At 25.8% G+C, this 116,485-nt stretch overlaps 5 protein-coding genes across 5 annotated transcripts; 1 reads left to right on the forward strand and 4 right to left on the reverse strand.

Moving 5' to 3' along the window:
• Positions 1 to 11,994: 11,994 nt before the first annotated feature.
• LOC145836593 (uncharacterized) lies at positions 11,995 to 13,678 on the reverse strand. Its single transcript, XM_082944385.1, has 4 exons — positions 13,671 to 13,678; positions 13,255 to 13,429; positions 12,677 to 12,897; positions 11,995 to 12,499 (listed from the first exon to the last, which is right to left on the reverse strand). Exons 1-4 carry the CDS (start codon positions 13,676 to 13,678, stop codon positions 11,995 to 11,997), a joined length of 909 nt encoding a protein of 302 aa, XP_082800511.1.
• A 14,909-nt stretch (positions 13,679 to 28,587) lies between these two features.
• On the forward strand, positions 28,588 to 48,539 carry LOC145835721 (protein FRA10AC1-like). The gene is made up of 9 exons (XM_082943425.1): positions 28,588 to 28,658; positions 34,419 to 34,528; positions 35,610 to 35,733; positions 37,037 to 37,113; positions 39,015 to 39,207; positions 39,686 to 39,858; positions 46,899 to 47,023; positions 47,475 to 47,568; positions 48,196 to 48,539. Exons 1-9 carry the CDS (start codon positions 28,623 to 28,625, stop codon positions 48,236 to 48,238), a joined length of 975 nt encoding a protein of 324 aa, XP_082799551.1. The 5' UTR covers positions 28,588 to 28,622; the 3' UTR covers positions 48,239 to 48,539.
• Positions 48,540 to 66,820: 18,281 nt separating this feature from the next.
• Positions 66,821 to 73,112, reverse strand: LOC145835633 (uncharacterized). The gene is made up of 8 exons (XM_082943308.1): positions 73,018 to 73,112; positions 71,475 to 71,636; positions 70,410 to 70,545; positions 69,942 to 70,205; positions 68,429 to 68,631; positions 68,274 to 68,363; positions 67,386 to 67,446; positions 66,821 to 66,949 (listed from the first exon to the last, which is right to left on the reverse strand). Exons 1-7 carry the CDS (start codon positions 73,074 to 73,076, stop codon positions 67,395 to 67,397), a joined length of 966 nt encoding a protein of 321 aa, XP_082799434.1. The 5' UTR covers positions 73,077 to 73,112; the 3' UTR covers positions 66,821 to 66,949; positions 67,386 to 67,394.
• Positions 73,113 to 84,000: 10,888 nt separating this feature from the next.
• On the reverse strand, positions 84,001 to 89,357 carry LOC145836594 (apelin receptor-like). Its single transcript, XM_082944386.1, has 2 exons — positions 88,475 to 89,357; positions 84,001 to 84,104 (listed from the first exon to the last, which is right to left on the reverse strand). Exons 1-2 carry the CDS (start codon positions 89,355 to 89,357, stop codon positions 84,001 to 84,003), a joined length of 987 nt encoding a protein of 328 aa, XP_082800512.1.
• Positions 89,358 to 104,893: 15,536 nt separating this feature from the next.
• On the reverse strand, positions 104,894 to 106,270 carry LOC145836595 (poly [ADP-ribose] polymerase 1-like). Its single transcript, XM_082944387.1, has 2 exons — positions 106,222 to 106,270; positions 104,894 to 105,846 (listed from the first exon to the last, which is right to left on the reverse strand). Exons 1-2 carry the CDS (start codon positions 106,268 to 106,270, stop codon positions 104,894 to 104,896), a joined length of 1,002 nt encoding a protein of 333 aa, XP_082800513.1.
• Positions 106,271 to 116,485: the final 10,215 nt, after the last annotated feature.

The raw sequence follows: 116,485 nt of genomic DNA on the forward strand, positions 1-116,485 counted from the left end.
ATATCTTAAAACTAAATTGTATCATTTTAACTAATATTCATTACTTTTAAAAATACTTAGAAACTACTTATGCTTATAGACTTGCATGATCAAAAAATTTATAGTTTATTTTATTTTTTTATATATTAGCTAATGATTTATTTTAGTCCCAAGAATTTTGAAAAAATGTTCTTGATACTCCATATGATTATTTTAATGTATGCTGTTAATCGTAGATGTTTTAATATATAGTTAGTTGAGTACTTAGATAGACTTTATTGTCAGCTTTTACTTTTAATTTTTAGTTTAACATTTCTCAGCAGACAATATACAGTTTAAACTAAATATAACTTCAAAGTTAATGGTACTATAAAGAAGGTAACTTAAATACTTATTTTTGATTTTTTTTTCACACTTGTACAGTTGTATAAATATATTCTTTAGACTTTTATCTGAACAACTCAGAAACTACTATAAAAACTGTTATAAACTACTATGTCTTGTTTTAAACTTCTTTTTGGTGTTTTCAGTGTATAAAAAACATAAATTTAAATGTTTAACAGACTAATTAAAAATAAAAATTCACCTTTTGTATAACAAACAAAACTATAATTTTAATGACCAAGCGAATCCCATTTGATATGGCTCTTTTGTCATAAAAAATTTAGGAATTAAATTCAACATTACTTCTATGCGATGCGTCGATCATTCTCCACAGGTCCAACGAAACTTGGTTGTTGGCCACTTTTCCCTTGATACTTTCCTCCTGACACCAGACGAACGAAACAGTTGTGACGTCACACGAGCGCCCGTCTGCCCGATCATCCTCGTTCACACCCCTCACCGGCGGCTGGTTCGATCCGTAACAAGCTCCCCTGCCTCCCCCTACATCGCTGGCAGCATCGTTCATGTACCTGGTCGTCACGTAGATCACCGCGTTGCTCATGAACCCCTGCGTCAGCCCGTCGTGACCGAACATCCGAACTCTGAGCGGTTTGGGTGCGAACCTGAGAACCTGGTCTCTTATTCGCCACCCGATTCCATAACCCCGCTTTTCAAAATTTCTCATTGCACGTTTATTGAGGCTTGTTCCTGTCAGTGAGTCTGGTGCTGTTGATCCATGACACTCGGAAAGCCTGTGGTCTTCCGTGTACTTTGTGAATACTTTTTTGAAGTTGTCAGCTCTTATAGGTCCAAAATTTACAAAATTGCTACCACCACAATTTTTATACATTAGTGCGTATATGTTAAGGAACCTGTCAAGGTCTTCTGCAGTAGCTACCATCCCTTCAGAAGGGTATTTCCATGCAAAGTCATTTCTGAAACAATTGAAAACTTCATACTGAAAGTTTTGACTGCTCATTAAACCACGTGAATGACCATAAGTTTTGTTCAAATCTCTACCTGGGTCTAGTTTTATTTGGTAAAATTCTCTTAAACTTTTCTCAATTATTCCAAAATTTTCACTTTTTAGTTTCGTATACAACTCAGAGAATTTGGAATGCGTTGCAGATTTGTGAAAATTAAACGGAACTTCAAAGTGATTTTTGTCGTACGTTGTATTATAAAGACCTAATCTGATCAACTCTTTTTGACTAAAGTTAACAAAACTTTCTTTTTGAATGTCTTCTAGAATTAAGCTTGCGAGATTAAATCCAGTATTTGAGTAAAAATAGTTTCCAGGGGTAACTTTTAGTTGCCTATAAACAAGCATTCTCATTAGTTTTTCCCTCGTAGTAAGCTTGTACAAGTAATTAAGCATAATGTTGTTTTCTGTTTCATAATATGCCCCGTTACATGTATAATGATCCCAACCGGACTTGTTTGTTAAAAGCCAAATAAACGGCCAGTATTTACCATCAGTCCATTTATTCACACGGATATCGTCGTCTTTCAGATTTTCAATATTGTAAAAAGCTGGTCCTTCCATTTTCAGTGCTTTTCTATACTTTTTAATATACTCCCAGATATCTACCTTCCAAACATCTTTATTTAACGGTCGGTCGGACTCTTCAACCTTGCAAGCCATATGACTGGTAAACGGCTTGCTTATGCTTGCTATGTTTCCTTTTAAGTTTTTCGTGGCTGAAATCGGATTTTCAAAGTCGAGCACTCCAAACCCTTCGTTGATGACTACATCGCCTTCGTGTGAAATGCACAAAGAAAGTCCCGGAACTCCGTATTTGCAACGAAGTTGCTGTGCGTACAGTTTACACGACTCCACCGCGTTTCTTTGTTCATAATCTGTTATGTTTACTTCTTCATTTCCCATTATCTTTTTGCGTTTTTATTTGTTTTTTTCTGTTTGCATTGTCAGTGAATTATTTTCTATTATTATTTATAGATTTTTTTGTGATTTTAAACCTTAAAAGCTGTTTTATAGTAATCATAGAAAAGTCAAGCATTGCAAAGAATTTGGTTCCTGTATAGAATAAGAATTAAGTTTTTGTGAAAAAATGAAGTAAGCTCTAAAATAATAAATATGGAAAGTTATTTGTTTAAATATTAAAAAAAAGGTAACTAAGGCTGAAACATATCGTTACTGTAGAAAACTAATTCAAAATATTTTAAATATATAGGTACGTCATACAAAAATTCTATTCAAACTTGTCCGTTAAAAGTTTGCTTACTTGAACTATTTGCTAAGTTATTTAGTATTCAGATTTTGTAAATTTTAAAAATCTTTGAAGGTTTATTTATAGCTAAAAAGTTCAATGATAGAAAATTTAAAAAAAAGTTGACGGTAATGTTATGTTTAAATGCTTTTTTTTTACAATACGACAAATATTTGTTAATTTTTTTTACCCTTCTAAATATTACCAAAACTATGCTTAAAAAAGTATAAATTTTAAAATATTTCGCCCTGCAAAAGACTTGGTTTTCTAAGTTTTAGTTGTTGAATCCTGGTTTTAGCTATACCTATGTAAGTTATATCTAAAAAACATTTTATAACCCTAATTGTTATTTTCGAAAGAGATATATTTAAGTTAGCAGTTTTGCTTTTCCATAATTGAAACGCAGCATTTTTTTAAACCTATGCTATAAAATATATAAGTTTTGGTTGTTTGGAAAAAGGTGCTTATAGAAAAAAATATCGCTTACCATACGCTTCTGCTTGACAGGGGTAGTTTTTCGTCCCAATCTTTAGAAATTACAAAATAAAAAATAGTAATATTTTTTTATTCTAAAGTTATATTCATGATATTTTAAAACTACAGCACATTGCTTTTCAATAATATATCGTTTTAAGTAACACTCTATAGATGAAAGAAAATATTATTATTTTGTATAACAAAAGAGAAATAAAGCCTAGAAGTTTTAGTTAGAGAATTATTCGAAAAAAACAAGTATTACAAACGGAAACAAAAAGCATTACTTCTCATGTATAAGACTTTATTGTAAGTTTTCATAACACTTTTATAAAAATGATATGAACTAGAAAGAAACGGAGACAGGTCAGTTTTGCACGAGAGTGAAAATAATAAAACAAAAAATAAATAAGAAGTTTCAACCCGTGCAAAAGTGTCCCCTCGTGCACTTTTGACACCTACCTAAAAAAATATAAACGGATTTTTCTATCTAGAAGTGTAAGAGCTTAATGTTTGTAATCTATCATTAGAAAATTAATAGTTCTAGTGTTTAAGTATTCACTACTAAATACAAATTTTTAACAGTACTTGAACTATTTGTTAACAACGCTGGATAGTGTTTTTTTATTTTTCTCTCATTAATCACTAACTGACTTTTCAGAGTTTAGATTTTTTGGCTGTCTTGTAGAAATTTTCTTTGTACTTTTTGCTTTGTTCTAATGTACGACTTTGACAAAAGATACATACACCTAGTAAATAATTTTTATAAGAAAAAGTTATGAATTGCTTTGCTTTTTTTTTCAGAGAGTACAGCATATACTATTTTCTACTTCTTTTATAAATTTACTTTAAAAAATCGTGTGTGTACGAAGCGTATCTAATAGCTCGATAGTATATGACCTTTTTTCTTTGAAATTATAAAAAATGATTAAGAAGAAATAGTAACGTTTATTTCACACTCGTAGTACTTTTTTTAACAACTTAAGCGTTTTCAAACACCATTTATATATTTTTTATATGGAAAATCATCAAATTTCAAAACTAAACCCGAATTTGGCTTTAAATTATAGGAAAAAGTTTTTTTGTAACTTTCAAAAATTTCCTAACTGTTATTTTAAACAATTTTTGGAAATATACACAATTTCAAATTATCTATTTTTGAACTGGTTAAATTAAAGATGTAAAGTTGCTTAAAAGTTTTAGCTTAATTTATGAAAGTTTTGACTTATGCTTTATGTTATTAATTATTTGATAAACTGACTGATATTTACTACATTAGCAAACAATTGTATCAAAAAACCTTGATCTTCTATTAATAATAAATACGCGTTACTTGTATAAGTTTTAAACTATTTTGTTGCTGGCAGTTTCTCGCCGCTTTTCGCAGCATTATCAGAAAAAATAAAATATAGTAGAGTAGGAATTTCACAAATAAGCAGAATACAACTATAACGTAAACAAAAAAAAAAAGTTAATTAAGCCAGCAGTTACAAAGCTAATCGAAATCTGTGCACCCCAAATCGCAAGATAAAAATTTATGTGCACTTCAATATGTTCTTCATCACGAATGTCTAGTGTAAGTTTCAAAATTATCCTTTAAAACTTTTAAGACCTTTTCTTTGCTCTTCATCAAGAACTCCAGAATATCTAGTGTAAGTCTTAAAATTTAGAAAAAAATTCACGAACCCAAAAATGTATTTTGTGCACAATTTGGTAATGATTGGTCTAAGCTAGTTTTTTTCGAAGCTGAAATGTACAAGTGTTTTATTTTAATCTAATTTTTTTTTTCTGAAATAAATATTTTGGTTGTGGAGACAAGCTTCTTTTCCTCCAATTATTTAGAATTACTTTTCAATTTATTTTTTCTATTTATTCTATTTTTTGTTTCTCAAATTTTTATAAACTGCATAGTTTAGGAGCTTTTTTTTGTCTAGATGGCAAAGTTTTTCTCGTTTGAAGTCGTAGTTTTCTTCATATCTTGTTGATTTAAATTTTAAATATGGTTTTTATGTGCACTTTTTTTTTAACTTGTTTTATGGTTCGGTATCTTTTTTCAAAAGTTGCGCTGGTCGAGCCTACGTAAACTTTTGCTGTGTTGTCTGTTTTTATTGTGGCTTCGTAAATGAGGTAACATTTTAGGTTGTAAATAGTTGATTGTTATGACTTATACAACCATATTTTATTTCTTAACGTTATAAAATCTATCAAAGGCTAAGACATGAAATTAAACGTCGAGTAAAAAATGTTATTACTATAAATAAGATTTTACAAAAAGTTTTAATTCTAAAATGTTACCATAAATTTACCAACTTTTCTAACTCTGATTAGTTTCTGTCACTATAACATGATTACTTAAATAGAAGCTATTACAGTTTTAAAAGCTTAAAATATATTTTGTTTAAATATTCAAACAAAAATCATATATTAAGTTGTTTTTCAATTAATCACGGAAGGTTGGAACGAGAGTATAAAACATTTAGAAAATAAAAACTAATAAAACAGCACAAAAATTATTTTAAAACTGTGTTGAACAAAATAAGATCTGTAAATTATGACATTACATTAAATAATCAGAGAGACGTATTTTATTAACTTAAAAAATAATATTTATACTAGTAAATTAAACATTATTCTTTCTTTATTACATTTACACATGTTTCTATGTGTTAACGGGTTAACACATTTCAACGGAGCTATTATAATCAAGAAACTTTCATAGCATCAGTTGAAGTGTGTTAAGCTGTTAACACACAGAAACATGTGTTGATGTAATAAAAAAGAATACTGTTTAATTTTTTACCATTATATATTCCAGTGAACTTTTTTCGTTCGGATCTTTGTTATAAAACGCTTAATTTTTTTTTTGAATAGTTATTCGACTAGTATTAATTTTGTTGTTAAAGTTATCTAAATGTGAACTTTTAATTTTATAATTTAGGCATTTTCACCTTGGAACAACTTTAACTAGAAATATTTAATAAAATTTAAAAAAATGAACAAAATAGTTTAAACTGAATATTTAAAAGACAATGGGCATTGCACAATTATAATTTATATTTTCTAAATCTCGTACAGACTTTCTTCTATTACAATAGTCTTCAACCTTTTTGAAAGCTTTGCGCAGTAAATGTTTTAAAAATAAATTTTGTGCATACTAGACAGTAAAAATCAGCAATTGTTATTGAAAACTCTACTATCTATATTTTGAGTGTCTTGATATAAATATAAGGCGTTAAAAACTGCTAATTTTTGTTATAAACAGATAATTCTAATCGAAATATACAAAACAAACATCCTTTATTGATTTTTACCTTACTAAATTTTATTTGAATAGCAAAATATACTTTAAGCTTATACTGTGAACAGATGCACAAGGTGAAGACTGCTGTTTTAAAAATATTACATAAATCAATTCAACTTTTTTATAATGTTTTGCTGTTAATTTTTTTGATTACCCTCAGAATTAAAAAGATTTTTAACGTTAAATAGAAATAATTATATTGAGTTGTAACAGTTTTATTTTGATTTTACAATTTCATTTTAATATTACAACTTTTAATTTTATGATGAAACTTACAACAAAAAAATCTTATACGTTAAAAATAAAAAGTTTAAAACGGAAAAAAATATAATTTTTCATTTGTTTTATTTTTTTTTTCAAAATTTATTACAAAAGGAGGTAAAATTATTTAAAAATATAAACCATTCAAAATTCAATAAACGAAAATACAAAGAAAGAAGCTATGTATGATAATACATAAATCAAACATATACAAAATAATGATTAGTATTTAAGTATATATTGATAAATAACTTAATTATATAAAGTATCAACTACCAAAAACATATTTACAATAAAAAAAAAGGTATTAATAGTAATATGAAGACGACAGTTAGTTATTAAAATTATTTGTCTTGAAAGCTAAGCTTCTTTGAATTAAGCTAAAAAAGCAAGATTTAATGTTACTTTTGTTCATTATAATAGCGTATTTCTTGTTAGGAAGAAAACAAGTAAGCTATGTAAGTAAACTTGAAACTTTGTTTTACAAAATAACTTTTAAGTTTTCTTTAAGTTACTAAAATAAACAACTCCATTTTCAAGTATTATAATGAAAAAATATTTCACAAACTCCATTTATTTTTTGTAGCTAAAATTCTTTGTTTATTTAAATCTCAGTAAATGTAATCATTATGATGGTCAATTTCATTTAAATTTAATAGTTTTCCGATATTTTCATCAATTAAAGGGTCAATTTTCATAAAAATTGTTGTTTGCGGGCAATACATTTTATCAAAAACTCTAGCCGCGTGCAGTAGTTGTTTTAAAATTCCATTTATCAACAAAAAAATATTTTTTTAACTTGAAAAAAAGGAGTTTCTGTCTACTAAATTAAGATTCTTATTGTAAGTTTTTAGTAAAGTTTTTATTTTCTGAAAAAGTATATTATTAGCAAAAAAGTACAACAAAGGCCGTATTTGGCTTTTAGCTGCAGTTTGCCGACCGTTGGGTTTGAATATATGTAAAAATTGAAAGGTTCTAAAGATATTTTAATTGTAATTTAGTTTTCATAAATTTTTAAGTCTCAAACTTTGTATGATAAATGCTATAACAACAATAGCAAGTATAATAAACAAAAAATATTCAAATATAAAAGTCATAAAAAACGTATTATGGTTTACTATTGAAATCAATTATCTCAAATGTAATTTCTTAAAATAAAACTTTAGTTTTAATTGACATAACATAAAAGTAGTTAACTTTTATAACGTTAGATTAGGGGCTTTAAAAAATTTTGAATCTAACATTTTAGCCTTTAGTTTGTCACTTTATTCAAAAATACGTAAATTCGTAACGTTGTCTTACTAAACTTTCTAAATAAAATTCTCAAGTATCGAAAAAATAAACTACACTAGAAATAATCAACCAATAAACAGCCGTCAAATAAAAAAAAATTACATCTGACAGCTTGAAATCGCTGAATAATAGCAAATTTCTACAACCTTAGCAACGACGGCACTGCATCATGGTAACTAGGTTTGTGAAAATGTTGATTGTCGCGTAACCATGACGACTATCTTCTTTTAGTCCGAGCTAAAATGGGAAAGTTTTTAATTTTGTAATGATCGATTCGATATAGCTTGAGTTGTAATTTCACGCCTCCATTAATAAAGCAATCGAAACTATTTTCACATGCCGTCAATGCAACTTTGTCTTTGCCGTAATTTTTGCAGTTGATTATTGTCACATCAACGTGTTTTGTTTTAATTAAAAATAATTTTAATCTTAGAAATTTCAAAAAATAAGATCGTCTGCATAAAACTTAAACAGTTGATGGTAGGTTATATTTTAACTGAAGTATTTAGCCGGTCTAAAGGTTAAGAAGGTACATAGTTTAAACAAAGCTTGAATTTAGAATAGTAATACTGCACTTCTAAAAAACGATCAAGTTCAGTAATTTTTAGTCATTGTGTGTTGTGTGTATTGCTAAGTTGTATAAAACTTATTTTCTTTAATTTTAAAAGTTAAAAGCTTATAAAAACTAAACAAAGTAAAAAAAAAAGTTGATAAAAATATAGTTTATTATTTTTATACCGTCACGAGCAATATGAAATTCTAAGAAAAGTTATACTGGTTAAAGGTATTTAGTTTTTACTGTATGAAATCCAAGAACTAAGTTTTTGAACAAAGTGTTCTTCGAAAAGTATATGTTCATAGAAACCATACTTTCAAAAATAAAAGTTTTTGTCTTTTTCTTAGAAAAACTAATAACTTTAAATTAAGTTTCGTTCTGGTTAAACACATGTCGAGTTATAAATTACATAGTTATATAACTCTTAAACCTCGGCTAAGATAGAGTAATTTTTTTATTGAATATAAACGGTTACGTGACCATTCTAATTCAGACAATTTAAATTCCGACACCTCAAACTCTTTAATAAAGTGTAAAAGTCAAATCTCTAAAACTAATATATGTTTGAAAAGAAAAAAAAGTATGTCGACAGTAAAAAAATATAAATATTTGAAATTTTTTTTTTTCAACTACTAAAAATTACTATATTTCAAAACTTTCTTTAGCCATATGTCAAAAAAATAGTTTAAACTTTTATAGAAAAAAATGTGCATGTAGTTCTAATTAATAAGATTGTGTTAGTAAAACATTTTTGTTCTTAAATTTTTTTAAAAGAGATATGAACAACAACACAAAACTATTAAAACTTGAATAGTCGGATTTTGAATTGTCTGAGTTTTAGTTTTCGTGCACAAAATTTTAGTATTTAAAATTTTTTAAGTAAATTTGAATTTTAAAAAGATAAACCTGTGCATACTAATACTAGTAGTTTCAATCAAGATTTTTGACTTTTTTTTAGAATCTATATAAAAAACTTTTTTATATCTGAATCATCAGGTTGCTTGCTATCTACGTATTAAAGTTTCAAAGAAAACTTTATTTAGATTTAATAAAATAACTTTATTAAACAACAGAGTTTGGAATTCAAAACATAGAATTGATGATAACCGAAATGTTTATTCGAACACTTGGTCCTTCGACCATTTTTTTTCCTTTGAACACTTTATTTTTTGTCGTCCAATAAACTATAATGTACTGCCTTATAGTATAAAGTTTTATAACTTTTACCATTTTATTTACATATAGTTTGAAAGTAATTTAAGTTACTTCGTTTTATATAAACGAAAATATTTTCTAATACTACTAAACTAAGTATTGTACCATAAAAAGTTTGACGAAGCTTGAAGAAAGTTACTATTTAAAAAATATATTTGTCTGTGTGATAAACATGATCAATGTTTAAATTTTTCAAAAAAAAAATGAAAAGCTTTCTTTCTAACTGAGTTTAATTGTTAAAAAATCAAAAGCTATTTTAAGTATATTTTCAATGCCTTTTTAACTAAAGAGTTCTGCTTTTTAAAACAGTTGTAAAACTAAATTACTTGTTCATTTATGTTAAAATTTAAATTTGTTAAACACTTCTATATTTTCTAAATATATTTGAAGCTTAATTAGGTTAATAAGTGCATCTAAATTAAGCAAAATTTAAACACCTTTTCACTATTTAGACAACTATGAAGTTAAAATAGTTAAGTACAAAGTATCTTTTGAAAATATTTCATTTATCGTTTTTTATTAATTAGATCTACATGGTGAAAAAGCTTTAAAGTTATTATTTCTAAACAAAATTCGTTCACTATAAAAACGATCTTTTAGTTTTTAATAAAATTTACTAAAATAGAGTAATAAAACTAAATAAGCAGCTGACAAAATAAAGTTAATAATTTTTAATAAATGTAAGCTGTTTATACTTCTATTGATCTTAAAAACACAATTCTATGATTCTTATAAATACTTACGCAAAATGTTTTTATGTATTATATGTTAGTATTTCTAAACTTTATCGAGAATTGAAATTTTTATTGATATATTTTGTTAGTTGTATAAAGTTTATATCTGAACACAGTTAAGCTATACAAAGGCTAAATTTATAAACTATTTTAAGATACGTGTGTCCTAAAAACTATCATACATTTATTGCTGAGCAGAAAACTTTCTAAATAACAATACAAACTAGTAATAAAAAAATGATAACCATCTTTTATGAGGATTCAACGAGTTAATAGATACTTGTTATATGTTGTTTTTAAAGCATAAAGTGCTTGTATAAATTTTTTATACTTATATGTAGTTTTAGGCCTAATTAAACTGTGCTTTAGCAGTTTTAAAGTCATGATTTTTTCTTAAAATGCAATATTGATTGAAAAAATTACAAAGAACTTATGTAAAAACAATTAACATTTTAATAAATGTATTTATATTTGTAAAGTAATAATTTATTCTTAATAAAAATGTGACGTAAAAAAATTATAACCAAATATATAAAACATTTTAATTAGTATTGTTTATTGAACCAAAAAGAAAAAGCGCTCAAATATTTGGTCCAAGGACCTGTTGTACGAAAAAACCTTTCGCTTATCGAGTCATACACTAGGATACAGTTTAAAGTCATGTCCAGGACAGTATAAATAATAACTATTCGTAATATTCTTTAAATTTTTTTTAATAACTTTATAAAACGTTAAAAAAACTACAAAAGTTTAACATAAAACAAAGTAACTTTTGTATTTATTTTTTAAATTTAAAAAACGTATAAAATTTACAGTCACTTATTTAGAAGGCAAAGTAAAAAATACCATATCTGGATATAATACAAAACTTAAATAGTTTTTTTTTTAATCAATAAAAATCTAGAATACTAAAAAAATGTTTTTACTAAAGATAGATTTAAATTGCTTTTTATAATCAGCTAATTAAAAAAATAGTAGCTTAATTTCATAGTTTTTTTTTTAAAACAAACTTAAGCAAAAGACTATCTAAAAAAGTAATTTAAATAGCTTTTTAAAAATAATGACTTGCAGGTTTAAAAAAAATATTTTTTTTATATAGTATTCATATAACAGTATTCATATAGTTAAAAGAATAAGATATGTTATTTGCTAACGTTGATAGTCACAAACTCTTTTTTTTTTTAAACTGTAGAGCATGTTAGTCCTTTTTTTTAAATTAAGTTTAAGTTTTAGAAAAAAACTAATCTTAGTTTATAAAGAATACTAATTATGATTATACTCGATGGCAGGTCAGGATTACAATTTCTATGTACAAAATTTAGAGAAAATTAAAATTAAGTTTACATTGAAACTTCAACAAAAAATTCTAAGTAATTGTTTAAGTACAATGTTGAATTGCTACTTTAGGCATTTTATAGTAAAATTGAAAAATTTATTAAATTAGTAAATCTTTATACGATTTTTTAAAACCAAAATATATAAGCTTGGTTTAAAGGCTTTTAATATATATTAAAAAAAACTTCAATCAATTAATAAAAGCATAAGTTTAAAAGCTTCTTGAATCACTTAAAACTCGACATCAATAACTTCGTTTTTTGAGTTGTTCGAAGTCACATAAGAGTCAAACGAAGCCGCAAAAACCTTTGATTTTCCGCAATTAAAAGGATCGTGCGCTAGTATGTGCACATTAAATTGCACTTGACCATTAATTTCGTAAGGAATTGCCTCCATTGGACAAAACCCATTTTTTGAGTGAAAACGAGACGACCTGACGCTATGGCTAACAGCGACAACCAAAGGAACTATTTCCGACGATTTTTCACACTTTTCAAGACTCATTTTCCTGAACTTAAGCCTCAACAGGTTACCATAATCGACATGACAGCTGCGACGTCTGCTACCAGATTTGTTGTAATGTGATGTGATTATCTGTAAAGCGCGCTTGTACAGAGAAGTACAGATTCCCCTATTTGTGTATTTCAAAGAAACCCCGCAAAATATTGCGTTCCACATCGGCAGCTTGCAAGTTTGGATGCAGTTTTCTAACAAACTGTTTTCCCAATACTCGTACCTGTTTTTTAAATCGACGATCATTTTTGATAATTTTCATAATGTTAATATATATATATACATATATATGTAGTTTTTACAAACATTAAAACTAAGTTAAAGAGCTGAAAGTATGTCAAGATACACAGTAAATTTAATGAAAAGCTAAACTTAAAACTTAAATATTTTTTAAAATTACTTTTTTAGTCTTTCTAGTCCTTGCTTGGAAATTTCTTTAAGCCCATGTTTACGATACGCGCAATCAAACAAACTTTGGTCTCTTCCTTGCCACCCCTCTTCGTCTGGTAGAAGAAATATAACTCCTCCAATCACAATTAACTTTTTATTCTTCTCATTGTCATTACCAAGTGGTGAAGACTTAATTTTAAGCATCACCGCTTTACCTAGTCCAACAGTCACCTGTTTGTTTGAAAAGATTCTTATAACTATTGCTTATTAACAGTTTTTAACAGGTTATCTAAAGTTGAAATTTCAAGCTTTTAATCAGTTTAAAACAACCTTATAGTTTGAGTGATTTTTGTTTTTGAGTATAGTTAAATTTGATTTCTTTTAAGAATAAACGATTGAAAAAAAACCTATCCTTGAGCTTTATTAATTCTAAAAAATTAAATTTTCAGTATTTTTCGTAGAAATTTCATTTTCTTTGAAAAAATATACTGTTACAAAAAGTAGAAAACCAAATTTAAATTGGTACTTACACATATAAAAATATTTTAAATCTAATAGCTTCATTTATAATCACAGAAATATGCTAACTTCATAGTTAGCTTGAAAATACTTTTCTAGGAAAATTTTCCGACGTTGATCATCAGAAACCATGTACCTGTAGAGCGGGTAGTTCATAAAAGACTGAACAAAACATTCACGAATTTTTAACCAATCACAATCATCTGTTGCTAGCTCAACTACATGACGAGGAAACTTCTCACTGCTAAGTTAAAGGTTTTAGTTACAAAAATAATAATAATAGTTAATATGAAAATAAATTTAGTAACTTAAATTTTTCAATCGATAAAATAAATTATTACTTTATGTATAAAGATATCGTCATTAGATTAATGCAGGCATGCGTAAATTAATTAATAAAACGGTATTTTTTTATTTGTATACAAAACATTTTTATTTATTTATTGAAATCTGATAAACTTTTTAAAAACTTTGTTTTTATTAACCTACTCATTCTGAAATTAAATAACAAAGATCTATTATTTGAAATTAGTTTAATTTTAGTTTGAAAAGCTTTAAATATGCTCTACAACTACGCTCTCTCTTTTTTTATTTCTATTTAAGTTGTCTCTCAATTTATGTTTAACTAGACAAAAAAAGTTTTGCGTGTGAAAATTTTATGGATTGTTTACATTGGATTTCAGACAGACTCAATAGAATCCTTTCAAAATTTTGTAAGGTCATCTATTTATCTATTTTTATTTATACATCAATTTACTTTCAAAGGTTTTATCTTAAAGCTTTTTGTTCTTTTTTTGTTCAAAGTAGTTTTTTTGATTACATAACTTCTTTTTGGCTGATATCTTCTTTAAAAAAATTTATAGCTTTTTTAGACCTAGATAACTATTAGATTATTGAGATACATTTTTTACTAGATTTAAACAATCAAGTTTTACAAAAAAGTATAGAACTTTCAAAAATTTCCTTAAAAAAATTAAGTTTATAATAAACAAAATAAAAGCTAAACTGCCACCATTTTTATCCTAAATATAATATTCAACGTAATTATATGGCAATATAATTTTTCCCGCAAGTAGCTCTAGCCTGCCAGCCCCTGGACTAAGTCTTTAAGAACTACGCTACAACACTAAACAAGAAAAGCAAAATACAAAATATGTGCATTCATTACCAAAACTACCTTTTTTCAAAATTAAACCTACTAAATTTTCATCAAAGTAAAATTATGCCGCGCACACGAGCAGTTTAAAATATTTTTATAATACAACCTTTCGTTTCCATACTTGAAAATATTTTTAATATCAATTACTAAAATTTTTACATAATGCATAAGTTCTTAAACCTATAACAAAACTAAAATCAGCGTATTTTTCAAACTTATCTTACTGCACAAAAACCTTCAGAATTCTACGTCATGATATTTATAAAATTTCAAAATTCTTAATTTCTGCAAAGCGTGTTTAATAAACTAAAACTTTACTGAAGAATATACGAGATAGAAAGATCTCATATACGAAACAGCTGTATAAAACTGTTTTTATCATATAATTAAATAAATATATATATATACAATTATACTTATTAACTACAAAATATTATAATATATAAAACATTAAAGTGCTTATTTACTATTTATCTACTTAAATTTTTATAATCTTATCTTATATATCAATTTCATTTTTTCTAAGTTACAAAATTTGCAGCCAAATTTAGCATTAAATTTTTATTTTGTCCTGTTTAGTATTTCTAATTTAGTTTTATAGTCTGTGTTGTTATCTTTTAAATTCCATATATAGTTTGCCAGTTACAAGACATGCAACAGAACTGGCAAACTATATTGTTAAATTTTTTTTTAAATAAACAAACAATACTAACACTTTAAAGTTTGTTAAATTAAGTACTTTCACAAAGAACATTGAAAGAAATCTTTTAAAAGCTTTTCGTTATTTCTATATCTATACATAACTATATTTAGTTAATAAATTTACTGCAAATCAGTAATGTTTTACGATAATAATATGTGGAAAAAAACCAACTCCAATGACAACTTCGATGTACCTATGGGATCATTTCACGGCGCCGAAATATGTGACCTTGTAGGTTTATACCTATTACACCATTTGTCTACGATTATAAACATTGAGTCAATTGGACTCTACAGAGATGATGGACTTGCCGTTATCAATCAAACAAATAAGAGTAATATTTGCAAAATAAAAAACAAAATTACAAAAAAACTAGCAGACATAGGATTCGACATTACAATTAGCGCAGGTGAAACCTCCACCAACTTCTTAGACATACATTTAAACCTCCTAACTGATGATTATTGCCCATATGTAAAGCCAAACGCAAAGACCATCTATATTGACAAAGATTCTAACCATCCTAGAACAATTAAGAAAAATATCCCAAAAATGATCGAAAATAGAATTTCAAAACTAACAAAAAGCAAAGAATCATTTGATAACGCGAAACAAATCTACCAAAACGCTTTAAGCAAAAGCAACTTCCATCATAAGCTCGAATATAATCCAACAATTAATAACAACAAAGCAAAAAACAGAAAAAGAAAATGTATATTTCACAACCCACCTTTCTGTGAATCAGTGAAAACCAAATTCGGAAACCTTTTTTTAAAACTGCTTGACAAGCACTTCCCACAATCAACAGAATTACACAAAATCTTCAATAGAAGTTCCACCAAGATATCATATTGTTGTTCCCCAAACATTAAAGCACTAATAAGTGGACATAATAAGAAACTGCTAGAAAAACCACAAATAGAACCGAAGCTATGCAACTGCAGAAACAGAGAGCAATGTCCAGTAATGAATAAATGTAAATTAGAAAATGTAATATACGAAGCAATCGTCTCATCTGAGAAAAATAAGAGAATGTCATATATTGGATCCACCCGAAGAGCATTCAAAAATAGATTGTACGAACATAGAGTATCATTTCCAAAACCCAACGAGAAGAAGCCCGCCAACTGTACACAACTCGCCAACTACATGTGGAAATTATATGAAAAAGGCGAGAAACCCACTATTGAATGGAAAATTCTCCGACAGACAAATAGTAGATTTAAACCAAACTTCATGTGCTCGATATGTAACCTTGAAAGACTGTTTATAGCAAATGCTAACCAGAGAAAAATCCTTAATAAAAGAAATGAACTAGTCACGCAATGCCCTCATTACCCTAAGGAATACTTTTAGTTTATTTTTTATCGCATTAACTTAGTTTATTTAGTTTATTTCATTCTATTTAATTATATTGTTACATTGTATTTATGTTTGTATTGTGTAAAGATTTTGTTTTAAAGTTACAACATTCCCGTAAAAAGACCATTTCTGTTTTCTAAAAATCCCCTACAAATCTTAGTATTTACATTTTTTCAAAATCCTAATATATTAAATGCTTAGTAAATAAATTTTCAAAATATATAAAATCTATAGTTATTAAATTATTTAAACTTAACTTACCTATATTTCATTTTAATTTAACTTAACTTTTGTAAACTACATACTATTTAAAACTCATATTTCAAATGTAAATATTATTTTCATTTATGTGTGTATTTTTATTTTCCAATTCATCGCCCTGTATACTTTTGTTTTCAGCTTTTTTTAGCGTCTGATGAACTGCTCTGCAGGGAAACGGCGTAACGCAATAAAAGTTTAACAATAAGTTTATATAATAAATTTACTACCTTAATAACCCCATTTAGTTAATATTTAAAAATTTCATCAAAAGTTTTATATTTATTAAAGCTCCTTTTAACTTTCATTTTGGTTTTTGAACAGTTTATAGGCTAAAAAATATTGAAACACTAAGTTTAATGGTAAAAGTGGAGTTTTTTTTGAGAAAAACAGTTTTTTTATTATAAAAGCTTTATAAAAGTTTAAAGTGTTTTTCTCATTGTAAACTGTATAAAACTTTTTATTATAATACTTTTACAAACAAAAATATCAATCTAAAGTTGAAATTTAAAGAAATTTTTACATTGGTAGCTTGTTTTAGCTTGTAGTAATTATATATTATTAATTGTTTAGTTTTAGTCATTTTACAAGAAAAAAGAAAACAACTAGCGAAAAAAAAAACTTTTTTACCTGCTAAAATTTGTATACCATCTAATAAAAGCGAAACTTTTTTTACCTGACGATATCGAGTTTTATTTTCTAATTTGTATCTCTAAGAAAAGTTTTATTATATATATATATATGTTTATGACTAAAAATAAAAACTTTTGATTTCGTAGTGCTAATCTTTAATAAATTTAGAAAATAAATATTGCAAAATGTTGATAATTGGAAACAATATATAATTTTAATTTATTTCACACAACAGATTGTTACACTTTATGAGTTTAGCTAAGGAAATGGTATAAGGACTTTTATAAGTCGTGAGTTAATTTTTATAGAAAATTGCTGTTTTAAACTAAATTTGTGGTAAAAAAACAACTTTGAATGAGCATAAGTAAAGTTTAGTTATTAAATAAAGAGCCTAGTTAAAAGTTTTTATCATAAAATTTGCAAAAAAATAGTAAATTTTTAGCTTAAAAGTACTTCGCAGGCTAAACATTTTTAATTTGAGGGTCGCCTTTGGTCCACTGACCGCCATTAGCCGACCTCAGATTTAGCATTCTAATTGGTACAGTTCTTATGATATTTTTAGTCAATAAATATAACCAAACACAGCATTTAAAGCTTAAATCTGCGGCCCAAGAGGCACTTTTCAGCTAAAAACTTACTTTTATAAACAAAAATAATAAAATTTTTGCGGTAAAAACATGCTCTTAATTTTATAACCACTTTTAACTTGTTCTCTATAGTTGCAAAGTTTATCCAACTTTTGGTTTGTATTAGTAATTTTCTATTTACAATTTTTTTATAAAAACTGCGGCCCGCTAGTAGCTTTTTGTAGAAAAATTTGCCGCAATCTATAAAACGCTATCAAAAATATAACTCAAAAAAGTTAAATTAAGTAAGTAGTCTGCTTTCTGCAGTTTGATGATAGAAAACTTTTTCTATACATAAAGTTATTTTATCATTTTTTAGGGTGGCGACTTTTTTATTGTGTTCAGTAAACTATGATAAAATACAAGAATAAATGAATCGTAAAAAACTAAGTTCTAATATAAACATTGTTAAAATTTAAAAAGAGGACACACTATAGAACTAGTAATTAATCTTTAAAAACATTTTTCTAGACTAAAATACACTAAAACATTGCTGTTAAAAATTGTTAAAATATAGTATTTCTTTAATATTTTCCATGTTACTTCTTAACAGTTATGATCCATTCAGTAATTTTATACAAAATTGATTAAGTTTTGACTTAAACAGTTTTTAGATATAAAGAAGTTTAGACTTGTCATAAAAATATATTTTAAAGTCAGATTTTATAAAAGTATTGCTTTTAAAACTGTTTTTTGCTATAAAATACTAATATAATTAGCAAGTTTTAAAACTTAATTAACCAACAAAAAAAAAATAATGATCTAATTCATCTATAAATAAATAACAATTTACACAATTTTCTATAATCTAAAGGTTTGATTACTTATTTCACAACTTATGTACAACGAGTATCATAAATAAAACTTTTAATTTAATTCTTATAAAAACAAATCTTTGACTACAGTTATCTAAACTTAGCGTTAAAAAATTTCAATGAAACAAATTATTTATACTTAATTAATGACAACTTCTACTTAAAAACTTTAAATTAAGTTATTGTTTAAATAAATCTTTACTATTTTATTAAATTGCGGTTGAAAACTAACTAGTTTTAAATAACTCTTCTAAAACGTCTTTAAAAAATACCAGACAACAACTAACGGTTATAGCAATCAAATACAGTTGTAGTAGTTTATAACTTAATTACAATTTGTGATCACAGTCCAAAAGTAGGTACTTGACTTGAAGAGCGTACTTAATAAGTAATGGTCTCAACTTGCGTATATTTACCCTTGTCACTTTTTCTCCAATAATTACTAACGTTTACAACTGAACAAAAATCTTTTAAAACAAAGAAAAAGACCCTCTCCATAAATATTCCTTTTATTGAAGCTAATATAAGTGTCAATTGACTGCATTGTTTATTTAAGTTAGAATTATATACAGTTTTTTATTTCGGAGTCTTTTTCACACGAGCAGTCGTTTTCGCACGGCGTCAATTTTCACGTGTTCATACTTAATCTAACCCTGACTCTAACTGTGAATTTAGCCATTTATATCAACTTGACTCTAAATCTAACCATAACCCTTAACCTAAATTTAACTATAACTCTAGCCTTTACCCTCAACCTAACCTAGTGCAAAAGTGACGCTTGTACAAAAAGAACCCGTTTCCAAAAAAAGACTTGTCATCAAAAATATAAATCATCATCAAAAAAATAATGTATTTAAACGATAAGCTACTATAATAGCCATGTAACATGTTGTCAAGAATATTTGTCTCTAGAAGTAAATATGAGTTGCATTTTTTTGTTTCGATTTTGCTAAAGGTTAATACGTTTAAGTTAATGTTTTCATTATGTAAATCTTATTTGCTTCCAATGTTAATTTATTGAATATTTGAAAAATACTGTTTTTGTTTGTACTTTTGTACACTTTGCTAATTCATTTGAAAACTTGAATTTTTGATCTAAGTAATGTGTATAAGTGAAAAATTAGTTTTAATGCTAAATTTAATTTTATTTGTTTAAAACTACTAATTTTGAAGCGTCTTTGAAGTTAATTTTAGTTTGACAGTCAAAACTTAAAACTTACAAAAGTTCAAACTTTTAATTTCAACATTTGGAAAATAAAATTACCTAAAATGAAACTTGGAGTATAATGTATATAGTATTTTAATAAACTGTTAAGTTTTAATTTACTATTAAGCTAGTACACCAAAATCAAATAAATATCATCATGTTCCTTGAGTTTAACTAAAATTAGAGCACAAAGAAAAAAAAAATGTTATCAAACTACACACCACTCGTTTAACTATTTTGAAAAATAAAAAGTAGTGGTTTTTTATAACTTAAAAATCTTTTTTTTATGATTTTATTGTAGGGCATATCATTATGATCTTAATATTATTGTATATTTAGATTTATAAACAGAATACATCAGGGATACAGAATACAAAAATTTTAGAATCCTGGAAAAACCTTGAACTTGACAATTTATGCTAAAAAAACTGGAAAAACCTGGAATTTGAGAAATTTTGAAAAAACCTAGAATTTTGAACAAAAATCACTAAAAAACCTCGAAAAATCTGAAATTTTAAGCAAATTTTACATTTTAAGATCTAAAATTTCAATTTGAGACAAAAAATATATCGTAAAGATATAAAATTTTTGTCATCATCAACATTTTTTTATTGAGAACACATTTAAAGAAGCTTTAAGATATTTTTTCAATATTTTTATACTATTTAACACAATTTTTTACATTAAACTTAACTTTTTACTATAAATAGACCCTAAAACACATAATTTAAAAAACCTGGAGGAAATTTTGAAAACCTGGAGAAAATTGCCAAAAGCATTTGGCAACCCTGATTTTTTTTTTGCTGCTTATCTTTTTTCAACCTTCTTATAAACTCATGCTGACTAGGCTGTGTTTTTGTTCCAAAGAATGGCAACCCTGAATTTACCATCAATTCAGTTTTTACCTTTTTTTTTAATGAGTATTGTAACAGGGTTCCCACTTCCCCATAAATCCCTATAAATTTGCAATATTCTGAAAAATCCCTATATACCCTAGAAAAAAGGTGTCTTATAAAATATGTTAAAATCCCTAGAAATTACTTTTTTTTTTGCTTGGTGATTGAAATTTGAAAGCCAAAACAGCAACACCACGTGTTGAACACTTAAAATGACCTAATTGTTTTTTAAGATCAAAATCTTTGCAATGTCAGTACAAAACTGACTATATGGCACCACCCAGTGGATATTTCTTTTACAATTTATCAATTCAAATACAATTTATCTAAAGTTTGCTTATATAACTAAAACTAGTTCCTATTAGAAGGCGTAAACTTAAAACTATATCCTCCTTCATTTTTTAAGCAATTTTCTTCAAATTTTCACTGAAAGTCTTAATTAATTTAAAAAAGATTAAATATAAAATTTTTTTATTGAAAAAAAAGTTTATAAAAAAAATCACCTTTTTTTTTATCTAAAATTATAATTTTTTAATGTTTTTAAAATTTTATATATTTTTTAAAAAATCAAGGAGGAAATTTTTAGTGATTTTTAAAATTTTTGAGAAAATTGACTTCAAAAGTTTCCAGTCTAAAAATTTGTATTTGAAACTTTGTATAAAAGTTACAATATCTCAAAAGTTAAACTTTTTTTCTTTAATTCTATAAAAACTGACTTGTAGTTTGCATTTTAAGCTTTCATATAAACCCAATTTGATTTTTAATGAAAAAAAGTTGAACCCTCCTATGTCATAAAAGTAGCTTTACAGTGTCTTTTCAATGTTGTTATACTACTTAGCACAGTTTTCAACCTTAAACTTAGCTTAAAACTAAAACTAGAACCAAAAATGTGTACTTATAAAAACCTGGAAAATATTCAGAAAACCTGGAAGAAGTTTTTCAAAAAAAATTTGGCAACCCTGACCACAGGCAAAAGTTTTTTTAAAGGATTTGAAAAAAAAACCTCAAGATGACTCAGGGCAGTTTAATGTCATTCTTGGCAGTTTTTTGACTCAAAGAGTGGCATCCCTGATGGGTACAAAAAGTTGATATTCAAAAGTTGTTTTTAAAACTCAGCTTAAAATCATAAAATTAGGCTTATTAACACTTTAGAACTGTAAAAAATATCAAAAAATTAAAACTTTTATTTTTTTTCAAACTATATTTTTATAAACTGAACTATAGTTCAAATACATACTTCTTGCACAGTAAAAAATTTAAAAAAAACACTAAAACATTTAAACTGAACAGTATATTAGTTTTTAAATAGAAAAAAATATTGGCTATATCACCACTAACTTTATGTTAATCAGTTGTTTTAATTGACTGTTTTAATACTATACAGTGTTTGTACTTGTAAGTCTAAGTCAGGCTAAATTTTTTTTTTTTAAATTGTCAATATTTCATTTTTTGTCAGTTTGAATGCTTGAAAACTAAGATTTCTTTTAGTAGATAATTAAATTGTTGTTTTCTTTCTAAATAATAGTTTGACTTTTGAAGACAAGTTGTCAACATTTATCAATGCAAATTTTCCAAATTTCTGGATCTAACAAAGAAATTTGAAAATAGTTTTGATTTATTTTGAGTAGATTATTTAAATGTAATATTACTTCTAAATAAATGTTTAACTTTTATAAGCAAAATATCATTATTTGTCAGTACAAGTGCTTGAAAATTTTAGAATTATATTAAAAAACACTGAATAATTTTAATTTTGTCTTGAGATAATCAAATTCAATTAATAAAGATTTAAAGAATTGAAAATATGTTTCAAATTATTGTTATTTAATACAGTTTTTTAAGAGCTATCAGAAATTTTTAACCACTTTACAAAATTTAAATTAACTTTTATGCTATAAGTTATACATACTTCTAAGTAATATTAAAGTAATAGAGACTAATTGTAACTTGGGATCTCATGAATCTCATTGATTAAATAAGTAGAACACTTTTTATATAAAAGTTCTTGAATTGATAAATTTAGAGATATAAGCAATTAAGGGCATGGGGTAGAACACTTTCTTTTCCAATTTTGATATTATTTTATATAGTTTTTACCAAGCTACAAGATGCTTTTTAAAGATTATGAAAATTAAAAATTATTTTTGAGATATAGCTGGTCAAAGTCAGAGGCAGCAATAGGATACTAAAGGGAGGAGCAAACTAAAACATCAAATAACTAGAAATCACTAAAAATCTATCTTCTCCTACGTTTTTTAAGATAACTACCTCAAAATACAGGAATTGTTTCTTGATTTATTTAGAAAAATTCTGTCGGAAAGAGTTTAAAAAAAAATAAAATTTAATATAAAAAATAAACAAAAAAACAGTTTCTTTTATGTTTTTTTGTTATAGAATTTTTATTCTCGAATTTTTAATATTTTTGTTATAACACAGTTTTCTAATTATTGCAAGGAACATTTCCTGAAAATTTGAGGTAGTTATCTCAAAAAATTTAGGAGAAGATAGATTTTATAGTGATTTCTAGTCATTTGCTGTTTTTGTTTGAGCCTCCCATAAGGATCCTATTGCTGCCTCCGACTTAGACCAGCTATATCTCAAAAATTATATTGAACTTTTACAATCTGTAAAAAGCATCTTGTAGCTTTGTAAAAACTATATAAAATAAGATCAAACTTCAAAAAAGTGTTTTACCTCCCTATGCTCTTAATGTTGGTGATTCAATATGTTTTTTAAAGAAGTTGCAGACCAAAAAAGCAAACAATAAACTACTTCTCATTAACTTTTTTTTAACAAATCTTCTTTAAATTTTTACAATCTATTACTAGGATTTAAATATCTTCAATGTAGGATTTTTTTAAATAAAAAAAAATTAAATCACTTTTTTTTGTTTATAACTTTAGTATTCAAGTATTTAAAAAAATTTAATATTAAGAATTTAGAAAATTGTTTAAAAAATATTTCGAAAAGTTTGTGATTTATTGTGTTTAAAAAGATGAAGCAAAGATTTTTTTTCAATTTTTGAATTCCCAAAAAAGGTAAATAACAGAGTAACAGTTTTTAAGTTTGCAATACACATTGTTAACATAATTTTTTTATAAAAATGTCTATACCTAAGTAGTTTAATGAAATTTAATTTCTATGAAAACTGACTTATAATTTTTGGTTAATACTTTAGTATAAAACCAATTTTTAATACTAAAAATGCACTTAAAAGACTCTCTATATGACCTTACCCCTCAAGCAGAAGTTTTGATCAGCTTTTGGTTAAAAACCGTTTCTTTTCAATAACTTTTCAAACTTCAGATATTTTAGGATACGTAACTCAGGTTTTCTTTAAAGAGTGAAAATTAGTTAGTTGGTGTATAACCACTATAAATTAGTTGTTTTTTGTATAAGACTTTTTATTGTCAGTGTTGTTACAAGGTTTGAATTTAAAAAACATTAATGTACTTATGCTTATTCTTCAAATTACATTTTAATATTTTTTAGCTGAATGAGTTTAATTGTAAACAATTAATTAAAAACAAAAGTATAATTAAAAGCTTTCATAACAATTCAACAAAATGTTTTAGTATTTTTATAACAACTAACAGGGCTTTTAATTATTTTTATGTAAAAAAACTATCAAAGTTTTTTTTAGCTTGTTTAGTTATCAAAGTTTATGACAATTTACAGTGAAAAGTCAATTAATCACATAGCATTCCGTGTGAGATATGATCAAATTCATCCTGAAATTCCAGAGTTTTATCATTCTTCTTATAGTGTTTATCAATCATCAAGCAGCAAATGGCCATTACCAGCTGAGTTATACTTAGTGTTCTCTGAAGAACATAATTCTATACAGTTCTACTACAGTCAAATTCTTAAATGCAATGATGAAAGTGTCTACATTGTTGCTCATAAATCTGGATGCTTGAATGATTACAAAAAAAAGTTTACTTTTAACACTTTTCTTTACTGTCATGAAGCTAACAGTTTTTTATATTCAACACTTTCTGCTATTCACCAAGTTGTAAACGAACCATTTATAAAGTTGACAGATAAGCTTTTCACTTTTGAGCCAAATTTTGTGATGCAAAACAAAGTTTCATTAAGAAGGACATGTAAAAAGCCAGTTTTTGTGCTAACAGGTCAGCATTCAGCAGTAGATTTATTGCTACAAGCAATGATACCAGTCTCCAATTTAGTATTTTCTCACCATTTTGAGTACGGTACATATTGTACACCATTTGGCTATCCTAATAAGTATGCAATAGAGATGGCTAAAAGTTATTTAAGACTCATAAAAAAGTATATTTCTTGTTCATCATTAAGTCAAAAACAATCAAAAAGGATTAAGTTTAATTTTGCTTTAAATAATGTTTATAGTAATGAGCAACTAGATGAAATTAATTCAGATGTTTATTCTATTTTTGAATTAAGTGTGCTTTTAAAAATGATCACCTTTAGTTATACTGACAACAATTTACCTATTAAAAGCAATAAACAAATCCAGGAAATGCAACTATATCTTGATGCACTCCAAAGCACAGAAATTGCCCATGCTTATTATCAACGTGATACACAAAAAATTGACGCTCAGTTAGCAAAATTAAAACACCCTTTAAAGTACATGGATAAAAATAGTGTACTTTATTATCAAATAGAAACTTGTATTAAAAACACTAGCAAGATATTAGATTTAGTAGATGTTTTCCAGTACGACAATTCAGAAGAGTACATTAAGGAAGTAGCTGCTAACAAGCACTTATTGTGGCATGGAACAATTGTACAGAATGTGTACAGTATTCTTAAAAATGGGTTTGATATAAGTAGAGCTAATAAAGGTTTATATGGAAAAGGTATATACTTTGCTGATGCTGTAGGGAAGTCTCAAATGTATTGCAAAAAAATAAGAGACATTAATTACAGATTTAAAGGACTTGTGTTGCTTTTATGTGAAGTCAAACTTGGAAAAATAGGTTTTCCAAATGCTGATGAGATAGAAACATTAAAAAGTCAAAATGCTAATGAGATAGAAACACTAAAAAGTCAATATGATAGTTTTGTCATAAAAGGTAGACTAAGACCAAAAGATGAAGCTTTTTTTAGAGATAATTTTGCTGCAAAGTTTTACAGTCAATCTCTAAGTATGAACACTGACTGTAAACCATCATATGGAGAGTTTGTTGTTTTTGATACAAAACGAATCAAAATTAGATACATAGTTCATTGTGAATTTAAGACTAAAAATTTGAAAAAGTTATCTAATCTCAGCTAATAAATCTATAGTTTTTCTATGTGAGCAACAAGAATTATGCCCCCTAGTTTAGAAACTGATGACATAGAGCTTTTTTTTTTGTGTTTGATATTTAGGTTTCGATACAACTGTATTCCTTTATATACTACTTATTTTTTGTGATCTAATAAAAACACTAAGCTAGTGATTGAACTTTTCAATTTTTTTATAATGGTGTCAAATTACTTTTACATTCTTGTATAAAACTTGTATAAAAATTTTGTTGAAATCATGGTTGTTTGTAATACTTTTTTTCAATTAGTAATCATTAATTAAAAAAGGTGCATTTATTATTTAGTACAAGTTATAGCAAGTAATTAAAGTTGATATTATTAATTGTACTAAACTATCAAAATAGTGTTGTAACAAGAAGTATAAAACTTCTAACAAGTTTTATTCTTTTGTTTTTTTACTTATTTTCTTACAATTTTAGAACAATTTATTGCTTTGTTAGTACATGCAGTACAGTGTCAAAAAAACTCATAGTTTTTAAACTACTTGGTCTTTATGCAAATAAACAGTATTCAGTTGTTCTGCTTTTTTTAGAATACAATTTTTGATAATTTTACAAATTAAAATTGGATAAAAAACTATTGAAAAAACTGACTCGATTTTTAAAACAAAAACACTCAGCAAACAAACAAAAGATCTCTTGCTAAGTATTTTGTTTAAAGAATTGAGACAAATTTTTCAATGTTTTTTAACTAATTTTTATCATACAAATAAAGATATTTTTTCAGAAAAAAAAAATCTTCTTCAATGTTATTATGTATTAATTACATTAAAACTAATCACAAAATTAATATATTAGCTTAAATTTTCAATCATTTTACGATTTTATATTAACATTACATATATACAGGGTTGCCACTTTACCTGGAAAAACCTGGAATTTGATAATTTAGGCAAAAAAGACCTGGAATTTGAGAAAATTTGATAAAAACCTGGAATTTGAACAAAAAACCTGGAATTTTAACAATTTTCACATGTTAAGTAGTAAAATTTTGATTTGACTCAAAAAATTTGTCATATGAAAAAAAAAATTTCAATCATCAAAAAATTTTTTTCACAAAAAACATATTTGAAGTAGCTTTACAGTATCTTTTTAATGTTTTCATACAATTTAACACAGTTTCTTACCTTAAACTTAACTTTTAACTAAAAATAGACCTAAAAATGTGTACTTTTAAAAACCTGGAAGAAATTTGGAAAACCTGGAAAAAAAATTGAAAAAACGAGTGGCAACCCTGTATATAGTGCAATATAAGAAGTTGATAAGAACATAAATGAAAAATTAACTGAGACTATATATTTATTTTCTTCATTTTGATAATAACATTTTAATGTTGAACATAATGAAAATATAAAATTACCCAAAAATGTCTAGTATGTTATTTTATAGCAAATAAGATAATTTTTAAAACTTAAAACACCTTTGAGACTTCTACTTGAAAATTTTATTTTAGCAAAAACTAGTTTAAGTAAATTACTGATAGTACGTTTAAAAAAGTCATTAAATATGTTCTGGTCTTGTTTATGGACTACCAGTATAAATACCAGTTTTATATGACTATTGCGAAATAAAACAGCATAGTACAAGGATACTTGTCTCATACATTTATCTCCTTAGGTTTATATTAAACAACTTTAAATATTTAATTTAAAAACAAAAGTATGAAGTTATTAATGAGTTTTCAACTAAACTTTGTATGACATATTTTTTGAAAAAAAAAGTTCTATTTAATATTTAGTACAAATTTTTTAAGTTAACTGTTGTAACCTTATTACATTTGTTTATCATTCGAAAAAAATATCATTTTCCTTTTTTCTAGTACATTTTTTGATAAAATGAAAAAAAAATACTTTTTTTCTTGATTTAATCTACAGTTTTTAATTAATTCATTATTAATTAAAAGAAAATTTTTAACCTTATGAATATCATGAAGATAAGTCGCTAGTTTTGATTTTTTATTTATTTATGGTTTACCTGTTTTTTTTATAACATTTTAATTCCATGTACTTATGTAACAGCTATCTCCACATAGTGTATGCTGCATTCGAGTAAAGCTTTAAAATAAACTTAAGCTTTAAAGAAGTAAAAAGTTATAAGTTTTAATTTTAAGATACTTTTTGTTGCACATTAATCAGAAAATATTTTAAGTTTCTTTAAAAGAATATCTGTATTCAGAATAATCATTTTTGTGCAGTATACACAAGTTATTTCTTATTGCAGCTTCTTGAGCTTGTTGAGATAGATTACAAATACAAAAAATACATACAAAATAGTATTAAAATTTCATATAGTTTTTTAACTAGTTTAGACAGCTTTACAATTTCGTCTAAAATTTTGTATTTAAGATTTTAAAGTACAAATAAATTATAACAAATTAATAGGGTAGTTTGTTCCAACTTATTTTTTTCATAAAAATTCTTCTCAAACAAGTCTGTTATTTAAGATTTAAAACATATAAACTATATCATAGTGAATTATAAGGAAATGTCTGAGAAAAACATTGGATTAAAACTAGATGTTGTAAGTTTCTTAAACATTACACATATTATACATTTTTTAGTTTTGTTAAACGCTATGCAGATACACACTTTTTTTTTTTTTTGTTATTTGCAACTTTCAATTCTAAAATAAAATTCTATTTTGAAATGTCTCTGTTTTAATAACAATTGTAGTTTAAAGTTTAATTTTCTAAACCAGATATGATTAGCATGAAAACTTTTAAGTTTTGATCATATATTAATTTACTGTGCTTTTTAGTATATATTATCCTTACAGTTTGAACACGATATCTTTAATGAAATCATAAATTTTTACTAGTTAAATAAGTCCTACTTTATTTAAGTAGGTGTTATAATTGTTTAATACAGACATGTATTTAGTTACTAAAATTAAACTATTTTTTCCACAAAAAATATCTTATCTAGTTTTTATGTTATCTAAAACTGCAATATTTAAGTTGCAGTTTTGATTAAAGATATATTTGAATTTATTATTCAACTAAAGATATATTCAATAAATAAATATATCTTTCTTTGTTGAGTTTATTTACAAACTAATTAAAAGAATGATAAAATCTGTACAAGAAAACATAATGAAAGCTAGGTAAATACTTATACATCTCCCCCCAGATTTTATCACCAAGGAGATGAAACGACACGTCTAGCTAACAAAACAAATTATTTACAAAATTGCAAACTTAAATACCGTTTTCTGTGCTAACATCAACGAAACAACACTCAAAACGAACGTAAATCACTAAAATGTTACAATAAACATAGTTACAATTTGTACAAAAACATTAATTTTAACAACAGTTTAAACAGGTTTGTATGTACCGCTTTCGGCATCATAAATCTTTCTCCGGGTTCTTACACGACCGGAACGACGCAGTTCATTTTCTGGAAATACTCCATCGTCATTAAAATTTCTTTCAAATACCCTAGATTTATCATTAGGGTCCAAACGAGACAATACACCATTTTTCTGATTTGTAGAGGATTGGCTTTCATCAGTGCAATTTGAGTCCTCAGGTGAAAGGAAGGTAGCTGGTTTCGCTTTGCAAATTTTGTCAAAGTTATCTCCAGCTTTGAAACGTATTCCTTTATGGGAGCGCACACAATCAAAACTTTCCTTGGAATCTTTTCTCTCATAGTTGCCAGAAAAAACCAACTTCTGCGTTGGTATGTTTGCTTTTCTAAGATAAGGGATACTATTTTGAGATTTGCAAACAGGAGGATTAAATTTTCTTAAAAACTTTCGATTTCGTACAGTTAAGCGACCTGATCCATCAATCTTGACAACATACTGATGATAGTCTTTTAGTTCTACTATTACACCACTTTTCCCCCACTTGTTAGGGAAGTTACCTGCTTGATTCTGTATCATGACATGATCACCGCAATTCAATGGTGGCAACAATCTTGTGTGCTCACTTAAATTCTCGAGAGACTTAACATAACGAGACCTAAGAGCTTCTTCCTTTTTACTCCATGCGTTACGCCAAATGATTAAGATCTGCGGGTTATTGTAAGCCATAATACTCTTCCTGAGGTAAGGCAAGGAGTCCTTTGAATTTCTTCCAAGAAGGATCTGTGCAGGTGATAGTTTGCATCCTGGATCTGCGTAAGTAAAGCTTGTACCATTTTGTCATTATTTAGTTCACCATTTGAACCAACATTCTCCATTAACAATCGCTTAGAAGCCTTTACTGCTAATTCCGCCCTACCGTTTGACACTGGATGATATGCAGATGACATACGATGGTGTATACCCCATCGTTTCAGAAAATCTTTGGTAACTTTTGCAGAAAACTCTGGACCTCCATCAGAAGATATTTCAACTGGAACACCAAAAGTCACAAAAATACGACGCAAAGCTTTACACAGCCCTTTTGAACCAGAATCATTTGTACCCAATTTGATTCTTTGTTGTTCTGTCCATCCTGAAAGTCTGTCGGCAGCTACAAAATAATACCAACCTTTGAACTGAAAATAATCACAAACAATTGACTCAAAAGGAACCTTTGGAATCAATGGTTCAATTGGAGGTAGGCGAGGATTGCTTGGTGCAATTAAGTTGCAACTATTGCAATTTTCCCGACAGCCTTGAATGTCATTTGTTATTCCCGGCCAATAAACAATCGATTTTGCTCGCTCGTTCATTGCAGTGACTCCTTGATGAGCAGAATGCAACACTCTTAAAACCTATTTTCTTAATGATGGAGGAATAACAATTCTATACACATCATCCTTAAGTATACTGCTAGGTGATAGAAACTTATTATGATCAAGTTCTCGTTTACGATCACCACACATAATGACCCCATCCATCATAAACAAAGAATAGCGAACTATCCAAAACTCATGCAATTCTAATGGTAGGTGGTCTTTGGTCTCTGGAAAACCAGCTTGAACATAATGAATAAGCTTCATCATTTGTTTATCTTTTAAAGTTTCTTCTTTAACTCGGTCAAAAGTCACAGCTTGAAAATTGTCACCTACTTGATTACTTGCAATGATACACTCACTGTCTGGCAAACGTATTCCAGCTAAAATTTCAGAAGCACTTATCTCAACTTCATCTTTTGTTTTATGTACGGTAACCTCTGGATGACGTGACATTGCATCTGGAGCAAGGTGTAGTTTACCAGGTTTATGTAGAATCTTGAATCGCCATAAAAGACTTCTCTGCTTTAACCGGAAAAGGCGGGGGTTTGCAATTTCATCAAGTGTTCTGTCTCCAAATAATTTAACCAGTGGTTTGTGATCAGTCAGAACCAACAAATTATCACATCCTTGTGTGAAATACCGTGATTGCTCAAGTGCCCATACAATTGCAAGGCTTTCTCCCTCTACCGCAGCATAACGTGATTCAGAAGGTCTAAGAAAGCGAGAGCCTGCTAAAACAATACGCCATCCGGTTTGACAACATCCTGGCACAGCAGACTTACAAGAGCAATGTTTCTGCGACAAAAAGTAACCAATACCAGTTGTAGACCAGTCTGGCTGTATACAAGTGGGCTTTCCCAAATCAAAAATTTGTATTCCCTTTGTTATGGCTGCAACTATAGCTTCTCTGGATTTGTAGAATGTATCATCTAGCTCATCATTCCAGTAAAATTTAGTTTTTGGACTTAATAATGGCTTAAACACAATCATCAAAGAAGTCAATTGGTTGTAGTGTGAAACTTGGTGCACTAAACCAAACCATGATCGCACATCTGTTATTGACTTTGGTATAGGAAAATCTCTAATAGCATTTATGAACTTTTCTTGTGGCTTAATTTCAGATTTCGTAATAGTAAAGCCAGCAAAGTCTATTTCTTTTTGTGCAAATTGAAACTTTTCAGGATTGAGTACAACTCCATTTTTTCCCATTAAATCTAAATAGTCAATCATACGCCACCAATGATCAGCCAACTTCTCATCCCATAAAACAGTGTCATCAACGCATTTTGTCTTTCTAGGTACATCTATTATGATTTCATCATACCTGCGCGTATATGCATCTCCACTTGCCAAATAACCTTGTGGTGCTACTTTGTAGTAGTACCTCCCCCATGGAGTGAGAAATGTTGTGAGATGATGATCTTCTGGACGAAGTGGTACTGAATGAAACCCATTCCATGCATCGGTCACACTTTTCCAGGTGTTTGCAGGAATTTCACATACTTGAACGAATGGAGGCTTTACATGATGTGTTTCTCGTACACAATACTTATTTAAAGGTGAAAGGTCAACAACTCTTCTACAGCTACCATCAGCTTTAGCAACCACAACCATACGGTGTACCCAAGTAGACGGAACACCAACTGGAGTCTTACCAAGCACACCTAATCGAGTATCCCTATCCAAAGTTTCTTTTACTTCATTTTCCCAATGTTTTGGAATTGGGGAAGCAGTTGATATTGCTTTTGGAATGGCATCTGGGTCAATATGAATTTTCAAAGGTGGACCTGTCATTTCTGGAAGCAATTGGTGAGTACATTTATTAAATGTAGATGATGCGTACCTATCTAAAAGCCATTCTCTCATCTTTTGATTGTTTGCAGGAATGCAAGCAAATGGCAACTCCTTTGGCCTATCAGGGGGAGGAGTTCTAGGTATACAATCACAAGTTTGCAGTTCTTCATGGACAGTGCAGGATTCAATGGTCGCACCAATACGAGGAAAATCATGATTTATTATGCCAAGTGTTATGCAGGCATTTCTTGAAAGGAAAAACCTGTCAGTACATGGGCTTATATATACCATTTCTTTTGCAACATGAACTTTACCTTGTACATCTTTAGCCATTAATTCCATAAATATAGCACCAGTTATTTTGATCTGTTCTCTGTTGGCCGCTAACATTTTCCTTTTAACTGGTATAAGACTTGACTTCTTAAAACCATGTTTGAGGTAACTATTAAGGTCCCATAAGCATGACTGAGCACCCGTATCTGTAACGACATTAATTTTGCAATAATTTTGTCTAGGGCATTTTATATTCATCTGAGTGTATGCTTGTTCATCAATAGAAGCTTTTAAATGAATTGTTGGATGTTTCAGTGACACTGATGCTTTCCATCCATTCAGACAATCAAAGACGTAATGATCAAGTTTTACTACACTATCATTAACATCAACTGACTGATCAAAATTTTGTGTATATGATCCACCAACTAGAAGTGCATTCGTCTCATCTGCACAATTGTTGTCACCATGATAAACTTTTTTCCTGGATTTAATCCAGCATTGCTTACATGTAGAACACTCAATATACTTGTTATTTTTCCTGCTCCAAATAAATTTTGTAGATGTTTTACTACATATATTACAAGTTATTTTACCACTTGGTCGTTTTGTAATTTTCCTAAAGGATTTGTACGAGGAAACTGAGGCAGTAACAGCAGGTTGTGTCATTGCATCACGTGCCATCTCTTTTGCTTCAATAAAACCAATTGTCTCATTGACATCTTTCTCGTCTAAACTACCCCATCCTAACACCTCTTTGCGTATATCCTCATCAGCTAAACCGGTTACCATGACATCTTTAAGGATAATGTCTGTGAAATCTATCATTTGGTTACAGCCATCCTTTGGGCATTTACATGAGTACGAGCATGTACTAGCTTTTCCCTTTAAACGGGCAGCAAATGATCTTGTGTTTTCAGTCAAATCCTGTCTTGTACTAAGAAAGTCTGATCGTCGTACAACAACTGAAACAGGAATAACTGCAAGCTGCTTGATCATCCTTAAAAGCTCTTGCTCACTTAAATTTACTACATCATTATGTCCCTTCAAAATAGCATCGCCTAGATCTTCCTCACAGCACTGGTACAGTTGACGATGCTTTTCTACTTCTGTCATTTCCATACTATCTTTAAAAATAGTCCACTTTTGCAAAAATATGTTCCAACCCTCTTCATTGCAGTCTCTCCCTATTCGAGGACGGTCCATTTTTGGAGGCTTTGGTTTTGAAGAATTTGCATTTATGTGAACGTTGTTGTGAATGATAAGTAAAGAAGCAGCTACAGAAGCATCAACGTCTGGTGTTTCATATGTGCAACACTCAAGAGGGCATTTAATCACAGGCATTGTAGATTCAATTAAAGAAAGATTTTATCATAAATAAATATATCTTTCTTTGTTGAGTTTATTTACAAACTAATTAAAAGAATGATAAAATCTGTACAAGAAAACATAATGAAAGCTAGGTAAATACTTATACAGTATGTAGTATAATTTTGAATGCTATATAACTAAACAAGTGTTTATACTTAACAAAAATATGATATAGGATTATGGCTCTGAATTTTCTGGTTTTACAAGTGATTTTGACGCAGAAGAAGAGAAGAAATTTCAAAATAATTTAAATGATGAAGCAGAACTTAGAAAAAAACCTTACTAGTAAGTTTTTATTTTCACTGCTACAAAACAAAGTGTCTTAAAATAATTTGAAATTTTTTATCTTTTTTTCTTGAAAGTAGCTAATTGGTATTTTCAACCTTATAAATCTATTTATATTTTTGAAGACAAAATGTTCTAAAACTATAAGCATATCATAGTTTTTCTTTTGTCTTGCTTATGTTATTGAAATTTTACATTTAGCAATTTATTTCGTCTATAAATAAGTTTCTAAAAATTAAAAATTAACAATTATACTTTTTAACATTTATTAATAACTCAAGGTTTAAAACTAAGTTAATTTTTCTTATTAGCTTTAAAGTACAAGAATAAAGAAAATTTTAATTCAATAATTTTTGTGTTAGAGAGTTTTTAATTAGTTTTTTAGTTTAATGAACTTATCGAGTTAGTTAAAAGAATAATGTTGTGTCGCTACTATTTTTTTATTACCATGTAGTTATTACTAAAATAACAGTACTAAATACAATGGTATGAGTAATAAAAAAACATATATTCTAAAGTTTATGTTTTTAATAATTTATGTCAGATCTTAAAATAAGGTTTTTAATTTAAAAAGATTGATCAAGACGTTAGTTTCATTTTTGTTTTGTTTTAGTATTATAAAAAAATCAAGATTGAAAATTATCAACGTTAGAAGAACTTTGATGATATATTTTATTTTTGCAATAAGTTATATGTTACAAACGTGTTGTAATAAATCCACTTATAAAAGATCGTAAGTGTTCTAAATTCTTTCAAATTTTTTTTTTAATTTATTGATAACTATAATTAAGTTAGCAAGCTATACAAATATATAAAACTATTTTTACGCAACAACCAATATTATTTGTACTTTTCTCGGCAATAAAGCTAGTTAATTTTCAATTAACTACCAAAAAAAGTTTACTATACTAAATAAAAAGCAATTAGTTTCGATTTTAATACTATTCAGCTTCTCAAAGAACGCTAATTACCTGGGTATTTAAAGGTGTAAAATTATCTTCGTTAAAAAGCGATTGAAACTTGAATAAACATTATATACCCGTACACTAGCAATGTGTTTAAATTAAAAGCTAAAAAACAGCCCCGGACTTTTAAACCGCCAAAAGGAAACGGGTCAGATGGGAAGAAAGAGGTTGGCTGCAGATGTTTGCGATGCCGAAGAAGGAAAAAGAATGAGATATCATCAAATACTAACATTAGACGCAGTTTGTTAACTTTATTTTAGAAAGTTATAACGTTGATTGGTTTTTTGCAAATATATTATTTATTTTAAATTTTGATTAGAAGCATTTAGCTTTTTAACAAACAGGGTTTTTAATTGAATTCATTACTTGAAGTTACCTATGATGTTTTGTAAAAGTATACTTTAATCTTGTTTTATTCAACAATGTATTTATAATTAACAATTTCATCATGCAGACTGAAACAGCTTTAATGATAAGAATGCAAACTTTGTATGAAAGAAATGTTTTTAACAGCTTCAAATTAAAACAAAAATATATCTATAAAGTAATAAAAGTAATTTAACTAATTCTTAATGATTGAAATTTATATTTTCAACATAACATATACATTAAATTTTAACTTTATATACTAGATAAAATTATTAAAAAAAACTAATCATTTATAAATTTTTCATTGTAAAATTTTGTAACTTTAAGATGTTTTATCTGATAATGATAAAACTAACAACTCCTTTTTTAATGACTCGGAATTTTAAAGACTAATAAAGTAATAACCTCCCTCGCTTGGTTTGTTTCATTTAAAGTTTTTCAATACATCCGACTCTATAGTTGGCTAATAAGTCGCAATTTTTGACTAGAATAGTTTAAAATACAACAATTTTCTTAGTCATCATTCAACTTTCGATTTTTAAAAAGTATATTTTTATTTGAAAACATGATTGTTTTTTATAAATATGAATTTAAACACTTTTCAAAACTATCTCTTGGTTTATAACTTATATTTAGAATAACAATATTTTTTTAAGATTTGAATTTAAATAATTAGTGGCTAATCAAATGATAGTTAAACTTTCGTTATAGTTCAATTAATTCGAAAATAAGTATTGAAATTTATTTACTATCTGTAATTTATTTTAATTTGATTTAATTAATAACAAGCTATTAAGTTCATGCGTTTTTTTATTTATTTATTTTATGAGATATCTAATAGTTCTGTTCGAGAATATAATATTATTTGTTATTATGATTCATATATATTTTACAAATATTTTTTCAGATAGTAATAAAAAACAAACTTCAATAAAAACTGAAACAGACTATGACAATACTTAATTGATGATAATTTGAGCTTATAATATTTTTTTTTGACTTTGATTTAACTAATAGTTGAGTTCGAAGTTCATAATTTTAAGTGCATAGACAGATTATAGCTATAAGTTTTCAAGTATATACCTGTTAAACTAAATTAGGTGTGTAATTAGTTATATAAAAGTTTTATAGTTTGATAGCCGAAACTTTCTATAATATTTATCTATGTTTTTAGTACAACCGCCATAAGAAGTTTGTCAATGATTATTTAGAACTTTATAGTGGAAATATCAAGGACTTCAAAAGAGACAAGTAATTTTTTTCTACCATACTTATTTAAAAACTTTAAATAAAAGAACATTAATATAAAAATGTGATATATATGTTTAAACGTTTTCGTAGTATTATTCTATGTATATAAGATAATATTTTTAAATTTATAAAATGTATTTTCTTTTTTCAACTGAAATATGTTTATTTTGTATCAAGCGAGTTAAGACGTTTTCAAGGGAATTATGCAGATTCAAAAGGAAGTATCACTTGGATCTGCATAACTCCGGTAAATTGTTTTAACTCGCTTGACACAATAAACATATGTCAAATCAATGAAGAAAAAGTACTGTTAAAATTTGTTTTTATTGGATATTCCAGCGAAATTGCTTTGCTAGGAGTTTTATTAACAAATGATTAGCTCGGAATTTTAAATATTTAAACTGTATTTCCTTGACTTTATGTTAGGTAAATTAGTATTTTACTTAAAGTTTTTTTAGGTAACATAAAATTTGTTAAAATATTCTTGTTTTTCAACTTGAAGGTTAGAAACAAACTTGTTAAAGTCAGTTTAGTTATTTTTCTTTACTGTTCTAAAAGTATAAAGCACTACCTAATGAAAAAAATATATTCTTTTAAAAAGTTATGATGAGCTTTTATGAGTATCAATTTAAAAATATAGTTAAATCGAAGAAAAATATTTCATATAAAAATATTTTTATTTAAACATTTGACTTTTTTTATAGATAACTTATTGTTCTTACCATAACTTAATATGTTTTGATTTTAAAATTAAGTCAGCATGTTTGTTTTTTGACTGGTAACAGCCTTCATTAGATTTAAGTAAGTTTATGTTTTCAAAATAAACCTTGAAAACTGTTTTTATTAACAAAATTAAAAAAAAAAGTATATTCGTACAGGTTTACTATCATTTCTAACCCGCGTTCATTTCTATCCCGATCACTTCTAACCCTACCATTTCTAAACCGATTATATTTAACACGATCCTTCTAACACGATCATCACTAACCTGATCACTTCTAACCCCATTATTTCTAACCCGATAAGTTCTAACTCGATCATTTATAACCCGTTCAGTTAAAAGTTGTTTTTTTTAGATTTATTTTAATCAGTGTTTATTTTGAAATCAAACTAATGTTAACAAAATTGTTCTTATACTAAAATAAAGTTTACTTTATTAACAAAAACTTAGTGTTTATATAGCTTTAATTAAAATTAATTTTTAATTACTATTTAATTTTAAGTTACTACTACAATTTCAAATTGTTCTTTTATTTTGAATTGTTTCTTCATATCAACCTGCTTAGGTCGAATTTTTTTTCTGATTAAATAAAATTTAGTAGATTGTTTTATTTTTTCTTTATTTCTGCTCAGTTAAATTCCAAAAGTAAGCTGCTTTAATTACATTTAAGTTATATATTCTTGTTATTTAGGTAGCTAGAATATTATTTTAACACGAGTGAATTGAAAAAATTAAATTGTTACAAACTTAATATTCAGATACAAAGATTTTCATATTACAGTCTATAAGCTTTGTTGCAAGTCTAGCGCAAGCGTTGTATAGTTGTTGACTAGTCTATTACCTTTTTGTAGTCTGTAAGTTTCCACTTTAAGCTTTGATTAACAAACAAATTGTTCTACAACTTGCAAAGACATGTTTAGATAATGAAATTAAAACAAACATTAAACTATTTAGAACACTGTTGTTTTATTTGGTGGATAAATATTATTTTCATATATAACCGCTTAAAAAGGTTTGTTTATTAATGTAACAATTCCGAGGTTTATCAAATCTCGTCTAGTTAATCTTCTTAAAAACTTTCGCTTAAGTTTATGTAATGTTCAAAGTATTTTAATAACGACTTTATTACATAATGTTTATAATAATTTATAATGTTTATTTTAAATTTGTATTTTACCAGATCAAAAGACAGATCTGATTTGACAGTGGTATATGAAAATCACAAGTTTTTGTGGGATAATGAAGAAGATGTTACTTGGGAGCAGAAAGTTGCGAAGAAGTATTGGGACAAGTTGTACAAGGAATACACAATTTGCGATCTGTCGTTGTACAAAGATAATAAGGTTGGATTCCGATGGCGGACTGAGAAAGAAGTGAGAAATTTTGTTAGCTTACCAGTTATACCTAGAGAAAAAATTATCACTTGTAGTTGCGACTTGAGCAACCTGTAGCAACTTGAGTTTAAAAGATATTTTGATTGCAAATTATAATTCTATTTAGGTATATCTTATCAACAGTTTCACTTTTATTAGTTGTATTGTAATACTTTCATTTTTCTATAAAAACACAAAATTCTGTCAAAATTAAATTATGTAAAGTAAATTTGAATTGAACAAAAGTATTTTTAGTTAGTTACATCTAGATCATTTGCTGGTTTTATTTCTAACTCATACCGTCTAGTATTTTAAATTTAAAAGTATTTGCATTATATTGATGGTAAATGTTAACAACAAAAAGTCTACTTACTTGTATTTAGATTTATTGAAATTTTTTTTTAACTTATTTTGTTTGCCAGTAAAGGTTGACAATAAAAGTTATTTTATATCCGATAATGCAATTCCATCTTTCCAGGTAGTCAGCGGAAAAGGTCAGTTTAGTTGCAGCAACAAACGCTGTTGTGAGGAGGAAGGACTGAGAAGTTGGGAGGTTAATTTCTCGTATGTGGAGGCAGGCGAGAGGAAACAGGCACTTGTCAAGTCGAGGTTGTGCGCTGATTGCTCTTACATGCTGAACTACCACCACAAGTTTGTTGAAATTCATAGTCAGGTTTAATTTTTGTTGGCTTTAAAAAAGTTCAGTTATACAGAAAGTTATTACAACTACGGTCCTGTATCAAATATATTTGTTGTTCGTAAAATAGCCTAGTTGTTTATACTAACTGTTTCTTATCATAGATACATGTTGTACTCAATTTTCTTGCATATTCTTTTAATTTTATTGTCTAATGTAACAGATTCTGTATAGCGATTATTTTTTGTGGACAAAGAAGCTTCGTAAGTCAAAACACTAGTGTACTGTAAACATTTGTTTAATTTTTTTGATCGCCTTTGCGTTAAAATTAAATGTTTTATATAGTTCATCAAGTTTTATGATATAATGTATTATTAAGCTAAACATGATATTATTAAATTTCTATTTAGAATACACATTACTGTTTACAACTTTTAAAAACTTATTTTAACTGTGATTTTAAAAAATAATTGTCTGTTACATAAATATTTTGTAAACATGTTATAATTAAAATTTCTTAAGTAGGCTTTAAATATAAATTTCTATGTATTAATAACTTGATGTATATATATATATATATAAATTGTTGTTTTCGTTAATTTTAGTTGTTTAATTAGTTAGAAGGTAGATCGATTTTTGTACTGAATATTTGTAATGTGCAATATTACGTCATACTGTTTTTTGTTTTTTTGCATAACTTTTGTATCTTTGTTTAGTACAGTGCTTTGTATTTTGAATTTAACTGGCTGATGATCAAAGCTTTATGAAAAATTAAAGCTTTGTGAAACATATGTTCCAGAATTTTTAAAATCGCCATTTGAATAAATTATTTAAAAGCCCTTCAAGTGGGCTCAGTTGAAAGTGTTTACGTTTAAACATTAACCTTATTTTATATATATATATATATATATAAAATGTAGTATATATTTGTATATATATGTATATATTTGTATAATTTTATTGCTGTACTTACAAGTTTGCTTTTCATTGAATAAAACTTGGCTGAGGACGCGTATTAAACGCAGAAACAGCTGTACCAAGCAAAAGTTTATTTTGTGTATGTTATTTCTATATATGTATATATATATATATATATATATATATATATATAATTTATTGGAATGACGATTTTAAAAATACTGGAACATATGTTTCATAAAGGCAAAAAAGATTGTCTATAATCTTCAGCCAGTTCAAATTTTAAATAAAAAGCACTTTGGTAAACAAAGATGCAAAAGTTTACAAAAAAAACAAAAACAATATGACGTAAGAATTGAATATTGTACATTACAAATATTCAGTACAAAAATCGATCTACCATCTAACTAATCAAACAACTAAAATTAACGAAAACAACAGTTAATTGACTATTAAATGCTTCAAAATTTGTTGTATTTTAAGAGAAGCTTTTTCATATGTCGACAAGACGATATAAATTCGCTCCTCTTATTTAAACAACCTTCCTTTTTTAACGCATACATAACGGCTTTTGATTAAATATACATAAAAGTACACAAATAAAAGTACATACAAATATATATATATTTATTATTATGTACTTTTATATTTTTTGTAGTAATTATACAGTTAACTCTCTTGAATCTACGCACTCATTTGGTTACGCACGTTTGGAAATCTGACAATCTTGTGCTATTCTTTTTATTTACATGCTTAAAAGTATACTTATTCCCGGTGTACCTATCTTTAAAGTGACCTCCTGTCGAATCAATATACACTTTATCCTTATTATTATCATTAACATTATTATTACTTTTGTAATTATCTTCACTAAACTTACATTTAACACGCACCTTATACACAACATTTTTAATTAAGCAGTTACCATGTAACATACAGTTTATTTTATTCGAATTACGACAGTTACAATTTTTACTTTCATTGTTTTTGAATTTAAAACCACATTTAATTACTTTATTGTTAAGTATTACTGATATTGATATTTTTCTGGTTACTACAGTTTTTTTTTTTTTTTTTTATTGTTATTATTATCATTATTAATATTACTATTATTGCTACTATTATTGGTTATGTCGTTGTTATTAATACTATTATGATTATTATTATTAATATGGTTACTACTATTACCCTTATTACCACTATTAATATTTTTATTATTATCATTATTATTATTGTTATTATTATTATTATTATTAGAACATGAATCATAACGTACAACTGTATTTATATTTTTAGTTAGGTTTTTACTGATACTTCTAGTTATAGGTCTATTATAATTTTTTTATTAAGTAGATTAATGTTATCATTATTGTTTCTATTAACCTTGTTATTTTTACAGTTGTTATCCTTTCTGTCTAAACTAATATTAATTACGTGTGTATTATCTGAGTAGTTGCTATTATCTTTAATAGTGTTATGTTTATTTTTGTTTTAATTAATTTGTGCTGTCAACCAGTGGCGTAGCGTGGTATTTTGGTCAGGGGTGCGCAATTTTTTTTTCAAAAAATCCCCTAAATTAATACTTTTGGGCCGCAAATTTTTCGGGGTCATTTTTCTCATAAATTTAAAAAATTACTAAAAATCTATCTTCTACTTCATTTTTCAAGCAATCTTTTTCAAATTTTATAAAATGTTCCTTACATTACAAGAAAAATACGTTACTTATGAATTTAGATAATTGAAATAAATAAAAATTTTATAAAAAAATTTAAGAAAAAAGTCTTTTTTTTTCAAAATAAAAATTTTACTACATATTTTTAAATTTACAAGTAATGTATTTTTGTTACCGTATATAGATTTAACTGTTAAAGATTGAAGAAGATTGCTTGAAAAATGTAGGAGGAGATAGATTTTAAACAAACTAGCTTTTTTTCGCTGTTTTAGTTTTCCCTTCCTATAGGTAACCTATTATGCGGCCCGACTTTGACTGGTCATATCTCAAAAAATAATTCGAATTTTATAAAACAATAAAAAGCAACTTACAGCTTAAAAAGAATTTTTTAAATAAGATCAACTTCTAAAAAACGTGGCTTACCCCCCCCCCCCCCCTATGGACTTAAACTACAAATTAATAGTCAACTAAGTATAACAATTAATACCTCAAAACATTTTTCTCTGTGCAATTTCTAAATAATGTTCAATATATATTTTATATCAACAAAAAAGAATTGTAATAAACTCAAAATAACTCATACTTTTAGTTTGTTGCAGCTTTTAATATACTATCTTTATCTTTTATATAAAAATGTTAAATCTTGAGTTTTAAAGTTTTAATTTTTTTATTTTTTTGTAGAATAAATCTAAAGAGCTAGTTTTTTTTTAACTTCTACATTTTTACCAAATTACAATATAAAACTGTAAAAATAAATCTTAACAAATGAATAAAATCTGAAATACAAACAAAATTAAAAATAAAAACTTCATACCACTTGAACTGCAGTCTTGATTAATAGCAATATCTGGTGTTGGTCTGCTATTTTTCAATTCAAGCTTTTGAACTTCAAATAATTTTCCTATCTAACATATTTTTAGACTCGCAACAATCCATACAATATTACTTTGCATATTTTTTAAAATAATAATCTAAAAATTAATGAAAACAAATGTTTACTTATTTTTAGTATTATAAAACATGTTTTACAAAAAAAAAAACTATGAAGATATCAGGATTGCCTTGCCACTTTTTGAGTCAAAATAACTGTCCTGAGTTAGTTTAAAAATGTCATGTGTCATCATAAGCATTTTAAATTATTTTAGAGAATTGTTTTATTGTTTTTTAACTAATAGAAACTAGGCTTTATAAAAAAGCTTTTAAAACCACTAAATCTACCCTGAGTAAAAAAATAACAATTCTATCCTTAGTCAGCCTGAGCTTAAAAATACTTAAAACATTCTGAGTTATCCTGATTTTTACTGAGTCATACTAAAGTTTTCCAAAACTTCATAAAATCCTGAGTTATCCTGAGTGTGTGGAAATATTTTACTAAATGTTTCTGATATAAAACAAAATGTTTAGATATAAATTTTTTAAGGTCAACTTTTTCAATGCTTTTAAAAATTCACAAGAAATATAACTTTTCACTTATCTTAAAATCAGTTTTTCTAAGATCTTTAGGGAATAGCATTTTTTAAATACTACAAGCAGTTGGTAAAAAGTATTTTTTTTTTAATACAATTTAAAATTTGATTTAAAACTAAATAAATTTAAATTTAATTAACCAATTATGTCTTTTAGACTATAAATTGATTGTAAAAATTCTGTTTTACAAGTTGCTATAAATTTATTTATGATGTCACTAAAGAAATTATAAAATAACTTGCTACAAAAATTGATTATTTTTTAAACTTTATGGCTGATAGAAGAACAAAGTTTGATTTGTTTGTTATCTTAATAAAAAAAGAAACTACTTCTAAAAAAAATTTTAAGTTTAGATAATTTAAACAATACTTTTTGTAAAGCGAGATTAAAACTGTAATCACAGTAGGAACTGTTTGTTTATTATTTATTTTAATTTATTTTTTTCAGCTTTTTGTTATTTTTTTTTTAATTATGTTGTTTATATCTTTTATTCTTATTGTCAATTTATTTTCATTTTATTAGTAGTTGTTTATTGCTATTTTTACAACAACTTGTTTATTCTTGAATCATTATCACTATAAAACAGGTTTAGCTTTATGGTTTGTTAACAAAATGTTAGCATTTGTCCTTTTAAAAAAATCTGTCATAAGGTTATACTACTGCGGTGCACTAACTAGTTGCGTACTGTATGAGTCTAAATTTTATGAAGTTAATGAAGTTATAAAACTTTTCCTTATGGAGTTTTTCATCAACATTGGTGCGCATTTGCAATTACGCACCGAATCAGTATACTGGGTAATTTCCCTAACTTGTGACTAATTGGTATTAGAAATTTCGTTTTACTTTTCGAATACTAGAAAAACATAGTTGAAAAAATGCAAATTAAGCAGAAAAAAAAAACAATAAAGGATATAGATATTGCATTTTTTTTACTTCTATTTTTGTTTTTTGGGTGGCACGCATGCGCCAGCGTCCCTCCCCACCCTACGCCCCTGCTGTCAACTCATTATATTTGGATAAAACAAAATTATTATGTGATTGTGTCATTGACTTTACATTATTCATACAACTATAAAAAACTTTTAAAGTTTTTCTAAAAAATATTTTACGGTAACAATGGTTATTTTGGAAATGTTTATCTACTAATTTTAAAAATTCTTTAACCAAGTTTACGTTAATACTAGAACAGTATAGCGGGTTATACCACAACACACGGCTATTACGAGACTTATTACATTTTTGCGTTTTAATATAATTTTCACTAGCGATACTGTTATTATTAATATCATTATTATAGTTAGTGTTATTGTTATTATTAATACTACAATTATTGTTATTAATGTTATTGATACTATTAAAATTATTTACAATATTGTTAATGTTATAGTCATTATTACTGTTACTTTTAAAACTATTATTATTATCGTTATTATAATAATAATTATTATTACTATTAATGATGCTGTTATTACTTTTATTATTGTCATTACTATGTTTATTATCGTTATTACAGTTAAAAATATCATTATTATTGTTATTATTAGTATTATTGTTTGTTTATATTATGGTTTGTTGTTTTGTTGTGTATTTTAGTTTACTTTACTTATTTTAGACTTAATAGTCACAAATATGTTATAGTTTTATAACAGTCGGATTTAATATTAAGTATTTTACCTATTATTAACTATTATCTGTAGAAAATATTTTATTTTAATAAAAACATATATACAACTACTTTATTCTATGCTTCTATTCTTCCATTACAGTAATTATTTTTTACAGAACCCAGTTGAAGTGTGTTGATTCGTTAACACACAGAAACATATGTTGGTACAATAAAGGAAGATTACTGTACAATTTATTTATATTCCAGTGAAGTTACTTCACTATGATCTTTTGTTAGCATTAAACCTATATTTTTGAACAGTTATATATTAAGTTAACAATGTAATTAATTTATTATATATAATTTTAAATGGTAAATCCCCTCTAAACTTATTTTGACTTTGTAAAATTATGTTCCTTGATGGTTAAAAAAACATTTAGTTTATTTAACAGGGTATTGAACTCTATGACTTCACTCTTTGTATTTTAAATGTCATAGCCCGCTTTATACCTTTAAATTAAACTAGGTGCAATGTTCAATTTCTCAAAAACTTTATGGCATTTTTTTTTTCAACTCAATAAACTTCATAATTTTAGCTAATTTGTACTTTGCCCACCTAAGATTAAACTTGTCTTGTATGGTGTTAGACAAGTTTAATCCTTTGGAAAGGAACAAAGTAGAAAAAATACTTCGTATACCCATAAAAAAAATTGTTAAAAACTTTTTGAATGTATGTACAACTTAATTGAAAACTATTATTGTAAACAAAAAAGTAGGAAAGTTCCAAACTGCATTTAATCAAATGCATTTTAAGAAAACAAACAATATAGTACGTATATTTGCTCCTTCTGGTTTAGTTATGTTCTCTCGTTTAGTCACGCACTTTTGCAGTGGAAACAATGTGTGTAGATTCGCGAGAGGTGACTGTACTTAATTTTTCTTTAGGTAAAATTGTCAAATAAGTCAAAATCGTTTTAGTTATAGTAAATTAAATGATCTGATATAATTATATTTTTGATAGCTTATGAGTTTACAAATAAAGTATAATATTTTTCTTTTTCTGTTAGCTCAACTAAAAACAACTCTGTTTCTCTTTTTAAGGTATAGAAAATTGATATTTATTTATGAAGTTAGTAACGGTTTTTTACTCATACAAGTTTTAGATACTTAAAGAAATAAGAGAATTAAATATTTAAATAATATGAATTAGCCCTTCATGCTCAAGGCTGTCAAAGTGTTTTTCTGTTCGTAACATTTAACAAAACTGTAAAATGCATTTAAATCTTTTCAAAATAACTTATATATTGTTTCGTATATAAGCATTGAAAACGTGATTTATAATTAAAATTAAAATAAATTATCTTTTATCATTTGTTTTTTTATTCCATTAGAAAAAAAGATGTAACGGGAAAAACGGTCGGAGAAAAGTCTAAAAAGTCTCACAAACATAAAAAGCATAAAGATAAAAAAGATAAAAAGAGTAAAAAGTCAAAAAAACACAACAAAAAACGGAAAGGTTTTTTAATAATAAATAAATAGTTTGTGAAAATTTTTATAAAGTAATAATTAAAAAATAGTTATGTTTTTGTTCGCAATTACCCTATTTCTTGTGTGTTTTAGTTTTGAAATCATCTGTTTTTACTTATAACTTTCGAAAAAACTTTATACAAAATATTCATTGTTGTGACACTAAGTTTTGTTATGATTTATACTTTTGTTTAAATATTTAGTATCATTTTGTCTGATGTAGAACAATTTAAAAGTTGTCAAGTTTTTTTTTTAAGAGTAATTTTTAAAGATTTTTTTTTAATTTTGAAAATTTACTGGTAAAGTATTCTTATAAATAGTATTTTTGTCAACTATTTTGGCATTATATAGTTTTGTTTGATTACTAATTACTAGTTTTGATTTAAAGCTCGAACTTTTATATGTTGTAGATTTATAAAAATTTTAACAAACTTGAATAGAAAAAGAAACAACGACATCAGCTCAATCAGAATCAGATGCGGAAGATGACCATATTTGGAAAAAGCCTTTACCAGTTGAAACTGACAAAACAAGGTATGCTCTTAACTGGATGTTATAAATTTTTGGTAAACTGTATTTGCAAATATAAAATAAACGTTAAATAAGTTTAAATTGTCGAAAAGAAAAGTTACATGCGATTGCACTTTTGAACTTCAATGTGTATATTTAGTTTTATATATTAATTCTTAAAAATGAATACTTTATATTTTTTAAAACTTACTGGTCATATATTAAACTTATTAGGCTATCCTAAGCACTAATAAAAATTATTTTATTTATTTTTAGAAATAAATTAACAAAATTTTGTTGGATTCGAAATTTGTTATTGTACTGTTTTGACTACCAGGACCTCTCAATAGAATAATGTTTTTCTTAATATAGAAAAGTAACAGTTATGATAATTCTAATCTTTTTAGTTGCTTAAATCTGTTCTATTATTTTGTTTCAAAACACCAAAATTGTTTTATAATATTGACTAAAAACTTGAAAGCAAACCAGAACATTGTTTCAGAAGAACAAAAAAAATGTTAAAATAAAAAGAAGATTTATTTTTATGTTTTTGTTTGCAAGTGCTTTCGTTTTGTTCCCTGACAAACAAGTTTAATTTTATGACTACAAAATTTTATGAAAAAGTTTTAATATAAAATTCCAAATCCGCAGGGAAGACGAGTTCGATGCTTATTTTTCTGGAATGTTTATGTGATGTCATAATGAAGTATGGATTTTGAATTCGCTGAAGAAATGCTATTGTATAAGAATTAAAGTTATAAAATTTTCAATAAAAATATCTGTTGATGAATAAATGTTGTCTAGATACTATGCAAATTGTTATCAAATATAATTTTTCTAATGGTTACACTTGTTGAAAAATAATTCAAATATAGTGAATGGAATTAAGACGTAAATTTTAATTTTATTAAATAAGTTATTTATGTTTTTCAGATAAAACTACTTCAATAGTTTATATTGTTACTAAATTATATAAAAATAGTATTTTTATAACAAACCACAAATTAATGTATTTGTTTCTTACAAAGTAACAAGATTTTTATTTCCTTAACTAGTTAGTGTTTTTAAATAGTAAGTTTGATTAAAATAAAAATTTTACTTTGAACATTTTCCTATCTAGTATATTATTTACGCAAAGATTTAGAAAAACACAGGATTTGCGAAACTGACCATTTTTATTAAAAAAAATTTTTTTGTTATAAAATGTTAGCAAAAATTCTAGAGTCTTTTTAAGTGTTGTAAAATTGATTTGATTAAAGCATGTTTATCTATAACATTTTAATTAAATCTTAGACTTCCAAAGTAAATCATGTTTTTTAAGAATTATACAAAAGCTGCAAAAACTTTTTTTTTGATGATTACTTTTCCATGTGTCAAAAGTAAATTTGAATAATAAGTTTTATAAACAAACTAAGCTGTTGTTTTCTACTTTAATGTTTCTTAAGCCCTGCAACTCTAAGATTTTTAACTAATAATTTTCAAATTAAAATCAAAATAAACAAAACTTCAAAACTTTTATGAACTAAATGAACTAGTTTACCTTGTAGAGTTGAAAATGTTGCTTACTCTCCAAATATTATGCTTTTCTGACTCGTTTATAATTTTAGTTTTTTGTTTTATACTTTAATAATCTCATAACTAAGTGTTAGTTTTAGGTATGCAAATACAAAAAGTTAAAAAGAAGTTATAGCATTAAATAAGAAAATATTTTTAATACTTATAAACACGACTGCAACTTTGAAAATATCATAAAAGTAGTATTATAAACTAGCTGTTTATACAATTTATGTTTTATAGTTTTATCAGAAATACTTATTGAAAGTTACTCGAAGTTACTGAAAAAAATTAAACAGATAGTTAAGCATTTATTTGAAAAAATCAAAATATAAGCATATTGTCTTTTGTTACTATTAAAAGATCGTTGAAGTTATGTAATTTGTTGTCTTTATTTGCACTTATAACATTTTTTCAGCAGCATGTACAGAGTATATTTTTTCATACCTATATTACTGTGGAAAAATATTGATAATTTCTCCTTGAAAATAAAATATTAAAAGTAACATTTCAATGTTTCTAAGCATGCAAATTTACTCACAGTCAATAAAACGTGATTATATTCTAAAGGCATTCTTTAGCATATATACTTTTTATGTTTGAAGTAAAACAAATTGTTACTAAAATTATTTCCTAATACAAAAAATTACCAAATACATTATCCTGGACAAGACGTTAAAAGGTATACGTGGTGTGCGACTCGATAACCGAAAGGTTTTTTCTTTCACCCAGTCCAAGGACCAAATATTTTTTGTCGTTCCATAAACTGTATACTTAAAATGTTAATTAAAAACTATTTTTTTGTTTGAATTGAAATTTTAGTGTCTGAAATTATTTTTATAAACAAAACTGTTTCTAGAACTAGCATTTTACTCACTAAAGTACTTTTAAATCTATTGTAACAGTGATTATCATTAAATTTTAGTTTATAGCCTTTTTTAATGGCGTCTTTAAGCTTAAGTTAAAAACACACACTGCAAAAGTTTTTAGAACGAATCAAATAAATTATTTAGCCGATCATATGGTTTAAAACTTAGAATATAACTTTGAGGCGTATTGTTTTTAAACCTTCATAAAATATGTTTTTTTTTAAGTATACACAATACTCTATGCTAAAATAGTTTATGCAGCAATTCAAAAGTTTTATTTTTAAATTAAAGTTAGTTGGATTATTCTTTTTTTTTCAAAAAAAAAATTACCTCTCATTTTTATATTTGTCTTTAAAACATTTTTAATTACACTTAAAAATAAGTTTTCATGTTTTAAACAGCCTATAATGAGATTCTCTAAATATATCGATTTTTTCAGTATAAAGGTTAAGAATTAAAAAAACAATTATTTTACAAATTGGCAAAGTTGAAGATTATTTGCTAATTGATTTATTAAAAACTCTTTTTTTTGATTGAAATAGTTCAAAATATAATTTTTGTCTGACATTAATTTAACCTTTAAGTATATGAACAATTTTAGTAGTTTGATTGCTACTAAAAGATTGCCCAAGATTTAGAAGCTTGTAGTAAAGGCACTGCATTTAACTCTGAGTCTTGCTAAAGAACAAACTCTGTAGAGACAGTATTTTTTAAATTTAAAACACATCACTGTGTATTAGTTTTAATCTTAATGGATTTTAATGTTAATATTTTTTTATTAGTTTAATATCTTCTAGTATTTAAATTTACTTATTAGAATTACAGAAGAATTATTTTAAAGTTTAAAAAAAATACACTATTGTCTAAAATCCCGGCACCATATAACTTTTAAATACTAGCTATTTATCAAAAATATTTTATTAGAAACAGAAAAATAATAATGTAGAATTTGTGTCAAAAGTAATTTTTCAAATGTTACAGAAATGACTATTAAAGTCAAGCTGAAGACAGTTATAAAAAATTATTGAGAACATTAGCCAAAAACGTAGTCTTTATATACGATAGAAAATTGACGAGAAAAAACAAGTTTACTTTGTGCTTATAGTATTAAAAAAGTTAAATTTTATACAAAGTACCAGAAACAAATTTTTGAATTTTAACGCAAATAAATTAATTGCTTGTCTAATAAACGTGACACTAATAGCAAAATATTAGCTCAACAAAATCTACATCTAACCCATTTTAAAACCTACTATTGTTTTCATGAAAAAAGTAATATTTTACAAACGACCAAAGGTTATTAAGTTTTATTTTTGAGTTGCAGGAAAGTATAACTTTTTACAAGCAAAACAAAAAAAAAACAAGTTGAAAATTTTTGAAAATAACATAACTTGCTATAAACTTGTTTCCCCACTATCAATGATAACATTGAAATTAGAGATAAACTTTAAACGGTAAATACTTATTTCAAACCCTTTAAATTTAGTAATTTGATTAACGGAAGCGTTTAACAAGATTCTTATGTGGCTTCCAAATAAGCTTAACAGCTGGGAGTTATTACACTTTAGACTTCGATTACACGTGTGTTGTAAATTTGAAAGGTGATAAAAATAAAATTACACAAGAATTTTGGAGCAACTAAAGAGGGTGTTATCTTTAACAAAATCTATAAGGTTAGCTAGGTTAGCTGTTTAACTTGTATAGTTTTCAAACAATCATTATGTTAAGTTTAACTTGCAGCTGTATGAAATAAAAAGTAAACTTCCGAAATTGCAAGAACGGAGTTTTTTACTATCAATTATGTAAACTTGCATTATTAAGTTTGTTTACCTGTATGAGTGGAAGAAAAATAAATATTAGAAAGGGATAAGATAGTAGTAGTAATAGAAGTTTAATGAACAAAAAAACCGAAAAGGTGCTCAAAAAACGTTTTGGTCCAAAAACCTATATGTTATCAGTTTTCGAGGGCACACCCAACTTAGATCAAAGTACATCTATGTATATCTGGTAAGCAAAATGTAATGCTTAAGATTTCTTGTTTGAAACAGGCATAGCTACATAACTAAACAGATTTTACATGTGCAACTAAATCGTTTAATGGCAATATTCCGATTATGATTTTAAACTGAGTTTGAAAAACGTAAATACCCTAGCTTTTACACAGAAGTTTATGCAAATTAAACTCTTCTCTTAGTTTATCACCTTCATTTTTTTTTATATTCGCTCTGAAAACGATTTGATGCATTTAATTAAATTTTTGATGAACTTTGATTCACGGCCAATGATTTTCGGTTGATAGAAATATAATTGCCATCTGTCTGATATTTGTTATTCTAATGGATCGGGTTAAGCTTCTTTTGGAAAATATTAATCTGTCTTCTGTTCGATAGCTGAATTATTGCCTCAGTTATTGCAGGGGTGATGAATGGTTGATTTTTCTGTAAAGAAATTGCTCTCAAAATAGTATCAAATTTATTCCCTGCTTTTTTAGGTAGCTCGTTTATCTTTGAGTGATGGTTGGTGAAAACTATTTTGAGGGGACGCCATAATTGCTTTCCGTGCTACTTGTGTCTGCAGTTTTCTTTGAAACTACTTCTGTGACAGGTTCGGTAGTCTCAACAGGAGCCAGTTTTAAAGTAGTTTTGTGGCAATCTTCATTCTTAATTAATCCCTCGGTCCGAGTCCGAGATTGTCTGATAGTTAATACCTTTTTTATAGTCATAAACAGTTTAAGAATTGGTACATTTTTCAACATTCTTTTGAGACATTTTATTTACAAACTTAAATAAAATATAAACTAACAAATATCTACATGCTTTATTTTATACTTTATTTACAGAATTAATAAAGTTTTCTTACAAACAATTGTTTTAGAAGGCTTTTTGCAGTTTACGACTTCTAGTTGTGCTGTAAGAAAAGGTTGCTCATAAAATTTTTGTTGACACAGGATGTAGAGCGCGGCGAGATAAAAAGTCACAATGTTGAACATAAAAATGAAAGGTTAAAGTATAAAGTTGATCCCACCGGATGCGTAGGCCTACTCGACAGAGGTCAGTGTTCAATAAACTTGGATAGGAAATTGTTGCTGGAGATTCAGCTAAATTAAAGCCCTGTATGTGTTTGCTTATTCGTCGGAGTACAATACCCAAATTGACTCGACTGGTACGTTAATGCTGGATATTTAGCTTTGTAGAATGGCGGCGAGTGCTCAAATTCTTAGAGCTAAAGCGTGCCGCTTTCAGATGTTGCTGAGGTAAATGACCTAATTCATGTTGTGTTTGACCGCTTTGTAGTTGCTCTCGCGTGATTATTGTCTAGTCGATCGCTTTTTAAGTCCATATTTGGTGATTTTAATGCATTTAATTTACTTTTGAGATAATGCTTTTGGGCTAATGAAGCTTATAAGTTTCGTTCTTTCATCGAAGTTTACTTCATTTTAATATTCAAAGACAACTATTTTAGTTCAATCGAGAAGTCAGAAACACAACTTAGAATAACTTATTGTCTTTTTGTTTTTGAATATCTAGTTTTTAGTTATTATTAGATAAAATATACCTTATCCGATAAATAATCCGATGCAACATATTTTTTTCTATATTTATAACAGTCGGATTACATAATATATATTTCATATGATTTTAACTAAAAACGAGGTTTTCAAAATAAAAAGAAAATAAGTTATTCTAAGTTTAATAAAGAAAAGTACTGTGCAAAATGTTTTTAACATGTTTTTATTTGTTAATTTAAAATTGTTAAAGCTTGAAAAAAAATCTTTTATTTTTTGGATAATTGGACACTGCAAAAATAGTAAAATTTTCTATAAAAGTCCTTCATAGATTCTATTTTTGAAACAAAAAGAGTAAATCAAATTAGAGATTAGATTACTTAATAAATAAATTTTTGAACCAGAAACTGTACAACACATACGTAAAAAGATTTGCTTATGCTCTGTCAATAATTTTTAATGATAATAATGTATAATTTCTAAAATGTAAACTTAGACAAGAAATAAAACAAGGATGTTGGTAGTTTAGTACTTTTCAAATAGCTGTAACTAATAACTTTTCTTATAATTGATTGTAATATTAAAACATCTTCAAAGTACTTAAAACATATTTAAAAAGAGAAACCCTACACTAGCCTGCCTAAGATTTTGATTCAAAATAAAAGTTACAACTATATGATGCAAACAAAAAGCCTCAATGAGTTTGAATTGGCTTTAGTCTTTTTTTAAATCCAAAAAAGTTTTAATACCTACGGCGCAGTTATTTCTAAACTACTGTTAAAAAACTTTTAGTAGAGCTTTAAACCATACCTTACATTTTGAGATAAGGCACAAGGTCTTACCTAATTAAATAAAAATGGTTGCAGAGTCTTATTTTACTTGCAAGGACTGCATCGTTACAAATCAAATAACAAAAAAACTATGAGCTAAAAGGGGGGTAAACAACAATCCTTGGAAATTTGAAACTATTAAACTTACTTGTAAAGAAGTGACACTTCATTTAAAAAAATCTAGGAACAATCTAAAAAATAACAAGGTTTTATTATAACTTAGATAAGCTACTAGAACATCACAAGTCATTGATGAAAGGTAACAAAGACAAAGGAATAGATGTAGACAAAACTATGCCTTTTTTGCCGAAAGTTACTTAAAAGAGAATGAAATAAGGATTATAGAACATTTTTTATCTTAAGTACGTATAAAATACACCGTCTTAGACAAGCCAACATCACTTAATTGAAAAACGCAAGCTAATGGTAGGCATGGAATTCCAAATTGCTGATCAGCTATGGCAAGTCTAAAAATCATTTGCAAAACATTTACAGCTATAATTTTGTGTCAGAAAGTTTTGAATCTTCGTAAAACATGAAACTGTTTGAGCAACAGTTTTGAAACTACAACCTTCAATACAGATCACATTACAGGTGGCTGTGTAACATTTTAAAAGTGTCTTGGTAAGCTTACTTTTAGGCTAAGTTGTATATGTAAGCATCATGGAATAGAGCTGCTACTAGATTAAGTTTTATGTTTTCTAGCAATAAAAAGTTTTGGGTTAGAGTCTTTTAAAGGTACGGATTGAAATCATGCATAAGTTTTTTTTTTTTTACAGTTTAGTCGTTACTTCTGAAATTCGTCAAAATATCGGCATTTAAAATAATTATCTATTATGTGTGATGATTTTAAAAAGCTTTTCTTTAACTTATTAAATTTCTGACAATATTATATTTGTTATCAAATAAATACTAAACTTTAAAAATGATTGCCTGAAAGCTGTAGAATCTTAACTTTTAATTTCTGCTTTTTTAGTTTACTTCATTCATAAAAAACCTATTGAACTTTGATAATTCATTTAAAAAAAAAAGCTAATTTAAAAAATATATTAAAAGCAACTTAATGGTTAGAAAAATAAAACAATATTTTTAACATTTTTGTCTTATTAAAATTACCGATAGAGTAAAAACTTTAATCTCATTAGCTCAAAATTGTTGACAGCTAAAAGTTTTTTTTTATGCAGTTTTTCTATAAGGTTTGCCACACTAAAAACTTTTACAAAGCTCTAATGTCGGGCACCGAATGCACCTTACGGTGCATTATGCAAAGAAATTTTTTTTTAAATACAAAAGTATTCTTAGACATATAAAATGCAAGTCTTGTTAACTTTTATAGCTTCTAACTAGTTTTAGTTTTTCATGCAGCTATTAATACAATTAAGCCTTGATTTTGAAAAAGATTTTTTTTTATTAACTAAAATGTTTTGATCAAATAGGCTACTATTCATTAAACTTTTACTAGCAATTTACACAAAGCTCAAGATGATAAAGTAAAAACTACTACTTTATTTTTAGGTCATTCAGAGCAGAATTGCAAATATATGCTTTTACACTTTATGTTTACACAAGATTACGAAAAAGTTATTTATGATATTTAAGTAGAACTAGCCGCAAAGCTGAAAGTTAATCTTTCTATTTAAAGACAACTCTGCATGTAAATAGTAGAACAAAATTCAAATGAGAACATTAAAATGTATGAAACTAAATTAGATCAAACACATAAAAAATAGAACTAAAACTAGCTCAAGTAGTTTGAAAAAGTCCTTAAACTAGCCTGAGTACCTTAAAAACATATTTCTTTTATGAGGGATTTCATGTTCAAATATTGATAATTTTGGTAAAACGTACATGGTTCATGTCTTACATAAGAACAGTTTAGATAAGAAAAAAAAAGCGTTAACCATTTGAAAGAGTCATAATTAAGTGTATTAGAATAAGTTTAATTTTTTTTTATTGCTACAGTGACCGTTAAAAATTGAAGGTTTTTGAAATTTACAATCGGGACTATTTGTATATATTATTAGAATATTAGAAGTTTGAAAAAAAAATAAGAACCCTTGAGAACACAGCAAACTAAGAATATCAAAAAAAAAATTATATTTTGGATAAAACATCCGTTAGAGTAAAAATTCAAAAAAAAAACATTTTTTTCTAAGGGGCCCCACTCCAAAACTCAAACCCTATTCCAATGGATTTTTTTTTAATTAAAGGCAAAGAAGCGTTCTCAAGAATTAAAAAAATAATCTTAGTTAGATTTAAAAATAAGGAAAATAATTGGATCTAAAGTTTGGACATTTTTAAAAAATTGCAAAAAATGCTAATCGAGCTAAGTTAACGCTCGTAGTTTTTTTTGTGTTGCAAGTAGAAATTTGAACTATTAAATAGGTTTATAAGAATGGTTGAAGGAAAGACCTTATAAACTTTTATAAAAAATTGTGTAAAGCAGGTGTTTAAATAAAACATTTAGCTTAACCAGATAATAACCACCTATTTTTTTATTAAAAAACTATTGTTGTAATGACACCAATATATAATATATTATTTGTATAAACAGGGACATAAAAAAATGCTTTAACTGCTATAAAGTATCTGGAAGTTTTTATTTAGTTTATTCATAAAATAGACTAAAAGTTTGCTCAGTGTTTAGTTTTACAACAAACTTTCATTGATGTCAAAATGTTTTTTTTTTTTTTATACATGTTATATACTATAAGATGTAACATTAAAAGGCGTTAAATCTTAGAGATCCTATGCACCACAGATATTTTTGTGTTAAAACTTTATTCCGACTAATGGCGTTTCACTGCTCTCAAATAAATTTAAGAACAGATCTACGGAGTCTCAAAAATTCTTAGAGCTTTTTTGAGACTCCGTAGATCAGATCTTAAATTCATTTGAGAGCAGTGAAACGCCGTTAGTTGGAATAAAGTTAAAACACAAAAACATCTGTGGTATTATATACTATAGTTTATTGAACAAAAAAAACTCTCAAAATATTTGGTCCTAGGACCTGTTGCACGAAGAACCTTATCGAGTCGCACACAACGGATACCTTTTGATGTCTTGTCCAGGACAGGCATACTTAAATAAATGAGTTTTTTTTTTGATGTGTGGTCTGCAGGTTAACGTTTTTTTATCAAACAGCAATTAAAAAGTAACTTTAGTTTTCAGCTTGGATAGATGATAACATTTTGTATAGTTTTTAATAGAATGTATTTTTTCTAAATTTTATCATGTAAACAAAGTTTCGCTCAATGATCTCATCAGTACTTAAACTAAAGTCTGGAAAGATATGTTTAAAAGTCATGGAAACGATTGGTATGTAAACTAAAATAAAAATAAGTTTGGAAGTAATTTTTTTAAAGATTTTTTTTGATTCACTTTTTGAAGTTGAGATCTCTGTTAATCATTTTTTTAAACATCAAAAGATATAAGAAAAATATTTTTCAATTATAAAAGCCTGCTGTAATGACTTGCAAAAATTCATATAATATTCTTACAAAAATTAATTTATTGTAACTATGTATATTTGTAAGTCTGTTTGTTACGTCAGGTTAAAAGTAAGTTTAAAAAGTTATTTTTCATAACATGTAAAAACTCAAAAGTTGCTTGTATTTTTATACTTGTATAACCTTGCAGTCATTGAAATGAAAACTATGTTTTCAAGACATAATTCTATGATTTTTCGGGTGAAATTCTAAATTGCACTGATGAGACACTAATAACTTCCAGAGTTTGTAATAGAGGTAGCAAAAAGATCAATGTTCCTTTAAGTTAAGATAAACCGAAACGTAAAAAGATAGTTTTGAGGTTTACTAGATGTCGGATACTTGGCTGTGCTGAGGAAGAAGATCTGTTGGATGAGTTTGAAAGACGGTGAGAAGAAAGTATCTACTACGTCAAGTATTAAAACAAACACAGTCAAAGAAAACGTCGAAGAAAGCATAAATGAAGCTCCTAATGAAATTAGATCATCTAATGAAGAAAATTTGGATACTATAGTTGATGCTTCTAATCCGTGGTCTAAAGTACAATAAGGAAAAATAAAAAGACTGAGCATAAAAAAGATGACTTATGAAAAAAAAAAAAATTTTTGAAAGAAAGAAAAATTAAGAAGTTTTGTCCAAATCCTTATTTGTAGTCGGTTAAAAACCTTCTTCTTTGAAGAAACCCAAGAAATGTTTAAAAATTACAAGGCTAGTTTTAAAAGGTTAAGAAGCGACAGACGATCAAAACAAAATCAGACAAGTATATGCATTTAAAATAAAATTTTGTCAAAGCCACTATTTGTAGTCGGTCAAAAAACTTATTCGAGGAGTCCAAAAAATAGTTTTAGAGATTACCGTGCATAAAAATATGGGTTGAAAAGATATAAGAGCAAAAAAAGTGTAATAAATTACAGATAAAAAAAAATAAGAAAAAAAAAGTTAGAAAACGGTTATGAAAGTAAATCATAAAAAGTATCATGTTAGTTTACACAAATGCTTTTTTATTCCAAATTTATAAGCACTTTTTTTTAACATTAAATACTTTATTACACATAAAAACTTTTAAATATAAACTTCAAAAAAGACTTTTTTATTCTAACCAGGGTTTGTATAAATATCATACTATGAAATATATCAGTACTAAATTACGTTAAATTACTTTTTATTTTTTTTGTAAATAGATATTTAAAAACGAAATAACTAACTTTACACTTTTTGGTATCTAAAATTTTTTGTTATTTTAAAATACAGTTTGTGTATACGACTTAAAACTTAAAATACTTAACACCGATCTGTTTTTAAAAAAAATAACCTTATTTTAACCTTATTTATAAAATAACAGCTTGTATTTTATCTTACCATAGTTAAGTTGCACTAACTTTTTTTTAATAAATGGATTTAATTTAGTACAGTAACTTTGTATACTTTTATCCAAATATACTACCTGTTTTTGCTTTCTTATTGCTTTTTGTTCTAATATTTTTTTCCAAAGCTTTTGGTTGATTATTACCATTTTACAACTTTATAATCATTTTAAATTTTATTTGGTGCAATCATAATAAAAAACTGTTAAAGTTTATAACATTTTTAGATAACCTGTTTCTGTGCTGTAAGTATATGCACTGGACGTATATCATTTTTTTAGTTGTTAAAAAATTTCTTGCTGGTAAACAAACAAAACATTTTTCGTAAATTTTGGTAATAAGTTTAGATGATACTCTTGTGAATAAAATTCTTTTTAGGTACTTTAATCTTAAATGTCATTTATAACTAATACACTTGCTATTTTATTTATTCTTCGTTTTAAAACTATGAACTCAAATAATCTAAAAACTATTACTTTTATATAAATTTAAATTTTTTTAAACTATTTTTTTATAAGTTTATTATTAAGTAATTAATAAGTTTTAAACATTATGTTTCTGTTACTTTGGTTTTGACATTAAGATTTTTCAATGGTAGCTATTTACAATATTTATATTCTTAAACAGTTTTGTTTTTAAATTGTGAATTTATAAAATACTTAATAAAAACAAATTATACAGTAATCTTCCTTTATTGTACCAACATATGTTTCTGTGTATTAACGAATCAACACACTTCAACTGGGTTGTTAATGGGAAAGATAGCAGTTATTCGTTAACACACAGAAACATATGTTGGTAGAATAAAGACAGATTACCGTATAATTTGTTTTTATTTATATTACAGTTAAGTTACTTCACTAGGATCTTTTGTTAGCAAACAATTAAACCTATATTTTGAACAGTTAAAATACTTAATATTAATTTTATAAACAATAGAAACTATGTTTCAAAAAATTGAAGCCAATTTTTATTATTACTTTTTGATATTTTTTTAATGTTTTTTATAAAACTATATTTGGGTGACAAAAAGTAATCATTAGCTGCAACTTTTTTTATGGAAATCTTCATAGCTAACTTTTAGCTACGTCGGATGTACCTTTAGTAAAGTTAAACAGCTTGCTATTTTGTGCCTTTTATATTATAATCAGAAAGCAACATGTGTTTAACTTTTCAACTGTCTGCTCGTTGGTCTTTCTGCTGAAGCTGGTATAAAATTGAGGCTCTTAAAGTACTCAAACCAGTTGACTAAAGTGCATCAATAAATACATTGAAAATTAGATTAATATAATATCCTACACTTAAACAAACTTCTATTTGTATGTTAACATATATATTATAATCAGAAAACAACATGTGTTTAACTTTCAACTGCCTGCTGGTTGGTCTCTCTGCTGAAGCTGGTATAAAATTGAGGCTTTTAAAGTACTCAAACCAGTTGACTAAAGTGCATCAATAAATACATTGAAAATTAGATTATTATAATATCCTACACTTACACAAACTTCTATTTGTATGTATACAGTTTTTACTATTTTTCTTTTTAGATTTATTGAGCTAAACTTTTATCATGATTAATAGCTTAATAAAGTTAAAAATATACGATCCTTACTTCTATTTTGCGTAAAAAAATGTAACTTAAGTTTATTAAAAGTCAATGTCTTTCAAATAATGCATTGTTATTTGATTTTAAAATCTTCATATAATTATTTTTTATGAAGAAGCTTGTAACTGACTCAAGAAACGTCAAAATGACTGCACAAAATGAAATCATTGTTTGTGTTTTATTTGTTCTTTAAATAACAAAGTCATAACTTATTTGGTCTTGAAAAAATTGTTAAGCCTAATGTAGTGGTGCATCATTTTGTTTGAAAATAAATGTTCTATAACTTTGTCAGAAAATTGAACGAAATATGAGATTACTTAACTGTAAAATTGTACAGACCTAATTACAGTTACGATCCAGAAGTAAAAACTAAAAAAGTAGGTATTTTAACGATGCTGAAAAGTAAAATCCTTTTGAAAGAACACACAAAAAAAAAATTCTAACTAATATAAGCCAGGTAAAATTTGTTATTGTAATTAGGAAATAAAATCAGAAATCCTTACATGTAATTGGCCTAAATCTAGTTTTTCTGATGTTTCAAAACAATTGTTTTATTGGCACAAACGAGGGTTTTGAATTATTTAAAAATAACCGACGTGTAAAACAAAATCAAATAAGCAAAATTTAAAATAAATTGAGATCTGATGGTCCGATTGATATGATCAAAACTTTAAGTAAACTTAAAACTGTCTCACAGCACATGAAAGTCAGGGCTTATAGACGATTTTTTTTTCCTTTAATCGTAACACAATCGAGCGTATCAGTTTTCTTGCCAAGTGGAAAATGTATTTAATGTTACACGGAAGTTAAAAGAGGCTGACGTCACTGTTCATACCAGCAAGTTGTACCTAACGGTAAAACATCATTAACTAATTTTAAAAATAGATGACTGAATATTTTTTGGTTGCAGTCGACTGATTAGCTTTAAGAAAAAAATTTAGGTCTCAGTTTACTGAGTGTCTATGGTCTGATGATCTAGATGGTAATCAAATGTGTTGACCTTAGCTGATATAACAGAACATAAAAGTCCTGGCTTTAACTCTAATTCAACTTCAACGCTTTCTTTAATTCTGTGTGAATTCTAAGAACTAAACTTTTTTTTTCATGGAACAAAATTTTTTTTTAATTAAATTGTTTTTTTATAAATTAACTCACAAATCATTTTACTTTTGATAATTGATACAAATTTAAATGTTGTGCAACATGCTCCTTGTGAACTTACTTCGTTTCAAACAACTTTTATTGGTATTTTTTAAAATTTGTACAAAGACATTTGATAAAGATAATTTTCATTAATAAGTTAATGTTTAATTTTTCTACTTAACAATACAACCAAGTTAAAAATGTTTCGAGCGGACCCTGAATGATTTATTTATTCTGTAAATACAATAACATTTTAAAGTATAAAAAATAGTAATGTGTAAAACTTACAATTTTTCTTTTTTTTTTACAATCAAATTTCAATATCAAAAATTAGATAAAAACATTGTATTTTTGTTATTTGGCCAACTATGTTATACCATTCGCGAATTCAAACTTCAATTTTTTCTAAAAACTTTTAGACAAGTACTAAGAAAGCAAAAGTAACTTTTCTAGTCGGCGGGGTCAATTTATTTACAAGAAAAAGTTTTTCTCCAACGGGACTTATTAAAATCTTTCTTTCTTGGTCACATGATTTATAAAAAAGCACAAATATTTTTTTTTAAACTAAAAAGCAAAACTGTAGTATAGTTTACATTTAACAAACACTACTGTGTACTAAAAAAAAATTCATTTGTGCTCACAATTCTCGAAACTATAATTTCAAAACTTTCTTTTTGTTATAAAAACGTAATTTATATGTTTTGCTAAAAAATTTATAAGCTAAAAAATACATCGCTAGATAAAACTTCTTATTCACTATTAATTCACATTTTTAATTTTTTTTGATATTTGATTCCTACTATTGCAACTTTTAGTATAACTAAGCATTTTTTTGACAAAAAGAAATTCTCTTTTTTCTATATATCGATTCTGTATGAAGCGTATTGGAAAAATTTATTTATATATTTTTCAGAGGTGATTAAAAAAAATTTAGAGCCAATTTATAAATATTAAGTACAATTGTTGTACCAGAAAGTTTACTACTATATAAAAGAAAGTAAAATCAAACTATTTATTAAGTTTTGAAATAAATTTTCTAGGAAAAGAGCTAACTTTTTCAAAAAAATTTTAATTGAGTTATAAAAAATATAGAATAAAGTGATGTAGAATACAATTTTTTACTTGTGCATTATAGAATGCAATTGGCAATTAAAGTTAATTTATTTTTGTTATTGTTTCACACATATCAAAGTGATTATTAAAAAATGGGTAGTATGTTTTAAGAGGGAACGGGTCAAATATGGACGAAGAGACACTTTTGCCCGAAAGGTCACTTTTGCACGGATATTCATTTTTAAACAAGAGTAATATAAAATAAAAGGAAAAAATATTTAATGTAAGAAAAAGATGAATTAATAAAATACTAAATAGAAGAAAATAAGTTTTTGACCGAGGGTAAGGGGCAGTGATAGTAATAATAAAAAAGTCAAAGATATTAAAAATCATTAATCAAAAAAAACAGAAAAAAGTTTTTTTTTTTTTAACGAAGAAAAAAAAATTACCGAGCGAGGGTAAGGGGTAACAGTGATAGTAAAAATAAAACAAAAAATAAAATATAAATTACAAAAAAAAAATTAATCAAATAAAGTTTTAACCCGTGCAAAAGTGTCTTTTCGCAAAAGTGGTTTATTTTTTTGATAAATTTTCAATATGTTTGGGTAAAGTGGGATAGGGATAAGGGTATAAGTATAAAAAATATTTAAGCTGCAAATCAGACTGACCTAAAAGTATACTATCTTTATCAAACTTATTTTAAGGTTAAAGCCTAAAAAATACTTTTGCTAACAAACCTGCAAAAATTGAAATTAAATTTACTTAAAACATTATTTTTTATCTATTTACTGTTTGTTATGTTTATACAATATTTAAAATTTAAAAAGTAACATTTTAAATTCTAATTAAGTACAATAACCTAGACTTAAGGCCTTGGGGGGGTCCGACATTTTTTTACAAAAATTAACTTTGGCTTTTAAATGAAGGCTTTAAATACAAACATGATTGCCACAGATCAAGCTGAGAAAAATTTCCTGACTTTTCCTGATTTTTTACTAAAATTTTCCTGACTTTTCTAAATCAAACTCATAATTTAAACTTATTCTAAAATAGATAATCTAACACTTGAAACTATATAAAGCTTTCAACCTAATTTTAATACAGGTTAAAACAACAGTTTTTTTTTTGCTGAATTCAATCATCAAATTTCCATTAAATCACTTGAACCATCTGTGTATGATTGATGTATTAGCAATAAACAGCTCTATCAGCAAAATACTTGTATTATTACCTTGTAAACACAGCTTGTGTGAAAAAAGACACAATTTTTTAGCATTACCTAGCATAAACGTATCTAAATAAACGAAACGACATATAAGGAACTTTTACAATTCAAACCTTAAATTAATAACGAACTATACACATAAGTTTGTAACATAAAATACTAAACTAACTGCTTAATTATAAAGAACTCAATTATTTACTTAAACAAAAAACACTTTGATTCTAAAATTATGCTAGATAAATTTTTGTGTATATATCACAGTTTCACTATGGAAGTGTCCTTGCTACAGATCATCAATACTAAAAAGCTTACAAAATATGCTTGTTCAAGTAGGGTACTTGTTCAATATGTTAATAGAAAAATTGTGCAGTTTATAACGATATTTTATTAATTTATACCAGATGAAGGCATTGGAAATTAAATAATTTTGTAAATTTCTAGGAAAATTTTGGATTTTTTTTCTAACTTTAAAGGATTTTTAATTAATTTTTACCATTTGAAGGCTTTGGAAAACAAGGAATTTTTTAAATTTAAACTGACAAAATCTGACTTTTTTTTAAATTTTATCAAATTTCCTGACCTTTCCTGACATTTTTTCAAAACCCCCCATTTTTTCCTGACTTTTCCTGACTTTTGTCATTTTTTTATTTTTCCTGACTTCCTGACTTTTCCTGAACATGTGGCAACTCTAACAAACTACAAGCCTGATTTTATAGCATTCAAAAATATCATTTATCTTTTGAGATATTTTATTTTTTGTAAAAAGTTTCTGATACATACGTACGGACAGCAAATTTTTCGGGGTCAATTTTCTCAGATACTTAAAAATTCACTAAAAATCTATCTCCTCCTTCATTTTTTAAGCAATCTTCTTCAAATTTTCAGGAAAAGTTCCTCATATTAAAAGGAAACAACGTTACTGTAGAATTTTAATAATGTAAAAAATTAAAAATTTTATCACAAAAATTAAAAGAAAAATTAAATTAAAAAAAATAATATTTTTACAAAAAAAAATTTTAATTCCAAAGTAATGTTTTTTGTTATTGTATAAAGATTAGACTGTGAAAGTTTAAAGAATATTGCTTGAAAAATGTAAGAGGAGATAGATTTTAAATAAAATAGTCTTTTTTCGTTTTTTTAGTTTTCCCTTTCCATAGGGAACTTATTTTGCGGCCCGACTTTGACTAGTTATATCTCAAAAAATAATTTGAATTTTTTAAAACGATAAAAAGCATCTTCAAGCTTAGAAAAAACTCTTTAAAATAAGATCAACTTGTAAAAAATTATGTTTTGTTTTTAATATTCTTTAATAAATTAACTAAATGGGTTAGTGAATTTGTTTATTTAAACTCAATTTTATTGAGATATAGCCCATTTTTCTGTTTTGCCTTTAATATTAGGGTCAACTTGCTTATTCAAAGAAAATCAAAAAAGATATTTTTGTTAAACATTTAAAAAAAATTGCTTATTTAAAACTTTTTTAATGTTGCAAGAACTAAGAAACATTTATACTCTTTTGTGGTTTTCTTGGTTCTTGTAACATATTAAAAAAAAGATTAAAATAAGCTTTTTTTAATTTATAGCAAAAATATATTTATTAGTGAGTGAATTTAGATTTTCCCGATAATTTTTTTTTCACTAACTATTAAGACCCTAATATTAAAGATAAAACTAAAAAAATCATAAATGGCCTATATCTCAATAGATACTAAATTTATATAAAAAACAAATTCACTCACCAATGAAGGTAGTTAACTAAAAAAATTTTTTAAATAGTTAAAAAATATATGTATTTTTTGAGATATGTTGCGAGAACTAAAAAAGCCAAACTGTCCCATTTTTTCTATGATATCTAGCACCGACCCAATAAACCCAAACTAAAAAAAAATCATAACTCATTTTATCTGAATCATTTAGCTAAAAAATTACGTAAAAAAAATCTTAAGAACAAAGAACAAAGGAATTGTTGTGTTAAAAAAATTTTTAGTCAAGAAAAAAAAGACTCAAATTTTCCCTTATTTTAGAATGATTATTTTTTAAATACAATTTCTCATAAAATTTATGTTTAAACTCAACTAGAGTTATCGAAAAGTAGAATTATTTCTTAAAAGATTGTCTTAAATGACTGTTTAAAATAAGTAATTTTTAAAAACTTATCTTAAAAGTATTTAAGAACTTAAACGGTTGTTTTTGATAAACTTGTAGGTATTTATTATAACTTATTTATTTGAATCAATTACAGAGTTTCCATTTGACTACTTTAACTATTTCAACAAATAGATAATACAATTATACAAAACACTTTTATTGTGAATTAAAGTTCACTAAAACAATAACTAAGTGATCATTTTAAAAGCTTCAGTTTGCACACGACTACTAAATATTCGAACATAACAAAAACATTTGAATCCAAAAAATTTAAGATAATACAATAACTTAGAATTTAAAATACACTCTAAACTTTTTATATTACGTAATTATAAAAATAATAAAAGTTAGACTTATTTGCAAAACAAGTTTGCCTGTTGTATACATAAATCATTTAAGTTATTCAATATCAATAGCTTTGTAAAATCTATCTATAGTTTATATTATTTAAAAGTAACAAACTAAAAAACTATAAAAAATAATTTCACAGAACTTTTAAACTAAAAATAATTGGTTTTAAAAGCACAAGTTTTTATTTACAAATAGACAAAAAAAACTTTTTTTACAATTTAAAACGTAGTAAAACTTACAACTCTGTTTTGAAGTTAACATTTTCCAGTCTAAAAAAAAAGTATTATTAAAGCATTTATCATATGTTACACAATTGAAAAAAAAATTACATAACTAGAGCTTTATGAATTACCTTTGATAGACCTGCTCTAGTATGCATAATTTTTTATAGTATTGAGTATACACAACGAAAAATAACTAAATTTAGTTTCCTAGTTAATGATAAAATAGTTTTTGCAATCTTACTAAAATAACACTTAAATTACTTTATTTATTGTTACTAATTACAGATTGTAAACTTACAATTCAATACATTTTTACAGTAACTTGATAAAACATAAGCTTAAAAATGAATTGTTATAGCTTAACTTTGCTTAAAAAGTATGTAACTTTAGCCTTCATCAAATACTTTAAATTAAAAATGTCTATCCAATTAGTTTTGTATTAAACAATTACGAGCTGTCCTATCCAGGACATTACCCAAACCTCGACAATTTATCTGCGGTGCTTGCTACTGCTTTTGTAGTCTCTTTCTCTGGAATGAGACCTGTAAAACGAACTTAATGTAAATTGTCTACAATAATAAAAGTTATTTTTGTATACTTCAATAATATCAGAAAAAATATTACGTTATCCTATTAATTAATATAATTTTTTTTCTACTATGCAATCATTATTTAAACGTACTTTTTAGTTTACAGTTTGTTAAAAACAAAACGATTTAGATTTATTTATATGAGCAAATAAAACGGTAAAACAAATTCTAGTTAAAATAATTAAATATAAAAATTTAAGTGTCAACAAAACAACATGCAAAAACTTGTGTGAAACTAATATGTCTATCACAGTTGCAACTCACTCGGGCTACTCAGGTTAGTTAAAAATTTTAAAAAACTTAGGTGACCCAGGTTAATGTGAAATCTTGTTATTTTCGTTATATATCACATAAGTTATAAACAATAACGATTCCATTGAAATTTAGCTTACGTTAACGTTCAGGTTTTTTTATTGTTTTAGTTTAAAAAAATTATGGTGAACCACGATGGAATTTGTCTAGCAAATCCGGTTTGTTATTTATAAAAGACTTCAGACTTGCCTTAATGTTTAAATAAATTTTCTGAAAATATTGCAACACTGATAACATTACTCTTTTAAACTTCATAGCAGTAGCATCTTGTGTGAGGAACAAAATTACCTCTAAAACTAATTGTAAATAATAACATATGTTCTTATATAGGCTTTGGCTCTAAAAACTTAAAACCCAGCCTAATGTAAGTATAAAAATATTAATTTAAAAATGTTTTTATATATTGTAAATTTGATCCCAATAATAAAATTTCATACAACTAGTATATATTTCTTTTATTTATCAACCTGCGATCGTAGCGATGCTTTTTACTGCTGCTGTATTTCCTTCTATCTTCATTTGAAGAACTTCTTCTGCGTCTTCGATAGTGGGGAGATCTAAGAGTTTTTCGTTTATAACTTGAATCACAGTTTATAAGTTATATTTAAAACATTTTAAAAACCTGGATCTAGATCGACTCCTTCTTCTGGACCTACTTCTACTCCTGTAGCGGGGAGATCTGCTTCTTTTCCTAGATCTACTCCTTTTACGCGATCTGCTTCTTTTACGAGACCTGCTTCTTTTTCTAGATCTACTTCTCTTGCGTCTTGGACTTCTCGACTTGCTGCGTTCCCTCCTACTATTTGTAGAAGTCACTGTGGCCTCCTAGAAAAATAAGGATCGTGCAGAGCTGATAAAAATTGTTCTAAACTAATTAATAACTAATTCATTTAAGAAAAAATGTAGTAGTTCATATGCAGTATGCACTAAAATTAAAGAAATATTTTTTAAGACTAGTTGTTACTTTTAAATATATTCGAATTAAGTTAAATTATGGTAAAAAATTAAAAACAATAAGAAATTGTTTTAAGAAACTTATCGCATATGTCTGACGCTTGTTAAATTAAACTTGAGAGTAACAATTACTATTTAAATAAAACATATAATACAAGCAACATAAAAAAGCACAACAAGCAAATAAATTCAAGTATTAGTTTTCAAAAGAAAACATGATAAACAAGAATTAAAAAATCACCAATGCTGAATAGAAACAAACTGGATAATTGATGATTATACAAATTATTGATTTTTTAATTATTTATTAATAAACTCAATTTATCCAATATTTTCATATTTTTTTCGGAAAATTTTATCTAACGCTCTGACAAGCTCTTTGAGCAAGACTTAGTTTGTCAGGTAAATTTTTGCCACTATTTAAGTATAAATTAATTTAAGATTATTATATTTAAAGTCTAATAAAGAAAAGTAACTGCAAACTTTTAATAAATTGGCTTATAAACTATTAAATAAATAAAATAGTGTTATATCTCTTTGAAATCCCCTGCTAGTTATATCTATGTAAAAGATAAACGAATACATAAATACTTAAAAACAATTAATTAATTATTATTTTTAAGTAAGGATTTTTCATCAACTATGTTTATTTTAGTTTATTACAAATAAACAGTTCTCAACCTAAGTATTACTTTTTAGTTTGTTTATAAAAACGACATACACTTATAAAAACAACATATGATTTTTTTTTTTTTTTTTAATTGTTAAATAAAATATTAATTTAAATGAAAAAATAATTAATTGTGTAACCAAACAACTTAAAAACTACTTCGTAAAAAAGACTTACTTTTTTAATAAAAATTTATAAAAAAATGTTTTGATTAAATTAAATAAACATTGATGGTCTTTTTAAAGTGTTACACATAAACGTTAATTAATGACAAAGAAAAAAATACTTTCAATTAGTATTGGACAATAGGATTGAAAAAAATAAAAATGGAGTTATAAGTCATTTGTTAGCAACAGTAATATTTTAAAACATTACAAGGTTTTAATTTAAGTATGATTTATAAAACTTAGTATTAAAAGTATTTTTTACTAAAACTATCTAGTTTACTCTGCTGTTGTGCTATTATTAACAAACTGATAGCACAACTAGGTGCTAAAACTTCCAAACAAACATTTTTACAGGCTTCGGTGTCAGAGTCAGAACCATATTTTCCAAGATCATCATCGTCGTCGTCCTCTTCTTCTCCATATTTTGACAAATCTCCTGCTCCGTCTTCATCACTGTCAGATCCGTATTTTGCCAGATTTCGATCATCATCTTCTTCGTTTTCCAAATTTTCAGTTTGCAGTATGGACTGCTGCAGGATTTTTTCCGCGTATTTCTTCCTCTTGCTTTTCTTCAGCCGGCCAAAATCATCGTATTCATCATCAGATTGCTGAAAACATAATTTGTTATTTCCAGCTGTTAAAACTAACTATGGTGTCTACATAACGAACGCGTTATTGTAATGCACCTCACTATTAAAGTTTTCAAAGAAATGATGAACTACGTTTGGAGTGGACAAATTTTATAGTCGTTTTTTTATAATTTCATTCTCATGTTTCGACCTAACAATGTCCTCATTATAAGGCTTACTTACAACAGGTTCTTTGTATTCAACCCCGTCTCTTTCGTTGAATCCTCCGCCAAGTCCTGTTCTTTCTTCTTGAATGCCAACTTTTGGTGCATTGCACATGTTGCAGTCGTTTCTACGAGCCCAATTGACATTTCCACAACTATAAATAATGTAAAATTTTAGAGTCATTTTAGTCTTATAACACAAGAAATTACAAATACTTTTGTGCGTAATGTTCAAAATCAGTATTACAGCAACTTGGAAGTAAAAAATTTCATGTTTATCTTTTTTCTATCTTATGTAAACAATAGAGAAGCCTTATGACCTAGGCACTTTCAGTATAACAGTAAAATAAGTAGGTTTATACAAAACTTTATATCGAGTAAAAATCTAAGTGTAACAATATAACCAATATAATATAATTGGTTTGAAAGTTAGAACTTTCTTTTGAAAGTTAGAACTTGACTTTTTAATTAAGATTGTTTATAAAAAAGCTACATTTTAGCGAAATCGATAGTACTTATAACATTAACTACTGATAAAAAGATAAACAGTAGGAGTCCACCTTTCAAGTTCGAACTTTAAACAAAAGTGCCAGCTAGATGGGAATTCCAAACCCAAATAATCATGATGTTTGTTTTTACAAAATGACTAATTTCAATATGTTACAAGCCAATAATGTTAAAATAGATATATAATCATCTAAAACACAAAATCAACATTCATTTAAAACATTCTTTCAATTGAAGCTATTAATATGTTTAACTGCACATTAAAATAAATGTTTGAAATGTTTGTACTGTAATATTTTTGAACGTTTTCTTTTTGTTTATTGTTTAAGTTTATTAAATACTAAGAACATCAAAAATTGTTTATTTATACATGGCTAGCAATACATTTTTTTTAAGTTAAAATTAAAAATCTAAAATTTGTCTTTTGACACAACACTTTTTGGGTAAAAAGTTTGAACTCAACAGGAAAACTATTGTACAGTTTGTTATTAAAATTTATAAAAAGATTTTAATTTTTTTACTCTAAAAAATTAATTGTAGCTAAATTCAAATTCTTAAAATAAAAGACATCTCATACGTTTTGCACATCCAATCATCAGCACTAAAGAGGCCATTGCTCTTTTCAGCACCATTTTTTCCTATTAAAGATCCTCCGTGCTTAATTCTTTTAACCCCTACTGGCCTGTCAATTCCACATCTATTGCAACTTGTTCTTCGGGCAAAATTTATATTGTCACATCTGAATAAAAAAATTTAATGTTAATTTTGTCATTCAGTTGAAATTATAAATAATCAGTACAGTATTATAAAAATGAAACAATTGTTTCATTCTAATAGTACAAAACCGGATACCATTAATATTTTAATGTACTTAAAAAAAAAATAGAGACATTTAATTTTTGTCCACACTTGTCAGTATTTAACTTGTGATTAAAATTGTTAAATAACATTAACTAGTAATAAATAATAAATTTTAAACTTTAACACTTAAATAAAATATAACACAACTATAACAATTGACCAAATAAAGCAAATGTTTAACCATTGAAATAAAAATGTTTCAAAATTTTAAAAACTAAATAAATAGAGCATACAATTGATCAGTTTAAATTCAAAGAAGTAAACAAAATGGTTGAGTAGACAAAATAATTTTGTTTGAAGGGTTTTGTTTTAAAATTAAGATGTAAATTGCTTCTTAAGTTTTTAAAGGAAATTAAAAGTACGTAGTAATTTCAACTTAAAAAGTATAGACATCTTAAATTTACATTGTGTTCAATTGCTTAATTAATTGATTCAAATGATTCTATTTGAATAAGATTTTTTATATAAGCACTGACGTGGTCTTTGACTGAAACTGAGTTTGCATTAAAATATTTAAAATAAAAATTAGCTTAAGTACAAAATTATAATATACATAAAAGTTAGTTTAAGCTCGTTTTTAACAACATTCTAAACACAGTATAACACCACTCTATAACTTCCTTTTATTTAAGATTCTGATTGTTAAAATAGTTTACACACATCATTACTTAATAGAATGGTGTTTCTAGTTTTAAACACTTGAAAATAGTTATCTTAATATAAAATTAAAGCACTCTTATTCTAAATATTGTTTTCTGTATATCAAACTGAAAGTTAAGTTTAAAAAGAATATCCAGGATACCATAATAGTTAGTCCAGTGGTGAAACTTTTATCAAAAAAGCTAGTCTGAATAGTTAAAAACTATTCTGAGCTACATCTAGGTAAACTGAGGTTGCTGGTTTTATGAGAAAATTGATAAACAATCCGAAAACCAAAAAAATACTGTTAACCAAGCTTAAACACCTAAAATTATAAAAACAGTATCATAGTTAATATTTAAAAAAAAACACGAAAAAAATAAGTTAAAAAAAAATAAATCAAATAAACTAGAATAAGATTTAGGAAAATATCTTAACTATAATAAGTTAGCCTGAGTTTAAAAAAAATAAACTAGCTTTATTATCCTGAGTATGTGCCAATTGTGTTAATCTTGATCTATATTTGAAACTTTAAAACTAAATCATGTGTTACTTTAAACAGGGTGGTTCTTGTAGTTTAACCGAATAACAAAACTTAAATGATTGAAAACAAAACACACTTTTCACAAGTCCAATCTCCATCACCTGCAGTGAACCCTCTACCACCAGGTTTTGGCATATTTATTAAATAAAATATTAAAATATCTGAAAAAAGTATAACTATACTATTACTGTAAAATTTAATATCTAAATTATTTGAGTAATAACTTTTATTTAAATCTAAGTTGGTTGCAGTTGATTTATAACTTGGTAAAGTAAAAATACTTAAATCAATTGCTTATATTTAAGTTAAAAAGATTGGAAATACTAACTTACAAAAACTTTTTTTATATAAACAGTATTTACAGAAAACAATCCTAAAAAAAACTATTGTTTAAACTAAATAAATACAGTGAAATAAACCTAATTACCAGAAAGGAAGATACTATGTTGAATAGAAAAAAGCTAATCAAATATGCATATGTTTTCAAGTAGAATTTAGGCAGTGGAGGGGGTAAATTATAATATGTTTTGTAGAAAGTTTCTTATTGAAACAAGTAGCAGATAAATTTTTCATGCCAAACTTTGTTGGATTTTAGAAAAAACTACTAAAAATGTTTCACTTACACAATTAAATAAATTTTACTTAAAATTTAATTTTTTACTATAAAAAAAAATTATAGCAAACATAACTTTGAAAAAATTATAATTTAAAATAAATAATCTTTGGTTATTCTTAAACTTTTTTTTTGATTTAAATCAAATTTTTATAAACAAATTTGAAATATGGTTTTCACAAGTTGTAAAAAACTTATTAAAAATTAAACTAAAATAGTTTCATAACCTATTGCTCAATAATTGTAGATTAATGGGGAGAGATTTGTTTTAATAAAAAAGATTTTTTTATCTTTTTGGTTTACATCTTCTATAAGAAACCTATAAAACACTCAAACTTTGATTATTTTTATCTCAAAAGTTCTCCAAATTTCTTCCAGGTTTTTAAAATAAACATTTTTGGGTGTATTTTTAGTTTAAAGTTAAGTTTAAGATATGAAACTGTGTTAAATAGTATAAAAATTTTGAAAAGATACTGTAAAGCTACTTTAAATATGTTTTTTAATAAAAAAATTTTTTGATGGTGGCAAAAAAATTTTATTTAGATTATAGATTTTTTGAGTCAAATTGAAATTTTACTACTGAACATGTGAAATTTGTTAAATTTTTAGGTTTTTCCAGTTTTTTTTTGCCTAAATTGTCAAATTCTAGGTTTTTCCAGGTTTCCAGGTAAAGTGGTAGCCCTGTTAAAAGTAAAAGTTTTCTTGTATGTACTGTTTAGTATAAAATTAAACTTAAAATTAAACAGAACTTAACAATATAAAATTACTGAAAAATACAGTAATGCTTTTTTAAATGTGTTTTTAAATAAAAAAAGAAGTTTATTAATTTTCTTATTTTTAATCATTTCTGGTTTAAACATAACTTCATTATTTTATATTTAAAATTGTTCAAAATTTAAAGTCAGTCAATAAATGTAATAATTTATATTTAAAACTACATACTTTTCCAGATTTTTTCAAGTTTATTAGTAAAATTCCCTCCTTGTTTTTAGTCACTCATAAATTTATTATAACTTAGAACTAATAACTATTTTTCCTTTTTTTTTGGTATAAAAACATTAGACTCACTCTTCCCTGAACAACGATAAAAGTTTTTTGAAGGTCAAGCAAGCAATTTGTCATCACCAGTAATTCTACCTCCCCTTTAAAATTAAGGGCATAGGGGGGTTAAACACCCTTTTTTGGTTTTTGATCTTATTTTATATAGTTTTTACTATGCTACAAGATGCATTTTACAGATTTAAAAAATTCAAAATAATTTTTGAGATATAACAGGTCAAAGTCTGAGGCAACAATAGGTTTCTTATGGGAGGCGCAAACTAAAACAGCAAAAATAGACTATTTCACTAAAAATCTATCTTCTCCTACGTTTTTTGAGAAAACTACCTCAAAATTTTAGGAAGTGTTCCTTAATATATTTAGAAAATTCTGTCGGAAGGAATTTTTAAAAAAATAAAAATTAAAAAAATTATATAAAAAATAAACAAAAATAACAGTTTTTTTTTTGTTTTTTTATTATAAAATTTTTTTTTATAATTTTTCAAAATTCCTTCCGACAGAATTTTCTAAATACGGCAAGGAAAATTTCCTGAAAATTTGAGGTAGTTATCTCAAAATACGTAGGAGGAGATAGATTTTTAGTGATTTCTATTTATTTGCCGTTTTAGTTTGCGCCTCCCATAAGGATCCTATTGTTGCCTCCAACTTTGACCGGCTATATCTCAAAAATTATTTTGAATTTTTTAAATCTGTAAAAAACATCTTGTAGCTTAGTAAAAACTATATAAAATAAGATCAAAAACCAAAAAAGGGGTGTTTACCCCCCCTATGCCCTTAACACCTAAACCATTTAATAAATTGAATAAAAAACTATCTATTTAACTGAAAAATAATTCCCTTTGTGAAACGTCATTTGGCAAACTTTCCCAGGGTTAAAAATTTCAACACCAAAAACCACAAAGTGTGGAAAATCATAAAGCTCAAATCCAAAAGTAAGTATTCACCAACGCTTCAACAAAAAACACATCAACAATTCAATCATGTGATCACTGCCACCAGTGTGAACTCAATTACAGCTGTTGCAAACTCAAATAAACCAATATCTTATTGAAAGTATCAAGTTCTATAAAAAAATAACATAAAGAAGTACTGTAAGTAGGAAAAAGATACTATTTATCAATAATAAAATCAAAAAAAACAATAAGTATCATAACTATTTAAATAAATAAATTTAAGCTTTTGTTAACACAAGGTCATAGCGATACAAGTTCACTGGAATATATAATATTAAAAAATATATATAATATAATAATATATAAATAAAATGAATTAGTATTTCCCTAATTTCATAGCTACATTGAAGTGTGATAGTCAATTAACACACAGAAAGATGTGTTAGTGTAATAAAGAAAGGATACTGTATAATTTGCTATTATCAAAATGTTAATTTATATATAAATTTGTTAGTATTGTTTATTGAACCACAAAAAGTATGCTCAAAAAGTTTGGTCCATGGACCTGGTGTACAAAAAAACCATTTAGTTATTGAGTTGTACACCAGAAAATTTTAATGTCATGTCCAGGACATTTTGTATTAACTTGACAAAAAACTCAAAAAATTATAAAATAATAGTAAATAATAAAATTGTATTAACTTCATATTTTGACCTCTAATTTCTAATAAAAAATAAAGTTTATATATACAAAATGAACTATTGTAAATTTAACACAGTAACAAAAAGATAACAATTAAAATAAGTTAACAATAATTATAATTTACTTCAATAATATATACTAATTAATCTAATCTTTCATTACCAGAACATTCATAAATAAAAGAACCACACGTCACAATCTGAAGCCCATATAACATGAATCAAATTTCAACACAAAACATACATATAGAAGCTTTTTAGATCTACTCCTTATAGTTATTTAACAAAAAGTTTTGATAACTAAATTCAAAACAATCTTTTTTGGTAATTACCTAGGATGATGTTGCACTAATATCAAGCTGAAATTATATTATATTTGATGTCTTTTTTAAACCATTAGTTTAGGCTAAAAAATTATATTTTATAAGTACATAAAAAAAATCAATTTATCTATCATAAACTAAAAAAAATTAAATATTTAATCCCTTTTCTTTACAATATAAAGCGATTATTTGATATTGAATACATTAATTTTTATCTAATATAATATTCTAAAATGACATTGATCAAACATTTTATTTTATAATAATTTAAACTAATTCTTACTATGTATTTATATAGCTTGTTTAAAACAAAGTATCTTTATATATCAAACATATTAGGCTTAAATCATTTTTTTTTAGCCTAAAATTATTGTTAAAGTAGACATGGAATATATTATAATTCCAGATTGATATTGGTAGTATATAAATGTTGATATAGGTGATAATAATAAAATTTCCAACAAAATAATTGATATTGAATATAAAATTTGTTCAGCACTAGGCAAAATTATAGAAAAACAAGGTAAGTCTTTAACAATATAGCCCACTGACAGTGCATTTAATACTGTTTGAACAGAGGTAATAAAATAGTTTAGTTAGTTAGTCCTAAATATTAAAAAAATAAAATCCCCTGTAATAACTTTTATTTGTCAGAATTAGAGCAAAGTTGTCTTATAAAGCAAAGTTAACTAAAAATCATTGTAAAAACTAGATAGTTTTAAACTAACCATGGTCATACTTGTGATAAAACGAATTTTATTTACTTGAACGTGAAATTTTAGTTTAAAAAAAAAAAATTATAACACTCCAGTGTTCAATCACCATGGCAACATTAGCATTTTGACAACTCTTACCTAAGTAATCTTCTTCGGAAAATAAATGTACAGGTTCTATACTTTTGAAGTATTTGCTGCTTTTGTAATAAGGGCATATGTTTTATCATAAGATTAACTTTGTTTGATTAAAAATATTTTTTTAAAGATCATGAACAGTGAACCAGGCTTGCCAGCACGATTAACAAAAATTACTCGAGCATTACATGTTAAGGAAAAATACAACAGGTGATTACATATTCAGTTTTCAGATAGAAAACAAACCTTTTATTTCTGCCAATCATTCAGCCGACAGCTTAACCCTTGTTACTGTTTGTTGAACGACAAAACAACGTTCAAAAAGTTTTGTCTAACGACTTTTTATACAAAAAACCTTTCGGTTATCGAGTCATACACCACGCTTGTCCAAGATTAATTATTATTATATTAATAAGAATGCCATTTAAAGACAGCTAATAAATAGTTTAAGTTTTTAAATTACATACGCTCGCTTTAGTTGTAAATAGCTAGGCTAATACTTTAATAAATAAACTAAAACAGCATAAATTAGGCTTTTATTTTTATTTTTTAGAACTTTTAATTTTTTTATTGGTTCAATTTGTACCAGGGTTTCTCAAGGCTAGCAATAAACCAAAAAGCTATCAATACTAAACTATAATTTATAAGGAGGCGTTGTGTTTAGTTTTTTATACTTTTGCTAAGGTAGTCATTATGAAAATGTGTATATTAATCCCTGCTTTAGACTGATTAAATAATTTAAGCTTTAGTTCTTCAAAAAGCCTTAGCTTGTTTATTTGATTTTTTTTTTCAATTACTATTAGTTTGAAATTTTCCAAGGTGTAGTTAAGATTATTATTTAAGTTTGTTGAGCATAAAATCAAAATGTTCAAAAATTTTCTAAGAACCTAGTGTGCTACAATTATGTTAATTTACTTTTAATTAACTTTAACAATAAGTTTTGGGTCTACTTACATTAGCTATTAAATAGTGTAACACCATTTTCTTTCTTTGATATAATTTTTCACATGTTTGTAACAATAATGTTTATTTGTATAAAAAACTTTTTTATTTGTAACACCAGTAGTTATACTTTTATCAATTACTAAGATTTTCTAGTTTGTAAATTTAAGTAAGCATATAAAATTTTTGTCAAAACAGTTCAAGAAGTCTATAATGTATTTAAATTTACAGTACAGTTTGTTTTTATTCTTTATATAAAGCTCTTACTAGCTGTGTATTATAGTAAGATATATTTTTTTACAAAAATTGTGATCTTTGGTTGTTATTAAAAATTTTGTATAGTAATTTTTTTGGCAATTCATAGAATTCTATAAAAAGATATACTCCCTAAAAAAAAAACGAAATACTATTCCAAACAGTTAAATATAAAACACTACTAAAAAAATTCATAGTTAGTTTTAATACAAAAAGTAAAATAAATGTAAGACAAGTATTTTCAAATGCACAAAATTTATAATTTAAAATAGTTGAAAAGATTTTGGAAACACTAAATAAAACTTTTAGTAAATTTATCTTGTGTTAATGTTAAAATTGAAATTTAGACAGTAGGTAAATTAAAAAACAGAACGGTTAGCTCGGTGAACAAAAGACACTTTTTCTCCAGTATTTATATCATCGCATTTCTTTCTTATGACTATTATGCTATATTGTTATTCCGTGTTTAATAAACTATTACTCACACTAGTTTACATCTAAATATAAAATAAGTATTTTCGTTAGTTCAATAAAACTTATTACATATAGTTAACAAATAAAGGGATCATACATATGTACTTTCTAAATCATAAAACCAAGTTATCGTTTCTTAGACAAAATTTTACTTTGGTAGTGCTTATTGTAAAAAATGGAATCATTTGCACAAAACTTATTAAAAAAAGTGATGTCATTTTTGATATTTAATATAAAATAAAATTGTTTGAATTTTTTATAAATATCTTGTTGTACTCAATCTTAAAAACTTTTTTAAACTTGTTAATTTTAAATTACCTTAAAAATTTAAAGTAGATTTCAACCGAAGTTACTTATAGTTAAACATTATAATACTAGTTTACAAACATTAATATAAACTTAATAGAAGTTCCTCATCATTTACAACCGTTAATTGAAAATAATGTAGAGTAAATGTAAAAAAAAATCAAATATAATTAATAAAAGTTTTTGTAACAAAAGTTACAATTTAAAGAAGAGATTTAGATTTAATTTTTTTTTTCCTATTTTGAAAAGTATATAAAAATTTTCGTTTAGCCCTTGTTCAAAAAAAAAGGTTTTAACTAAATTTTGTATGATTAAGATTTTTTAAAATTTTATTAAAATAAATACGTTATAAATAAATTAATGTCTTTTTTGTTGTAAGTACTAGTTTTTGAATAAATTAAAACTTAGATTAATTACACAGTCTCAAAGTAAATTTAAAAATAGAAATTAAAAGAACAAAAGTATTTCTTAAATTTGTCAAATCACATTTAAAATTAATAAATAAATAAAAATGAAAAAAGTAAAAAAAAAGTAAAAAAAGTTGTAAAGCTTTAATTTTAAACGTCTCGTGTTTTATTTGCAGATTTCAGGCAAACAGTAGTTTTGAAACTGAAAGGTTGATGTGTTTTCCGCTTTAGATAAAAATCTTCTATACACGTATTTCTCTACGTTGTATACGTTTTCAGTTGTCATTGCGGAAATAAAAAAGTATGTCCTACATATTAGTTGTCTCATGTAAGACGATAACATCATGTAACAAAAAACATGATGTTAACTTCTAATAGCAACACGAAACCTTAAAAAGTTTATTCATCTACTCATAAACACTCCCTAATAATCCAAGTTGCTCAGTGAACTACATGAATAGCAGGTTTAAAAGGTTAAAAACAATGTGAAGATTAATTGTTTAATTTTCTAAATTTGTTAAAACAAAAGAGCTTTCTGAAGTTGGTCTAGGAAACAACAAGTTTGTAGAAATTTTAATTCAGCTTTCATCTAAATTAAAAAGATACGGGAAAAATATTGATATAATAAATTTAAAAAGATGATTTGTTTATTAGTATTTTATGACTACTTCTGTTTATATTTTAGTTGTCAGATAAACTAACTTAACACCAATTTTATCAATTTTAATATAAATTTTCTTCTATAACTTTTAAACCTATTAAGTTACATTATACTTAATTTATTTAATTTCATAGTTGTTTTTGCAGTATTATTTGTAAAGTTTTAGTTCATTAATTAAAAAAAGGGTAACTGCAGACTTTTGTAACTAAAAGACTAAATTAATTTTTTTAAGTTGCTTGCGGGTCGCACTTATTGAAAAAAGTCTCCCACGTGCTTCAATTATTTAAAGTAGTTTTGTTACTCAGTAAAAGAGTATATTATCTTAAGCTAAAAAAGTAATACAATGTGCAATGATAAAGTCTAGTAATAACTAGTTGTAAAATTAGATCTTAATTGTAAGTTTTTACCACATAAATGCTTCTTTTTAGGTTTCAGATAAGTATGTTTTTAGCCAAAAGTACATCGCAAACCATAAATTTTTTCTTTGCGGGATACATTTAACTGACCTGTATGACCTAAGTTATAACTTTATTTTCACTATCTTTTTTTTAACTATTACATAAATTGTAATTTTTTCTTATTTCATTTATAAGTTAATTAACCAATTTTGTTTACTTCTAAACATTTTGTTTTCTTACTCCATAAATCTTGTGCAAAGAACGCTTATCAAAATTTTCAAATAAGCATATTTGTACCATAAAAAAATTTACTTAAATATTTTGTTGTACTATAACTGATTTTTAGTTTTTTAAGTTTTTAGTTGTAATTGTTTTACTCATGTAAATTAATTACTAAAATAATTGTCGCAGTTAATTAGTTGTTTTGAAGTTTTTTTTTTTCAGATGTTTATTGTAAGTTTTTCTTTTGTTAGAATTTATATTTCTAGTGTCATAAAATATTTTTTAGCCTTTTTATATTTTTAGTTTAAGCATGTGGTGTATAACTCAATGATCGAGAGGTCTTTATGTACACCAATTCCCTATAACTTTTTTTTTGATAATTATAGTTTGATTTTAATAAATTACGGTTTTATGTACTATATTTTAAGAAATAAAAAATTAGTTGTTACATCAGTATATAAAGTTTTGATAAATTTTGAAATTTTTTTTTTTAATTTTAAAGCTATGTGAAAACTTATGTTTGTTTGATGTAAAACAAAGTTACAAAATACCAAAGCTTTTCTATATCTAGAATTTCATTACAATTTTTTTTTCTTATACGTTATCTGAGCAATGTTTTTTTTAAATAAAAAGTAGTTTTAGTGTGTAACTTTTTAATTTTACGTGTAGCTGAAATAAACATTAGCTTACCTATAAAGTTTTGTTTTTTTATAATCAATAAGACCTGATTAACAGACAAACCGTAATAAAGCAAAGTAAAATTAATTAAAAAAAAAACTATATGTAATATACGATATATAAGTTAGTTACACCATATTTTAGGGGTAGAAAACGTAGAACAAAAACACACTTTTTTTATAACTTTTTTTTTATAAATGTGCAGATAAGTAAATGTTAGTGCTTATCAAATAATCATTTCGTACCTGTTTGCTTTAAAACCTATTACAAACTTTTTAAATTGTAAACTGTTTAAGTTATATTGCCAGCAAAAACACCTTTTTTAAATAAGTCCGGTTCACAATACTTTTTCTGGTTTCTTTAACCCCTCTAACTTGCCTATCCCTACATTAGTTTATTGAATAGAAGTTAGTATACATAGTTAGTTACCATAATAAAAACTTATAGCTTATTGAAATGGGTTAAATGAAAATAAAGTTGCGATAATTAAAATTTTAACAGTTTACTTTCAATATTTTTAAATTAACATGTCTCAAAAAGCAACTTTATATAAATAAAAATGTATAAGAATTTTCAGTTAACAAAGACTAAGATGGTAAAATGGTTAATAAACTGGTCATTATTGCTAAAATTTTAAATACTAAAAGTTAAAAAGTCTCTATTATGGCCATGTATCGAAAAAACTTCAAAACATAAATGATAAGATGATATGTATGATATGTAGGAAAATTATCAGAGTAAGAAAAAGAAAAATTAGTTATCAAAACACCCGCTCACAATTTTAAGAAAAATAAATTTGTTGCACCTATTCAAACGTTATGAATAATTAAAAATTTTATTATTAATAACTTTAGCTTTTTCAAACTAAGATTAAGAAACATGGAAACTATATTTAATGTATCTTCTAAGCAGTTTACGGTAAACTACTTAAATAGTATAAACTACTCGTTGGAGCTTAGCCTTGCAACTGCTAAAAGTTACATATACAAAAATAAGTCAAATAACTGATACATGTAAATTGGATATAGTTTTTTAAATAATTTGTTTTTTATAACAACTAGTATCAAATTTTCAATGTCATTTAAAATTAAATACCAATTTTTTACATGACAAAAGTTTGTGTTAACATTGTGTTTTTGACGTGAACATATATTAAATAATTACATATGCTCATAGAATAAGGACTAGTAACATGTTTAAGACTACTATGTTACAGTAAAAAACCTTTAAGTTTTTTTTACATACCTTTTTTATAAGTGTAATTTAATAAGTGATTACTTGGCTTTGTTTTGAAGAACTTTTTTTTTTAAATATAACTTAAACGAATTTGTTGTTTAATTAATATTGCAAAGCTACTTTTGTTAACACATAGAAACACTATCGTTTCTATTTCTAAAAAAATAAAAACAAATATCTACGAATAGTAAATAATTTTTAATTTGTAATAAATAAAATAAAACAGCTCTTTTAGTACAATAAATTGTTTAAAAGCATCCAGCCTTTATTACACTAGTATACATAAAAAAAACGTGTATAAATGTTTTAAAAGTAGCACAGTATTTTTAGATTGATTTTGTAAAAAATATGTTACGTTTTTTCCTTTAAACGGTGAAAAATTGGAAAAAAATTTTTATACCTAATGGAATTTTCTAATGGCAAGTATTGTAAAAAATATAAACTAAAAACATAGTAGTGACTTTACTTAAATCAAGCTATTAGTTGTAAAATAAAAATTTTACTAGTTGTGTGTATTTTACTTATAAAATAAAAACATTCCACTAATTGAAAGTTTAAAAAACGCTAGTTTTTAAGTTAGACGATGACCAAAATTAAAATTGTATTAGTACACTATTACAACCTCTCTTTACTATATCGAGAAAAAAATGTGTTCTCAGTGTTTTATGCGAGTACATATCCGAGAAGGTATGGTATACGACTAAAAATTCTAAATTATATCGGTATAAAATATAAAGTTAATATATTGTAGTACATATTTTTTTTTAAATTCATAATTTACAAAGTAAAAATTGTAACTTTCGTAAGTCGAATAAAACAAACTGTCCGTTACATGGTAACTGGCTTAATTAAAAATGTTGTGTATAAGGTGCGTGTTAAATGTAAGGTTAGTGAAGATAATAACAAAAGTAATAATAATGTTAAAGATAATAATAAGGATAAAGTGTATATTGGTTCGACAGGAGGTCACTTTAAAGATAGGTACACCAGGCATAAGTATAATTTTAAGCATGTAAATAAAAAGAGTACCACAAGATTGTCAGATTTCGTTTGGCAGCATTTCGACAGGTATGAAACCAAACCAGAAGTGGAATGGAGCATCCTTCACCACGCCAACAATAACATCAGTAGAGCGAGCGAGATCTGCTAAATATGCAACCTTAAACGAATGGCAATTTTAGCAGAAGAGAGTAAACAATTACTAAATAAAAGACGTGATATTTTAAACAACTGTGCACACAACCGACGGTTCTTCTTCAAATAACACCTTGGCGCTTTCTCACCTTTCATTTTTTTCATTTACCTTTCACATACACACACACATTCACTTAACATATATTAGTATAATTATATATCCTAAGTGATATATATTTTTATTCATTTATTATTTATATATCTATTTCACACAAGTCACTTTCTATTCTCCAACATTTCATATATTCACTTTACCCTCCGACTGTAGTTCTTCACACCTTTATGTGTCAAGTTCTAAGTTTAATTGGAAGCCTGTATTCAAATCACAGATAAACCGTGCTTTTTTACCTACTACGCCCAAGAGAGCTAGTAGGTTTTTTACTGCAGGTTTATACTTAGCATATGACTACCTTGTTGTTTTACATTTTAACTTTCATATATAACATAATTTACTTATCAAATATTTAAAATATCTGTATGGGATATCTAATTTAAACACTCGACTGCTACTTTATCAATCAATCATTTTAATAATTATCAAATACAATATATATGTAATTTAAGTCATTGTGATTTTATGTATGTCGCTGTAAATTAATTATCGGTCAGTACTTTGTAAGCTAAATAACAAGTTTAGTTTTGTTTGCGTTTTGTTTCCTTAAATTTTAAATTTTTCATTTTCTATTTTTACATTTAAACTAAATCTGCTTCCTAATTGTATATAATTTTGATTCAACCATTAAAAACATTTAATATATAATATACATGTTACATCGAGTTTCTGTGACTTTTATTGTCTTCATCGTTGTTAAGTTTTATTAAAATTTATTGATACACTAACTAATGGTTAATGTTTTATTTTTTGTTCAAAATAGATTACAAACATAAAAACTAAATTAACAAACTTCGCAGTGCAAATTAAATAGTTGAAATACCCTGGGTAGGTCTTTTTATGGGTAGTATTTTATGGGCACTATTTTATGGGTAGAATTGCTGCAATCAATTATGCCCATAATTTGATGTGATTTCATGAAAATTATGGGTAGTATTTAGATGTTGCTGCAATTAAATGAAAAATAAAATACTGTCCAGGCCTTATATAAATATTATGGATAGTTTTTTTTTTTAATTTATAAACCAACAAATAAAAAATAACTTGTATACATATAAACCAATAGTTTGATATATTTGTACGTTTATTTGAATTATGTTTTGTAAACTAACAGAAATAGTGGCTAGAAAAATTATTCATTCGTTAACAACAGTAAAATTTGAATCAGTTACTCTTTCCATTAACGTGAGTTGTTTGTTTATATTATGATTTGTTGTTTTGTTGTGTATTTTAGTTTACTTTACTTATTTTAGGCTTAATAATCACAAATATTATATGTTTTATAACAGTCGGTTTAGTATTAAGTATTTTACCTATTATTAACTATTATCTGTCGAAAATATTTTATTTTATTAAAAACATGTATACACCTACCTTATTCTATGCTTCTAATCTTTCATTACAGTAATTATTTTTTACAGAACCCAGTTCAATTGTGTTGATTCGTTAACACACAGAAACATATGTTGGTACAATAAAGGAAGATTACTGTACAATTTGCTTTTATTAATTTACAAAGAATAAATTTAATTTAAGGTTTGCTTTATTTTCAAAAGAAACCAATTTTTCTTTGTTCTTAATTTAATTAGAAGTTAACAGGTTGTAAAACTTTTTTAAACAGAGTAACTTACTTTGTTTGAATTTAGTTGATTTTGGTTTTCGGTATGTTAATTGCATTTTGATATTTTTGAAAACACTTTAATGTTTAAGCTGGCTCGTTGACTTTTTTTTTCAAAAAACTCAGCACTTTGTTCATATTTTAAAAAATATTGTTAATAGTAGTAAAGTATTTTGTACTCTTAAGTAAACTTTACATTATCTTTGTAACGTAACAAACAGTTTAATTTTTACTTTTATGAAAGACTGTTTACAGGTACTTTACAAACATAAAAAATTCTATAAACTCACTAGAAAAATTTAATTTGATTTTTTGTAGTAAAGTTTAAACGCAAAAAAAATAATGACAAAACAAACAAATTAAAGACTAAAAATTAGTTCAAAACTATATAGTAATTTTGAATAGCTAGTATTTGAATTAAAAAAACTATTAAGTTGTTTTAAGAATCATTTTTCAAAAAAAATAATTGTTCAGAAAGTTTTTCGTGATATCTTTTAAAATTTAAACAGTATTGTTAAATAAATAAACTTATTGTTAAAAACAAATACACAAGTGAAAAATTAAAAAATAGTTTATAGTTTTACCAAATTAACTATGTTTAAAACTAACAAGTTTAATTAATCCATAAACTAACCTACATCAACTGATAATTGATTTAAATAAGCGTAGTTTCTTTTAAAAAAAAATACTCAATATATATGCACACAATATATTTGCTTAAAATAAACGTTTTATTACAAGTACAAAATATAAGACTACCGTAAGAACATAGGCAATTTAGTCTTTTAAAATAAATTTATTGTCGAGTTTACTTTATGTTGTATTGATTATTCTACTTATTAAAAGCTTTTAAGTTCTAGTAAAGGATTTGAATAACTTTAGAAATGAATAAATAATGAATTTAAAATGTTGCGAAAAAAAAATAAAACTGCTAGCTTTGTTTTTATAAAAAACTCAGTTTGTTACACAACACAAAAAACAACTCGCGCAAGATTTTTTTTGGCAGAAATTTCATGCTAAAGGCCGGTGTACGTTTCGTAACACGTTGTTTTGGTTGGATTTTACTGTATATGTATATATGTTTTTATTTTATCGTCTTTTACTTGATTTTTTTAGGTTGCTTCGAATTAAAGTATTTAAAGGCTCCATCGAATAGTATAGAAAATTAGTCTATTGTTAGTTTTAGCAAACCTAAGTTTATAAGAATATTAAAGTTTATACAAATAAAATTATTAGGCTTTTCCAACAATAAACTTTACAATTTGCTGTCTACGTTATAATTTTATTAGATTTGTTTATTTACCATTTACAACTAAGAGTATAAAAGTTTAGACTGCTAATTTTTTTTACAAACGTTTTCGAAATTCTACAACACCTCTTTCGTAAGTGATAAATGAACTTGAAAATTATTTAGTAACTAGACAGTTTTAAAAATAAGTCTAAGTTATTACGATGTATTAATACAGCATTAAACTAAATACAAATTTTAACATGTAGCAAACAAAACTTAAGTAAAATATATTAGTCAGTAAACTTTCAATAGTTTTGCTTTTCCATTAAATGTTATTTTCGTGATTAATTTTAACTGTTGTTTAATTGATAATAAAGTACTAACTAAGATATCTTACTTAAGCTTTGTTTTCTACATGTCAAAACTCGTATTTGTATAAATTTTATATTCAAATGTCACACTACTTTAAACTTATTTTTAAACTGTCTAAAACTAAACAATTTTCAAATTATATTACTACTTGAAAAAAGAATTCTGAAATTTCTAAAACGTTTTTAAAAAAATAAGAAAAAGTAATATAAACTTATATATTTTTAATTGCAATACTTAAAAAAACCTTGCTATGTTAGTAAATACTTTTTTAGTTTTCTACAAAAGTATTTATATCGATATTCGATACAGGTTTATAAAAATGTAACTACTTAGGACCTTACAGTTTTATAATAATTAGACATATATGATTATCAAAACAAAGCAAAAATACTATTTTTTTAAAATAAAAATGATTGACTAAAAATTAAATTTAAGCGAACAAGGCTTACATTACACAACTGTATAATATTCGAAACAAGTTTTCAAGCGCTGTTTTGAAATTTTATGTTTTATCTATTTCCATAACACTGATTTAATGTTTGTAAAATTTCTTCACGTAACTGTAACATCGCTTACAGATAGACTTTTTGCTCTTTGAACCTGTTGTAAAGTATTTTTGAACAGAGGATTAAAATAAGATCATTATTATTAGCAAGTGAGTTTTTTAAACTTGTTTTTTAAAAAGAACTATCAAGTATATTTTAGAAACATAATTAAAATTGTTTAACTTTTGCAGATAAATTGACTTTACTGATATTTTTTTATGAAAATATCCGTACAACATTAAAAAATCATACTTGTTTCTTTATGTTTTAAAGATTAAATTCTGTGTGTCAAAACTTTGTCAGCCCGAGATGATTCAAAATAAACTTTAGTTAAGGTTGTCGATACCTTTTTCTTGTTGCTTTTGGTTTTGAAACTGTAATCTGTTAAGCAACAGTTTTTATGTTTTGCAGTATAATCGTTTTTTCTATTAAACTTAAAACTAAAAAGCTCGCATACACTTTTTCTCATTTGCGGCTGAGTGAAAACATAAATAACTGGATTTACTATGCTGTTCAACCAAGCAAGGCAGATTGTAAACGGATAAAAACTGTTATACAAGTTTTCGTTAAAAGCAGAAAGCTTCCACCAGCCGCCTAATGAAGAGTAAAGACGTAAAGTTTGACCGGGTAACCAGCAGATTATAAAAGCTGTAATGATTGCTAATCCCAATATCACAACTCTGTTGAGCGGCGATCTTTCAGATGTCGCTAAAGAGTTCTTTTTAACATGAAGCATAATTTGAACGTAGCAAAAAATCATCGCGCTGACGGGAAGAAAAAAACCTAGCATTGCGTACAAAAACTCTAAAAGCCCAGCGATGAAAAACTTGTTTTCCCCGACTTCAATGTAGAACACACACGCCTTAGTGGCATTGGTTGCCGTCGTGTTGTCTGAAACCTTCATCAGAGGAACCCGATGCGCGACAATCAGTCCGCTGAGCACCCACACAAAAGCGCACGCCAGCTTTACATTTTTTGGTGAGCGTAAAACCTGGCCGTTCTTTCTCACAACAGCCAGCCACCTGTCTATAGCAATAGCAGTCAGAAAAAAACAGCTGGAAAACATGTTGAAGGTAGGTATGGTGCCGCACAACTTGCACAGCAAATCTCCGAACACCCATTCGAAGTTGTGCAGATAGGTGTATCCCCACAAGGGCATGGTTGAGACGAACAGCAAATCGCTGATCGCCAAGTTGATGACGTAAGTCATCGTTGAGATCCACCCTTGCTTTTGACCAATCAGTTTGCAGATGAGAAGCAAGTTTCCGATCAGACCGAAAGCAAATATGACGAAAAATAGTGTTCCAATTAAAGATGTGTTCATACTTTTGTGGCGCTTAAAAATATATAATCTGAAAAGATTTCAATATTATTTTTTGTAGTTTTTATTGTTGAATTTGTAGTTTTATAATAAGTTTGATAAAATAGTTTGTTATATTTAACTAAGCGTAAACTTTTTATTGCTTTTGTAAAAGTGATAACTTAAATAACTATTCTTTTTGTTTTAAGTAATATTTTTTGAAGGACTCCATGAAATTTGCTTATAATTAATACTAAAACCTTTTTTGTGCTATTTCTATATTTTATTTAAAAATAACAAAACAAAAACATTCTTGACTAAGAAACTTACTAGTTTCTGGTAGAATATATTTTTGTGTAGTATCTTAAAAAACAAAAGTCCAGTCCGCGAGCGACTGCATAGACAAAAACTTGACCCGTTATCAATTAAAATTATTAACCCCTGTTAAAAAAGACTATAAAAAGCTACTATTGAACGACCAAAAAAAAGACTTTTAAAATATTTAGTCCTAGGACCTGGTGCACAAAGAACCTTTCGGTTATCGAGTCGCACACCACGGATACCTTTTAACGTCTTGTCCAGGACTTACTTATTTTTTATGTGGATATAATTATATTGAGGTAACCGTTATTTAATTTAATAAAATTACATTTTACCTATTCAAACTATTTAAAACTACCATAATACTTTATTTATAAGTACGAGTGTTATTAAACGGTTTAATCTCAGGTCTGTTAATTGCAAGGGTCAAGCAAAAAAGAGGTATTTGCATAAATGTTGTACAAAACTTTTTAATATTAACCCTTATCTCTAACTCACCTTACCCAAATAGCTTGTAAATATTATTGTCAACAAAGATAGGTAAATTATTTGAAATTACGATGAAAAAACTAGCAATAGAGAAAACGATAGTATAGAAACGAGTCATCTTTTTTTACTTCAAACTATATATCATATATTAGTATTCAGTAATTTTTATGCTAATTCAAAACTTGTTTTTCACACTAATCTCCTATAATGTTTTTGGTACAATGAATAGATAATTAATAAAAAAACTAAAATTAAATACATTCTTTCACTCAAACAAGATTTTCAATTGTTTTTAAAATCTTATTCAAATAAATTCTATGTGAATAAGGTTTTATTAACAACTGAAGATCTCGTTTGAATAAAATATTGTTTTCGTAACAAAATAAAAAAGTTTTCAGTTTTGTAGTATTTATTATTATTGTTGTTTATAAGTTGAGAACTGTATTTGTGATCTTGAAAGCTAAAAGTATATAAAAAAAACCAAACATTAACTAGCTTTGTAGATTTAAATATCTTTCTTTGTTTTTAAGCAGGTAGGTTTATAACTAAAAGTTTATTCAACGAAACTTCATTAACAAAATGTTAATATATTCAATTTGAGTTTTTTTTTAATTCTACGACTACTTGCTAAAGCAAAGTAAATTGGTAAAAATATAAAGCTAATCAAGTTGTTTTATTATAGTATTCATATTGTTAATTGTAATATATTCTCACCAGTAAAATATTGTATCACTTTGCTTAAAATTGGATATAAAGTTATAACACTCTATGTTTAATATTTGAGCTAGTCCTAGAATTATATCATTATTTTGAAATATTCAGAAAAACGCTAGACAAAGAGAGTTTAAAGATTAATATTGTTGTCAAACAAACACACTAAAATATTAGAGTTTAAAATTTCGACTAGTTTTACAAATTAAATTTAGTGTATACATAAATTATTAAAAAAGCCTTTTACAGCCTAAGATTCTTTGTAGATAAAAGCTTGCGGTTGCTTGATTCCTTTCAAAAAGCTTTGAACTAATTATTTCTAATGATCAAACTGTATTTCTAAAATTTTCACTTGACTGTTTCGTACATAAAATGTTATTATAATCTAATCTAACATATAATTATAGTTTAATCTAATTTTGAATTTTAGTTCAGGTTTTAAAGCGCATTAAAATTCCAGTAAAAATATAACAGGTTTTAATTTCATTTAAAAACTAAATATATGAGTTAAATTCATTTATTGTATAACTTATAATTAAAATTTGTCTTTGAAATTTTTCGTTTAATACTGTCAACAAACACCACTTCAAGCCAATAATGGTATAATTTAACATTGTTTCTAAAATAAATAAAAAACACTTCCACTGAAGTAAAGAAAAGTAGAAAAAAACAGCTTAAAAAAGGTAAAAAGCAACTAGTTCTCCAGAGGTTGTAGTGCTCGTTTAAAATGTCAAAGTTGTTCGTTTTTTTTTCACGTTTTTGCTGTACTACATTCAGCTCTCAACGGACTGTTGCATTCTTTTTTTTTTTGACCAAATTTAGCATAGAAAATGCTAAAACCTTAATGTTATAAACTTATAAAGCTTTCAAAGTTTTACATTAAAGTTTAATGATAATTAAATTTATAGATGAGTTTAGCTTTTTAAAGTCAAAAATAAAAACTAAAAGTGTTAAAACATTATTAAAAGGACTTTTTACTGAAGCATAAGACTAACAAAACAGTATACTATCAAGGAAATCAACAAATTTTACTTTATATGTAAGTTGTTATATTTACAAAATTTACCTACTAAGAAAACTACTATTGATGTCTTAACAACACAAAACGTTTGATAGCTTTTAGTTTTTTTTCAAACAAAGCAAAACTAACAAATTTATTTATACTTTTTCTTTAGTTTGAACTAGTTTTATAAGTTAAGTAAACAAATAAATTTACTTTTACCGTTTAAAAAATATTTATCAGTTCACAACATTAAAATAATATTTTAAAAGTTGACATATAAAAACAAGGATTATTTATTAATAGTCTTAATTCATTGATATATACTTAAAATTATTCAAAAATTTGATTTAAAAAATTGCTTACTTAAAAAAAATAAGTTCAACATCCTAAATTAAAAAAAAAACTTCAAAGCATTGAGTACCCTACAATAAACTTGTTTATAGTTACTTTAATCTGAAAGATAGTATCTTGTAGACTAAAATTATTTAAATTTTCCTCCATTTTTCTAGCTTTCAGCTACTATTTTATTGAAAGTGACTAGTTTTGTTAATTGTTTTGAGAGGTTTATTTACAGTGTTCAGTAGCTTTTAGATTACATGTAAGTAGATCAACTTATTTTATGCTTTGGTGCTTGTATTTTTTTAACTTAAAAAAAAAAGTTCAGAAAACTGTTAATGTGGCTTAATTTCTAATTTATTAAAAAAATAATATTTTATATAAATAAATCTATAATTTTTAACTCAGTTAAAACAATGTTGTAACTATCTTTAACTTTACGTATAATTTAATAAACACGATACGTTTATTTTAAACACAGTCAGAAAGAAAAAGAAAGGAATAAAAATATGCTAATACCATAAATTTTTACGCAGAACAATTATTTATAAATTAAATTATAAATTACTTTTATCGATTTTATTCCATAGAAATTATATAAAAGTAATCTAATCTTAAAGTAGAAGTCGTTTTTTGAATTCAAACTAATGGATTTTTTCTCAAGTGTTTTTTATATTAAACTAAATATTACATAAATGATTTCAAAATAATTTTATAAGTATTGTTACGATAAATATGCTAATAAAGATAAAACTTTCATTTAATTCTAAAACTTATTTTGTTTTATCTATACATTACATACACAATTAGAATCAATAAATATATACATACATTTTTAGAAACAATTTTTAAGGTATAAGTTTTCCAGTACTGGTTTTTAAACAAAACATTCTAGTACAACAAAAAAAAATCAAACTATTAAATTAAATAAAAATCGAATTTGTTTATTTTTAATGGTTATGCAACTAAAATTTTTATTCAATTTAAAATAATTTAACTGCCTTCAAGAGTACTTTAATAAAAACTTGATTGCACAATACTAATTTTTTACGTACTGTTTTTTGATAAACTGAATTACCTAATCTGTGTTTAAAAATACTATACGAAATGTTAGTTTTTAAATAAGTAACTTTTTTAATGATATGCTTGATCACAGAGTTGGTGTTTTTATTAATTTACTAATCAAACAAATTTGATTATTTTTAATTCTTTGTCAAAAAATTGTTTTTATCTAATACTTTAGTTGGACTTTTTTTTGATGATCTATATCTATAGTGTTTTGTTTTAAACTGAAAATCTTAGTTTAAAGTAAAAAAGTATTTTGAAATGTATAAGATTAAATATCAAAATAGTAGTGATATTACAAGATTTTAGGAAAGTAAATATGGTAGTTTGAAAAAGAATTAAAACTTATCCTCACTACTTTATCTATAATGACAAAACTTATAGTTTTACCTTCAACGCATTTTTCAAATTACTTTTTTAATAAAACACTTGAGAAAAACCCTTATGAGGTGAAATTAGGATTGTAGTAAAAAAAATTGTTCTAACTTTGGCGACTGGTGAAAACTGTATAACTATAGTCTAAAGTTAGGCAATTTTCATTCTTCGGCACACCAAATTTACCTATAAGGGGAAAATGCAATTACAAGAGAAAACTCTGAAATAAATGTGTAAGAATATAGTTGAAATGTGGTGTGCCAAAAGAAATAAAACTTTTACAAAAATTTAAACGAAAGACTTACTTTTTAAACTACCTTGTAAGCCTTTTTTGTTATCAGAAGTTTTCGATTAAAAACTATTGCGACTGGGTTATACTATGTCATTTTTGCATTGTTATCTGTAGTGTCTTTTAGATCATATAGTTTAACCTATTAATTTTATTATACTCCGTAACTTAAACAGAATAAGGTTCTAAGTTGTCTGTTTTATTACGTTTTAAAATTATATTTAGTTGTAAAATAACGATAAAATTATATTAATGTTTTTTTTTTCAAATAAGTTATTTATAGTTTTTAAAAACGATTTTTATGTACCTAATTTAAATGCCTTAAGTTTAGTACTGTTTCAAACCATTAAAAATTATTATTACAAAAACTTTTAAGCTTGTAAGTAGAAACTATTTAGATGAGTGATGAACTTAAGAATAGCAAGGAAAATCAAGAACTTTTTTAAAGACTTTTTTTGTTATAAACTTTCGATTAACTTAAGTTTTTGTTTTTTAGTTTCATGTCCTGAACAAAACTTTAAAAGGTATCGTGGTGTGCGACTCTTTGTGCACTAGGTCCTAGGACCAAATATTTCGAGTGTCTTTTCGTTTTGTCGTTCAATAAACTATAATTTTGAGTGTATTGTAACTATTATTAATAATCTGTTTGTAGTTGTACTTAAGAGAAAAAAAAAATTCAATTATGAGACTAGTATTTTATTTTCCAAGGTATAAATATATATTTTTTTATTATTAATATAAGTCAATTTACTGTTGTAAAAACCAGATTTTATGATATTTGGTAGACTTAAAAACTTAAAAATTCTACACAAAATATTTTGCAAAACATAAGCTGGATGAAAATGATATTAATGATTTATTTTAAAAAGACTTAAACTAATTATAAACTGTTATTTTAAACAGTTAATCTTTTTTTTTAATTAAAAGCTAAAAAACAACAATTTTCATCAAGACTTTGAACTAAAGACATATTTTTTAAGCAAACTTAAACATAAAATCTTTTATACGGAAATAATTGTAACAAATGTTTTTTTTTAAATTACTCGATACAATTATTTTATCGGTGTAAAGGAACCCTTAAACCAGTAAAAATAGAATATACAGGGTGATCGCAGCTGTGAAGTTCGTTGTTGTTGTTTTTACAGTTCCTTTTTTCTAAAATTTTAACTGCTTTGCTTTCCGTGCACACTTGTTTGCTATTGTAAATAGAGTTTGAATGAGTAGTTTTTTGGGCTTCAAAGTTCTAGGAAAAATATAAAATAATCACATACAAAGTAAAAAGGTAAGCAATAATAATTTATAAAAGATTTGCTTAAACAGAACCAAAACATATATTAACGAAGCATTTTTTAAAGTATAAGTTAGTATATTGTCTCTCTAATATGAAAAAAGTTCTTAGACTTTATAATTTATGAAAACAATTAGGTTATTTTACAATGTTATTTTTAATACAATTGGTGGAGTTTAATATAAGTATAATTTTGTTTTTTTGTTTTTTGCATGAAATATTTTTCTATCAAAACTATTTATTTTTTCATTTTATGGCTTTACTTATAGTTTGTATTTATGTTTAGACAAATAAATTGTCACTTTATTTAATAAATTAAAATTAATAACTTTATTCTATTTTATTCATATAGTCAATACTTTGTATTTTTTAAGTTTAAGATATTGAATTTGGATAGTAACAAATGGGTTTTTCTGTGCAGAAAATAGCTATGAGGCTTAAATAAAAACTGTATATAGTTGTTTAAATAAGACAGTGACTGCATACATTTTTGTTTTGTTCGTTATGTTATAGTGATTGTCAAAGACTCAAAGAACTTTAAGCAGTGCTAAACCAAAGTTAAAACACTAGAGTCTCACCTGGGCGAGGGCAAAGCAAGCTGATAAGAATTACAAGCTGATAATGTTTATTTTCTATTCAAATGTTTACCTTTTTTCAAAGGTTGTAAAATTATATCCATTGATTGAAATTAAATTATTGGCTTAACTGACTGATTCACAACATAATCGTTTAAAAATTTTTGTTAATAAGTCTAACGTATTTCATAAATAATACATTAGTAAAAAGTCATAATGTAAAAATTTTAGCAGATGTTGTCAGCCTTTTATGAGCACCAGGCCATATCTAGTTGATAAAGACTTACGGGCACCGTATTTGCATTATTTTTTAGTATAAATAATTAAAAGTTTTTAAACAAAGATATATATATAAACACTCAACAAGTAAACAGCAGTGCTTATAAAAATATACAATTAATTAAAATGAATAAGTAGGTGGTTAGGTGAATTTGATTTAACTGAAAAGATAAATCGTAGGCCAGAAACTTCTGCTTAAGTGTAGATTGCGTACTGCTGACTTAAAGAGCTTTTTATTTTACTTTAAACTCAATTAACATTAAAACTCGCAAGCTTGTATATATAATAGAAACTTTATGACTTTTATTCATAGTTTGGTTTTAATTGGGATACAAAATATTATTTATAATTTATTATTTGAAAATTATTTTAAACTATTAGTTAATATACTCACAGCGTAGGAAATTTCTTGATTCATGTTTTGTTTTATTTGCAGTTATTGAATTTTTGGTAATGACAGTTGAAGTAAAGCTCAAAATTTTAAAAAATTTTATTTTTTAATTTAAATAATCACGTCATAAGAGACTTTAAGCAGTTTATACTTTGCAAAAACAATCAGTTATTTTTATTAATGATTTAGCTAAATTTAACTTAATAAAGTTATCGATTCGTTAGTAGGATGATTGCATAAACAAATGAGTTTATTAAATTTTTTATGTCATGCAGTTAGTTATTAAATTAAAATCGTATTAAAACGTGTAATGTACTAAACACATACTTCAACTTTTTTAAGATACTTTTCTATTTAATTAAGCTTTTTATTTATTAATTGCATGAAGAAGAAATCTGAAATATTTTGGAAAAAAAAAGTTTCAAAATTATAAGTAAAATTATTTATTGGTGTTTTCTAAACTTTACATCTAAGTAAGTCATTGATCATAAGCTTATTTCTGTAAAGACTCGACTCGACCATTTTAATTTGCTTGTTGCAGTTTTTTATTACTTTCGGTTATATCTTCAGACAAACTAATTACTTATCACTGAAAATTATTTAATATAATAAAATCCTTATTAACTCATTAAAAAAAATAATTTTGTTAAATCTTAAAACTATGTTTCATTGACACTTAACAAATATACATTTCCTATTAGAAACTTTAAATTGACACAAATATATTCAATGGCGCTTAATTTACAACGGGTCCTGTTGCGAAATGATTATTCATTCAAAAAAGATTTGTTGATGTAGATATAAAGCAACCTAGATGAATAAGGTTTTTTTTATTTGATTACTTTAAAAAATATATATGTTACAAAAATAACTAGCAAATATGCAAGTTTTTCTCATGTAGTTCAGAGAAATTGAGTTACTCTTAAAGAATTTTCGAAGAGTATCTAACATTTTTCTAAGATGGGTGAACATTTTGTCAAACTTAATTTAAAAAAACTGGTTATTGGTGTATCTTAACAAGTTATAACACATTTTGTCGTAACAAACACGTAAGTACAGATTTTTTGATTAAGTGTTCTTCAAAGAACAGCTTTTGAAGTTTTTAGGAACTACTTAACAATGCTATTAATAGAAAATGATTAACTTCTTTTGCTTGTCTCTACTTGATATACCAAAAGGGCGGTTTGAGAAACATGAATATTATGATATTAGTCATGACCTAAATAAAACATATTAATTTTGATAAGTTTTTTGATACTTTCTCGTTAGCTCAGTGGTGTATTACAATAGAAAAGATAAATTACTAAATGATTGTTAAAGTATTGGTCGGTACCTGGGACGTAGCAAGTTCTTGAAGGTACAAAAAATATATATATATTAAGGAGGGACGACACGTGATGGTTTCTTTGGGGCATAGAGCAATCTAAGTTACCCTAATGTTTTTGTATCGTATGCGGTTATTTAAAACTTTAAAATTAAATGTCAAGTAATAAGAGATAACTGTATGCAGAACAGTTTATTTTTCTCCTATGAATCTCCAGTTCTCACGTCTTGCTATTTACGTACGCATTTATTATTTCATTTTAAATAAATACAAAAAAAATATTTGAAAAATAAGTATGTTGGGCTTTAGATTACAACGTGCTTAAAGTTAGTAAAGTTTTTTAAATTATTTGCTTAAATTGGTTCGTTTATAACGATCCTAAGTTTTTAGGAACTTATTAGAAATTAAAGAAATATATAATAATAAAGTTTAAAATATTTTTTAAGTATTAATATAAAAAATTATACAGAGGAATGTTTCAAGAGGTACTTTTATTTCACCTTTATCAAAATTTAAACGGTAAAATTGTGAAAAGTAGATATTGTTTTATTAAACTTTACTTCTACCTACTTTTGTTACATAAAAAAACAAAACTTAAAAAAAAAAGAGTAAAACCTATTTTATTAAAAATAATTTATTAAAAGTCCAACAAATAATTAAGGATCTAATTTTATAAAAAATTGAAAAATCAGAAATACGAAAGTATTTTTTTTTTAAAGCCTGATATTTTTTCAAAGTAAGGAAAATCCCCTTTAGAAATCATTTTGGGTATTGGGGTTCTTAATTAGTAAATTAACAAAATAAAAATATTCACAAACACTACTTTTAAAGAAAATAAAAACTTAACAAAGTTATTTTTCAACATCTATCAATCGCTTACCCAGTAATTTTAATACTTATAACTGTTCATTGTTGTCAAATGTTGCATCTACCACACATCACGAGCATATACAGGGTTCGTGTCAAATAATCCTTCGAATTCGTCAATTATAAGTTACATTACTGGTCAAGAAATTTTTATTAAAACAGAACTCTGAATAAGTCTGTAAGGAAAAAAAAAGTTAATTATGTACATTTCTCAAAAACTTTACCTTATCATTAAAACGTCATGATTTTTAAAATAAATACTCAACCTAAAAAACAGTTCAAGCTTATCATAATATCAAATAAATTATTTTAAAAATGCATTTTAAACGAACAAATGAAAATAAATTATTAAACACAAAATCTCAACTCTAAAACTTATCTTATAATTAATATCATAACTTTTAAAATAAGTATCTAAACGAAAAAATAAGAAAAAGAAGTTTATCAAATACCTGTTATTTTAAATACTTGCTTAAATCAGTTATTTTGAACTTCGTAAATAAAAAACAAATTTTAAAATAAGCTTCATTTTGCCTAGTAAAATTGTCTAAGTGTTATAATAAACTAAAATATTAATAAGAAAAAGTAAAATAAAAATTACTATTAACTTAATAACTTCTAAAATATAATTCTACAATGAATATACGTATAGAAACTTATATCTTAAAGCTAATTTTTTGTTTTGTGAATATCCCTAACAACTTTAAATAAACAAACAGTAAAATATAGGAATAAACTGCTAAGAGTTTTTATCTAAAAATTATTTGGTATAAAGCTTCTAAATTAGAATTTAAACCAACTCAGCTCTGAAAAACGGGAACGGGTCACTTTTGCACGAAGGGACACTTTTGCACCAGCGTCACTTTAGCACGAAGGGACACTTTTGCACGGCGTCACTTTTGCACGAGGGGACACTTTTGCACGGCGTCACTTTTGAACGAGCGTCACTTTAGCACGAGGGGACACTTTTGCACCAGCGTCACTTTAGCACGAAGGGACACTTTTGCACGGCGTCACTTTTGAACGAGCGTCACTTTAGCACGAGGTGACACTTTTGCACGGAGGTTCACTTTTGCACGAGGGGACACTTTTGCACGGCGTAACTTTTGCACGAGGAGACACTTTTGCACGGTCGTCACTTTTGCATGCAGGGTCATTTTTGCACGGCAACTTTTTTACACGTCAACACTTCTGCACGACGTTACATTTGCATGGCGACATTTTTGCAAAGCGTCGTTTTTGCACAGCGTTATGTTTTCACCGATATACGTATGAACTACGAGAATTTTAAACAATCAGTCAATTTTGAACGGAGCTTCACTTTTGCACGCTTCTAATTTTTAGTTAGAAGAATTTTTATTTAACCACGCAAGTTGTTTTGAATGAATAAAATGTGGTAGTTATTTAATAAAATTTTAATGTCAAGTTTTAATTTGAAATTTTACATAGAAAAATATAATAACGTACCACAATACATTAATTCATATTTATAATCTTAATTTAAATAAACTAGATGAATACACATTTTCTAATTTTAAATTAAAACAATTTTGAATACTTTAAATAAAAACAATCCAATTTTTTTCTAATTTTTAAACAGAAAAGTAAACTTAATTTATTAAGGTTTTAAAACACGAATCTTAAGTTTTTTTTTTTTAATTATATTCTCTTGATGTTAAAATTAGCATTATATAGTTGTTAAACAAATATTTCAAGTTTAGTTCTATGTTAAACAACTGTTAAACTAAAAAAAAATATTTAGTTAGTTTATGAAGTGTAAAGGTAATTCAGATTTTACTTTTGTTTATTTTATTTATTTATTATTAATTTAGCGTGAGAATTTAGAAAAAATCTAAGCTTAAGATAGCACTTGCTTTTTCAGTATTGCATAACGAAAACAATCTTACAATAAAATCTGATTATTATAAAGCCTTATTTTTATATAAGGCCATTACGAATTTAACAAGTTAATAAAAACAAAAATTTTAAACTTATTGATGAAAACAGTCTAGTAGTGCAAATTTTTTTATAAGCAATGACGAAATAAAAACATTTATCTTATATATTTGAAAAATATAGAATAAGTAGTACGTTTAACAAAATACGAAGGAATATTATCTCGTATTCGTACTATTTATTTATTATATAAATAAGCAATTAAAATAATAAATAAATGGTACGAACACCAGATAATATTCCTTAGAACTTTATTAAACGTACTACTTATTCTATAACTTTTCAAATATATCACCAATCTCTAATTTTTCTCTGGCAAAAACAATGGAAAACTTCATTTGTAATATCAATACACAAAAAGGTAGCAAATACAACCCTTCAAATAGCAGAAAAATTTTTTTGACAAACAGCTTTGGCATCATCTTTCAAATTATAATTTCTATAAAATTACTTGATTATTTATTTTTTAACTACCTTATATTCCCTAAACAATTTAGTTTTCTCCCTAACTGAACGTTCTGTTTTCAATTACTAGATTGCTAATACTCTTGGTTGGTACCTTTTTTAAGCAATATGTCTACAAAGTTATCTATACAGAGTAAAAGCTTTTGACTCTGTTTCTCCATTTGAAAATAACAAAATATTATTGCAATACAACATTTATAGTAGTTTGGTTAGTTAGTTAAAAAAGTTTCTAAATGATATAGCTTCAGAAGTTGATGTTAGCAGCAACATTAGCCTTTCCGCAGACGACAAAAAAATGTAATGACAACTTTACAATATTCCTTAGATATAATTTACGAGATTAGCTTAAGTAAATCAAACTAAACTAAAACCCTAGTAAATGTCAAGTTCTAAATATTGAAATAAACACTACTGTCTCTACTTTTGTTTTTAAAATAAACAATATCAACTTATCTTCAACTGAAGTGTTTATTGATCTTTGAATTTTTATTGCTAAAAATTTTAAATGGATCACCATATTAATTACGTTTACTGAATTGCATCAACTAAATCTTTTCAAGATTTAAAAAGCTTTCAGTCTCAGGATATAAACAGCCTTAATAATTTTTTATCTCATTTTAACTCGTCCTAATTAAAATATAAAACACCAATCTGTCCTACAATATAAAAAAAATGATATTAACCTTATAAAATCTGTTTCAAGAAAATATACCATATTTATCTTCAACCGCTGCAATATTTCAATAATGAGGCTTGGCAGAATTCTTTTTTTTTTTTATCGGTCAGTTGAAATATGGAACAAACTTCAAAATGAATTAGTAACTTGCAAAAAATTTAAAGAATTTTGATTAAAGTTAAAATAATTTTATTTGAATTAAATTTTTGTTAGTAAAACTTATAAGTAATTTTTATCAACCGTTGATTTAGTTTTAATATTTAGCTTAGTTTATTGTTTAATTTTATTAGCAGCACCTTTACTCTATTAATGATGAGACCTTTTTCAATGAGTTTAATGATTATTCATCTGGCCAGTCGACTGTTATTGTCCTTGGAGCGTTATGATTTTCTTTTTGTTGTTAGTCAATGCATTTAAATATTTGATGTTGATCGTTCTACATCAAAGCGTAAATAAGTATAAGTTTGTGATTAAAATTTTGCTTTTTATGTTAGCCTATAAATTTTGTATCAAGTTATGTTATTATCTTTGTTTTAATAGATAATTTTTCTTTGTTAATTTTAATTTGTCTGTATGTGTCTTTCAATTTAACTGGTCTAGGTTTTGGCCTAGGTCTATCATATGGACAATAAACTTGTAATCGTATAGTAAAATATATAAAAAGGCATAGTTGTTAATTAATGTATTAAAATTAAAAATAAACTATAACAATGTACTTACACTTTAATAATTTTTTCTTTGTTTCTAAATAAACTAATTTATTTGTTCCTGGTATGAATCTTTTATAAATAGTTTTATTTTATCTTTTCGTTAGTTTGTTTCTAACATTAACTTTTACTATTTAAGATTTTAAGTCTTTTTTTTTACCTTTAATATAACTATTTTATAAAATTTTAGTTTTCAGTTTTTTTATGCTACAGATTTGGTACTAGCTAGAAACTTTTAATCGGCCTGCATGCAAAATTGATGTTCCGTGCAAAAAAGTCATCGAGAAAAATTTCATCGTAAAAGTATGACGTTGTACAAAATTAACGTTGTGCAACAATGCTGCCGTAAAAAATTGTCAAAGTGAAAAAGTGCCTCCTCGTGTAAAAATGACCCTGCGTGCAAAAATTACGACCGGGCAAAAGTGTCCCCTCGTGCAAAAGTGACACCCACCCCTGAAAAACATAGCTGATGTAAACAAACACTTAAGTTGTTGAATTAAACTGTAATGTATAATTGTATTAGTTTTAATGAATTTTCATAACTATGACGTATGTAATCTACCAGGGTTGCCACTCGTTTTTTCAAAAAATAATTCAGGTTTTCCAAATTTTTTCCAGGTTTTTAAAAGTACACTTTTTTGGGTCTATTTTTAGTTTAAAGTTAAGTTTAATGTAACAAACTGTATTAAATAGTATAAAAACATTGAAAATATACTGTAAGGCTACATTAAATATGTTTTGTAATAAAAAAATGTTTGATGATGATAAATTTTTCTTATTCATATGATGGATTTTTTGAGTCAAATCGACATTTTACAACTGAACAAGTAAAAATTCTAGGTTTTTTTAGTGATTTTTGTTTAAAAATTCAGCTTTTTTTTCAAAATTTCTCAAATTCCAAGTTTTTTTTATCTAAATTGTCAAATTCCAGGTTTTTCCATGTTTCCAGGTAAAGTTGCAACCCTAAATCTACTCAAAACAAAATAATTAAGATTCTTAAAATTATTTCAAGAGATCCAACAAAAGGTTTTAAGCATCTGCTTTTACAAATACTGACTGATGTTGCCTTTGATAATTAAATTCATATTTAGAAATAAATTCACACCTTAATAAGATTTACTCAGGAAAAATAAAAACTATTCCAATTATTTTTAAATTCAGAAGTTTTCAAGCATTTGAAATGACATAAACTGAAAATATAAAATTTTCAAACAAAAAAACTGATCTTTTGTCTTTTTTTTTTCGGAAAAAACTGATATAGCCTGATGCTCACGAACCCTGAAACTAGCAAAATACTTAAAAATAAGTCTTTAAATATTATTTTTTTACAAAAACTAGACTGATTTAAAAATTTTACAACTAGCCAGAAAGATTTAAAAACAATTTAATTTGCCGGATATTTAAAAACTTAAACTTTAAGTTTTGCAAGTCTAAATAACCACTATGGTTATATATAACCACGATTCGTTATACTATTAAAAATATTTATAATATTATACTCAACTACCATACTCAATTTTCAAGAGTTATATGAATATTATAAAAATTATAATGAACTTAAATTTTACTTGAATGTATAACAAAAGAGTTTAACTAACTTATAACCAATAGTAACTTATAAAATATATTTTTAATTTAATTCAAAAATTCTTTGTTTTGTTTTTTGAAATAGAATGAAAACAAAACTATTCGAGCTTTTAGAACATACTAAAATAATTTTATCATAAAAATATTTTTCTTGGTAAGTTATAATTAAGTTCTTTCTCAAAACATTTATACTTTTATTTATAAAGTATACTTTATAAATAATGACAAAAAAATTACTTTTTTATCAAACTTATATAATTTACAATAAAAGAACTTAACACGAATGAATAAACATTTAATAAAACATTAACATATAAATTTGTATATTCAATCACAAACTTAATGATAGAAAAACGGACTTAAAACGTGAAAATAGTTTCCTTATTCGTCGCATTAGTACCAATTACCTTAAAATGACTGAAAAACAAAAAGATGAGGTATAAAAAGTAGTACTTATCAATAAAGTTCAGAAATCATCATAATCAGTAGATGCTAATTTCAAAACTATAAAAAATACTAACAACATAATACTCAAAGTTAAAAAAGTTATATTTGTTTTAATCAAACATAAGAAAGGAAACTATAAGTACAAAAAATTTTGTTCAAGTTTATACTGAACTTATAAACTTATAATATTTTTTTTTTAATACTAATAAAAAATAAATAAGCTTATAAACAGATTAAATCCAAAACGTTCTCATGGTTGCTTACTTACAAATTTCTAAGAAACATAAAACTAACAAATGAACAAAAAAAAAAGCAAAACATGATATATTAGAATGTCAAAAAGTAACCGATTATCTAAGATAATATTTCTAGCTACCACAAGTTATTCAAACTTATTAAGTGTTAATTCCTAAATGCCTTTGAAATTACTAATTTCAGGGCTGAACTTAGCAACAACTACGTACTTAACTTTAATTTTATTCATGTCATAAACAGCATACTCATCATAATTTATCCAAGCAGTAGGGTTTTTGTCTTTCAATGGGCCAATGAACATTTTTGTACCTTCAAGAATTATGCTATCAGAGGTTTGGTACCTGCCTATTGCACGGATACTACTTTCCCTATCGACAGCTTTGAAGTGTCTCCCGGAACTGCGTTTACATTCTAAATCTTTTGTATCAACTTCGCATATAATAAGAACTCCAGTTCTTTCTATCTTTATGGCGCTTTGAGCTACGTTGCAGTACTTAGAAGCTTTTGAAACACAAGGTGTAAAGTAAACAGCTTCACCAAACATTTGGCCTGTTACTGTTGGCAGTTGAAATCCGCGACGAAGAATTCCTGGAACAAAACTTAGATGAGTGCCGTGCCACAGTAAACTTTTCTGTGAACTATTCAAGACTTTACCATCTTCAAAGCTGTAGATTTTATAGGGGGATATTTTGAAGAAGTGATTTTTGCCATGTGTTGTTGTGAAGACTTTTTCTATTTGTTTGAATATTTCACTACTATTTTCAATGAGCTTTAACTTTAATGGATATTTGTTGTTAAAACCTTCAATGAAGTTTAAGCGGTTCATTTCAGCACTCAACGTGTTGTAACTAGAGACAATCGTGCTAAACTCTTTTAATGTTCCACTTGGAATCAAAGAATAAAAATCTGAGCTTAATTCAATATTCAAACCTCTGTTTTTTTTGTCTTTTATATTATTTGCAATATCAAATAGTATACATCTTGCTTCAAAAATCTGCTGATTTGATATTCTATTCCACAGGTGTTTATAAACATCAGGAGCATTTGTATAACTCAATGGTGGATTGCCACCTATAAGTTGAATCAACTCCTTAATAGAGCTGCTCACTGAATTATAATCAAAATTATCAGTTTTTCTTGTGGTAGAATTAATAAAGTGATATTGAGAAAGATAAACACTATTTATTTGTTTAAATCCTGCATTCAAAACTTTTTCTGACCAATTAAAGCCAGAAAATTTATGGAAAATTATATTAAAATTATGGAAAGCACTTGCTACAGAGGAAAAACTTTGTATATTTTCTTGGTTTCTTCTAGAATCCAAGTCTTTTACTTGAAAGTAAACACAGTAGATATTTACATTTTTTCTCCTTGAAACTACTTTAAAACTATCTTCATTTATTGTAAAACTCTTGTCTACAAGCAGCTGTAACACTACGAGTTTATTTGAACTAACATAGCCACTTGGCTCAAATTTTGTACTTGTGAGAGTAGCATTCATACATTCTCCATCTATACTCAAAACTGCCATATTGCTACAATTCATCTCAACTTTTTCTGAACTCAAACTAAACCTTTTATCTGATAATTTTTCTAAACATGACTTAGCTTTTTTTCTTCTCCACAAAAGCTGGTTGTTTTCTTTAGAATCAATAGAATTTAGTTCAGTCTTTAGATTACCAAAATCAAAAGATTTTCTTCTCCAAGAACGCTTGTCATTGCCTTTAGAATCAATAGCATAGTTTTGAGTCTTTTGATAATGAACATCAAAAGGTTTTCTTCCCCTAAAAGGTTTGTAACAGTTATTAGAATCAATAGAATTATTTTCAGGCTTTAGATTATTTACATCAAAAGATTTTCTTCTCCAAGAAAGCTTGTCATTGTCTTTATAATCTATAAAACTGTTTTCAGTCTTTTGATAATAGACTCGAAAAGGCTTTCTATTCCAGAAAGATTTATCATTGTCTTTAGATTCAATAAAATTGCTTCCAGTCTTTTCATTATGAACATCCAAAGGTTTTATTCTCCTAGAAAGCTTGTCATTAGAACTAATTAAATTGAGCTCAGTTTTTAGATTACAAACATCAAAAGACTTTTTTCTCCATGATAAAGCAGCAGAATTATTCTTTGATAACAACTTATTGTCACTCCCCATATTTGGTCCCTTTTTTAACTACATACAAATTTTAATATAAAGGTTCTAATCTATGTGAAACAAGTATTTATATAAAAATTTTATAGATGTAAAAAACAAGTCTTAAGTGAATTCTACTTGAATTGAGTTAAGGGCATGGGGGATTCTAAAATTTGTTTTCACTTAAAATAATATTGGATATTTTATGAAAGCGTAAAGTACAAACTACAAGCCAATTTTTATAGAATAAAAAAATCTTATTTAACTTTCGAGATATGGTAATTTTTATAAAAAGTTTCCGATACAAACATATAAACTGCAAAATTTTTGGGATCAATTTTCTTGGTTATTTTAAAATTCACTAAAAAACTATCTTCTTTATTTTTTGAGCTAGAAACCTCAAACTTACAGGAAACGTTCCTTTTATAGTTTAGAAGACTTTGAATATTCGAACTTTAAAATATTAAAAAATAAAATTTTTAGATTATAAAAACAAAAAATATGGGTGGTTCTTTTAATGGAAATTTCATTTTTCAATGTTAAAAAAATTTTTGCATTCAATCTTTTTAAATTTTAATAATACACTTTCTGTAAATATTTTAAGAAGATTGCTTAAAAAATGAAGGAGAACATAGATTTTTAGTGAAATGGTCTTTTGTTGCGCTTTTAGTCTGTGCCTTCCATTAGGAACCTATTGAGGTCACTGACGTTAATTGCTCATGTCTCAAAATTACTTTAATTTTTTTCAAACGGTAAAAAATATCTGATAGCTCAGATAAAACTGTATAAAATAAGATCAACTTGTAAAAATCAAGGTGGACCCCCCCCCCCCCCTATGCCCTTAATCATCAAAGTTATTACTTAACTACGAAAACTAATTAAGAGTTAAAAAAGTAAAAGCTTTCTTATAATTGAATTTTAGATTATTAGTTTATAATAACCAATTTTTATAACTATTTAGGCTTAAGGTGCGGGTCCAAGATTTTTCTTTTAATTAATCAACATTGGCTCTTAAATGAAGATACAGTATTAGATACAAGTCAGTTTTTATAGAATATAAAAAATTTAATTAGTTTTTGATATATGGACGTTTTTGTAAAAAGTTTACAATACAAACGTATGGCTAGCAATTTTTTTGAGGTCTTTTGCCTTGGAAGTTTAAAAATTCACTAGAAATCTATCTACTTCTTCACTTTTTTGAGCTAGAGACCTTAAACTTTTAGGAAACATTCCTTTTCTAACTTAAAAGACTTTAAAAGTTAGATTTAAAAAAAAAATGAAAATTCCTGCATTAAATCAATCTAAATATTAGTAATGAACTTATAAGATTAATTATTCAAGATTTTTATTTGCAAAACTAACATTCACCCTTTAAGGAATCTTCAGTTACAATCTAAATCTGAAAAACATAAGATAAACAAAACATGGAAGACATTATAAAGGCCCCCCAACACCATTATTTATATTTACCCATAGTAGTATAATTAGTAATTCGTTCTCTTCAAGGGAAACAAATGATGATGTCATAGGGAGGAATTTAAACTAATTTAAGTGTTAGTGTAAACTATAATAAAATATGCACTTTTGTTGAAACTATTTTCAACAATTATTAAAACTTTTTTTTACTAAAAAAAAGAATCGTTTGAAGGTAGTCTGCATTTTTTATTGTTGAGACTGGAAAGTTTTGAAAATTGTAATTTACAGGTACTGAAACCGGTTTAAAAAACCATATAAAAAACTGTCTCAATTCTTTTACAAAAACAAAAAACAACATTCACAAAGATCTCTCGTTTGTTATATAAACATTTTTAATGCTGTTCCGAATTAAGGGCATAGGGGGGGGGTAAACACCCTTTTTTGGTTTTTGATCTTATTTTATATAGTTTTTACTAAGCTACAAGGTGGTTTTTACAGATTTAAAAAAATCAAAATAGTTTTTGAGATATAGCTGGTCAAAGTCGAAGCCGACAATAGGATCCTTATGGGAGGCGCAAACTAAAACGGCAAAAATAGACTATTTCACTAAAAATCTATCTTCTCCTACGTTTTTTGAGATAACTACCTCAAACTTTCAGGAAATGTTCCTTGATATATTTAGAAAATTCTGTCGGAAGGAATTTTTTTAAAATTTATTTTTTAATTTTTTTAAATTCTGTTCCGACAGAATTTTCTAAATACTGCAAGGAACATTTCCTGAAAATTTGAGGTAGTTATCTCAAAAAACGTAGGAGGAGATAGATTTTTAGTGATTTCTAGTTATTTGACGTTTTAGTTTGCACCTCCCATAAGGATCCTATTGTTGCCTCTGACTTTGACCGGCTATATCTCAAAAATTATTTTGAATTTTTTTAATCTGTAAAAAGCATCTTGTAGCTTAGTAAAAACTATATAAAATAAGATCAAAAACCAAAAAAGGGTGTTTACCCCCCCCTATGCCCTTAAATTGCTTTTAGAGATAATTAATAAATACATTTTTACTCTGAATATGTTAAATTAGGAATAAAAATTCAAAAATTTTGCTAATAGTACTTAAATATGTAAAATTGTTGAAAAATTTCCTTTAATTAATAGCTTATTAAGATATATTTTAAAATAGATTAAAAATTATATTAAAAAAATAAAATAAAATCTTTGAAAACTAAGTAGACAAACTACCACTTGGAATTTATACTCTACTGTGACTAAGGTAACTATAAATAATAATTGTAAACAAAACTTAAAAATCCCCTAAAACAGAGCTTGAATGAAATAATTTGTATGTTGCTTGAATTTTTGTTTGAACACTTGTTTAAATTAATTTTTGATTTAGTTTTTTGAATGAACCATTGCTCTGCAAAATCTAAGTTATTTTTTACTGGTCTCTCTAAAAACTGTACCTTGTATGCTTCTTCTATTTGTTTTAGTATGTTTTCTCTGTGAAATTTTTTATAATGAATTACCAAAGCAAATTGGTCTGTATGTTCATGATTTGTTTAAACTACATTATTTTTCCAGATGTTTCTGTGTCCATTCCATCATTTAGTAAGACTGATTATGGTTTGATCTATATATACTTGTTTACATATATTGCATGTTACAGCATATTTTCCGTAATCTTTGCAATTTAAATTTTATTTTAATTTCATATTCTTATTGTTTTATTTTTATTTATCTTACTTTTTTTATAACTCCTGAAATTTCCACATAATGCAGATTTTTCACATTCAGCTGTTTTATGGTTTTCATTGTTTTCTTTTTTCATAAAATGGTTTTTGTTTCTTAATAAATTCCTTAGTGTTTTCGTTCTCTTATATGTTAATCTCAATAAGTCTGTATTTTTACATTGTTCATCTTAGTTAAATTTAATAAATTGTTCAAAACTTATTGCCCATGTGACTTTTTCAGTTTGTTGTGATATATTTTTGATATTTATTTTTGTGTCTTCTTCATTTTTTTCAACTAATTCTTTAAATGTGCTATTTATAAGTTTTTTATAAAAATTTGATATAATACATTTGGTTTTCAAGTTTATTAGTGCATTTTTATAGTCTTCTAGTTTTTCATTTAACTTTTTTAGTCTGTTGGCTTCAAATAAAATAATTCCTCTAAAAATGTGTGTTGTGTGGTAAGAATTGTCATTAAGAAACTTTGCTGATTTTGCTGTGAGTTTGATAAGATTTATAGTTTTAAAACCATTTTTTCTGACCTTGCTATTTGGTGTAGTACATCTGAAAATTCTAGTTTTTCCCCTTCGCCTTTTGTTGACACTCTTTTAAATTACAACTTCATTTCATTTTTATAAAATTTTTCATACAGTTCTTTTTCAATTAGATTTGACTTATTCACAGGACATAAAAAATTATGTCATTTTTATAAATTTAGCACATGTTTAGACTTTTTGTTTGTTTATTATATAATGGAGTGTAATATAAGCTAGTGACACCCTGAAATTTTCACCAGTGGGACCTTGATTATTTTTGTATATTTTGTTTTAAAATTTTTTTAAATCGCGTTCTTGGCAGAACATGATGGTTTTTATTATTCGAGTAATCTGATTGCAACTAGTGTTTGTGCATATATTAAGGCCTCAAATGGTCATGATGTTGAGCCATTGAAAACAAAAGGGGTCTGCTTTGAACCATGAGAAGAATTTCTGAAGTTGGGTTTGGTATATGCTGACAAACCACTTTTTTAACTTTATACCATGTGGCGTATAACATAGCTAAATTCAAGAAGCCTCATACAATCGCTAAGAGGTGATAAAGCCATGTGTATTACAAGTGACAAAAACTGTTCTGGAAAAGGAAGCTTCAAAAAAGCCTGAATTAGTGCCATTATCAAATAATGTTATTCAGATTCAAATTAATGATTTAAGTTTGGATATTTAGGACCAAGTTATCCTGATATCGAAGCTAGTCCCTTGAAAACCTCTCTAGTTGGGCGAAACAACTGATGTTAAAACTGCTGTCAACTGATTGCATTAGTGAGATATTTGCATGATGGTACCATAATGGAAAATTTCATATTTTGTGAAGATCTGAATAGAACGACCAAAGCAAAAGACATCTTCCAATGTGTAAAATTTTATTTTGCAATACGTGACCTAGACATCCAAGTTATTGGTTCTGTGTGTACTGACGGTTCCCTGCTATGTTGGAAAATAAATCTTTTTTTTTGCTTTGTTAAAACAGGATATTCCGCCCTTGCAGAGTACTCCTTGTTTTGTTCATTGATATGCTTTAGCATCACAAAGATTGCCCTTGAAATTGAAAAATATCCTTGATATTTCTGTAAAGGCCATCAACTAGATTAGAGGTTGTGCTCTTCTAAATCAGTCTTTGTAGTGTCAACATTATGCTTCAGCTTACTTTTCCATACGTATGTTTTCCGGCTATAACATAGAAGAGATTTAACACATTTTTAAATTGCAAAAAGAAATAAAAGCTTTTTTAAAGGAACGGGACTATGACCATGTCAACAAAATGAAGTCAAAAAAAATTATTCAAATACTAGCTTATTTGAGTGACATTTTTGGCTGTATGAATAACCTAAGAAAAATATTAAACTGTTGTCAAGCGTTAAATGCTTTCAAAGGAAAGTTACATCTCTGGTGTCAACCAGTTAAAAGGACCAACTTATCAAGTTTTTCATCACTTGAAGAACTGACTGCAAATATGCTGATTCTTTAACTCAAAGTGTATGTGAAGAAATTAAGAATCATTTAGAAATACTATGCAAGTCTTATTTTTAAGTAGGATAATGGGAAACATTTGAAGAATGAATAACAAACCTAAAATTTTTAATTTGGATTATATGGCAGATGATGAATTGTTAAAAGATAAACTTATTAAATTGTGCACAAACAGTTTTCCTAAAATGTAGTTAATATTGCATGGTGTTGTGTATTGAATATGTTTCCAAGATTTTGTGAAAAAGCACTAAGTATGCTCATCCCATTTGCGACAACTTACTTGTGTGAGTCTGGATTTAGTACTCTTTAGTCAAAATCTAAAAATTGCTTGAATGCACAGGCGGTCAAAAAGGTTGAACATCAATGTCTTAGACTTTAGAGTAACTTAAAACAGGATTTTCTTTCAAGATTAAATTTCAAATACAGGGTTGCCACTGTTTGAGCCCAAAAAACTGCCTTGAGTCATCCTTTGTTATTTTTCTCACATCTTTAGAAAAAAAAATTTTGTTTCTGGCACAAATTACTTATACCTCAAGTTAAATTTTTTTCTTAATAATCAATAGGAAGGTTGTGTGGGTATAGTATAGTTTATTCAACACAAAAAAGAGCTCAAAATATTTGGGTCTAGGACTTGGTGAAAAAACCTTTTTGGTTATAAAGTTAACACCACGGATACCTTTTAGCTTCTTGTCCAGGACAGGTGTGCTACTGCATTAGAAGCTAACTAAACTTATGAGAAAAACTGTTATTTAAGATTAAATGTTAAAAGTTTTAAACGATTAAAAAACAAAATTTGTAAACAATTTTATGTAACCATGTTATTTAATTTTATATAAAACAGAAAACAGTTGGATTTTTTTTGACATTTTAATTGACTAACTTCAACCTTACCATATAAAGTACTTACTCATGTGCATGTTTATTAACTTCAATTTTTATTAAACAGTTTAATATAAACTCAAATCATGATGAATATTAATTTCAGATTTAAAACAAAAACTACAATGTTCTTTGTAAAAATAGTGAAGAACTAGCCACAAGGCTGAAAACTTTTTAAATAAGCATTTCAAAACAGGGTTGCTTTTATTTTTGAGAAATTTCTTACAGGTTTTCAAATGTACAAGTTTTTGGCTTTATATTTAGCATAAAATAAAGTTAAGAGCATAGGGGGTAAATCACCTTTTTCACAATTTAGTCTTATTTTATTGAGTTTTAACTAAGCTAAAAGTTGCTTCTTACCAATTTTAAAAACTCAAAATAAATTTTAAGATATAGTCAGTTAAAGTTGGAGATTACAATAGGTTCCTTATTAGAGGTACAAACTAAAAAGCATTGAATAAAGTTTATCCAACACTTTATTTATAGTAGGTATGAAGTAGATTTAATGTATAAAAAGCTTTAAAAGTTAAAACATTGGGTAGAATAAAAAGGTTCCTATCTAAGTTTTACAAGCTAAGCTAAAAGTAATTTCTAAACTAAAAGCACAGTTGCTTCTCTTTCAGTCAAAAAACTAACCTGAAGAATCTTAAACTAGTCTGAGACATTCTGAGATTTTTTAATAGTCTTCAAAAACTTTTTTGCACCTCTTTTTATACCTCATAATCATTTCTATTTTAAAAGCTGTATAATCATGCTTTAACATTCAATGTTTAGTGAACATATGAGGATAAGAATGTTAATATTTCTTACTGTTTTTAACAATTCGACCTTTTAAGTTTAAACAATTAATAAGGGTATGTAAATAACTTTAACACAACCATTTTAATTAAAATTATATCAGGGTTGTCACTCTTCAAGTCAAAAAAAACTATCCTAGGTGACCTTAAACTATGCTGTGTCTTTCTGAGTTTTTTATTATCCTTAAAAATTAGTTGTTTGGCCTCTGTGCAAACTACTCATACCTCATAAGTTTTTTTTTGTTTTTTACAACATAAAGAAAAGTTTTATTTTTTTTTTTCTATTTTATATATATTTGAAGTTTATAAAAATAATACAAAAATTCTTTAATAAGATTTTATAAAAAACTCTTCTATTTAAGACAATAAACTTGATATAGTTTCATAAAAGCTTTATTTGTTTTTTAACTTTTTATAGAGCATATTATGTACATATTCTATATCAAATTGTATACTATATAAGCTTGCTTGAAGTTTAAAAAAATTTTATCTTGTATAGGGAAAAAAAGAGTCTGATGTTTTCTACCATAAGAAAATAATAAAACTAAAAAAATACATATTGCCAAGTTATCTATTTCATTTTTAAAAACTGCAAAACAAGCAATTAAGATAATTAATTGAACAAAGTTAAGTTTAAATAAAATTAATTATTTATGTGACAATAAATAAAAAGCTCCAAGAACAATGCTTTATCAAATTAGAAACACTTGGTTATTCTGTGTTACCTACTTGGTCTTTAATTCTGCACTCGCCAATGCATCATGAACTATAAATGGAGGCTAAAGTTTTGAACAAAATGGTTTATTTCTTTTAAAATCACATACAAACGGTTCGGCTGCAATTGTAATTTTTTTTATGTTTTCATTCATAGTACTATGCAAATGAGGTAAATTGGTAACACAACAGAATATTAAGAACATTTTAACCCTTATCCTTAACCCTTCTTATCCAAATACTTAAAAAATAAACCAAAATTAAAGTTTTATTGCTTAAAATTAAAATAAGTATAGTATTAGCGAATCAGAAGCGACCTTAAAACTGCAGCCGACGCCAAATAAACTAATGATGAATGAAATATTTTTTTTTTTAATCTGTTTTTTGTAGTCTTTTTATTACATAAACATGTAAATAAATCAAAGAAAAAGAATTAATTAACAAGTAGTGTTCTGTATATTTTAACCCTACTTTGCACTTATAAAAGTTAACTGAAAATCTTTTTTATTGCCAGCTTGGCAATGTCAATTATATTTTTACTGTATTTAAATAAACTTATATGATTTTTGATGTTTTAAAACATTTCATCTTCAATAGTTTCTACTCTTAAAAATATATGAAAAATATATTTACGCTTATTCGTTAAAAACTGTTCAAAAATTTAAAAAATCTATCTATCGGTCAAATTATTTATGTTGAATTTGACATTACATAAACTAAATCATATGAATTAAGCCTGATATACAAAACGAACAAATAAGTCATCTTAATACCATAATTTTTAGAGTTCACCGAACATCTGTTTTCTTTACAAAAAAAAAACGACATTTCTTATTCTATACTCTATAAAAAATTTAGACGCTAAAAGGTATCCAAGCGATGTCAAACTCAATAACTGATGGTTTTTTTGTGCACCAGGTCCTAGAACCATATTTTTTTAGAGCTTACTTGTTATTCAATAAAAATAATATACCAAAATGTTTAAAAATATTAGAGTAGTGTTTGACGAAATTTCATAGTGTTTATAATGTTTTATAAAGCTTTACAAATTAAGTTACGTTTTAATTAACATTAAAGACAAATTAACATAAAATCATCACTAACCAAGAGATTCCTGTTGTAAACTTGTTATGTTATCATCATAATTTTAATATTTTTAAAATTATAAAGTAGAATTCTTGGTTGTAATTCATGCTCATCTGAATTTTTTTAATCCTAATTGCTTCTCTAGAACTTATTTTTTTTTTTAAAGCTAGTTTAATTTCGACAAATTTACAAATGTAGTTTTTAGTTTTAACATTAAAAAAAAATATTTTATTTACATCTTAAGTAGACGAATTTAGTTGTTTATAAAAAGACGAAGTTCTTGTTTTGGTGCTTAATTCTAATTACAAGTTTTATTTGAAATTTTAATTAAAAGCTAAGAAAAGCTAAATCTGTAATATCATTTAATTAACTATTCATTCAAATAGAGATAATGGTTAAAACATTGTAATAAATAACATTACTAACTTATAAAAATTTCAACGTTTTAATTTTTAGTTGATTTACGCTAAAGCTAACCTTTTTAAAAGCCTTTTTAAAGCTTTTAAAACCACACTCAAAAAACAGTTATATTTTAATTATCACTAAATTTAAGCTAAAGTGTTATTTTACTTTCAAAAATATTGAAGTAAAGAATTGTAGTTCAATTCAAATTTATTTATGCTATAGAAGCTATCATATTTTAATTTTTTATTTTTTACTAAAGAATTGTTATACTTTTCGGATTTAATAACATAAGTAATAAAGCTTAGCTTTTCTAATAAAAAACCCTTTTACTTTACCCAATTTGCTTTTTTTAAACCTGCAAAATTTAAGGAAGGGATTTTGTATTATAACATGTTTTTCTTACCTTGATAATTACGGTTAAATCAAACTTTGTTTTATTAAAAGTTTTAAGGTTTTTAATTAAGTATATAGTATTTTAAAAATGCTTCTCATGCAAACAATTAATTAATTAATTAAAACTATTATTCAAAAGAATTTTTATTTCTTTGAAATTAAAATTTG

The sequence above is a fragment of the Thalia democratica genome, chromosome 5 (genome assembly GCF_965202585.1).
Source record: "Thalia democratica chromosome 5, ktThaDemo2.hap1.1, whole genome shotgun sequence".
Lineage (NCBI taxonomy): Eukaryota > Metazoa > Chordata > Thaliacea > Salpida > Salpidae > Thalia > Thalia democratica.

What these genes read in the sequence shown, in the direction of transcription:
- LOC145836593 (XM_082944385.1), bottom strand. An exon ending in ATTTTCAAGCTAACTATGAA is followed by an intron (nt 12,898 to 13,254) that starts GTTAGCATATTT and finishes TCAAACAAACAG; the next exon opens with GTGACTGTTGGACTAGGTAA. An exon ending in GGACTAGAAAGACTAAAAAA is followed by an intron (nt 12,500 to 12,676) that starts GTAATTTTAAAA and finishes TTTAAAAAACAG; the next exon opens with GTACGAGTATTGGGAAAACA.
- LOC145835721 (XM_082943425.1), top strand. Translation starts at nt 28,623, where the DNA reads ATGTCTGAGAAAAACATTGGATTAAAACTAGATGTT. An exon ending in AAGGACTTCAAAAGAGACAA is followed by an intron (nt 37,114 to 39,014) that starts GTAATTTTTTTC and finishes GTATTTTACCAG; the next exon opens with ATCAAAAGACAGATCTGATT. An exon ending in GATGGCGGACTGAGAAAGAA is followed by an intron (nt 39,208 to 39,685) that starts GTGAGAAATTTT and finishes CCATCTTTCCAG; the next exon opens with GTAGTCAGCGGAAAAGGTCA.
- LOC145835633 (XM_082943308.1), bottom strand. Translation starts at nt 73,076, where the DNA reads ATGCCAAAACCTGGTGGTAGAGGGTTCACTGCAGGTGATGGAGATTGG. An exon ending in ACACCGAAGCCTGTAAAAAT is followed by an intron (nt 68,632 to 69,941) that starts GTTTGTTTGGAA and finishes TTATTTTTCTAG; the next exon opens with GAGGCCACAGTGACTTCTAC. An exon ending in AAGCATCGCTACGATCGCAG is followed by an intron (nt 67,447 to 68,273) that starts GTTGATAAATAA and finishes TTCGTTTTACAG; the next exon opens with GTCTCATTCCAGAGAAAGAG.
- LOC145836594 (XM_082944386.1), bottom strand. Translation starts at nt 89,357, where the DNA reads ATGAACACATCTTTAATTGGAACACTATTTTTCGTCATATTTGCTTTC. An exon ending in AAGTGTATGCGAGCTTTTTA is followed by an intron (nt 84,105 to 88,474) that starts GTTTTAAGTTTA and finishes CATATTTAGCAG; the next exon opens with ATCTCGCTCGCTCTACTGAT.
- LOC145836595 (XM_082944387.1), bottom strand. Translation starts at nt 106,270, where the DNA reads ATGGCAGTTTTGAGTATAGATGGAGAATGTATGAATGCTACTCTCACA. An exon ending in TATGAATGCTACTCTCACAA is followed by an intron (nt 105,847 to 106,221) that starts GTACAAAATTTG and finishes ATTATAATTCAG; the next exon opens with TGAGCAGCTCTATTAAGGAG.